General features: G+C 38.8%; 3 protein-coding genes and 1 long non-coding RNA gene across 4 annotated transcripts; all 4 read left to right on the forward strand.

Moving 5' to 3' along the window:
• Positions 1 to 5238: 5238 nt before the first annotated feature.
• Positions 5239 to 65369, forward strand: LOC128806834 (uncharacterized). The gene is made up of 22 exons (XM_053976666.1): positions 5239 to 5283; positions 5851 to 6147; positions 7432 to 7993; positions 8192 to 8292; positions 8632 to 8701; positions 9745 to 9875; positions 11530 to 11618; positions 12763 to 12862; positions 14202 to 14245; positions 15403 to 15480; positions 24068 to 24264; positions 26518 to 26582; positions 26858 to 26964; positions 30060 to 30171; positions 33483 to 33582; positions 44216 to 44255; positions 45273 to 45324; positions 51495 to 51606; positions 55882 to 55965; positions 57502 to 57625; positions 62499 to 62589; positions 63527 to 65369. Exons 1-22 carry the CDS (start codon positions 5239 to 5241, stop codon positions 63599 to 63601), a joined length of 2676 nt encoding a protein of 891 aa, XP_053832641.1. The 3' UTR covers positions 63602 to 65369.
• A 4069-nt stretch (positions 65370 to 69438) lies between these two features.
• Positions 69439 to 71894, forward strand: LRAT (lecithin retinol acyltransferase). The gene is made up of 2 exons (XM_053975807.1): positions 69439 to 70027; positions 70485 to 71894. The coding sequence occupies exons 1-2, from the start codon at positions 69485 to 69487 to the stop codon at positions 70635 to 70637; spliced, it is 696 nt and encodes a 231-aa protein (XP_053831782.1). The 5' UTR covers positions 69439 to 69484; the 3' UTR covers positions 70638 to 71894.
• Positions 71895 to 85165: 13271 nt separating this feature from the next.
• Positions 85166 to 100657, forward strand: RBM46 (RNA binding motif protein 46). The gene is made up of 6 exons (XM_053976741.1): positions 85166 to 85313; positions 87579 to 87740; positions 91205 to 91672; positions 92834 to 93616; positions 97687 to 97746; positions 99104 to 100657. The coding sequence occupies exons 1-6, from the start codon at positions 85283 to 85285 to the stop codon at positions 99127 to 99129; spliced, it is 1530 nt and encodes a 509-aa protein (XP_053832716.1). The 5' UTR covers positions 85166 to 85282; the 3' UTR covers positions 99130 to 100657.
• A 5662-nt stretch (positions 100658 to 106319) lies between these two features.
• LOC128806811 (uncharacterized) lies at positions 106320 to 112321 on the forward strand. Its single transcript, XR_008436951.1, has 3 exons — positions 106320 to 106518; positions 110403 to 110513; positions 111876 to 112321. It is a non-coding gene; the product is annotated as an uncharacterized LOC128806811 (long non-coding RNA).
• The last annotated feature ends 31858 nt before the right edge of the window (positions 112322 to 144179 follow it).

Below are 144179 nucleotides of genomic sequence, written 5' to 3' on the forward strand. Positions count from 1 at the left end.
ATTCCGCAGATGACGAAACTGAGGCAGAGAAAGGTGTGAAGTCATTGGGTAGTGGCATATCTGGAAAAAAAGTCTGAGGTATTTGTCACAGGCAATGAAAGTATGAATGTTCCCTATCCTTCAACACAGTGAGTCCATTCCAATGACTTTGGTCAATGCTTCCTTGCTGGGGAGCTAATGTTGGTATCTGCCTTATTCAATACTGCTACAAGACTGCTGACAAGCCCTGTCTTCTGCCATGAGCTTTGTTCCAGCAAATTACTGTTGTATGTCCTTTTGCATGCTTTCTGTATTGGGAACATTAACACCTTTCCATTCATGACCTAGACCTGGTGCCTGAACGGTGGCTTCTGCAGAGAAAGCTTGATTTCGTGCCTGTACAGCATGATGAGTGATAAGGCAGTGTTGAATGAGGCTTTTGACTCTGTTACATGTTTGACCAAATGAAGAGAACAACGGTGAGAATGGGGCTCACGGACAGATCTGTTGTTACTGGGGTCAGCTTTGTGATTTGTGAATTCATCTCTGTACAGCAGGATCAGTGTTTCAACTTGGCTTAATAGATATTTTAAAAATGGAAAAAAAAGCATTTTATAGGAACCAGATTATTAGAAAATTAGATATAATTATGCCCTGAAACATGGAGAGTTCCTGACCTGTATATCCTCTTTTAATCTGGTCAAATTGGATCAAGCAGAAGGTTCTGATCATGTTCAGAGATCCACCCACATATTGCCAAAAGGAAATGTGAGCGTTTAAGGTGCGAAAAATCAATCTGATATGACACTTACATGAGGGTGAAGCACTGTGCCTGGGAGAGTCAGCTTTCCAGTAACTGTACTGGTGACCAGTGAGTTAGTTGCCAGGCTGCCAAAAGTCTTTTCCAAAGAATGACTGATGCTAAAGGTTTGTCTTTCCAAATCTGGTATTAATTACCTTCAAGAGCCATGTGCAGCATGTGCTCTCGTTGACCTTACTGATAAAAATAGGACATGGTTCCATCTTTTACAGAGTTACTTCTGTTTCCTAAAGTATGACAATAAAGTAACTAGGAATGGGTAGAAGTCTATCTGCTGTTGTTTTTTTTACTGTTGCTTCATTGGTGCTTTAACATGGACTGAGGAAACCACCGCTGAACCTCCTTGTCACTGCTGCTCATACACTGAGCTTGCTTTGCTTCATCTTTGCAGGTCATGGCACAAGGGTCCACAGGGTCCTAGAGATACCATTCCAGAGGCTGTGCCCCAGTAGGATTCCCTTAGATATGACAAGATAGCATGAGTAGGTTGTGGGTATGATCTTTGTTAAGTAACAGCTTTAACACAGATGTACACTGCAGAGTACAGATGGGCACGTACTGTTCGTGATGCAATAGGTGAACCATGTAGCACAATTCAGGTATCCCTTATCCTCTGACAGAATAAAGAACACATCTTTCCCTTTTGTTACTAGAAGTAGTACATGTAGGCTTGAAACTCTGTCAGAAGACTATTTGGTAGCAGAAAACAAAACAAAACAAAACAAAGTGTTCTTGTCCTAGGCAAGAATTTCACGCGTCAGAGATGACAACAGTGAACGGTGGCAGTAAAAGCCCAGTTAATCTTGCATTAAAAACCCCAAGATTTTATAATGAAAGCGTGAGAATGACTATAATGACACAATAACAGTATATAAATAGAGTTTCAGTGTTCAAGGTAAATGTCTAATTGGTGGGAGAAACAAAAGGATCATTATTGCTAGAAATGGGTTAGGAATAGGAAACCTGTATATATTTACATTGATGAAGGAGTAAATTTTCAACATTGCTTCAATGATTACCAAATATTTGCACATTGCAATTATAAGTGTTGCTTAGCTGTATTTGTGGTTACAACTGTGGTACTTCTCAGCAGAAGATGTAAATATTTAAACCTCAGGAAATTTTTGTTTGCTTTACTGATTACATGGTCATGAACAATTAATCATTTCATACATTTGCTTCTTTTTTCTTTTCTTCCTTTATTCCATCTTTCATTACTTAGAAAGATCTTAGTCCTACTTTTAATTAAGTTGAAAGCAATACATATTCCTAGTGGAATGACTACGTGGTATTTTTCGTCTCTTATATACCATTTTGTCTTGGTGGGTCCTGGTTGCAAAACAGCTGACCCACTTACCAAACCAGTGTGCTAGAGACCTAATTGTATCCTCAGATGTGTCCACCCTAATTTAGCTGTATTGATTTTCTGGTCAGTGTTTTCTTTCCAGTAAGTCTGTTTGCTGGTTTGGTAACAGATGAGGAACAATTTGTGGTAGCACAGGTGGAAGGAAGAGTTCTCAAACTCAGTGTACTCTTTTCCTGCAATTTATTTTTGAGGAGAGAGTAAAGGTGAATGATTATTTGTTTGAAAGAGCTTTCTTCAATTCAATATTGATTACTATTTTTTGTCAGCCACTGGGACACTAGCCAACACCTGCCCATCATTCATAGAAAATCTTTTCTCAGAAAAACAAACCAGAAGAAACATGTTTGTGTCTGTAAATTAGTTCCTGAATATCAGAATATCCTTATGGCTGCCTTGGAAATACATCTGTTTTTTAAGCTTATATTTACTTGCCTTAAGAATCTAACCTGAAAAATCAGTCTACATTTTAGAAATGTTAAGTGATGAGTTTTAAGATTTTTTAATGGGCTTTTATTACTATTTAACTGAAAGTGCTCAGTGGACTTGACATGAACTTGCATTTTTTCAGGTGCTCCAGCAGATAATTTTCCTATTTAAAAATAAATAAATATGGAAAATACCAAATGTTAAATTATGAAAAAAAATCCCTACAATGCTTTGCTATCCATCACCAATATGTATCATCCTGCTTGCATTACTAAACAGATTAGTGGGCAAAATCCCCTTTGCTAGTTCAATCAATAAGTGTGATAATTATATTGAGAAATAGAGACAACTAAAAAGCTGTCTAGTAGTGAAGCCATGCTGATGGTGGGTAAGAAAGCCAAGTGCACTGAAGTGAAAATGAAAAAAAAAGTTTTGTAACTTGTCTTTCTCTTTCAATTTTCAAAATGTGGGAGAAAGGTAAATAGCAACATTTTTTTTCCCAATTGCATAGTCCACTCTGTGCAGCACATTTCTTCCTCACCCTTCCTGAAGTGCAATGAGTCAACAAAAATCAGTTGCTGTGCAAGGGAGAGCCTTTAATTTCTTTACACTTGTGACACCAATACAGGTACTTGCTGTGCTTCAGCTCAAATACTGGCTGGAAATAGTTGTTTCCTTGAAAATTAAGTGAAGAACAGTAAAAACTGTAGGTACTTCATATCAGCCAGAACCTTTCATTTTGAAAAGAAATTATGGGATATTTTGCTGCCTCCACACTGGGAATACACGCTATAGAGTGTATTCTTTAATACTTACAGGCTAATGTATTTTCTTAAATCAAAACATGGAAGTTACATTGATTCATGATGGTTCATGAATAATCATTAATAACGTAAAAGATTCTTTGTTTTTTGCAAAGAATAAGCAAGGGTTATTGCTTTAATACACAGTTCTTATTTTGACTTAAACTATCACTACAAACAAATTTAAATAAATTTGTTAAAATTAAAGGGCCAAAAATCAAGACACTTAATCATCAAGACACCTCATATCCATAAGCCAGATATTTGATGGTTTGAATGAGCTATTATCTTATTTTTGAAAAATCCTATAGTGTTTCTGATTATTTAGTTCTGCTTGATGCATTAAAGATTTTATTTAAACTTCTTTCAAATCTTAAGGTATTAAGAGTGATCTTATATCTGAAAAAAGGAATATGATGTAAAGGAATGAAGTCAAGATGATTCAGAAGATAACTCATTCTGTTGTTTTGTCATAGCTGAGGTTTTTCTGAGTCCTGTAGTACAGGACGTTATACTTTGAAATTCTAAAAATCTACTACAAAGCCCTAAACCATGTTCAGTGAAACATCATTATTGACCTTTGAGTTGTTTGTGCCTTATTTAGGGGTATTTGATGCAACATAGTAAATTCTCTGTCTTTACTGATGTACAGAAACCATTTTCAACTGTTGATTCACTTAGAAAAGGTTGGTATTCAGACTGTCTGCAGAAGAGAGATTGCAGTGTATACTTTACCTTGAGGGCAAGAACAGTGAACTTATTTGTTAAACAAAGAGATGCACTAATTTGTGGGAATGAGATAAGTAGTAAATTCAAATATTTGCTGAGTATTTTGTAATTAGTTGAGAGGACAGAGCCTCAATAAACTAAACAGAGCCTACTTCAATAATCAAACATATAGGCTGATATTATTGGTTTGAACAGGAATTTATTGACAATAACATTAAAGGAAATACAGCAAAAATGTGATGTATTTCACAAGAAACCTCTGGCCTGTGAAATACTTTGCCTGTACTTTTTTAAGCAATCAGAGGAAGCCTGACAGTCAGAAAAATCCTGGAAATATAATGGAAAGTGTATTTGTTTTGGAAAAATGTATTCTGTGTTGTCCTCCCTGACTTCCAGGATAAGGCTTGAATGCCATTAATTCAGGATGATGGAAGTAGAAGAATGAATTCCACAGTTCTTTTACACATTGTCTGTGCTCCATGCTGGTGCATGAATCTTTTTACAGGAAGAGAAGCACAGACTTAGCTGATTAAATGTAAATATAAGTATTTAGGATCACTGAAGGAAAGAGAAGCTCAGATTTATCTACATGTAAACCATGAGCAGAAAAAAAAAAATCTTATTTCCTCTTCTTTTTTTAATCTGTCGTCTTTTTCTTTCTCTGGCATAAAAAATAAAGCCAGAAGATTTTTCTTTCCCCTGATTTCTTCTCACAAATTTTGAGAGGAATTCTGGCTTATTCTTAAAAATTTTACATTAAGCAATGGGTTCCTATCACGTGAGTGAGTTGTGACAGCTTTTACTGTTGACCCATATCCTCTACACAGGTCACAAATGCAGTCAAATCTTTACTAGCACCTCCTGTCTTTGAATTCCACACAGGCTTGTTCCTCATAGTGGTTTCTTTTGGACTTCACTGACAACCACACAGTGCCATCTGCCGTCCTCAAAGAGCAATAAACGGTTCCTAAAATCTCTTGAATCATCTCAAAAAACTCTCAAAATTAAGACTTGACCATTGCAGAGCATTGCTTCCCAAGCCTACCTGGAAAAGAACCACTATATAATTTGCCTGTGTTTTCATTAAAAACAATGCTAACCTCATGTATGAAATAATGGGCTCTGAGCTAATCACTACTGCTCAGGATGGAATGATGATGGTAATGAAAATTCAGTATATTTTAATAAAATAATTCGTGAAATTGAGAGGATAGAGGTAGTGAATAAATTAACTCTCAGAAAAATTGATGACTTTGCTGGAATCTCAATAAGCTTATTAAATAGTCTACTTATTTACGGACAAGTATAAATTGAGTAAGAAACACATTAGCTGTGGGAACCAACAGAATACAGGCTTTGATCCCTTTATCACTTCACTACACCATTGCAAATAATGGAAACTATTCTAAATCCTTTCTGTGTGTTTTTGGGAGATCAACTAATGGGTGTGTCTTAATATTAAATACATGTTGGATATTAATTGTCTCACACAGCCATCAACATCCATATACAAATTTGCTACAATTGTGTTTAAGGTTCCATAAGGACCTTGAAATGGTTTCTGACAAAACAAGATCCAGTCCTTCCCCTGAACCATGAGCAGTGGCTGTCAAAATCCATGCTATGAAAATACCTGAGAGAAGTTAAAAGAATAAAGCATCTTCTAGATTTCAAGATGGTTTCACCAACGTACACGTGTACATGTGAATATTTATTTCTTAATGTAGATAAAATGCCCGGTTCATCTGGAGAGACAGAAACGCACAGAGGATGCTGGTGAGAGCAGGCGGCTGGTTTTGGGGCCAGGGATTGTTTTGCAGGCGGGGAGGGTGCGGACAGTGGTGAAACACAGCCACCTACCGGTCCCTTGGCCTCAGCAGCCAGCTCTTCTCACGCCCAGGAGTTCAGTTTTGCAGCATGAAAACCTGGCCCAACATCCATGGGTTATCAATGATTCTGTTTATCAGTCAGTGGCATTTATTCTGGATGGGTTCAAGCACAGAAGAGAGGACCGCAGCACTTTGGTAATAGTGTCCCAGCCAAGGTGAACCACACTTGAATTTCACCCCGGATTTGAGAGGGTTGCATGACTTGCAGAGGATTAGCCATGTTTCCTGCCACGCTGCAATAAGTTGGCATGCAACTGCAATGCATTCTATATCAAAACACACGTGGAAGACACTTTAAAGTTTATTTACAGAAAGCATCTGTCTTTATGTCTATACAGATAGCCATGTATTTTGTACCTGACAGTGCTCTTTCTGATTCTTGTTTCAAAGCTGACTTTAAGGAGCTATACAATAAATATATATTTAGGACAAAGCTCTCTGGAGTCCTGGTGGTTGTTCTCCCCTACTGTGATTATTTGCATGTTTACTGGTTTATAGGGACTCAAAATCTGCAAATTTTAAACATAATAATGAAATACTTTCATAGTATAATAATAAAAATATGTATAGGGAACCAAATTTTCTTCCTTTATGACCTCCTTGGTTCTGCCTCTTTAATAGATTAGGACAGTAATTGTTCATCACTCAGGCACTGAGAACATAAAATGGTGATTTATAGCTCTTCTTTGCCATAGGAAAACATTGTGTCTTTCTAAATAAGAAACCAAATTCTGAGATCACAGCATGATTATTTCCTATCTTCTCTCAACTGCATTATTTCTAATCACAATTTGAAAATAGTCTAACTGGAAATCTTATCAACAATTTCCAGAAGTACTTATTTATTTTCAACATGGCTACTTTTTACATCAGTAAAACCCCGTCTCATCATCACCACGTACTCAGCATTGTCAGTGTTGCACCAAACGTTTTATTTTTCATCACTCTTGCAAAGACTTCCAATTTTATTATGCATCATTTGCAAGATATAATTCAAACCCACTTGGAATAGAAGTGTACTTGTTAAGGAAGGCCAAGCTGTTGTCTGGTTCAGGCACAGCCCCCGTTGATGTCAGACACGGAGGATTCGCTCTGGAGCACCTGTACACGATCAGCCTGTGTGTGATTATCTCTGCGGAGATATCCAGAGACAGCTCTCCAGCTCAGACACCAGGACTAGGAAATCGTTCCTCCTTATATACGAGGGAATTTCCTGGCTTGGTGACACTTTCCTCTCGTCCACGGACTAGAAATTCAGTCCAGGACCTGAGAAACGCTTTCTCTCAGAACAGAGACGTGCACTCCCACACGGAAAGTCTTATTCTTTAATAAACACATTTTGTATTTAGGCGAGGAGGAAAAGGCTTCATAAGAATTCCATAACGGGACTATCTGACACGCTTCTGACGTTATCCCGAGCCTCATGACGGGGTTTTGCCCCGACACACCGCCGCACGCTTCGGGGTGACACGGCTGCGCTCGCCAAGCCCGCAGCTCCTCGGGGATGCGACAGCCCCGCCACCGACCCGTGTCCAGCACGGGGCCGGGCACAGCCCGAGCCAGAGAGGTCCCTTTTCGGACACGCCTCAGGCTGGACCCATCACTGCCCTACAGCTTCCAGGCGCTATACACGTACCCACTACACCGCGCTGCACCCGCGCTGCTCCCAGTGCTCTCCCCGCGCACCCGGGCTTTATAAACTTTCTCCCGCCCCTTTTCCCAATCGCCTCCGCAGGCCCCAGCTCCTCCCCAGCCCTGTGTTGGGAGGCCGCAGCCGGGGCGGTGCCCGCTCCCGCCGCCGCCACCACCACCACCATGAGCTGCGCCGCGCTGCTGGCGCTGCGGGGCCCGCGGCTCCTGGGGGCGGCCGCCCGCCCGCCCCGCTGGAGCCGCCGGCGCAGCGCGGGCTGCGAGCCCCCGGCGGGCGCCGCGGTGCGCATCGGCTGCGCCTCGGGCTTCTGGGGGGACACGGCGGCCGCAGGTGGGCGGTGCGGCGGCAGCGGCTGCTCGGGGGGCGGCGGGGAGACCCGGGCGGGCGGCGGGGACCCGGCGCTATAGACAGCCCCGGTGCGCAAGCGGCCGGGCCGGGGCCGCCACCCGCCCGGGCGGGGCCGGCAGCGGGGGTAGGGGCGGGCGGGGGTGCCCCGTGCTGATGGTGCCGCCTTGCCTGCCCCGCCAGTGCCGCAGCTGCTGTACGGAGGGAAGCTGGATTTCCTGGTTTTCGATTACCTCTCCGAGATCACCATGTCGCTGCTGACGGCCGCCAAGGCCCGGTCTCCCGTAAGTAGAGCCGGTGTCCGGCCCCAGCGTGCTGGGCTTGGCCGGGGCGGGTGCGCTCCGGTACTTTCCCACCTCCCGAGCTCTCCTTCAGCCCAAGCCTCTATAAGACTTACCTGGTTACGGGGATACGGTTTCTTAAGTATACTTTTTATTCGCATGCATTTATTTGCATCTATTCAGTTTCATCTAGTGAAAGTGCTTATGTCGTTTCCCATCGTGCTACCCAAACGATGGTATTATTTGAGAGGTGGCTGCTCTTCTCTGTTTCCTGTGTTAACCAAGGAGAGGGGTTGGGTTAACCTACCTATAAGAAATGGTTACAGCTCTTAATTATTTCAGGTTTTAGGTTACACTCCGGATTTTGTCTCCACTGCCATGGCTCCCTATATAAAAGATATTCACAGGAAAGGTATGCTACTCCTTGCATGAGTTTGTATGTTAGTTCAGTACACCTGCTTATGAAAGTAGGCTGACAGAGTTGGGGCTGTTCAGTCTGGAGAAGAGAAGGCTCTGGGAAGATCTTACAGCACCTTGCAGTACCTAAAGGGGGCTTGCAAGAGAGTTGGACTTTTTACAAGGATCTGTAGTGATAGAAGAAGGTGGAATGGCCATAAGCTGGGGTAGATTTAGATTGCATGCTAGGAAGAAGTTCTTTACTTTGAGGATGGTGAGGCACTGGAGCAGGTTGTCTGGAGAAGTTTTGGGTGCCCCATCCCTGGAAGTGTTCAAGGCCAGGATGGATGGAGCCCTGAATAACCTTGCCCATAGCAGGGGACTTGGAACTAGGTGATCTCTAAGGTCCTTTTAATCCAAACTCTTCTAGAATTCTATGAAAAATCCCATTGTAATTGATGTGGGGTACAGGTCTGATGGTGAAATTGGGTTGATTTAAGGGTATTTATTACAATTGTAAATACGTACGTATATTTCCATGTATTTCTTAATGTAGCTTCAATTTGTGAATGGCAGATTGCTTTACAGATTTTCTTAAAATGTGAGATCTAGAGGTTTTCAAGGTAATCTAAGTTTTTCAAAATTCTCCCATAGTTCTACAATGTGTTTTTCCACTCTTTTTTTTTTTTTTTTTTTTTTTGTTTACATTAGTAAAGCTTCACAGTGTCTATTACTGTTCCTGTCGGAGGTGTTTGATGCTGTCTGCCTCATTATGTGTGTCTTCCTGGTTGCTTTCTCCTTCCATTCATAAAGGATAGATGAGAAGTATCTATAGCAGTTATTTTTCTCTAAAGAATTTTGTACTGGCTTATTCTGATCCTTTCATAGGTTAAATGTGGTTCTTATTTTAATGTGGTCTTTGTGTTTTGCTTGATTGAATGTCTGCTACCTTGCAAAGGTGATACCTTGCTTGTGTTTCAGCACACTTTTTAAAGTACAGGTGATTGATTATTGTTGCTACTGAACTTTATTTGCCCTTTTTTTTTTTTTTACTATTAGGTGTTCGTGTCATCAGTAATGCTGGTGGAATTAATCCACTTGCTTGTGCAGCTGCCCTTCAGGAGGTGGCAAAGAAAGCAGATGTTGATTTGAAAATAGCTGTTGTTGCTGGAGATGATCTGATGAGTGAGGTATTTCACTTTGTTTTAAGCCATAGTAGCACAAGTCTGTATAGCATGAAGGTGGCATTTACAGTCCCACAGGAACCTTGTGTGTCTTTATGCAGTAGTCTTCTACTATCAGAAGCATTGTTCTTCATTATCTTTTAGGTTTTTTTAATGCATAAACATAATTTGTGGCACATCTGCTGCTTCATATAGAGTGGGGGTGAATTTTATAAGCTTGAGGATCTTCTGTTTAGCTTTTTGAAGCAAAATGCGTATCTGCTGTAAGGTCTGCCTGCTCTTCAGGAGAAGCTATTACATGCTGTTACTGCTTGTCTAAACTAGATAATCATGCCTGTTAATTCTTCTGAATATGGTGTAGCTACCACACGTTCAAATGCTTATCCCTTCTAGCTTTTTTAGTGGTTTACAGGCATTTCCTGATGTTACTTTGTTTATAGATAGCTGGTTTTTTTGGTTTTAAGTAATGCGTTTACAGCTGGTAAGGTAAGGTTAAGTGAGAGGATTGAAGTTTAAATATTAAAAAAAAAATTAAAAATTGAAAGATTAAATACCTGGGATTTTTTACTTAAAGAATTACACCGTATCTTTGAAATCTGCAAAAGATGTTGGCCATACCTGAAAAGCTACTGGGAAAAGAGTTTATACATAATAGTAGTTAACAGAGGAGAGGTTTGCACTGTGGTTAAATCTCTGCCTGTAACTTGGAAAATTATTTATCTGCATAGGATCTGTTACCCCTTGCATGCTCTTGAATGTGGAAGATCGTCAAGTAAGATTCTTTATTTGCAAGTTGTGTGGTGCTTGGATGTCCTTTTAAGAAGCTTCTGCTGTACTGAAATTACGGTCTGTGGGCCAGAATTTCATTAGTGGTACAACAGTGGTGGTTATTTGAGCTTGTTATGGACATGTCTGATCTGAAGTGCATTGTCTTCTATGCTGTTGCCAGTACATAACCTGCAGGAGCAAAAAGACACAACTTTTATGGTCTACAGACAGCTTCAACTGTTGATACATGAAACATGGTAAATGTTATTTGTGGTTTGGAGGATTTAATTCATTGACATAGAATACCAAATTAGTTCAGAGTGGAAGTTTGTTTTTTTTTCCTCACACTACAGATCCCACCTGTAAATTAGTATTTACAGTTTACATTGTGTCTATGCAGTCACTGTCCCCTCAGTCCACTGGATTGCCAAGCTAATGCCTAATTCATGGTCGAAAACACACCCTCCCCCCACCTACTTTTCTGGAAACACAATTTATTCTAAGTACTGTATAAAGCTCCAGGATTAACCTTGTTCTCTGGCCATGACACCATTGCAGATGTGGCAGGTACATTTCTGTTTACAGGGTTTGATTTATTTAGTCCTGTAGCAATTAAAGACCATTTAAAGCCTAGGAAGTACACCAGTTCATTGTTGTTAGTCATACACATTCTTTAAAGACTACCTTAATTTTCAGCATGCTGAAAAAGTTGTGGTTAAAAGTGTATCTAAGGCTTTTAGCCATTCAACTGATTGGTATTATTAATACTTTCAATAATTATACTTGGCTTAGAGTTGCTATGAAGTGGATCTATTGTTTGATACTAATAAGAGGCTTACAGTAGAAACTTCAAAATACTCATTGCTTGTGTGTTCTGCTTCTTTTCTAACAGAAAGAGAACTTAAAAGGAGCTGGTATCACTGATTTAGAGAGTGGCAAACAATTTCCAGAGAATATTCACAGCATGAATGTGTATCTTGGGTGAGTTATTTTAGCATGATATATTTTATTAAGAGCAACTAAATTTAATGTATTGAATACACAAATTTGTTTTACTTTGCAGTTAAAACCACTTAGTATATGAGGTTCATCTTTAAATTATTCAGGCAACCAGAAAAAAAAATTGTTTGTAACTTGTAGATAAGTTCCAGTTATAACCTTGTAAGTTATGACTCCTTAGCAGTGCACCATCTGTGAATCATCAGGTTTTAGTTCAAGCCAAAACAGCTTTAGTTCACTCACAACAACTGCAAAAATGCTTTTTCATATGCTGAGTATTCTGTTGCAGAATGGAGTAGTTTACTACGTTGTCACTAGAGAAGTGCAAACAAGGAATTCAAGTACTGGGATGTAGTCAGTGCTGTAGGAGGTTCCCTTGCTCTGAACTCTGTGTCAGGCTTTGTACTCTTGAAATTTTGGAAACCAGTTTTTCAGGATGGTCACTTGTTTTGAAAGATCTCCATTCCCTCCTTTATCATACTTAGGGTTTCTGTAAGTCTGTGAATGCAGGTGTTCTAGCTACCTCTTTGTGAAGTTGAGTTTTCATTGTCACCATCCACTTGAGATGTTAATCAGGTCTAGTAATGGGGAAGGAGTGAGTAATGAGGCAGTGGTCACATACTCTCTTCCAGTTGATGATCCTGGTGATCCCGTTCTTGCCCAGCTCTTGAAGTTGCACAATACTGCGAGTTCTTGAATCACTTAGGTGATTGACCTGAAAGGTTTAAAATTGGAGGGCTAAGTCACCAGGCTTTATCCCTAAAGAATGTTCATCTTTATACACTCATCTAAAAATTAAATAGTTAATGAATCTCTGAAAAGCACTCTTTTCTGTAATGGGTGATAGAAATGTCCCTCTCTGCGCTTTGTTCAAAGAAGTTTCTATGGGCGTTACGAGAAGTGTTTCAGTTAGGTTATTTAGGTGCCTGAATTTGATAGTGCCCTGATGACTTCTGTTTAAAATACACTTGATGTACATACCTAATGACAAATTAGTTGTTAAAGTAGATTTTACTGATTTCCTAGGCAATTTAAGCGTTTTTTAGCCTGTGTGTGTTGGGGAGCTGTTTTTTAAATGATACTTTGAAACACAAAAGTACTTGCTGCTCTGTTTTGTCATTTTTAGTGCAAGACCAATAAGCAGAGCTCTAGACCTTGGAGCTGATATTGTTGTAACGGGCAGATGTGTTGACAGCGGGATTGTATTAGGACCACTCATTCATTCTGTAAGTACAAGTTAATTTCTGAATGCTAAGGAATATATGTGAGTGAATATTCAGCAGTTGTTGTCAGACAATTCTTGTTCCTTATGAAAATGTAGATACTAAATTAAAAATAATTAGCATCTTCTTTTTTTTTTCTTACGTGCATGAAAAGTTATCAGCTTCCGCTTCTCCTAAATTGATAGCAGGCATATTTGCTAACTTGTATACCATTAAGCTGGAAAGCATGGGTGAAATTTAGGAAGTCTTAGCCTCTTTCAGGAGTATTTTACTCTTACCACTTGTTTTGGGTTTTTTTACCTTGCCTTTCTGCAAATTTTGGTGTGCAAGTATATTTTTCTTTACCACAAAGGGTTGATAGTAGAGCTCACTCTGGTTGGGGGGTAGCGTTTGAGGTGGTTTAAAACACTGGGGTTTTTTATTCAGTGAGTGAGCAGTTTTGTTTAAAGTAAAGTTTCAATACAGCATTTCTGAAATTCCTTGAAATTCAAATAATTATACAAGCATGGTGTGTAGTTTTCTGGAGTGTTTTTAATAGGTTTTCGTGAATTTTTGTGAGGGATCACACATGGTGAAATATAGAAGCTTTCTTCTGGTGCATATTTAAAAATAGGAAGGAATGTGTATAGTTAAAAACATACTTTCTGAGACATCATACTCTTTTGATTTCATGCATGTCAAATATTGCCTAATTAATTTTCCATTTATAAATTCCATTATGACTTCTTATATTGTTCCTAGTTGTTTACATTCTCAAAATATCAGTCAGTGTGTATTGCTTACTCCAGAGAGACCTTATCTAATTTATTTAGGAAAGGTTTTAGGAAAATTTCTGCAAAGTGCTAAATAAGAGACAATTACTGTATTGCTTGCAGGTTGGACTCAGGGAAAAGATTCTAGCTAAAATTTCCAGTTAAACAGAAAATACTTCCAGTTTTTTTGGGTGACTGGTAGTACTCCAGGAACTGATAATTTTCAAAAGCTGAAGACAGATAGTGGTTTGTCCAGGTGACACAAGATAGGTACTATACTTCTAAACCTGTAGGTTGTGCAGTTTTAAGTAATATGGGTGTTGCACTTCCAGGTGTTTTGAAGAGGGTATGACTTTCAGAGTTTAAATTTGTTGGGGTGTATCAATAGTAACAAAACTGAAATGTGTCAGAGTATTTTTTGCTAATTTGCTGTATAGGAACTCAAATCCATGTACAGTGCCTGCCAATTATTGTTATTTAGATTAAAAAGTATATCCAATGCGTTATTCAAAGCAATGAACATACTGTATGCAGTTTTTTGTACTGTATGAAACTTCCATGTATTTAAAATATTTGTGTTTTTCTTCTAGTTTGGCTGGAATAGGGATGACTATGACTTGCTAGCTGCAGGAAGGTAAATGATATAAGAAGAAATGGGGTAAATCTATATTTCATATCATAACGTCAAGATACCAACTTTTTCAGCACATGCTAATTTTTCATATTATCACTGCATTAATTTATTTGCATGTTTTTGTTAGGGTTTGAGTTCTTTTTCAAGGCTCACTTACTACTCTCTCTTGGAATTGAAATTATAGAAACTTCATTCTGGAACCAGCTTAAAATAAGAAAAGGAAGAAAAGGTTGAAAGATTTTATTTAACAGCTTAACTTTCTCTTGCTGTTCATTTTGTGTCAAGAGATGAAATCTCATAGTACAGGCCACTGATTCCCAGGTTTTTCTGTTTGGCTGCCACTGTTGATAGCTGGGGTGGTTGGAGGGCTTACTCTGAAAGATGCACAAAAGCAGGTTTGGTCAGAAGGCGGCATCCTGGTATGGTTTTGTTGAAGCTCAGTGTCAGTGCTCCCACTTACAAATCCTTGTTGTAGTCCTAAGGTTAGGAATCTGATTCAAAAAGGGGTAGAATTATGCCACCTAATTTAACATTGTGCATCATGTATCTGAATTGAAATCCTTGTAAAAGAGTGATTACTTAGATAGCCTGAGCACACCCTAGTGTTAGTGTTCTTGAACCTCTGCTTGAGAAAAAGTGTGCAGAGGAATTCATTCAGGCTCCACTGACTTGGGGTTGATAGAGATGAAGATTTTCCCCATAATTCTGTTGAATATTTATCGACTATTGCAATCAAAATTTGAAAATAGTAATACATAATCATAATACATTGTGGTGAATACATAATACGTGGAGGTGAGATTTTTTGTCTTTTCATTTAAAAATGGTCTTTGTCTATTTAGTTACACATAGCGCAGACTACGAAGATCCTGAATTTAGATCAAGATTTGAAATTACTAAGAAAACCTTGGTTTTAGGTGTGAGGTAATCTTCTAGGTATTCATTTTTTATAGGAAAATTCTTGTAAAAGTTTGTCCTTTAAACACGTCTTTCAGGATCCCTTGTTATGCTTAGCATATAATTCATAATTCTATTAGATAGTTGTGGAGGAAAATAGCATGTTTTGTTATTTAGCTCTATTTCTATTGTATTTTAAAGCTGGATTTGTAAAAACTGATTTTACATTATACTTAGTTGCTTTAATGCCATTTTCCCAGTCTTGCAGGTCATCTCATTGAATGTGGTGCTCAGTGTACAGGTGGAATATTTACTGATTGGCACACAGTACCAGACTGGTAGGTAAACTTGATACCAGCATGCATGTCTGTAGTAGACCAAAGATGAGGCTTTCTGCTTGTATCTGTGTTGTGAAAACTGCTTCTACCCTTCACTTTTTGGGGACACAATACAAGCCTCTTGATATTTTGCCCCCTCAACATTACTTTTCTACAAGTTCTGTTTTCCCTTCTGAAGTTTTCCTTTTTGGTCAGACAGGGTCTTTTGTTAACTTCTGTAGATTTTGAAAAATAAATTAGCCCTTTGATTGTTTTTTCCCCCTGTAAAACTATTTTTTCCTGTTTCCTTCAGTATCCTCTGCTTTTTGAAAAGATTTATTATTGACTTTCTTGTATAATTGTATTGGAAAAGACAATATTGATATTTTGGATGCAGTTAAAATCGTCTTCACTTAAATCAGAGATGCTTGCTGGTCAAAAATTTCACATAATTTACTTTGGTAGGTATGAATATATGCCATAGTTCTGTCCTGCTGAATAACCTGATGAGCACAAATGTGTTGGATGGTCAGTCCTTTCAAAAAGCTCTCTGTGTGTCTTGTGTTCAGAACTCTTGAATTAGAGTTACACGTAGGTGTGTTGTTCTGCCTGCTGAGGGGCTGGCTCTTTACCAATCTGTTTTTAACAGTAGGTTAAAAGTACTTGGGGAACACGTTTTCTGCATAGTTCCGGCTGTAGTTACTTCTGTATTTATTGGGATGAGAGGGAGGGATCTTGTCCTGTGCTGTATCATGAGAAAGGCAGCTCTTCTATGTGATGGAGGAAAGGGCTGAAGAGCAGCAGGGAGGTGCAGGAGAGAAGAGTGCTTTAACACAGTGTGTTCCTGCTGCCAGGCTGACTCTGGTCTGGGTGGGTGACCCAGCAGGACTGTGCCCTGCTGTTTGAAGAGCCATAGGGCTGCCTGGATTTTTTCTTCTTGTAGTGCCTGCTTCTTACTCAGAGTGTGATCCTAAAAGATGTGTGCTGCTTTTCTGTGTTCCTGAGCACTGCTGATTAAAGGTGAATGCAGGTATGGCATTGAAACAAACAGGATTGAACATTTCTCCTCACCTACAGGAAGGCTACTGAGCAAACTGCACTCACTCTTCACTGTTGTATTCTATGGGAAATCAAAGGGAGAGAGTTTATAGTAACAAGTTTGGTTTGGAAATTTGTAATTCCTATTCTGATGTCTCTCCCATTAATTTAATTATGCTGCATCATGGAACTTATTAAAATCTTCCGTAACTGTGACTCCAGAAGACCTTGCTTTGTAAAAGAATTAAAGTGAAAAAACAGAATACTAATTTTCATATTAAAATGTTTGATAGGTCTTTAAGGATTTTGCTGTGAGGAGTGTCAATCTGGCTTTAAAAAAGAAAATAAGCTTGAATATATGAAGCTATTGTGAGCTATTGGAGTGGGAATAGCTCATTTTACAGATGAGTTTACGTACACAAATCTGCATAGCTAATAGTTTTGTATCTGTAAAATCACAGGACTTTGTCTAAAATCATAGTAGACTTGTGGCTTAGCACTGACTGGTGCTGAATTGAATCTCTGTTAAAGAACATAGAAGTTTAACAGCTGATACTGGTCTGTTACCTTGTCCCCAGCAATATTCGTACATACCCTGAAACCATACGTGACTGTATTTGTGCTAATATAACAGTTATTTGTTTACCTTCAGTTTAAATCTGCTCAAGAATTGATCATGGTGCCTTAAAACTAATCAGTTTGTTTGCAATTTTTGAGTCTTAGATGTGTAATTGATGAAATTCTTGAAATAAAATAACGTGACACATCAGCCTGCATGATAAGCTGCTAAAACCAGTCAAAACCAGAATAATGTGTGAGCTCTGATTTTAAGTTTTGAGATGTAGATTGGAGATCCACTTCACTAACTGAAGTGGAATTGTGATCCAGTACATCCACTTAGAATATGGGGAGAAGGAAGGAAGGGAGAAGATTATTGGGATAAATTTTGGTTTCCTCATAAATAGTAGTTTGCTATGTTTAGACCCAAAAGCATGGAGGGCAGATATTATGAAAACTCTTGGGATGCAGAAAAATGTTTCCCATTTAATAGTTTAGTAAATTTGCTGGCTTGGGGTTTTCATTGTTTAGACAGTCTGAATCTGTTTTCAGTGCATGCAGATAATGCATTCATAATAATGTACAATAGTAACATGGTGTCTCAGCAGTGACCAAAACAAATAGGTCAACAGAGCTCTGACAGAGTTTGCAGAAGTTACTTGACTGTGTCTATTAATGATTTCTCCCTCCTTTAGAAAAAATGACATTTTTAGCAGCCTCCTGAAAATAAGTGAAAATAATTTAGATCTCAACAAATCATTGTGTCTGTGGTACCTAATGTTAAATCCAAACCAGCTCAATTAAACCAGTAAATAGGAGGGGGAAGAAGCCAAGTTAAATCTGTGTTTATCATTAATGTGCCTTTCACATATGAGTTTCCCACTCCATTACAGCATTTGTGCAGCCTAAGAGATGCATCCCTTGCAATTACTGGTGTGTGGTAACTGAACACTGGAGGGCAGCCTCTCTCCTCCTCACTCCTTACTGTAGAGGATGAGCTTCATTAACCTCCAACTGGGGTCATTTTTTTTGACTGTCTTTGGGGGATTTTTTTCTCTCCAAGAACAGTAATCCACGTGGCTCTTCGGTCTAAGAAGGACTGATGGGTGTGATTTTTTTTTTTTCTAACTTGTAAACAAAACCCAAAGAATTTGCTGCATTTCAGGTTTATAAATCTTAGCTGTTTATTGTTTATGCATAAGCAAAAATAATTAACTCTGTAAACAAGAGTATTTTAGTTGATCTAAATTAAGCCAGGCAAGTTAGAGCTTACATTCTATGCATATACTATCATGTCTCAGTGAGTACTGAGGCACTGGATTGAATCCACTTTGTTCATTCAACATAGTTCAGTTGGTGGTTTTTTGATGTTCTGGGGGTGGGGGGTGTTGTTTGTTTTTAATTTTCTTGAAATGTTTGATGCAGATACTTCTCGGAACTCAATTCCACTGCAAAAGGGTCCTTTAAATCTCAGAAATATTTGTGTGGGTATATTGTGGCCTTTTAATGGTTAATTATTAAAACCTAAGCTATTATTTCATTTCCTTTGCTGTCTCCTTAAAGTAAGTTTTCAATGTAAAACAAGTGAAGTGCATGTTCCAACTTGTGACTCCCCAAGTTACCTTAGTTGATGGAAGCCAAACTTACTTGCTTTGTGTTCACCTAAGGCACTGGGATTTGTGCTGTGTGTCTCTCCTTAGTGCATTTGACTTACAGGTGGCAGTCTTGAAGCTGTAAGGTTTTGTCCAGACAGACAGGTAGAAGGGATAGGTGCTGTTTATTTTTCCAGTGTGAAGGTGGGTGCTTGACTCTTCTCTTTTGTGGATTCTCTGGTGTTTAGCAGAGAAAGTGCAAGAAACCATTAGTTCATAGTCTATAGAAAGAGTAATGTGCATTCTTTAATGCTGATTTTAAGTTAGTGTTATCAAAAAATGCACTTCTTTTCTGTTCCTTGTACAGTAATGCACATCAGCAGAGAGTCAGCAGAAGAGATAATACATCACTGCTCCCTATTTTATGTCTATTAGCAGACGTTACATTGCATTGTCTACAGCTTCCAATGGGGAAATGAACTGTACTGACAGAACTACATTGATAATTCACAGCTCTCTATTTAATTTCATTTTTCCCCAGACACTGTTGTCTCTTGCTATTATTTAGTGCCAGTGGGTGATTAGTACATTGTTTTGTTTTGTTTTGAAATGCAGGAGAGAATAAACTAAGTCTGATCAGTAGAGTTATCATTTTGAGGAGATGATAAACACTGACATTTTGCCCTAAGCCAGGAGTGTACAATGGTTGAGACTGCATAATCCTCTGACCTGGGATGACCAAAAGGGTAAGTCAATAGCTGTAGTCTCTTAAGGGCTGGATCCAGATTTCTTAATTTGGGACTAGAACAAAATCCAGCATGCAAGTCCCATTCAGCAGCGTGGAATGTTTTTTTCTCTGTAGCGCCATCTGTTCCAGGCAGCTGAGAACACCAGGCAGCTGGTCAGTTTAGCCTGAAATTGTCTGGCCATTAGAAGTTGAGGTACAAGACATAGTCTGAAATGCCCTAGTCAGAGGGGAGAAGTGATGCAATCAGTAAGTCTTGCCTAGATCAGAATTGCGTATTAGGAAACACTTTGGTACCTACGTGTAGAGAGATGCTTATACCTTTACTTTATAAGTTTGCGCTGATCTTGCCTGATGTACTATCAATTTTGAACCTGTTGTCAAAACACCCCTAGAAGTGGTAGGAGCTTCTGCTTTTTGCCTAGTAGCATTCTGGTTAAAATATATAACTAAGGAGTTGAGAAGCTTGGCTCAGAGCTCTCCTTGGTGTGACATTCACTGAGTCACGTCTCAGGCAACTGCATTAGCTGTAAAGCTAAAAGTTCATACCACAGCTTACTTGGATCTTGGTTCACTTCCACTGTGCATTACTCTGGGGTTTTGTTTTCATTCTCGCAGCAACTTCCCCTGCAAGTAAATGTACTGCACTCCCTGTCCCATCTTCTGCTGCCAGTAGTCTTCATTGACCAGTAATGGCTAGAATGAGGTACTTGAGGGATTTGACACTTTTGAGGGGAGAAATACGTGTCCTGTCTCAGGTAATGTCTCTCTCCCTGAGCCAAAGTACTGGTCATCATGGATTTTACTTTCCTTGTAATGCAAATGGTGTAAGAAGTATGGCAAAACAAGGAGGAAGTTTGTCTTGATGGCTCCTCAGAGGCTTCTGAATAGTGTCCCAGAGTAGACAGGGAGGAGATCCTTGCCTAGACAGCTTAATTTATCACCTGTGACATGCCCATAAACTGTAACATCTCTGAAAGCCAAAGCTGAAGAAAAAACATTTTACATGGAAAAAATTAATCCAAGAGTAAGTTGTTGGCAGGCAGAGAGGTTGACAGAAAACTCAGATTTTTGATTGCTATAAGAGAAGGTTGATGAGATGGAGGCTTCAACAGCAAAACCAGTTTTGTAACTTGGTTATTCCTGTGCTGTAGGTCTTCACTAAGACCTGCTTTAACTGTTAACTCCTATTTAGGCCCAGTTTGGAAGGGTTTTCTGAGGTGTAATCTTAGCTTGGTCTCATTCAGTGCTCTGCTTTTATTAGTGTCTATATTATATATACATTCATGTAGAATATAATATATTTACTTGCTAAGTAGCAAATGTGCAACCTGAAATTGGCCTTTTGGATTAAAGAATGGTAGTTGTCATCTCCTCTCACAAATTGTTGTGTATTATTTCTTTATATTGACCCTGTGCTAAAAGAATTGCTTAAATAATTTTAAAATAGTACTTGATATTTATCTCTAGTGCTGTATTTTATTAATTAATATAAATTAATTAGAATTAATTGTATTGGTTCCCTTTTGGAATTGTTACCATTGCTTGCTACTGCCTCATCCTACATAGGGATTTTGTCACTAAGCTGATGCAATTCTTTTATTGTTGAAGGATGCCACTTTGCCAAGGTACCTTTGGATGCCATGACTGTAGTTGCTGCTAAAATTCATAGTTCTGTGGTTGCTCCCCTGCTACACTGTACAAAAGTACATCTTGGCTATGGGTTATGGACAGCCTGAGGTTGGCATGTTCCCCACAGAGCAGATGTCATATGGTGTGTAGTCATTCAGCAAAACCTACACGTTAATCAGGTGAAGACTCAATATTTTAAAAGTGGAGGTGCTGGTCAGTATGATGGTGTGACTATACTGCCTGTGGTATACCTGAGCCAGGCAGCTGCTGCTGCTAAGGAGCTTTTTATGCCAGGTTTAAGTAGCTGTCATTTGACTGTATCACAGGAGTGACAGACCAGTTTATTTCCAAGGTGAAAATTAATTTTAAGTAATGTCTTTTAGCAATTTACAAAATAGGTTTTTGTCTTAAGTGTGTGTATATTAATGCATGTTATTACTGCCATCTGCTATAAGATAAGACTGGGTATTTTATTTTCCCAGTCATCCAGTTACAAGACAGGTAACTTCTTACCCAGATCATTGCATTCCTGTGTTGTGAATTGTTAAAAAGGTGAGGGAAGCTTTAAGGGCTAGCATAACCTCGGGAGGACACATCTTCTTCAACAAACTGGCCATACAGAAAAGTTCATTGGGTGGTAGTGTACCCTGAGGGGGGAACAAATATCCTGCCGTATTTTGACCATATTAGGGGGTGAAATTTCTCACTCTGTCTCACTATTGTATTTGGGTTTTGTTTTTCAATGGTTTAGGGGTTTTGAGGGTGCAAGTTAGGCAAAATGAAGAATGTTAGTAGACTCAGTGGTTCAGAGTAGGAAGTTGAGTGTCTACAGTTTACTTCTTCCTTCAAAACAAAGATTACTGGGGGTACTGTAAGAGTTGTGTGTGCTGAGATCAAAGTGGGCTGCAGCAGGGACACTGGCTGTCAGTGCAGGGAGATGGACTGCTCTGGGTGATCTCTCTTCCTGGGAGTGGTGTGTCTTTTGGGTACATGATCTGAATAAGTTGCATTGAGCCTGTGAGCAGGGCACTTGCTACTGTTGCCTTAAGACAAGGACAGATAGGTGATAGGGTCAAGCACAGAAATATGGAACTGAGAGGGCAAAGTTTCTTAATTCTAGTCTTGTTCAGTCACTGATCCTGCTTTGTTACACTGGCCAAATGATGATGCTTCCTTTGTGTGTCTCCTTGCATCTAAAATGAGGATAATTACACATTAGTCTGTTACCATACGTTAATGTTCCAGACCAGGAATTAAGGGGTTTGTGGGGTGTTGTTTTTTTTCTGTGTCACACTTCAAAATTTTGAATATTACATAATTCTACTACCATCTTTTCTCTCTCCTCTTCCTCTCAAAGGACCCCCCCCCCCCCCCGCACTAGAATACCCTGTATATGAAATTGTTGATTCAATTCTTTGCATTCGCCAGGGTGGGCTTTTTTTTTTTCCTTTATTTTTTTAGTGGTGTAAATAGTTTCAAAGACCAGTCAAATGAAGTATTATCTTAACTGATTTTTTTATTATCTTAACTGATTGTGGGCTTTTCTAGGTGTTCACCAGCTACCATACTTCTCAAATTTGTCTAAGTGTTAAAAGTTGCTGATCTCTGGTAACAGATCTTTTGTCTTAATCCTTTTGTTTTAAATAATGGAGTTATGTTTGAATATTCTTGATGATAAGGAATCTGCTCCAACTCCCATGAACTTTTACAAATGTCCCTTAAGAATTCAGTGGTATTTTTGCTTACTTTCTTTCAGACTTTATGGATTTATGTTATACAAACTGTGTTCATGTAACCTTTGCTGATAACCAATTCAGTTGTATGTTCAGCACATTGTTACTGCTACCACCCAAAAATAATTAAATGGAGAGATTAACTGGTTTTAAGTTTGTCTGAAAGACCTGAAGGTCATTTGCTTTAATGAGCATGGTAAAGTTCACCACCTTTCATTATTAGGACCCTTTTAGAACAGTTTAGCTTTTGCAAGGGACTGTATCTCCTTAACTCCTCTTTTCGTATTCATTTTATGTTGTAAGGCACTTGTACAAATTTTGGGCATCCTGTGAGAGGGAAGAGAGCCAGGTAGACTTTTCAGAAGAATCTTTGCACTCTTAATATTAATTCTCAGGTACTTCTGAAAAGTTTGAAGTTCTTAATTTTGCTCAAATTCTCTGTAAATAAATGAAAGCCTTTTAGCTAGAAAAGCAGATGTCTGGATATTGTCCACATAATCCTGAAAACTCTGCCCTGCTACTGTAATGACCAGTATGTACCTCTTATTATGAGTTATTTGATCACTTTTTGTATATTTTGCTTGTGAGAATGTGAGGAGGAAGATGAATATTTTAATTTATGGACATGTCTGTAATTTCACTGCTTTTCTTTTTGTAATTTTCTGTTAGTTCTGTCTTCTTTGTACTGAAGATCTTTACTTTCATATGTCTTTCTGTTTTCAGTTTATTACTTTCCTGTGTATAATTAATTATTAACATGTGAAATTATCCTTTGTAGGTGTGATTATTTCTGTTTCCTACTTCCCTTTGTCTCTGAGATTCCCAGCACAATTTGTTCTTCCTGCTTTGACTGCCTTTTTACAAATCCAGAGTGCAAGATGTATTTAGATGTCTTCACTGTCATGCTCTGTGTGCTGCTATAGCCAAATGGTTTATTTTACTCTAAATTTCCATCTTTAATCATAGTCCTCTAATTCTTTCAGCTTCTTTTTACTTGAACTGTTTCTGTTGGTGTCCTTCTCTATTCCCTTCCCTACATCCATGTTTGCTAATGGTATCTCTTGTTATATCTGCATTTCTTTGCCAGATAATAGACTATGTTCTTGTACTATTTCAGTTGAGCAGTTTGTTCAGGGCTTCTGTTTTACTCTTATGTTTCAGTCAAAACAAGCAGATCAATCGTAACTCTTGACAGATTTTACTTAATTGGGTTAATTCATTACTATGAAATTCTGCTGTGTTGTTAATATTTCTTTTCACTTTCCCTTTGTATTTATAGGGTTTTTTCCTTAATGTTTTTCATATTCTAGGCACAACATAGGCTTTCCCATTGTAGAATGTTCCTCTGAAGGAGACTTTATTCTTTCCAAGCCACCAGACACAGGGGGACTAATCTCTTTTGGCACTGTAGCTGAGCAGTTGGTGTATGAATTGGGCAATCCTCAGCGCTATCTTTTACCAGATGTTACATGTGACTTTTCCCAGGTTTCCATCACAGAAATTCCAGGTTAGTCCTCTTTCATGTAAAGATATCTGTGTCAATGAAGTGTGTTATCAAACAGAAGCAGCTACTTTAATTTCCATGTAGTCTCTGCATATTTCTTACTAAATCAGTTCCTTAGAGTCATGCTGTATTAAATTGATACTTTCAAGGACTTCTGCTAGAAATTCCTTTAGAAGTTTTAAACATAATCTAATTTATCGTGCTGGTTGACTATTTTATATTTTCGATCATTGCTCCTTTTGCTTTACTTTTTAATGCATGTCTTGAACCTGTCAATTCCTTAAACTGTGTATTCAGTGTGAACAACATTGAGACAGCTTCACTATGATTTCAGTGTTTTTTTTAAACTGCAGCTAAATTTCTTTTCTCAGAAAAATACTTTGTACATGGTGTTACTTAGGGCATTTGAAGTGTTGGTAACAATGAAAGGCTGTGTCTTCCAAAGCACTACTTGGTAATGGCATTTTTCTTAGACATTTAGGTGGATCATGGTAGAAGAATGATTGATTAGGTACAAGATTTCCACCAGAGAATCTTTTTTTTTTAAAATCCATTTACAATCCTCAAAATACTTAACAGCCAGTAGACTAAAGATGGATATAATGTATGTTCAGAATTTACCTTCAAAAGGAAAACAAGAAAAAAAAAAAAAAAAAAAAGGCTTAACAGATTCAAAGAGCTGTTATTTGAGTAAGACAGCTTAAAAATAATTTTATCTACAGTCATCTAAAGTTTGCCTTTTACTGGATCTATAGTCTATTTTTTTCCTTCTAATGAAACTTATTGTGACAGAATGCCAAATGTCTTTCTAAAGCTTAGAACAATCGAAATCTCAAATTAATAAAAACTTACTGGGATAAAACTGAACGTGGTAACATAAAAAATATTTTGCTTGAGTGAAAAAGTACATAACATGGTACAGTGAATCTTCTGCTCATGCAACGTAACCAAATGGCAGTCTGATAAGGCCAGCTTGCTGCTCTTAGCCCCTAGTCTTTCTCTTTTTAAAAAAAGAAACTAACCTTCCTATGAACTTTTAGCTTGCAAATGACCTGATATGACATGTTTGAACTTAAAATGAACTTCCACATGAACTTTCAGTTAGTCCTCTTAGAAATATAACAGATGGAAAATGGTCAGATTGCTTAAATATTTTAGTTTGAAGTGCTTTGACACGTACACCAGTAAAAACAGGCAAGCTATCTAATTTTGCTGTTTATACTGCTAGTTTTATTGTCCTGCTGGATTACTTGCAGAGTTTGAGCTGAGAGGTGCTTGTTTTCTTTTTGTCAATGGATGCTATGCATTTGGTTTTGTGGTATTTGGTTTTTTTTTGTACTATGCTTTCACCTGGAATGTAAAACTCTCCCAGTTCTTCACCCTGAATGGAGGGATGTAGCTCTATATTGAGAGAGTTAAATTAACCTCATGTCAGTCTTGAGAGACAGTGATGATGTTATTTGGGTGGTGTGTAAAATTTGTACTAGTGACATTTACTTTTTTAGATACATTCTGATCTGATCTTTTCAGAGTGTTTGTATGAAGCTTTGAACTGCTTCTTAAATATTTGCAAACACAGGTTAGGCACAGGTGAACTACACTGTAATTCTGGCTCTAAAGCATGAGGTGCCAATCCTGCACTGCTGATTTTCAAGGAGTAGCACCTACTGATTTTCTCCAGCTCAAGCTTGAACCTGATGACATCCCAGCAATTTTCTGCCTTTTTTTTTTTTTTTTGCATTAATATTCCTAATACTGAACATGGTTTTTGCCCTGGAACATATATTCATACTGTTTCTGTTATTGATAAGAAAGCTACACTTACTAAGCTCTCAGCCAATAGCTCTTACTGGTTTCTCATCTTGCTTTGATTCTTTACCAAGTGAGGGACTGCAGTCCACTGCAGCCAGCTGCAGTAAATTATAAGCTCTGTGTGTGTGCAATAACTGGCTATTAAGAGGAAAATAACTATTGAGTCTGATGTCCTAAGGCTGCTTTCTTTGTTAAGTATTTTTTAAGTGCATGAATAAACATTTCGATCGCCCTTTTAAAAGGCAGACATAAATTCAGTCACCGGTTTGCTGCTGTTCTTTCTAAGGCAGGAAGGACTGTTTTCTGGAAGGTTCTCTCTTCTGCAGCTGTACAGCTATCAATGACTTGCTTTTTAATTAAGTGCATTTGATTAATATGTGTCCCAAAAGACTGGATTTGAAGTTATATTGAAGAAGCTGAAATACTGTTTTTTAACCACTATAGGTTTTGATGGTGGAGCAGTGAAAGTTTGTGGAGCAAAAGGATTGCCTCCTTCAACATTTTATAAGGTATTACTTCATTTTGTGGCATGGAAGTTATAGTTTGATTTTAAAAAATCTTAAATTTTGGAGACAATGCTAAAACTCAGCACTCTCCTTATCTTCTCTGCCCCAAAGGTAAAAGAAAGAGGTGGAAAATTTGAAAAGGCAAACCTTATTTTATACGGAAAAACCTGTTAGTTTGTTTACAGTGTGTATTTGTATAGATAATGATTGCCAGAGAGCATTTATAGCCTATCAGTACGGAATTCCATGTAACTTTGTGATCCTTTTGTGATCCTTAGGTAAATGCCACTTACCTTGATGGCTTCAGAGCTACTGCTGTCTGTCCAGTGGGAGGCCCAAAGGCAGTACAAAAAGCAAAGCGCACTGCAGAGGCTATTCTGCAAAGGTTGGTATTTGAGTCGTGGAAGGGGTTCTGGCTTGCTTCTTTTCCCCCCAGATGTGATGAAAATAGAACAGTGACACATGATGGCAACATTACTAACCTTTTAGGCATCTTAGAGTATTACAGTTTTTCTATTGGGATGATATTTCAAGACTTAAGTAGCCTTTTCAAGAAACCTGTTTTCAGTCTGTAACTGCACTTCAGTTAGGTTTGACAGAGTGAGAAAAGTGCCAAATAGTTTTGAAAATAGATGGATGGAGAGAAACAATTTAGTGAGGAACAAGCTGTGATGGAGATTAAATTTTATTAGATGCCAGAGATAAACCCATGTGAAACTAGTTTACAGCAACTTTAACAGAACTTTTTTATGATAAGTCTTACTGATATGAAATGTAGGAAGTTGACTGAATTTGTGTAAAACACACTTTATAAAATGTGACCCAGTGATTGTTTTTTGGTTTTTTCCTAGAACAGAGTTACAATTCCAAGACAGAGTGATAAACTTTCAGTTGTATCATCATGCCAGTATATTTGGGCAAGGCGGAATTCCTCTTAAATATAATTCCATATCAGGAGTCTCTCAGTGCTTATTCCAGTAGCTCCAGTCTTTCTAGTTAAGAGTTCTATTTCCTTGTGCCATGTTTTGTATTAAGCTTCCTCCCCATCCTGTTGTAGACCCATGGAAAAACTGCACTTGGAAAGTCAGAAATCCAGGGTTTACTTGGAGTGATTCTTCATGTGCCTGTGTGCAGCACTGTGGGGAAGGAGGAGTTGTCTGATTTCCCTCAAGAGATATGGCAGATAAGAGCAGGCTGCTGATAGGGACTGTGTAATTGCAAATGCTAAAAGCCCTTGTCCAAGAGCTATTGAGAAAATCAAGTTATGGAAGAGCTCTTCCAGAAGTGGTAAATGCAAAGACTTGGAGACTCAGAACCTCTAAAAAGCCATCTTTCTGGAAGCTAGCTGATTATTTTAGGAAAAAAATAGAATAGTGTGTTTCCATTTCATATTTGCTCTTGGATATTATTTCAGACTGGACTATGTGAATCTTTGTCTGATTGAAACAGACTAGTGCTGCTGCTGTCTCTGACATCTAGAAAGTTAATTCAGCCTGTATACTATGCTCTCTTGGGTAATCAGAGGAAAGCTGATGAGAGATAGTTGAAGGCTGATTAACTAGTATGAGAAGTGGCCTCTAGCCCATTAGGCATGCTTGTGGGCAAGTTCTCTGTTTTGAAAATTACAATATACAAAAACACATTCTGTATCTCAAATGTAGTCTTAAACAGCTTAATATGTGGAATTGTTTCTTTGACACATCAAAAAATTGGTGTTTGTGAGCCCAGAGAGAGAATAAGAATTAAGCTGTTCTCATCCCTCTCAAAGAATGCTCTGTCAGCAACTATAACTCTTTCAGAAATGTTGACATCAGTTTTTTTACCAGTTTCTGTTTATAAAATTGTAGAACTGTCAAGGGTGGATGAGACCTTTAAGATCAGCAAGTCCAACCATCAGCTCAGCTCCATTGCTATAATCCCTAAGTCACATCACCCAGCGCCAAATCCAGACATCTCTTAAACACCTCCAGGAATGGTTACTTCACCATCTCCTTGGGAAACCTACTCCAATGCCTGACAGCCTGAACAGTGGAGAGATATTTTTTTCTGATACCTTACCTGGATCTCCCTTGTCTCAGGTTAAGCCATTTCCTCTGTTCCTCTCACTGCAGGTGCAGTAGAAGGAAACCAGCCTTGTCCTCAGTACACCCTCCTTTCATGTGTAGCCTTTTTCCAGGCTAAACAACCCCAGGTCCCTCAGCCTTGCCTTGTAAAACATGTTTTCTAGACCTTTCACAAGCCTCATTGCCCTTCTATGGCCATGCTCCAGCACCTCAATGTTCTTTTTAAAGTGAGGAGCCTGAAACTGGACACAGGATTTGAGGTGTGTCCTCACCAGTGCCGAATATAGAGAGACAATCACTGCCCTGGTCCTGCTGACCTCACTAGTGCTGATCCAGGCCAGGATGCCACTGGCCTTCTTGGCTGCCTGGGCACACACTGGCTCGTGTTCATCTGGCTGTCATCCAGCACCCGAAAGTCTCTTTCTGCCAAACAGCTCTCGGGCCACTCTGACCCAGACTGTGGTGCTGCCTGCGGTTGCTGTGACCCAAGTGCAGGACCCAGCGCTTTGCCTAACATGAGTGAACTTCATGCAGTTGCCTTCGAGCCATTGATTGAGTCTGTCCAGGTCTCTCTGTTTCAAGAGAATATTCGAAGGATGTGATCTTTCAGTTACCCAGCTTCCAGTCTGTTCCAGGTTAAGTTCTGTTGAGTAGCTTAGTGGCAACAAATGCAGAAAAAGGTGCACAAATTTTATGCACTTCATTTATGCAGGTCATATTAGTTGTTAGCCTAAGACATTGAGCAACTTTGGCAGCTTGTAAGATGACTTCTTTTGCTTCTTTCTTGTGTACTTCTCCTTTACTTGTTTATTCATTAGTGCAAGCAGAAGCCATTTGGCAATATGTGGGTGAAGAAGTCTTTTGAAGTAGTCTCTGGTGTCCTTTTAATTTTCATGATTCTCTGTTGCATTGCTAACACATGAAAGGGCTAAAAATGGCCCGCAGAATGTGTTTTGAACTGTAGTATCTGCAACTGTAATGCTGATAGATAAATAATTTAAAATAACTTAGTACAGACACAGTTTGCAAATTTAGTGAACTTAAATGAGGTTCTTATTTTTTATCTCATCAGAAATAAACGTGGACTCATTTCTAATGTGTGAACACCTTTCCATCTCTTCACAGCAATTAAAAATTTTAATTTTGTATTAATGTCCTGTACATTGCTTTACTATTTCAGGTGCTGTGGTTATATTTATGACAACATTGAAATGTTACCAGTGTGTTCAAAATGTTCCACCAACGCAAAAAATGTTGCTTGTTCCACCAAGCAAAATATATATCCTAACAAAATTCCAATATTTCAACTGATAAAATCTTTTCCACTTGACAGAGTTAACATTTGTGGACCACACAGGGCTACTTCAGATAATCATTTTGAGACAGTTTACTAATTTTAAAAAATCATTTGTTGTAGGACTCGTCTTATTTTCAGTCAGCTTGGATATGAAGATTACAGTGCAGTTAACATACAGGTTTTGGGGTCTGAAGATACATATGGACCTCATGCTAGAAGGAGTATAGATGGTGTAAGTATGCAGTGGAGTGTTCTTAAACTTTTACTGACCTCTTTTAATCTTTCCATATTGTTATCTTTTCCACAACTTTAAAGGAAGTCATTATCATCCTGGGAATTTCACCCCTTCATGTTGCAAAGAACTCACTGTCACTACTTAATGTACAAAATTAACAGTGACAAGGTCTTTGCAGTATTGGGTCTTCCAGAAGCTGATACAAAATCTTAGGAAATCTTTGTAAGATTTGTTGTTGTGTTCTGTTTTGATGGTCTTCTAAAGAAATACTTTATTATAATAACTTCCATGGCGTAGACTTAAATTGCATTAGATGTAATGCAAAAAGACCACATTATAAATATTGCAATCAGGAAGTCTCAGCATTAGTGTTGCCTGCACAAGTTTAAATTTTCTGTGAGTACTGCTTCAGAAATAATCTTCAGCTATGTAATTCTGCACTGTGAGTGCATATGTAAGAATATGAATGATGGCCAAAGCCACTGCAGCTGTGATATCCATGGTCTGTTTTCCTAATCTAGAGAATGAAAGTCCTTTTTAAAGGAAGAAGACTGTAAATCATGTCCTCACTTAGATACAGTTTAAATATTTAGACAGTTTAGTTTGTTCCAAAACAGTAGCATTTAATTCTTCTTTGTCCGTGTCAGTCTTGCAAAACTCCTAATGTACACGTGGCAAAACTCATCTCTGAGTTTGTTCTTATGAGTGCCAACATTTTATCCAACGGTTTGTATCTAAAGGAAATGTGAATGTATGTAGAGAAGGACAGTGGACTTGCTACTAGTGAATTTGAGTGTTTTTAGAATTAGTCAAGTTATATCTGCAGGTATTCATTTCAGTGCTTGAGTTTCAATTTCCTTCATCAATGCAGCAAGAGTTGCTTCCTGAAGACTGAGCTTTGTAATGTGGTCTCTTTCATTTCAGGACCATAAAACCTGCAATTTTAAGTGTCTTAGTAAGAGTGCAGAATCGAAATTCTTAAACATAGGAACAGATGTTCCAGATGTTCAGCTTGCCTCTGTTCTGTTTGTACCAACTCCTTATCATTATGCATTGTAATATATTCTTCAATGAATTGTTGTATAGGAAGTTTTCTGTCTCATTGTACAAAGTGAATAATGAGTTGAAGTACAGCAGTTTCTCCCTCCTGATTTTTCAGTTTGCCTTGCTTATAGTACATTAAATAAAATTTTTAAATGAAAGTATTTGTAGTACTTTCTGTATTTCCAGCCTCAGTTCCCAGGTCTTATATTAAAAGTAAACAGAGTGTTATTGCCATTGTATGTGCTTCTCATCCATGCCTAAAACAGGATGTCAGAGCTAAGGCTGAAATACAGGAAATCGCTCTATTGCCCTTCATGCTCCTCTAGCATTTTAGAAGAAACTAGCCAGGGGTGCTTTCATCTGGAAAGCAGCCGTGGTAGTTTGAGAAGAAGGGTTAGAGAGTGGAGTTTGCTTTTCCATTTAAAATACAAAGTCATAGAATCCCAAGGAAAACATTTACTCATTGGACCTTCAGGTGGGGATAATGTAGTCACTTAAACACTCTTTCCTACCATGTCTTTCAGTGCAAAATTAGACCTGGTTATTTGGATTACAAATCATAGTACTCAAAACTGGAGCCATACTATGCTAGGCAGTATGTTAACACATAAGGAAAATAGTGCCTGCTTTGAAAGTTCTATCACCTAAATTTGAAACAAAGAAACAAATACATAAGTGAATACCAAGACAGGGTAAGCTGAATGATACTTGGAGCTCAGTGTCAATATATGGTGTGGCTAGACTACTTCCCATGCACATCTGTCAAACTGGTGCAATGGTTAGCCTTTGGAGCTGTGAAATCCCTGTGTCTCCCAGCCTTAGGTAAGGCTGTAGTCTGAACTGCTGTGTGTAGTATTGACTGTTCCTGACAACACAGAATATCTTGAGAAATAAGAAAGAGTGGCAAGCACTTCTTTTTCTCAGACTTCTCTGCCTGTTGACGTGGCTGCTGCCTGTCCCTCTTGATAGCTAGTGTGAGCTAGAAAGGGACCTGAATCAGCACTGAGTAATTTTAGTGGTGTTTGATTTTTAGTATCCTATGTTACGCTGGGGAGGAAGGAGTTATGACAGTGACACAGCATCAGTGAGTTTGTGGTTTGGAAATCCGGGATGTGTTTCACGTAAGCTATTTTTAATAGTACATCAGGCATTAGAGTTTGCTACATAGAAACTGTATGTGCTCTGTTAGTTTTCTGCTAACCCTTTGTTAATTGATTTCCAAGACATTGTTCAGACTTTGTTTTGCTTTTTTTTTTTTTTTTTTTTTGTTTTAATTCTGATACTGTAGGATTTATTGCTTCAGCCTGTATATATACACCCAGTTTTGATACTGGGATCATCCACTCAAAACAGGATTCAGCTTATTTTCATAGACCATTGTATCTTGCATTTGCAGGCAAGGAGGTAAATATGGAACTTTAAATGGAATGTTGATTATATGGTACAGTTTAGAACCAGAAAGCAGATGTGAATGCATGAATATGTTGGGGTTTTTTTTGGTTTTTTTTTTTTTTTTTTGCAAGAATATTTCTGTTTGATCATTATTTGTAGTAATTTAATGAATCTTGTGTTAGCTTTGGGAGCACTGAATGTTAAAATTGTGCATTTGTTGGGTTTGTTGTATGGCTGCATATTTTTCATATATTGATTCCAATAGTAGATCCATCAGTGGCTGAAAATGGAATTTTTGGAGAAGTAAAACTTGAGAGACTGCTTATCTGCAAGGACAGATGTTTTGACTAGAGTAGGGAGTGCTTTTGGTTTATCTTTAGAGGGAGCATTTGCTCTTCTCTCTGAAAAATGGTGATTTTTACAAGTTCTGTTCTCACATTTATCTCCCAAGGATTAGGTTTGAATTATTTTCTGTGGACAGATCTGCTTCCTTCTTGATGCTAAGAGAAGTGAACCTGGCTCTCTAACTTGGCCCCAAAGTACTCTCAGTGCACTTAGAATAAGAGCAAACTTTGTTTGCCAGTTCCACCGACAGCGAAGCCAAGTATTTGGTATTGTTAGTTACAGTACTTGATTCTTAGAGAATGATGGAAAAAAGGCACAGTGCCCTAGTGACTTAAAATACCCAATAGTTGATTCCATGGTATTTCAAAATAAAGATAATGATAAGTTAACAGCAAATTGTAGTGATGGTGGATAAAAAGTCACCAAATTATTTAACTCTAATACTGAGCTACAGTTATTTTTCAGTTTTGTAAATTTAACCAATGTTCTGCATCTAAGCTAATCTAATTTCAACCTTTTTGCGGCAGGGACCTCGGGAAGCTGTTATTTGGCTTGCTGTACACCATAAACAAAGAGAAGCTGTAGAAATCTTCTCCAAAGAGATTGCACCAGCTGGAACTGGCATGGGTAATTATTCATATAATCTAAGAATTTTAAAGTTACTTTTTATTCTCTGAACATGACTAGCACCCAAAAACTTAGTCATGTTAAGCTTCCTTATGTTGTTCATAGTGAAATTATTTTTAAAGGTATATAAGCTTGGTGTAGAAATGAGACAGACATCAGCAGAACAATAAAAGTCTTCAAAGTTCATCTTTGTATCCCTTTTAGATTCTTTATTCTTCCCTTGCTGCTACTGTTCCATCCTGGTTTTGTTCCTTTTCCTCCTCCGTTTGTTTTCCTGCATGCGACTGCACTGATGTGCAACAGTGATATACTTTTTTACCATGTTCCTAAAACTTAGTAATGCTATTAGACTTTGCTGGCAATAAACACCAAGTGTTACTCAACTGGCAAAAATATACCTCAGTGTCCAGTTATAACAGTGCAGTTTATGAAGAGATGTGCAGTTTGAGAGTTTTGAAGGTTCTCTTCATACTTCATTATCTGGTGTTACTATAAAGAATTTTTATTGATGCTACTGTACTTCTAACTGTTTCATGTATAGCTGCTTGTGTAAGTAATTACAGAGTATAGGTATAATTTAAAAAATTTAATACTGCAGTGATGGTGCTGACACTCTGCATCTTACTTAATTCACAGTGTGTATTAAGTACCCAACTTAAATTCTCATCCTGCAGTATTAAATCTAACCTCAAATTATTCTGTCCTCAGAATTTGATTTTGTGATGTATTGCAACTATTGGAAGATTTATTTTTTATTTGATGTGTGACGTAAAATCAAACCACTGGAATTTAATTAAATCCATCTTAGATTTGAGGGTATATTTTCAAGTATTTGCTTGAAAGTCATGTAATGTGAAATGGTCTGTGCTTCTATTGCTTGCCAAATGTTTATTAAAAAAAAAAAGCATATTTGTTTTTTTGTACATGTCATTGGTTTCTCTAAATTTTCTAGGGGGACCTACTGTGTGATTTTGAGCAATTTTTTTTCTCTTCTACTCCCAAGTCCCTAAGATGTCACCACTATAACTGTCTTGAGTTCTAAGCTCATCCCTGTGTTTTGTGCGTAAATCATGAATACTCATCCCACTTCTATTACCCATTCTAAATGAATTTAAATTTTGACAGCCTCATTTGGGGACTAGAGCTTAGATATTTTGCAGTGGCTTCTGCACACCTTAATGAAGGTATCTATGTAATCTGTATGCTTCTGCATACCTTAATGAAGATCTGTGTAATCTAGGATTTACATAGATCTTCAAAATTCAATTCCAGGGGCTTGACGTGAAACTCCGAAGTTCCATAGCAAATCTAAAATCCTGATTAATGGAGGAATAGTTAGGTGTTGCTTTGCAATTAAGGAGCTAATTTTTTTTCCAGTGAGTTAACAATTGTGTAGACACATTCATGCATTCTGTGTTATGTGTCTTTGCAGTATTTGCAGAGAAGAGTTTAATGCAGGTTGGGTTTTTTTTCTTTAAAGTTGTATTTATAAAGACGAGGTCAGTGCATGGTCATCCTTTTTTTTTTTTTTTTTTTTTTGTCTCTACAATATAGATATGATCATGTAGAACAAACTGTAAATATTCATTGAGATAGTATTCTAAAATGTTGCAGTTCTGAAGGCTCATCAGTAGGTCAGCATTTACCATAGATGTGAGTTGGTTCTATAGTCCTGGACTTTTCCAGGATAGTATTTTCTGCTGGACCAAGCTATCATTTTTGTAACTAGTTAGGGAATCATAACTGAAGTAGTTTCTCCTTTTCTATTCTTACTATTTATTCTGTGTATGCATAGACAATGCCCTAGAAAGCATCCTTTTGAATTAAAGAAAGCTGTGTGGATTTTAAAATCATTGCTTATTTGTAATGTCCAAAACTAATGGACTTGTACTTGTTCTTTATTCTTAATCTGTGCTTCTTTTATAAAGCAATTACTGTGTATTTAAACCACGTTTGAAGTCTGAAAGTGTTGGCTTTATTAAGGGTTCCATTTTTTCCTTTTACCACTGATCTTTGTAGAATGAAAAAGTGAAAAATCTGCTCTATGTGTGTTGGGTGAAGTATGTGTAGAATTGAAACTGAGTTACTGTAACATGTGAACAGCTGTGCCTTGAGGTGGCAAACTTTCAGTTCTTGTTATCAGGGCTTTCAGTGATGAAACAAATGCATTCCTATGTGGAATAGGGTTAGGCAGTCTGTGTGGATGATGGTTGGGGTGCTGAGTTTGTTTCCTAAAGGAACAGTTTAAGCTTTTTATAACATCCTGTAGAAGTTTTTCTCAGAAAAAAAAAAAATCTGTTTCGGTTCGTAGAGCTGTTGCTAATGAACAGCAATGGGAAAGAGACTTTTTCTGGAATCATCTGAGGCATCTGGTGATAAATAGCACTTTTCCTTGTAGGTACAGGACTGCAAAAAGGTTTTTGGCCTCTGTGACATAAATGACTACTGTCAAAGGCTATCAGGGCTGTTTACTGACATACTTCCAAGTACATAGTAATTCTTTTTTTTTTTTTTTTACTTTGTGGAAGATATATTGGGACTGGTTCGTACAGACACTTTTTTCAGTTGCTGTTGTGTGGTAAATTTCTGTATTACCTGTGCCCATAAACTCTTATGTAAGCAGAGAAAGTGTCAGATTTTAGATTCTGACAGTAGTGTGGAATTCCAGACCGTGCTGTGAAGAGCACAACAAGGAATTCTTGATGCTTAATTGTTTTAAAACGGGCAGCTCCACAGACAAGACTTTTAGAGATGGGTAAATGATCTTGGGAACAGAAGCCAGAACTAAGACTGTTGAGATTGTTGTCCTAGGTGAATTCTCTAGTAACAGCACCCAATGCCCTCCCCCTTTTCCCTGAGCTTTTTCCCTCCCCTCTATTTCACCAGGATATGTTTGCTGATAATTACAGTTCTCCGGAGTGTCACAGCTTCAGTGAGAGGCAGAGCACTCCCCATGCCAGTGTGGTCACCCTTGTGGGAGGGTCACACTGTCCGCAGGCAGAGAGCCCAGAACTTGAGCTTTGCGTGCCCTGTGTAGGTGCTCTGGGCAGTGAGCACCTGAGGTCCCATGCTGTACAGTGCTGCACCACTTTTTCTTGCTGGGCATTGAATAAAAATACCTGTGGCTGCTGTCTCTTATATAGATAGAGCATGCCTATCAAATGTGGCTTTGTGCTTTACACATGGATCTGTGCGATGTAACTACATGTGGCCTTGTTCTGCCAAAATGGTGGCAGTTGTGGGGATACACACCAAGTGAGATTTTCAGCATGAATGGCTTTTCCTGATGAAAATCCTTTAAACAATGAAGTCCTGTGTTTCAAAGATGGTCAGCTTGGTCACACCCCTCCCAACTCTCCTGTGTTAGTTCACTTCCAGGAGGTGAGATAGTGGCTATGAGAGTCATTGCAAGTAACCCTTCTTTTTCTGCATATCTTTTTAATGAAGAACAGAGGAAAAGCAGGAACAAATTACAAATCTTTCATAATGGACACCAAGGAGGAAAGAGAAGTTAATGACTTGCAGAGTGATGTCACCTGAACAGAAACACTTCATTCCATTATTTTGGACATTTAAGAGTGACCTTTAAAAAACAAAGTACACTTTTAGATCTGTACTGGAAAAAAAAGGAAAAAATGGGAAATACTTTCTCTTCTGCTTGGACTGTATCTAGTGGTTAACTATATTTTTTCCCATCAGTGGCAGTTTGGTGCTTGTTACTCTTAAGTGATGTGTAGGCATTTGTACAGATAATAATCTTCGAATATAGCACCTTTCATCCAAGAACCTTTAGCAAGCTGTGTAAAGATGATCAGCTAAGCTTTCTAACATCTAGTAGCATTGGAAAGTATTCTGTCTGCTTTACAGATGGTTTCCTGAGATAGTGAAAGAAAGCATAACTACAAAAGAATGTGAATCAAGAGTCCTTGGTTCTGGTTTCCCTGTAAGAAATGCTGAAAAGCAACTCCACCAATATTTAAGGGGACCAAACAGTTTAAAGTTTAAGAACAGAGGGAGTAGAGGAGAAGAGAGATTGAGAAAAGAGATTTGTGGTTCAGAATAAGGGTGGAGAGTCACAAGAGCTCCTGCTGCATCTTCTGTAGTGACATCCAGAAGCACTGTCACTTCTGGTGTTTCGTCAGGTGGTTTTAGCCTGCTAGTCACTGCTTGTGGAGCTGTCAGCTGGAGTTGGTTGGTAGTTTTATTTTGGCAATATCATAATATGAAAATTACAAATTATATGTAAAATAGATATTGATTTCTTTAATAATCAGTACTAAATGCCTACTTTAGGTGTTTGTACTTAGGCTGAATTTAAATCACTTGAGTCAAAATGTTTTACCTATTTGCCTGATAAACTTTAGAGGGAGTTTTGAGTTGCGGTTTTTCAGATTTTGCAGGGAACAGCAGTAAAATTAAAATAACTTCTTTTCCTTCCTGTAATTAAAAATCACATCATAATAATTTTGTTGAGGGGTGATCTTCATGATGCTTCACTTCAGAGACTTAAAACTGGATGTTAGGTCTTGAGTATCAGATGTGCTTTTTAGCAAATATAGAGTCTTAATGTCAGTATTTAATAATTTCTGACTTAGTTTGCAGCATATGATTTTTGGATATGATAAAATTTTTAGGAATTTGTATGTGTCAAGGATAATAAAACTCAGGCCTCATAAAAGGAGAGTATTGCACAGCTTCTGATCAATTTAAGAGTGCTTAAATTGTGATTCCTCCCTCCTCCCCTCCACACTAGTAGAGGGGCCATTGTGTGATCTGAAATTCCCAATTTCTTATGAAATAGCATCCTCTGCATAAAAAGGAATGCTGTCTATATGTTGAAATGGGCTGAAGCCTGTGTGTGTTTGTGCTCTGCAATATATGCAAGGAGTTAGACCTGCAAGAGAGAATTTTGAGATGTTGCATTTAAGAAGCTTCCATAGTCAACAATGAATGACTGAGATTTTCGTAGTTATTCCCTAACTTTTTTTCCTAATTCTTTTAAAATTCCCATTTTAAGGCTCAGCAGCGCACATTAGCATACTTCCACAGAAATTGTTTTTAAGTATTACTAAAACTGCAGATGAGATGCTTAAGCCCAGAGAAGAATTTGAAGTTACTGTATATAGATGTGAGATGTTGGAGAGTGATTTGTTTATTTTCTGTTTGGAATGGAAGACATTTTCTGTAAACTTCTGTTGAGTGTGGTATTTAGTTCACAAGTTCAAATGCTTAATCAGTTTTCATTTGGACTATGCTCTTCTGATGAAATTAAAGGGATACATACTATTTAAAAAAAGCCAAACACACCTTATCCCATCTTTTAATGGTTTTTTTTACAATTAATATTTGTGTTTAACCTTTTAACTGATAAAATTATTCTTTCTGTTTAGTCCTCAAAAGTCTGAAAGTTGATAATAGCCAGGATTTTTTTTTTTACCAGAAAGCAGCAAGTTTAGTTGGCTTTATGCATGTTGGTCTCCTGAAAAAAAATAACTTTCGATCTGTCTGTACAGTTCGGTCCTAATAGTGGGGTCTTCACAGGTGTTTTCCTGTTCTGTAAAGTGAGATTCCTGTGTTTGGAAGTGGAGAATCCTAGACACATAGACTTGGACTTCTAAATCTGTAGTAACCTATGGGAGTTCAGTGCAGTTCTACAACATTTCAGTCCATAGAAGTTCACCATCACTTCATGAAAGCTAGCAAACACAGACCTGGTTTGTATTACTCAGTGAAAATCTCTTCATTAGGTACAGTCCAGTCAGCCAAATGGCTAGAATTTAAATAATTTATCTTGATTTAATGTCTTTATGTTGTCTTCTTTAATTCAGATACTTTATTCTGAATGAAATGCCGTATAGAAGAGGCTCAAGAAGAGCCTTACTGTGGGAATCTGGTGTTTTTAGTTTAACAGGGGTTCAGTAGCTAAAAAATGTTTTACTAATAGCTGAAATCATGTGCTGACCCTTATTTCACATTAAAGTGACCGGAGTTTGACACTAAGATGACAGCTGGCTAATACAGTTTGAGATTTTAAAGTGCTTGAGTATATGTAAATATTTTGACTGATGTCCTAAGTGTGTTGGAAGATACTTTTAGATATGTCCTTGTTGTAGCAGTTTACTGCAGTCCCTGTTTTTTTGAGAATAATACTGCAGAAGATAAACTATCTGCTGTTTCCAGAGGACATAGATAGAATAATTAAGAAAATAAAATTGACCCCTGTAAAAAAAGATTGTATGCATTTTATACTGGTAATCAACCATATTCTAAGAACTGCTGAGTATAAAACCTGAGATTTCAGATTTCTCTATTTTGATCACTTAAAAAAATAATGCTTGACAAGTGGGCTACTTTGGTTTTATATATAAACACATATTTCATTCTTTAGAATATATGGTAAATATATTAATAGCCTATTGGCTAAGCTAATTCAGTCACTGGAAGTATAAGGGTCGAAAGCTGAAAGCTATTCAGCAAGAGACATCACTATCTTGAAATTCTGTGAAACTTCAAAAAAAAGCCCTTAAGTTTAAAGTTAAAGTTCTTAAAGCTTTTTAGATTTCAAGTAGTTGGAGCTGTTTTGCTCCAAAGCATTTTACAAAATGCTTCATGCAGTCTAGCATCTTTCATATATTGCATAATGGTTTTATTCTGTTGAAAAATATACAGAATTGTACAGAACGTTTTTGGACAGAAGTAGATTAAAGAATAAGAAGTAATAATCTGAAATTAGGTGTGACCATTCAAATAGGATTGGAATAGGATAGAGGGAATATTAAGGAGGCAAAACATCAGGCTTTTCCACTATCTGTAAATCCAGCTGGAAGGAATGAGGCTTGTTTTGCTGGAAATCTGCATCTCACAGGTTGATTTCAAGTTCTAGCCAGTCAGGGTTTTTTCTGCTGTGGGGCATTTTACAGGGTGTGGTATATATGACATAAATTATAATGTATTAGAAGATGGTGGTTCTACATACTGAAATAGGTGCTTATTTGGGCTGATTTTATACATCTTTTACCAAGGCTGGTTTTCAGTGGATCCATTCCCTGAATTGCCCCAGCTGAAAGCAACATTTTTTTTCCCAAGTACTCTTTAGTTTGCCTGCTCATGAAATTTATCAGAAACTTGCTGTCTTTTCCAGCACATCATATGTGATTTTTAGGAGAATTTGTTATTTGCAAGTCCATCCATGGGTTTTACAGGGTGAAAAAATAAAAAAGATCAAGAGGCAGCTGGAGAGATAAAACATACATGGGAAACCAGAAATAGTCAAGCAAGGAATGTATCCTGATTAGGCTTCACCTTGTATTATTTACATGGATATCTGTTCCTACATCTCTGCTCACAGGGGAGTGCCAGTCATGGTGTGTTAGTGTGCTTTGGTATTCTTGAGATTCCTCTCTGTCCTTCAGATTTGGATCAAATTTGCCATTTTGTCCCAAAATGTGAGAGTCTGCAGGTGTGCTGAAAGAATCATGTACACAAAGGAAGAAAACCTGACAAATAATTAATAGTACATACATGTATACACAGATGATGATGGTTTGTTTTTCGTTAAGATACTTGGGCTGAAAACGAGTAAGACATAAAGTAGGCTAGAGGAAGGAGTCATAAAATGAAAAGACAGGATAAGACTGTATGAGGAATTGTGCAGAATAATCAAAGTAGTTTCTAACTATTTATTTATTTATTTATTTAATAGATTCAGTGTAGATTTTAACTTACAGACACAGAATCCAAAGGAAGGGTCCCATACCAGAGCTTAGTCACCTAGAAAGGAGTAGACTTACCATTCTTACTGCCTGAAGTTTTTCCAGCCATGTAATATATTTGGGAGTTAATAAGAACAGTGGAATCCCAGTGGTGTAATCCCTAGTACTCACTGGTTTAAAATGCCCAGCCACCTGGAGAATTTTGTAGTTCTTAGGCTTGGTCCCCAGCCACTGTGAGAAAATGGAAGGCTTTTAGATCAAACGCTTGAATCAAAGTGTCATGATATTCAGTTTGACACCAAACAAATACTGTACCTACAGATGAACAGGATATATAGATGCATTGAAAGGAAGGTCTCCCATCTAAAGGTCATCACCCCATTTTGCAGTGCATCAGTTTTATGCCATTCTGAGACACAGAAGGTAGCAGAAAGTGGTGGTGAGTTCATTAGCTTGATGTGAAGCAACTTGTTTAAGAGGTTCAGTGGTAGCAGATGAGACAATACTTTTATCTTTCTTGAGACACTAAGGAATGGAGCTCTAATGACAAAAAATGGTCATGTGAAGTTTCTGGGAAAGTAGATCAAGAGCTTCAGTTTAGATGAGAATCTTAGCAATTTGAGACTGCAGCCTGATTGATATTCTGTATGAATACGACAAATTGTTTGTGTCATTGTAGATAAAGATAAGCCTTCCAGAAAGGAGGGAGGGCATCTGTACAGATACTTAAGCAAGCAATGCAGTGTAAGCATAAAGTACAGCACGAGGAGATACTTTTATAAGAAGTTTTCTTGGGACAGTGGTTGATCCAAGGAGATCATAATTTAATTAGCAGAAGGCTGGTCTGGCCACAGTGACAAATTCATTATTACTTGGTTGCACTACACCTTCCATTGCCTTCTTTTGGTTTACTGGAGAAATGTAATAGGAATCTGAGACCTTGGTTGAGGTGAGGTGTAGTGCTCTTGTGCTGTTTACAGAATTAACAAACTGGTTGTGGCTTACAATCAGTAATTTAAGATTTGCTTTGTCATCTCTGCTTGAAACTTAACTAGGAATTTCATATAGATAAAAATTAAATTGGACTTAAAATTGCCTCCATCATATTTATATTCACATAAACAATAATCATAGCATAGAACTTAATAGTGTTGCATCTGGGGTATTGGTGTAGCTTTGCTCTGCAGTTGCAGGGATAGCTGTAGTCCCTCCAAAGACAGATCTGCTGTTACAGTAGCTTGTGCTCGTGAACTTCTGAAAGACCAGCAGAAGAAAGTTAACCTAGCCTCGAGGTGTGAGCACTTGTTGCTCTTACTTGGACTGTGTTCTTGTCTATGTTGAGAACTACTTTGTTGTAGGAGTCAAGATCCCTTGTGTGAAAGCAAGCAAATGAAGAGCTGTCTTTAAAAGCTTTCAGGAAGTTGAAATTGATGTTGGAGCAAAGTCTGGTATCCTTAATGAGCAATTCACTTGCCTAGCAGGAAGTGACCTATATGACAATCCACAGATAATTTAACTAGCTTTATGGACCTGTATTTTCAACGTGACCTTACTGTATCCACCCTCCTTCCTCAGCAATAAACAAAACAAACTAGGCACATAATTCAATAAAATCTCTGCAGCTGGTTTTGTGGCTGAGTGGCAGTTCTGCTTGACTGAGTGTACAGGTAAGATGTATAGGGCTGAAACCTCACTGCTCACTGGATCATTTAAAATTGTGTAACACTTATGTAAGGGATTCTTTCATTTTCTATCCACTACCACATTTTTTTCAGCAGTACATAGTGATCAGGGAGGTGGTTGCTTGTGATGCTGTTTCTTCTGTGTACTATAAAACATAGACTTTTTTGGGGAAGTCACTTCTGGTGAGCATGAATATGGCAAGGCTGTGTAATCTCTGCTGCTACTGGTGTGTGTCCACATTGACAAGGCACTGAATCCAAGCTAGAGCAGCCTGCTGTGGAGTAGAGCTCATGACTGTTTGCTTTAGTATCACAACAGCACGGTTATCTGGCTTCTGGTTTGCTTGGAGCACTAACTGAGGGAATTCACACCTGCAGAAAGCATGAAGCCCTTTTTAGCCAGAATTAATTTGGCCAAATATACCATGTGGGCAGCTTTCCACAATACTTATTTTAAAAGGACTGCTTAACACAGATGTTAATTAATTCCTACGCTGATGTAATGTATACATTTTACTGTTTCTTTCCCCTGCAATACTATTTGGAGCTCTGACGCTTCATGTGTTCCTGCTGTCCATGCTAGACAGAAGGGTGAGAAGCTATGTTCACAATGAGGAGAGCAGAACTGTTTCTTTCAGAAATACTGATCTGGGCAGATGGGTTAATGATAGTAGAGCCTGGCAACCTGATAAGTGCTGGCTTACCACAGATCTGGGCTCATGCTAGTGCCTTAAACCCCTGAACTGCCTCTGTACCACAGAGAGAGAATGGGATCTGCAGTACCAAGCACCTTAAAAAAGCAAAGTTAGTTTAAAGGCTAGAGAGAGTGATTAAAATTAAACAGCTAATCTACACAAGCAAAGTCATATTAAACAAGTACTAAAAGAAACCAGGGTCCATCAGAATTGTTTCTTTGCTCTTTTGAAAGTAAATAAAAGAAGAATGAAAAAAACTAAAGCAAAGTTATTTTTCTATCAAATGTGTTACCTCACTGGCATTTGTATGCAAAGTATTTGGAAGAAAATTCTAAAGATTTAGTTCATGCTTTGCACATTTAAATTATTTTTGTTAAAATTCACAGTTATGTATTTTAACTTTTTAAAAGTGTTTGATTTTGTTAATTTATGACAATGTATGTAATTTTCTAGAGATTTCCCTGCATTTATTGGTAAGCTGCAAGCTCTGATGTTTTGAAGAGGGCTTTAACCATTCTTTTGTGAATTTAATTTCCTTTTCCAGCCCCTGGCCTGACTGGAATTGTTGGAGGGCGCCCCAGAGTGTAAGTTAACTCTTGATCGTTAACTTGTTGTAATGTGTGATGATAATGTTCTTACCAGTTACCATCACAAACTTCCCCAACTTGGGACAGCAACCACAGAAGCAGCTAAATCTTCCTGTGTCACTCTGTGCTTAGTAACTGATACAAGATAATAGTGAGTGCTGTATGATATGCATGCAAATAGTAAAATTCTTTATTTAATTAAATGTGAGTTATGTAGGTTTCTGATCAGCTCATAGCAGTGTCTTTGCTTAATGAGCTGTAGGGAAAGCTTGAAGTGTGACTTCATGGCAACTTCAGCTTGCCAGGAGCTTGACCACATTAATACATGCAAATTTCTGGACCAGTTTTCTCTTGTAGCTGTTAGTTTGGAATATGGGCCCACCAAATTTACATTTGTCTGAGTTCACTTCATCTAGAAATGTAAGGTCAAATGCCAGAACATCCCACAAAATTTTAGCATGAAACCATTTAATGACTGAGCTGAACATAGCAATATTGAGCATGTTTAGAAAAAAACTTGGCTTGATTCACTTTCTTTCTAGATACGGCTAAAATCTTGCGGTGATTTATATTCTCACCTTTTCATGCTTATTCATCTAGAACTTTTCTGCCATTTAGCAAATACTGCACATGAAGGTGGGAGAAGAACCTGTGGCTGTATTTCCAGTAGCCCTGTGTAGCTGGCCTAGGTATCAATGCAGAGCTACTGACATCGTAGTAGACTTCAATGTCAAGAAGTACATCCTTTGTCAAGAAAATACTTTTGCTGTTTTGGCTACTTCCCCTCAGTAAATTTTATTCAGTTTTTTAAACAAAATCTTACATTCTCAATAATGGAATTTAAGTTTTTACACTTCCCAGGCTTCTAAAGTTGGTTGAAAAACCATTGCTAGTCATGGCTGAATGGATTTAATTTCCTATGTTTTTGGTGTATAAATAGTCCAAAAGTGTATGATTGCAAGTTTAATGAATTTCTAGGGAAATGCATTTATGCTTGTTGTTTTGTGTGTCTAGGTCTCCGGTTTTGAAGCCATTTTTCTTCTATTATCCCAAAAGCAATGTTCAGGTAAGACCTACTGCTTGAAGTCTGAGTTCTGTTTTTTGGTGACTTTCAGTAATAAAACTGCAAAGTAGTCTGGTGACTTTGATTAAAAAATATTTCCTGAGAGACTAATGTTACTCACACAGAATGTTTTGCAACAGTTGAACTTGCCAACCTTCCGTTTTAATTACTGCAAATTTTGAAGTATCTTACATCCAAACTGAGCTTCTCTTTTCAGGTTCCTGGAATTGTAGGTTTGCAAATGCAGTAAAAATAATTCAAAGAGTGCTTAAGAAAATTGTAGACTTCTTTGGAGGTTTATGCAGTCTGTTTAAAGAGTAGGGAGTTAGGTGTTGAGAGAGTGGAACATTATTCTTGTGAACTTGGATACATCTTCTGAGTTTTTGGGGAGTGGTGTGTTTTGTGTATACTACTGGAAGTAAATACTAAAATCATTGAATTTCTTCTGATTCAAAAGGTTTTGCCTTAACAGAGAGTTGGGCCTTTTTTCTTCCATATACCCTGTCTATAAAAATAGAAGTAGTCATTTCTGTTCTTGCCAATATTACAAAAATGTCAAATTATGAAAGCCTGTGCTACTATTGTGCTATCATGGAGGAACCTGTGACTCTGTGGCCCTGTTCAGTTCATAGCAATAGTTTCTTTCAGTCCAAGAATTTACAGTTCAGATGTCTAGGCAGCCCTAGGTGAGACATTACAGTGTAAGATGACATGTTCATCTAGAGCCTACTTATTTTCTGTGATGCAGGTACCCCTGTCTAGTCCAAAGTTTTCAAGATAAACTGGAAGAAACTGCTTTTGCTGAAACCATAAAATGCTTGGGTTTATAAACATTGTTCTTCTGAGTGTTGTCAGATACTGAATTTATCCTTTAGAAAATGCAGACAAAATTGAATATATGCCATTCTTTCTCAAGTAGCTTGTAACTATTGCATCCCTCTCATGCCAAGACATCCTAATACTCAGTAAGAGCCTTCTCACTCATCCACTGTCAAGAAAGTGGCCAAAGGCTGGGATGTTGATCTGTGTTAGGCCACAGGCTTCTGCTTAGGGTAGCTTTGGGAGCACAGGCAGCAAGTGAAAAAGTGGACAAGCGGCAACAAACAAAATAACTTGATCAGAAAGGGACTGTTTTGTTTTCATTCTTTAACATTCATACGGTGCTTAGCACAACCAAGCCCTATTCTTTAAGTAGTATTCTTCATTAAAGGAAAATATTTTCATTTCACAACTTTACACAGAAGATGCCATTTAGTTATTAAATCTAAGTTAATTACAAACTCTTCACAGTGGAAAAACATCAAAGAAACTCCCATCTTTCTTGTTGTCTAAAGTTGAATTACTTACTTTTATCATCACTTACATTTTGCCTTATGCGAATGGCTTGTCTTTGCCAAGTTTAGTGTGAAATTATTATTATTATTATTATGGAAGTTTAGCCAACCAATGTGTTGTTCAAAGTCAGTATTAACTTACTTAATTAGCACTGTATTCCAGGCTCAGTAAAATGCTATTGAGATTAAGCAGTAAACTAATTTAAGAAGGAAAGAAAGCAGTGTTGCATATACTCTTTTCAATACAGAAAATCAAAGTCCTTGCTCTGTGTAACTAATCTATAGGGGCACTGATAGGCTGTCAGCAAAATGCAGTGTGTCCTATCACTGTTGTCCTGCAGTAATACTGAGGGTAAAAATATGGTGTGATTCAAGTCCTTGATTCAAAATTCTAGCCATGTTTTAAAAACTATTGTCCAGTAAGAGATTACAGAGTGAGTATGGTATGAATTAACTGATTTTCTAAACTAGAAGTCCAGTTACAAAGAGTCTAGTTACTCTAGGTCAGCATTTGACCCAAAACTAAAAAAAATTCCATAAGCAGATTACAAGTTATGTTGACATTGCCACAGTAGGTTCTTTTCTTTTGTGTTAGGTAACACCTTTCTGGGTGTCAGTTTGGATTCAATGTCTTGTTTGTTATTTTCACTGCTTTTATACAATTGTACTGATTTTATCGTAGATCACCAGTGATTTTACAATTCAAATAGTAGCTGTTTTCCATGTGTGCTTTGAAGGTGGCCTGAAACTTTTACATAGGGAGAAATTGCAGCAAGCCTACTGAAGGCAAGTCACTATTAGTTATTCTTTAAGGACAATCTTAAGAAAGAGTGCTGAGTAGAGTTATTTTGCATTTGCTGACAACTGAGCACTGATAACTGCTGTAGCTAAGTTTGTTTATATTGCTTTGTCCTGGAAGTTTAACCTGATTGTGTCTGAATCTTTCATAATGGGAGTCCTCCAATACAGATGAAATGAATGCCATTCACTTCCACCCCACTTCTTCATGTCCTGTCAGTAGTCCCAGAGGTAAAACTGAAGTGTGTGTACTTTCTACATCCTTCCTCTTAATCCAAAGTTACTGTTAAAAGCTGAGATACTGGTCCATATATATATATCGGGGAGCAAGACTGGTTTTTTTTATCCCATGTTGTTGGAGGTGTTGAGCCACTTGATCCACGGCAGGTGCCTCTTTGTCTCTCCAGGTCATTGCTGCCAATCACTTGGGATATAGTGATGATGTACCGCACACAAATTGTTGTCCTGTGGATCACAGGAATTGGGCTTCATCTGGATCTGACCTGACTAATCTGCACATTAGTCAGGTCACAATAAATCATTTCTAGCATGGCTAATTCTTTCAAGAACTGGATTGAGGTGCTCCCTGCATTGTGGTGCTCTTATCTGGGTGACATACAGCATTTTCCTTGAAGGGATACCTTTCCTTCAGACTTAACAGGAGTCTTCCTCAGAGGCTGAGGACCTAGGCCCCTTTTTCAAATCCAGTTGTCAATACCGCCTTCCCTCGAAAGTGATCATAGCTACTTGGCTTCCCCACCTTCTAATTACAGGCTACTAGCTCCATTATTACAGCAGCCAGATGTGCTGACCTGGAAGACAGGTGAAATATTTTTGCATATCCCATATCTGATTTAAAGATAGGTATCTTGTTCTGCCTTTCTCCTGTTTTTGTGATGAGCCTGCTTCATCCTCCTTTACAGGCTGAGTTTTGTGTCCATTTTTTGTGTGTCAGAGTGATTGATAATTAGGAGGGGTTAGTGCTGTCATTCCTCTGCAGTGCCTGTAACGGGAGTTGGAGTAGCTGCAGGGTTTTTGTTTTGTCATCAGATCCAGAGACATTGTTTTCCCCTTAAGAAGAATAGTGTCAAACGGAGCTTGGTAGGCCTGAGCCAGCACATTGCAGTGATCTGTGTCTTTCTGGAATTGCCAAGGTGACAGCATACTTTTTCCAAATATTTTACTAGTTTTTCTGGATTCTGTACTTGTTCAAGGGTGAAGTTCCAAAATGCAAGGTGTTCACAATCCTATGCATTTGCACTTATCACCCCATACCCCTTGCTACTCTTAACAATCCAGCCTCAGGGCAGATCAGACAATCAAAATGTTAAGGGGTTAGAATAGACCTTAAAGATCACCTAGTCCTAACTTTCACTGCCATGGGTTGTTCAAGGCTTTAACCAGCCTGGCTTTCAACACCTCTGGGGATGGGGCATCCCTAACTTCCCTGGGCAGCTTGTTCCAGTGTCTCACCACTCTTCGCAGTGAAAAATTTCCTCCTAATATCCTAAATTTCCCCTTTTTCGATTTGTACCCATTACCCTTGTCCTGTCACCACAGTTCTTGACAAAGAGCTGCTCTCCAGCTTCCATATAGGCCCCTTCTGATATTGGTAGGTTGCTATGAGGTCTCCATACAACCTTCTCTTCTCTGGGTGGAAAAGCCCCAACTCCCTCAGTCTGTCTTTGTAGGGAAGGTGCTTCAGTCCTTTTATGAACTTCATGGTCTCCTCTGGACTTGCTTCAGCAGGTCCATGTCCTTCATATTTTGGGGACACCAGCACTGTACACAGTGCTTCAGGTGGGGTGTCACAAGAGCAGAGTAGAGGGGGAGAATCACCTCCTGCAACTGACTGGCCACACTCCTTTTGATGCAGCTCAGTATTTGGTTGATTTTCTGGGCTGTAAACGTACACTAATGGGTTGAGTTTTCCATCAGCCATCACCCCCAAGTCTTTCTCTGCAGGGCTGATCTCTGAGAAAGAGTCTTAAATAGCTATTTAAACTTTAAACAAGACCTGGAGCACATTCACAAGGCATGAGCCAACAGTGTGCCCAGGTGGCCAGGAAGGCCAATGGCATCCTGGCCTGTATCAGCAATCGTGTAGCCTGCAGGACCAGGGCACTGGTCATCTCCCTGTATTCAGCACTGTTGAGGCCACATCTTGAGTCATGTGTCCAGTTCTGGGCCCCTCAATTTAGGACGGACTTTTGAGGTGCTGGAGCACATCCAGAGAAGCTGGCAAAGCTAGTGAAGGATCTGGAGCACAAGTCTCACAAGGAGCAGCTGAGGGAGCTGTGGTTGTTTAGCCTGGGGAAAAGGAGGTTCAGGGGAGACCTTATCACACACTACAAATACCTGAGAGGAAGTGGAATCGCAGTACCTGGAGGTGTTTAAGGAAAGTCTTGATGTGGCACTTAAGTCTGGTTGACATTGTGGTGTTGGATCATAGGTTGGGCTTGATGACCTTAGAGGTCTTTCCCAATCTAATTGATTCTGTGAAGACATAATGATAGGAACATGCTAGTTTGAGCATCCCAGGATATTCAGAATTCTCAAGATCTATTGTAATTAGCCTGGAGGATAAGGGGAAGAGGAAGGGAAGTGTGTCCCCTTCCCGGTCTGAGTTTCCAAAGAGAAAAGGTAAAAGGTATAATTATCAATAGCTTCTGGTAGATGACTCCCAAGTACAGGGATGACAGCAGTGCTGAGTGCAAGTATCAGATTGGTTTCACAACCAGCAATTATATCATGTCATTAGCCAGTGTTACAAAGTACAGCTTGATGACCTCAGCCCACTTTCCATGGGTGATAAACATCGTAACAGAGAACACACACTTGGAAGTAAGGCGGTACATAATTGAAGAACAAACACATCAACTTTGAGATCAAATAAGTCATTGTTGCCACTGGCTATTACACTAATACACTGAATGCTTGTAAGAAATTTGTTCTAACATATTCTAGTGAGATCTGTTGTTATCTCAACCTATTAAGCCCCACCTTGGGCATGAAAAAGGCTTATCAGGGTTTATTCCCAGCTGGCAACTAAGTGCTACTCAGCCACTCTCTCACCTCCCCCCCCCCCCCCCCCCCCCCCCCCACCAGTGTAATAAGGAGAAGAATTGGAAAAATGGTAAAAAATTAACCACACAAGTTGAGATAAGAACAATTTTTATAATTAAAACAAAGTAGTAGTTGTTGGTATTATTAAAAGGGACGTGACAAAAAAGTAAGAGGGGACTAAAACGCAAGAAAGACAAGTGATGCACTGTAGAGTGTCCCTCCACCCACTGACCAATGCCCAGCTTGTCCCCCACCAGTGATCAGCAGCTCCCAGCCAACTCCCCACTCTCCCCATTTATGTACTGGGCATGATGCTCTTTGGTGTGGATATCCCTCTGGCCAGTTCAGGTCAGCTGTCCTGGCCATAGTCCCTCCCAGCTCCCTGTGCATCTGCTTGCTGGCAGAGCATGGGAAACTGAAAAGTCCTTGACTTAGAGTGTACTCTTAAGTGTTGCTACTGAGCAGCAACCAAGCCCAAAATTCCTGTATTGCTGTATTTTTTTTATCAGCTTTCAGAAAATGTATTTGAAGATGAACACAGAATGCAGAAAGAAATTTGTCTATAATACAGACAGCAACATTAAGAAGTAAAGGGGGTTGCATCTTGGAAAAGATTGAAATGTTCAAGTTTTGGGATTCAACCATCAAGAGTTGTGACACAAAATTCCATGCAGTGGTGCAGTATATAGAGTGAGATGGAAAGAGATTTTTTCTTCCTTTAAAAAATACCAAACTGGACGGAACATTCCTTTGGGGTTATTTTATACCATTTTTTTCCCAAAACAAAGATTTCTTTTAGGTTTATAATGAGTTGTTACTGTATTGTGACCTTTTAACAGGGAACAACAGAGCCTTATCCATAAAGCTATTACTGGAAGTCTACTAGATCAGTACTTAATTAGGAATATGCTTTATTTATTCACATTGCAACGGATTTCTGATTTGACTGTTTGAAAATCTGTGTTCTTTGTACAGATCAACCTATTTTTAAATGGGCAGCATGTGGAGATACTTGAAGAGGATCTCACATTTACATCAGATGAGGTGGTTTCATTTGATCTACCCAAGATTAGCAGTGAATTGAAAGGTATGTTCATCTTTGTACTTGTGAATTTATCATTTTGCTATCTTTGTCCTGGCAAATTGTGTTAGATTTGTCTGTGAAATACACTTTACCTCCTTATGTGATACATTTTTATGGGTGTTGCAAAACATAAACTGTTTTCTTGGAAGGTGGTTAGTGTCATACAGTATAACATGTAGTTGAGACTATAACAAGTATGGAAGTAAATTTTTATTAAAAACTTCTGATCCTTAAACACAACTGAAGATCATGTAATACTGGTTTGAAATTGAAATCTGGTTTCAAAGTATACTGTAATCTTAGTTTTTGTGAATCCTGGGAATAGTTGGGTTTATCTTACATCAAAATAGCGTTCAGAATAGAGGACAGACGAACAGAATGACTTACGGACTCACAGCACTTAGATAATTAAAATTCGCTTCTGTTCTATATGGCAGCCTTCACAAAATTAATAAAAACGGGATCAACCTGGAACTTGTGACTTTAAAAACAACCATTCTGGGGTAATAATCCAGCATGATACTTGCTGTGTTGCTGCTAGACATGTCTAACCAAATTGTCTGAGAAAGAAAAGAACCTTAAGAAGGGCTAACTGGTGAGCTGAATGGAGCAGGTCAAGATGTCTGCAATGAAAAGGAAGTGTTAAATCAGAGTTGCTCATACAAGCAATTATTAAAAGTGCTGGACACCTGAAAATTTTTATTATTTGTAATGGTTGAACTATATACAGTATTTCTTAAAGTATAGCAAGCTCCATCATTCCCTTTTGGTCCAAACAGTCTTCATTATCTTATTTCTGCTTACCAGAGAACTGAGAGAATTAATTTAAAGCTGTGGCTAGGTATTTGAAAATCTGAATCAGATGACTCTACCTAAAAACAACAAGTTAGAAAAATTTCTGAAAATAATGCTGATGGTGAAAGAGTAATTCAGGTATTAAGGTCTGTGTATACTTAAAAAATTAATGCTATTAAAGCATTTACATGTTAAGGTTTACTCTGGATTCCAGATAAAGGTGAGTAGTGTTTTCTCAAAACTAGCAATAGAATATTGTAACAACTAGTATGAGTTAGTAGGGAATGTTTGTATCACATAGAGAAATTTTGAAATACATACATGACTTTGTGTTTATTGCCATATGAAAGCCACTGATAGTGGATTGCCATGCATGTGTTCATTTTCCCCATCTATTCAAACATCTCTTCAATAGAATGATTTGTGCCATGTGGAAACAATTTAAACTCCTAAGCAGGTTTCAGTTCTTACGTCTGTTGGAAGTCTGCTGTCTCACCAGCATCTCTCAGCTCCCTGGGAGTTCCCAGGAGGGCAGCACGGTATTTGCACCATCAGACTGGGCAAGTTAAGGAATAGGAAGCCACTGTTTTGCTTAATGAAAGGGTTAGCAAAGGTCCTGGGTTTGGGGTTTTTTTCAAGGTGACTACAATGCTAAATATTGGAGATGCAAAAAGCTATTGGACTCCCTGCTGCCTTTTTATAACTTGCAAAAACTGTCTGAGGTGCCTGTCACCAGCAGTTAACTACTGAATTCTTCAGGCAAAACCCCACTTTTGAGAGAGAGCAGAACTTCTCCGGTTGTTTCCCCTGAGAAGCATCTCTAAACTTTTGCCCTTGGCTGTAAATACAAATGTTTTCTGCATGTGATTAAATACTTACCTACTTCTGTGTCTTAATGTAGGGCAGCATGGATGAGAAAGACAAATGGGTTAGACTGTAAAAGGAATAGCTTCTGTTAAAGCATTTTCTGTAAGCATTTAGAAAGGAGGAAAGTATTTTTCTTAGTTTCATGATTATCTCAAGGGTGAGGGACTGTTAGTTGTTGTTGAATAGATAAGAGAAATATGTGAAAATGGATTTAAAATATGTGCTAGATGTGCTTCTGGGATGGTGGAATTTGTATTTACCATTTTCCCTAGCTTTGAAGGGAATTCTTTCATAGATTTGTTTAAGATGTTTATTAAATGAAAACAATTTCCTGATAAACAGATCATGAAAGATAAATCAGTTAGGGTAGTAATAAATGAGAACACCAGAAACACTGACTTGAACTGGTTTTGTTTAAAGGCAGATTGTCAGAGACTGACTGTGTAAAATGTTGGATGGAGAAAAGATTTCTGTAGCTTATGCGATTTAGATATTGTCAAATTTCAGCCTTTGAAAAAGCACTACATTTTGGCTTGAACTGTATATGCATGCATTGTATATTGTATGCAGGTGTGCCAGTAGAAGAGGTAGCTGTGGTGAGCCCCTAGTTTTTCATTATTCTTTTCCTTCTTAATGCCACTCAAATGTGTCAGCAGAGCTCCTCTTGTGAGTGCTGACTGATCGGCTTTAACCAAACACAGATAGACTGTACAAATTACCTGTGAAGTCATACTAAGGCACTTTTTAATCCAATATATCTCCCACCCTGTATCCAAATAGACTTGGGGGATCTGTCCAGCTGCCACTGCCACAGACAGGGTCAGTGACAACTGCAGCCAGTAGGATTTGGACTAAATATCTCTCTTACCCAGGTCAGCGTGGCTCATGTCTGTCTCAGCAATTTTCTGTGGGCAGGAAGGATGATTAGGCTAGGGCTGGGTTTACCTAATCACCTGATGAAGTTCACAGACTACATATCATGCCTGCATAGTAGGTGCACTGTGCTCTAAGTGATGCCCCAGGCCAGCATTTGGAGCACAAGATCTTTAATACTGGGTCTCCTACTCTTTAAAGTTAAAACAAAATTTAAAATGGAAGCAAAAAACCCCAACCCAAATAGTTTGGTATTCTCAGCAGAAGCAATAATAGTACAAAAAGGACAGACTGATGTATTTTCAAATTGCATTGTGCCTTGCAACATGAAGTTAGTCCAGCATAACTGATTTACAAGACCTTGTATATTCAATTCCTTTAAATTCAGGATGTTTGTAACTTGCTTCTTCTGGCTGCCATTAGAAGCAGTTGCACCAGAAGTTGCCACAAAGCAGAAAGGCTGTCACTTGCCTGCCCTGCATATTCCTCCTACTGGTGTCCAAGGAGCAGAGAGAGGGGGAGAACCACCACTTGAGTCCAGAAGGATGAAACAAAAGACAGGAAGGGGACAGAGGAGAGAAGGACTGAGGGGTGAGAAATTTATGGTGAGTCAGGAGTGGAGGTCTGTTATTGATGGTGAGACTGAAAAGCCAAGGAGTCCAGGAGAGTTCATGTGGCCATAGGAAAGTTGGATCAGAAGCAAAACTGACTGAACATTACTTGATTCTTGCTGCCTAAAAGCTTGGATATAGCCCATGCTTCAAGTTTGTCTTATGCTGTGATCAGTGAATAACTCAAACTCATTAGCAGAGTGGGTGCTTCATCTCTGACTTTAGAGAAGAGGAGCTAGATGGTGACAGCCTGCTACTCTCAGAATCAACAATTGCAAGAGGTCTGTGCTGTGTAATTTAACTTTCAAACCTCAGGTATATACTGTGTGAATTCCACAATATTAAATTTCTGGATTTGGATGGGAGAGGGTTTGCTTTTTGATACATTGATGGAAAAAATATTTAATGTCAACTTCGTTCAGTGAACTGCAACAACCTCAGTGTTCCTTGAACATCCAATACTGAGACATCGGCAAGTTAGAAAATAAAGTCTGGCTTCTTTGAAAGTATACATTTTCTTATATAATACTAAGATATTTACAAAACCAGTAACTTGAAAAAGAAATCTTTGGTTTCTTCTATACCACTGGATAAGAAGCTGTATAGTGCAAATGCAAGTGAGAGATGCATTGTCTTGAAAAGGAATTGAAGTTGTTACTGTTTTTCTACAGGCATTAGCAGATAAAACAGACATTATAGAATTATCAGGACAGGAGCAACTGCAGTATTTTCCACCTGCACTGGAAGCAGAGATCTGTGTGTTAAGGGGACAAAAGTTACGGGCTAGTCAAGAAAAGACAAGCAGCTGCTATGCCTCCTTTGGAGGTACTGCATTGCTGAGGCCAAGGTGGAAGTCATATTGAAGGGTCACGGAAGAGGGGATGCCTGGTATAGCATTTGGCTGTAAAAAAGTAAAAGGGATTTAGGAGATGGAGCAGGAGGGATCAACTTTCTAATGTTCCCCAGTCTCACCTCTTTTTCTCTAGGTGCTCCTGTGAGAAGAAGGATTAGAAATGTTTTCAGAGTACTGCAAACAATGCAAAAAGCATGCACTTAAACTGACAGTTACTCCTTCAAAATAATGCAATTATTTGTAGCACCATTAAAATGAATTCATTTTTATGTTGTACAGATCTGCCAAGTGGTCCACATACTTACCGCTTAGAAGAGCTTGCCTATACTAGAAGTGGAGACAAAGGCAATTCTGCAAACATAGGTATTTTTCTTTCTTTTGCTTTCTGAAGTGATGTAACATTTTCACATAAGAGTTACGTATCAAGTGCTAGTTTTAATTTGTTTAAACATCACTTGACCTTTTTTTATAATTGTGCTGAAACAAAAGAGAATATGTATTGAGTATGGGTTTTACTAATGAAATATCTGTGGTCTTCTGGTTAGCAGCTGTTGTAATCTGAGGTACTAAGAAAAAATACTAGCATGTCATACTAAAAAGAAAGGTTTTTGTTTAGGGTTGGAAAGTTGAACTCCCAGAAGTTAAGAAATGCCTTTTTAAGGTTTCTTTTACACATCAGTTGCTACTCCTTCATGTATTTATGTTACATAATAATTTCTTGGTTGTCTGATCATGTATAATATTTTCATACATTAATTTTGTAACATGTCTATGGCTAAAACATTGACAGTATTAGGAAATACTAAAGTTGTTCTCATATATACAAGAATGTTTTTATTATATTGCTAATGCAAATGGTATATTTCAGTGTGCAGTCTCTTTGCATTGATTGTGCTGCTTCTTGCATTGTTTAATAATTCCTTCTATTCCTTACTTCTGCATGCAACAATTGGCTCTCTTACTTGTTGGAAGATGAGAGCGTGTGGTGTTCAAAGCTCAGTATGAATTAAAGGTGCGTTTGGGATTTGATTTGCTATTAGCTGTCATGCTAAAACTGATGAATTTTGTTCATTTGTATTCAGGAATATAGTTTTCTTGTCCTTGTTTGTGAAACTAGTTTTTTTTTGGGGTTGAAGAACGAAGCAATGTTGATTTTTTTCCTTTTTCCTTTTTTTTTCTTTTTCTTTCTCCATGATTGACCACTGTTGCAATGTAGCATTGCCAAGTCGTGAATGATGTATAGGTAATAGACTGCTTCAGATACAAAGACACTGCTGCTTTTCTAAGGAACAACACTAACAACAACAAACTTAACCTCTAATTTAAGTCCAGATAGAAAGGTCCCAGTGATACAAAGCTGTTTTCCTGATCCTGCTCTGGTACCTCAGCTTCAGCATAAAATTAGCTGAAGCTTATAAAGCATATTTACAACAATAAAAATGTAATTGCGATTTGTCATACTTACGTCAGAATCCCATGCAAGAGGTGGAGCAAGGACCAAACCTTTGGTCACTGATCATTACTTGTTGTGGTTAATTGTGATTACTTAAATATCTAAGTCTTGCAAACCATTTAAGGGAAGTGAATTGCCTGTGGGTTGTTTGTTGTGATGATGTTGTTCTTTAGGTGTCTTTCAGTGGCAGGGACTGTTTGCAGCAGAAAAAATCCAGTGATCACTTAGTGGTAACTTAGCATTCTTTGGTGTCATGCTCCACCCTACCTCTCTACTGACAGAGGGAGAGCTGTCATACTGTTGTGTTTTTTATTCAGAAGCTCATTAAAGGGGATCCATATGTACAGTTTCAGTTAAGCAGAGGACCTCAAATTGGTTTTGAAAGGATAAATACAAATTGGTTTTAACAGTTCCTATTTCAGCTAATGCCAGTTAATGCCTAACAGGTGTGATAGCACGGCATCCCCTCTACTATCCATACCTAAAGAAAACTTTAACTGCTCAAGCCCTGGAGAATTACTTTCAACACCTTTTAGAGCATGAGAAACCAGAAGAAGAGCTAGTAACAAGGTAAGTAGCTTGCTGCACAGCCCATAGTTGTATGTTAGATACATGATGCTATCAGAAGTTACCTTAAAATATACTAACATAAATATTATAAATTTACATTAAAAAACCCAATGAAAATACATATATCTTCCTTTGCCTTTTTTAAATAACAACTTGAGCATACTCACTGAGAAAGAACATGAACTTGGGCCTCTCTCGAAGCTGAACAAAGGCCGTGAATCCGTTTAGTGAAGGCATTTAAATTCTCAGAATTAGCATAGTGGTGTTGGGGCTGTTCCTTTGTTTTGTTCCAGTACAGAATGTCTTTACCGACTAGAAATAGCTAACAGTGCCCTTTGAGAAATTTATCTTTACACTGGTTTTGCACCATTTGGGAACTGCAGGAGCCTTGGTAACTGAAGCTTCCCAAGCCTCTGAGACACTGCTGAACTGAGAGCTAGAAATCTGTAAAACACTACCTGAAAGACATTCACACAGCCACTGTAGTCTGGAGCCCGAACTTACCTGCTGATCCATCAGAAATGTGCCTCATTTCTGCAAAGCATTTTAATATTTATGTAGAGTTTACTCACTTTAGATAAAGTATTCCTTCTAGTACTTCTCTCCCACCCACTTTTGTGCCATGTATACCAAGCCAGAATTTAAAGAAAAAGTATAGCTAATTTTTCTTAAAATCTGAAAGAGAATACATCCTGAACAGGACACTTCTGTGATACTCATCTACTAAAGAATATCATCTGCCAGCAGACAACATCTGTAACATTCTTATTTTTGTGGTATGACTGATGCTCAGGGCCCTTTCTAGGGACTGAATGAAACATACACTGCTCTTGTTGTAGTATGAGGTAATGAAGCTCGCTCTCCTAAGGATGGCCATTAAAACAGTCAACAGATCTTGAAACTTTTTATCTCTTTGTAAACAAGTAAAAGCTGAATACTGCCACAAACCTTCTTCTAAAGCCTTCTAAAACATGTTTTGATACAAAGTCAGTTATGCTGCACATAAGGAGATTTTGACAAAACTTTTATGTATTTCCATGTTGACTATCTTTTTGTTTGTTCAAAAAGCTTGAGTCAGAAAGGTACTGCTCAAAGCTCAGAGAGAGCTTGGAGTTATTTTAACCCCTGATCTTTGAATTGTAAGTGCTGGTTTTGTCTTCATAAGCAGCTCAGTGCAGATCTCACCCACTGTTTCATAAGTACTAACAAATCTATGTGTCTAATAAAATGTGATACTAAGAATTGTAATGGAATTTCCTTGGAAACAGAGCAGCGATGAGAAGAAATAAACAATGTCATGCCTCCTAATGATCCTTCTAAAAATTGATTCATTGTCATTCCTTAATGCTGTTTATGTTCATAAATTAAAGTAGAGATTTGCTCAGTCTGGATGAAGCCAAATTACTTTGATTAATTAGACTATCTGTTTGTGGTTTTGGCTTCCTTTAATGGTGTAATAATGGAGCTCTGTGAGTGAATTGGAAAGCTACTGGGGAAAAAGAATAAAACCTTCTGTGGAAATATTTAGGATTATAGGGATTATGCTCATGTGCTTCAGATTATGTAGTTTCTTTTTAAATTACTTGTTTATTTTTTAGTTTTAACTGTCATTAAAAAAGAGTTGTCTTACTGTCTGATTTTCCTTCATTTCCTTTATTTAAATGGTGAGTAGTTAAAAACAATGTATTAGTTTTGCTACTATAAACATACCAACCGTGGCTCTGCTTACTGCAGAACAGAGTCTGTTAACCAGCTGCCTTTCATGCTTTTTCATGAGAGGCATTAAATTGGTGTACTAAACAGAGAAAAGGTGGGATTATTTTGGTAGAGATCACAAAAAACTCAAATTTCCAGATCTGCAGGTATAATAGCAAAAGATGAACTTTCAATCCTTAGGTGATTGCTTCTCACAGTAGAGTGCTGGAATACATTCTTAACAGATCCGAGTACCTTAAGATACAGAACAAGAAACTTTTTATGCAGTGGTACTAGGTCAGTCATTTAAGAAGGACAGTAAAACTGTCCTATAAGATTTTGTTATTTGCATCTTCTGAAATGTGGTATATGTAATGTTTTGAGAACATTTCAATGCTCAGAAGTATTAAAAACTGACAACTGATTTCTTCCTATGCAATGTTTTCACCAAGAGCTGAAGAACAAGGAATGTGGATGCAGATCTTTCCAGATGGCTTTTTTTTACATACATTTGTTAGGAAAAATAAGTATTTATCTACAGCATATCTCATATGCAAACACTTCTTTAAGCCTATGGACTTGGCTCCTGCTTTCATGTGCTGAAAAAAATCATGTCTTTTCCTTGATTTAAATGCTTTAAATAATTTTGTATCATTATTATTTCCATGCTTTTTAATGGGAAATTCACTGGAAGACCTGACTTTTCTGAATGTTACAGACAGCACTTTAAAGGAAGTAGTTAACCAGGCACTTCATTGTGCATAAGCATAGGAATTCAGCTAGAAGACTGAATATTCCTTGTCTTACTGGTTTCTGTCACAGATAGAGTATTCTTTGAAAGGTTTATTTGTTTTCTGTGTTTTTTAAAAGCAGCTCTTAAAACATTTAATTAAGTTGTACAATTAGATAATTTTTTTCCTTTAGATCTCAGTTAATTAAGCTTAAACTGTTCAAGTATGCTGAGTAAATGCCTGCCAGCATTTTGGTCAGTATATTGTTGCTGCTTAAGATTATTATAATGGTTATAGTGATTTTTCTTCCTTTTATTGTGCAAGTTTATTTTCTGTGTGGAAATATTTTGGAGGCTCAGATGCTTCAGACAAGCCTTAAAAGAGTGAAGATGCTGGCCTTCATATATTATTTTGTAATTCTCATTTTAGCCACATTACCCCACTGTAAATATTTTCTTAAAGTAAATAAAATGAATGTGCCATGTTACAGTGTTCCAAATTAAGACCTGTTGCTCGTATTACATATTTCCTCTGCCAAAATTACTGCAGAAAGTGAAATGAAATTCTTCCACTCACTTGTATATGTTCTTCAGTTTCTCTCCTGATTTGTTTTTCCTGATTTGTTTTTCCTGATTGATTTTTCATGACACTTTTTTTGACAGATGAGATATTAGGAATTGAAATTCCATCAGTTTAGTTCTTGAGGAGACATCCTCCAGTTGTGAAATTCTTTGCTGCCTGGAAATCTTTGCCAGCTTTTCAGAGTAAAATTTATAGTGTAGTGCTTTGCTTTGGTAGATCTCTGGCTTTCATGGTACGTGGCGATAGGAAATTTTTATTTAGCTTTTTAGAAAATTTTGTGGAGTTGTGCTATATAGTTGATTATGGTATTAAATTCAGTAAATTAGATAGGTAACTTGTTGTAGAATTGCTTTATTCTTCATATTTGTGTTGTCTAATAGAGCACTGGTGGATTAATCTACTTTCCTGCCTTCCCAGTGGATTTGTCTTTAAGCATGATAATGGTGCCTGTCAACTAGTTTTTGAGAAAGGGCAACAGAACACAGATGCCAATTTTTTTTCTTAATAAGAACTAATAATTCTAATACTAAAATAGAGTGTAGAAATGAAAAAATAGAAGGAACTTAAATTTTTTTGCCTGGGAGACAGACACGGACACTACAATGACTACTGGCTTTGTAGAACAAGAACTGAAGCGATTGCCAGACTGCTCAGCAGAATCATCTATTTCCACAAGAGGTGGAAAGGTCATATGCCCAAGATAAAAGGGCAGACAGGGCTGTGAGCACCAGTAACAGCCATGGTTTTTACAGTGCTCAAAAGGAACTAAAAGAGATAAATCTCAAAGTGACAAAATCAGCAGTATAAGAACACTGCAAGAAATTCCACCTGTATTAGGGGAAAGATTTAAAGAATCTGTCCCAAACAGATGAAGATCGGGTAGGTGACTAAAAAATAAGTGATGTTGGAGGAATCAGGATTTAAATTGGATATCATCTTTCGCTTTTAATTCCTCATGGCTTGATGATGTTTTGATTTAAATCCTTTCTGTGGAATTAAAACAAAGCTATCAGGTACTTAGATGAAGAAAATATTGGAGGAAAGCAAAACCAAAGAAAACCAACAATAGAAGGAAGATGACAAAACAGTGCAAGGAGAGGCAAATGGAAATATACTGTAGACCTATTTATGGAATTTGAAACAATAGGAAACCACAGAGCCATTTGCCAAACTGCTACAGAAGTTTTCAAATTGGAACTGCACCAGTCAAAAGCAAGGATGGAAAAATGCTTACAGTGGCGATGGAACAGAAACATAGGTCTGTCACACTAAAATAAAATTTTATCTGAACAATGTACATGGCTCCAGGAAAGCTCTGATTTGAATTTGCCATAAAGTTATCTGTTCGTTGTAAGACTTGATGTAGTGACTCATAGATGTTTCTCAGTAATGAAGAAAGTGTCTCTCCAATTAGCTGGCAGCATTTGGTAGCAAAAGTGAGTTCCAGGAATTAAGTGATTGTACTTTTCAGTATCAGAACTAGGAGCTAATAAAAATACTTCTTTTGTCCATCGTGTTGTCCAAGTTCATATTGGATCTTGAACCTCTGGCTTGCAGATATGGACTTTAACTCACAGAAAGAACGAACTCTAGAAACAGCCCTATTAGAAATTGGTGAGTTTTGAATAGAGGAGAATGATTACCTTATGGTCCAGCTTTAAAACTGTTAAGGGCTGGTAATTTGGAGTAAGAGGAAGCAACAAGAAGGTAGGTAAGGCCTTGTGTTAATCTTGTTATCTTTTGGACTTGACTCAGCAGTGGGATCAGAAGCATGAGAATTTTGCATGCCGGTTTTTGTTTGATGTTCTCTACATGTGTTTCTTCCAAAATCTGCTGAGAAATAATGTGCAGTTTTTATTTTATAGATATGAGTTACCAGGAATCCATGGACTAAATTTTGTTCTGAAGAATTCCCTTGGTGGTGGTGGTATAGCATCCTTAAGAAGTGACCCACAGGTATGTATCAAAGCAACAATTCTAATGTAGTCATCTTTTATGGGTCTCTTTATAGCCAGCTTTTGGGCTGGAACTGTGAGGTTTGGGGTTTGACTCCACTTCCTTTTAATTTCCTGTTAATAGATAATGTCTGTTTAATTTTGTAAGGTTTGAAAACAACATAGGAAAGTAGAAAGTGGACTTGGAACATTTGGTGAAAAAGATGTGTACTAATAAGATAGCACATCATAAAGAATATTACTGATTTGAAGACTACCAGTGCTTTGATGCACCAACAAAATTAGTTTATCAGAAACTAATTTCAGAATTTAATATCAGAAACTTTTTTCTTATTTTGAAAAATGCAGATTTACTAGACAGTTCTGATTGTTTCCAAGTATATACAGGAACCATGCTGTAGGACAACTCCTCATTTAGCCTAAGCCTTCTATAGTTAAAATACTGATAAATAATGTATATAAACATGAAAAGCAGATGGATGGTCTTTTGTGTTGATGATTTTATGTGAATCTGAAAGTAAGAATTTTTTTTTAAAATGTACAATCTGCATATTAAATATTTACAACATTTAAACCTGAAGATGAGATCCTGAGCAATGCTATAGCTTACACAGCTGTGCTCATAGGCTCAGAAATGCTCATGTGCATGTAATTTCAGCACAGTCAAGACGATTGCTCACAAAGTAAGGTGATGCTATGTATGAATAGATAGAATTGAACCCCAAATTAATTGATTTTAGCACTAGGTACCAAATAAATAGAAGACACTGTTCAGTCTATTCAGATTTGTATGCTTGAAAAGTCAAGAAACTTAGAATGAATTCTCACTGTGATTATAGGAAAAACACATATATGAAACCATTTTAAAAAACTTACTTTAAAAAGATGGCATATTTAGATAGTAAAATAAAATGTTGGTTTGGTTTTTTTTCTTACAGGGTAAAGCACTTGGACAGATGCTGTTGGATTTCCAGATTAAAAATGTTCCTGATTTAAAATCACTGATAGAATAACAGGTGTTTAATATATATGCTTTTAAAACTAAGTGGTATAAAAACATGTTATAAACAAGAACTGGCTTCTTGAATGAGATTTTTTTTTTAAGGTTAAAGAGTAGAAATTTGACAGTTATTTCTCACAGGTTTAGCTATATGGCGTAGATTAGGAAATGTTTTCAGTAATACCAGGCTAATAGCTTTGTCTGTGCCTGATAACATTTCCTGTCTAGATAATACAGTGGATGAAGAATCAGTTAATTTCCTGAAAAATAGAATTATTTAAATTGCAACATAACATTTAATTATGTGACAAGATAATCTTTATTTCAAGATGGAAATTACCTCCTGTTCCGTCCATCTCTCTTTTCCTTCTCTCATCCTTTATTTGAAAATCGCTTGGACTGCTGTCCTGTCAGCTCTGTCTGTCCTGTGCAGTGAGTGAGGCTGGGTAACCTGCTCTGCACTACTGGGAAGGCAGCACTGTCTGGTACTAGGGAACAGTTTTCCCTGCTGGGCAATAAAGAAAAGTAATAATTGGTACTGTTATACAGTGACTGGTCATAAATGCTGACCTTTGGTGGTGATCCACCGAACTGCCAGCACTTTGTCTGGTTAATGACAGACTTTTTTATTACATTTTCCAATATCTTTTACTAGTTAATCCTTCAGTTGAAAGCACTGTGTAGTAGTAAGTTGCAGATCTTAGTGTGGTAATAAATTTGAAGATGGGGAAAGGGGAGTCTGCCTGTCCATTCCTTCTTGTGGTGGTGCAATCCTGGCAGAGGTGAAGCAGGGCTGGGTGGTTTTGTTCCAGACCTGTTAAATCCTCGATTTGTGCAGCAGAGTCATGCCTGGATTAAGTTTATTTGACTGTCATTTGCATTGCCCTTCCCACAAAAAGGTGTCTTCTGCTGTGAAGGAAAACCATGTTGAATGCAGTGTACTCTTTCTTCTGACTCCCAGTTACACCTCTCCATCTCCCTTCCTGCACAATATGATTAGCATGTTCAAATTGGGATACTTCTGAACTTCATCTCATTAAGAAGAGACTTAAAAATCTGTATCATGCTTCCTCAGACAATAGCAAGGTGGAAATTCTGATAACTGTATTTTCTCTGCAGAAGCCATAAAAATATTACTCCACATATTCAGGCATTTTATATTCAGAAATTAATCTTTTTGTTTGTTTTAGTGAGATTGTTTTAATTGTTCAGTGCTGACAAAACTAATAGCAGACAAAATTATGGAAACAAGTACTTTAATTGTCACCAAACCTGTTAGTTCCTAAATTTCCAGTGCTGTCTATGGCTGTTATTAATTTCCTAGCCTCTTGCTTGCTAATGAGGACTACGCAGTGAATTGTTCCCACCTTTTCTGTGGTTTTGTTCATTTGAATTGAACATATCATAAACCAATGCTTTATCCATCTAAACAATTATTGCCTGAGCAAGTCATAGGTACTGTCCATGTGTATAACATGATTGTCAGGTTGTAAAAAATAAGTCATTACTTCATTGCAGAAAAATAGCCAAGTTAATAACTTCAAAGGGAAAATGGCATGCAGGTTTTATTATGTTTACAGTCATTGTTTGTTAGAAAATTCTCCTTAATAATTTGGAAGCCTATTGAGAGAAGTAGAAAAAGTGATAGACTTCAGTAGCAAACCTACAAGGATAAAAAAGCTACAGTAAATTTTTGCAGTTCACTCAATATGCTGCTTAAGTGACTCTGGAAATGTGTATGCAATAAGTTTCTGAATAAAAGTGAACATTTATAAAGTATAAATTTGTTTTTGTTGTTTATGTGGTTTCTTATACTGGAAGAAATTGATACTTAGTTCAGAGGTTCTTTGTTTGGCGTTGTTTCACTTGCCTGCAATTTCATGCATTGTCTTGCTGGTTCCCTTCGTTGTTCAGATTTTTTCTGTTCTGTCCCTAGTCTTTGTTAAATACAAAAACCAAAAAAGTAAATTATACTAATTGCTGGTGAGCTGGTCACTTACAGCTCTGTAATGGAAGCTGTAGTTTGCTGAAAGGAATGGTACAGTGTTCAAATGGATTGGACATGGGAATACAAAGGTGTTATTTTTTATCTCTGGAGTAGCCCATTTGGATGCTATTAAACCATCCTTCAGAGATGTGTTCTGTCCATTATTTCTTTCAGCAGATCAGCTTAAACCAAATGGCTTTGCTTTTCAGATACTCTTCTTGCAAATTATACCCTTCAAAAATCCCTATCCAAAGATGTTATTCTCCTTGAATGCCTTAACATGTTTTGAATTCATAAAACTATGCTTATTTCAGTAGTCCCAGATGATCTGAAAGTAAAACTTGACTAATTGAGAGAGGTTTGGTAAAATATACACAAAGGTGAGCATGTGTGCAGTCAGCATTGATTTAACTTCAGTCAGTTAAAAAATTCATTTTGCCTGCTTGTTAAACCAGGTCTGTTCCTCATATAGGCAAGAACATACCCTTCCAACTCCCTGCCTTTCCTGCCTTTTCCCTACTGTGTTAGCTGTGAGAGCAGGATGGAAATAGTAATGTCTAGTGCATAAAATAACGTTCCTTCTAATACAGGAGTTTCAGTGTAATGGAAACTGGCTTACACCTCTTACTTAAGTTTTTGTACTTTGGCTCATCTGCACTACTAAACAAAGGCTGCATTCTTACCTCTCACAGCTTTCTTACTGCATCTCAGCCTAATTCTCAAAAATCAAGCATAGGCTTTATAATTAAATTATTCCACAACAATTAACAGTCCAAATACTTCCTCAATTATTTCGTGTTTATATTTAATATTCCAGAGTGATTTTCCCACTTAAATTTGTGTACTAAAGGTACAAAAGCTAATACACAGTCACCCAGGAGATGTGCCAGTGTTTGATGCACAATGTATATTTTTAGTTTCGCCATCTCCAGTAGAGATGTTTTTTCCACTAAAGTACATGTTTTCTTCCCTCTTTCAGATACTAAATTATGGTAAGTATACCTTACATTGCACTGTGGAAGTTTGACAGTAATATTGTGCAGCCCCTTGGGTTTGAAAGCAGAAAATGTTGGGTTGCAGGTTGCTTTTCAAGAACCTGAATTGTTTCATTCAGGAATTACTTTGATGTGTTGTATTAAGTGCTTTGCACACAGTAATGCTCACAACAGTTGCAAGGTAGTGGCGAAGCATTCATTACCTGCGTGGATTCCACAGACCCGTTGGTTCTGTAATGCCTTTTGGGCTTGCTCACTGGGGTTTCTGGGCATGAGAGTGAGTGGCTGGGGGGAGGGAGAGAGTAGGCTTTTCAGTCCCTGAGGCATGAGGAAATTACACTGCAGAAATGTCACACCTTTCACCTTACTGCTTTGAAACCCTCCCATGCAGTAAGACTTTGAGTCTCCTTCCTATGCAGTTCTTCTTCTTCAGTTTCATCCTGGTTTCCTTTCTGGATTTACTTGAAATGGACCCTGGTGATTTTAGGATTAAAGCTAACTGACATGAAGAAAGCAAACAAAGGTTGCTTCCCTGTGAAAGATCCCATTGGGAAGTGTCTGTATCTGCCAGGGAGTTCATTGAATTCCTCTACCTACCTTTGGACAGGGAAGAGAAACCTGAACTGTAGGACCTGCCTATTTCTACCACCTATTTCAGCAAAGACCATTCAGACACTCCCTAGACAGCTTTAGGGAACAGGAGAAGGGGAGGCTTGAGGTGACAGTGCAGGGCAGGAATGGTGCTTATCCACACAGGAGGGAGACAGGAACATTTCTGTGCCATGACTTTTTGTGGAGTCTGACAACCTTCTCTGCCTCCAGCTCTGGACCACCTGCTGTGACCATCACCAAATGGGTGAGACCCTTTATGAGGAAGAGGTGTTTAAATTTCTTTTTCTTCCATCCATTAAATGCAGTAGTTAAAAAAGAGAAGTTCTTCCTTTTCCTCCCCTCATTTTTATTTACTAGTAGCAAAAGCCTCAAACCTTCCAAATATGTTAACATCTGGATTTGAAAATACAGTGGTTTAATTATATAATCATGTGTGAATGGTGGCTAATCCACACAGTTCCTGTACAAGCATCATAAGCTACATCTAAAAGGTATTTTCTCTTTTGTAAGTGATGTGAAGTAGGGGTCTTGAGAGGGGTAAGCCTCTGTTGCATAAAAATTTGGCTGAGACTCCAGAGAAAATCCCAAAGGCCTGATCCCTCTGTTAGTAGTGCTGGGGCTCTGGCCTGTAATCAGCAAGTGAACAAGAGCTTATGGGGGGTCTCTTTCTTTGCAGATGAAGCGAGGTGAGGATAGTCTTAGCCTCCCAGGAAGCTCCTCTCTGCTCCAGGCAGGAAAATGGAAGGGTACCAGCCATTGTTTGTTGTTGACAAATAGTGAGGTAGCCCCCTCCCCTGAAATATTTTCTTTACTGAGGAAGTGAGGAAACTTGCTTTTGGTTCATCAATAAGCTTTCATGTTTACAAGATCCTGAACCTGGGTTCAGAATCTGTGAGGGTAGAAGGCTCTCACCTGCTAGGTCCTTTGCATCCCCTTTGCCTTCCGAATCATACCACAGTTGTTTGTAATGGAAAGAAAAGGGATAGTAAACTTTTTCTCTTTTTTTGCTGGTGTGACCAAAGGGATTCTACAGCTCTGGGGTGGTCTAGAGATCTTATTCGTGTTCCATAGAGTTTAAAGTGACTGAGGAGAGAAAAATAACCTGCTGTTTCAACGCGGTTTGCCTGTGGAGAGCTGCTAAACTGTTAAACACCACACCTCCTCTTCCCGCTTCCCCGTTTCGTAGCTGGAATCCTGAGGTTGCAGTGTTTGCCCGAGTTTAAAGGAAGATGCTCCACCAAACTTCTCCAGCATTCTTACACGCATATCCCTTCCTCTTTCCCCCTCCCTCGGCCCGTTCCGCGTCTCAGAGGCGAAAGCTCCCCCTGTGCAGCCGGAGGGACAGCTCCGGCCGGAGCGGCTGCGGCACGAACAAAGATCCATGGCAGCGGGCCAGGGCGCGGCGGCGGGGACTCGGTGAAAGGCTGCAGCCACGGCCACCTCCCCTGCCACTCTCCGAGCCCTGTCATCTTTCAGGTAAAATTAATGTTTGTCCCACCCATCATCCCGCCAGCCCCGAGGGGCGGGAATCTGCTTGGTTACTGAAACTTCCGAGCCCCGATCGGAGCGGCATTGTTGACCTGAGAGGGTTGCTCTTTTGTGGGCTCCGTTGCCAGGACTTAGCCTTTTGCATAATGGATTAGCATGAAACTGAACGCACGGAACTGAATGCCGCTCCGCCGTTTCCCACTCTTAGCTGGCGGACCTTTGGGGCGAATTAATTTATAAATGTGACTTGCCGCTGTTCCTCGGAGACCTGTTGCCTTTCAGGGAAGACAGACTCTCCCTCCCCGATCCGCCGCCGTGCGAGCACCGTGGCAGCCCGCCCGGCCCCCCGATCCGATCCGGTCGCCGCTTGCCGCCCGCGACAGCCGGGGCGGGCACCCGGAGCCCCTCAGGTCCCGCCGGCAGGGGAAGGTGCACGAAGCGGCTGTGGCCCCGGGAGCCCCTCGCTCCCGGGGGAGGGTGAAGGGCTTTACCCGCACTTTTCCGTGCACTTCTACCTGGGCAGCGCAGGCGGTAGACGGGGCGGAGCTGCGGGTAGCTCCCGGCTGCGGGCACCGCGCCATCCCCAGGGCTGAGCCGCCGCCGCGGCCGGGCCGAGGGATGCCGGGCCGGCTGAGGGTGCCCGCCGCGGCCCCCAGTAAAGCCCGGCCGGTCCTCGGGGCGGGCGCTCTCCGCACGCCCCTCACCCGGTGGGCCGGCCCGGGTGCCCGCCCCGCCCCGCCCCGCCGGTAGCCTAGAAAAGCGGTGCCGGGGGCCAGGAGCTGCTCGAAGGCACCGAGGGTTTCCCCCGTCGACCATGAAGAACCCGGTGCCACAGGCGGCCTCGCTGCTGCTGGAGAAGCTGATGCTCCTCGTCCACATCCGGCCACTGCCCGCGGGCTCCGGCGGGGAAACGCCACCGCCTGCACCCGGCTACTACGACACCAGCTGCTTCAAGCGAGGTGACCTGCTGGAGGTGCCCCGCACCCTCTTCATCCACTTCGGCATATACCTGGGCGAGAACCGCGTCGCCCACTTGATGCCCGACATCCTGCCCTCCATCACCAGCGACCGTCGGCAGATCCAGCAGGTGGTGACCAACAAGCGGCTTATCCTGGGCGTCATCGCCAGGACGGCCAGCGTCCGGGTGGACACGGTGGAGGACTTCGCCTACGGCGGCAGCATCCTGGTCAACCACATGGACCGGCTCTTCGAGGACCAGGTGCTGAGCAGTGAGGAGGCGGCCCGCCGGGCAGAGAAGCTGGTGGGCGCCACGGCCTACAGCCTGCTCTGGAACAACTGCGAGCACTTCGTCACCTACTGCCGATACGGAGCCCCCGTCAGCTTCCAGACCGACAAGGTACGGCCCAGCCAGCAGCGGCGCTGCCCTTCCCCCACCGCTCCCGGGAGCTGGGCCGGCCGCCGCCGCCGGCCCCGGGCGGGGGTGCCGGTATCGCCCGCCGGCCCGGCCGCGGCTGACGCCGCTCTTCCCGCAGCGGGCAGTGCCGCCTGCGCGGGGCTGCTCGGGACGGGGGCTTCAAGCGGCGAGGAAAGCGAAGCTGAATTAGTAGAACAATTAATACGCTTCTAAAATGCTCTGAAGCTACAGGTTCTAGCCGGAGCCACAGGCAGTACTGGGGGTGATGCTGGGGGTGATGCGGTGCCAGTCCAGCTTTTCCCTCTTCCCCTCCTCCGGGGAGCCTGTGTGAGAGCTGAGGCAGCAACCGCTGCTCTGTCCCGAGAGAGTGGGCATCGCCAGCTCTACAGCTAAAGCTTTCCTCTTTAAATCTCATCTTTTGCACTTTTTTTTTTTCCAGTTCTGTGAGACTGTGAAGATGATTATTCGGGACCAGAGGAGCGTCCTCGCATCGGTGCTTGTGGGACTAGCGTCAATAGTCTGCCTAGGTGTGGCACCCGCCACCACGCTCCCCACTATCTTCATTCCCTTCTTTCTGTGGATGGCTGGCTAACAGCCTTCCTGGAGTCTTCCATCCAGCGTCTGTATATAGGATGTATACTACTGTATTTATGAAAGCACACATTACTCACTGGCATCATGTAAAGTTTCTTAACTTTGTGCACCATTTTAAAATACAACTTTGTCTAGAACACAGTGCACAAGGCATAGCTTACTGTGTAAGCCAAATAACAGATTTCCTGAAAATCTTGGTATATTTTAACACGCCTTTAAATCATGGAAAAAGTAGGGTTGCGATGCAGTTCTGCTCCTTGTCTTTAGCCAAAAATGATTCTTATAACATCCTTCACGTTCTTCAGTTTTTTAGCTGCATACCTGGGTGCCATAACTATTAATAAAAATGGATGATGGAGTTCCACATAGCGATGGAAATGGAGAACAAACTGCTTACCTCTTCCTTTATAGATATAGTGTATATTCAGAAATTACTGTCTCCATTCCTAAAATACTCCTTGGTGGAAATGCAAGTAAATTGACTCTTTTTGATTGCAAAGAAGAAAAGCCAACCCTGAGCTGGGTGCTGCAGGAGCACATTTGGCCTGACCAGTTAAAGTCATTTCCCTTTTGGGAAATGTTCAGAAATCTGTCATTTGCATTAACTGTGTAAACACTTGCTACCTTATTGAACAACTTTTAAATTCGGTTAGCGATAAGGAAAGGTGGCAATTCCTCACCAATTTCTTTGCCAATGATAGTGGCTAATATGGCTAATATAAATGGCTACAGAGGGATTTAGGAGCCATAGGAAGAAATTTGCTTGCTTTATGTCAACTAGTGATGTAAAGATGTTTGGACATTTCCATCATTCCAGGGCACATGGCAGGGAGGAGGAGGACAGACACCAATTTAGTTCCTACCAGTCCTCAGCAGTGGAACCTGTGTAGGTGCTGTAAGGTATCAGGGATCATTGGAGCAGTTTCTGTGGTGGCTATATTATGATTTTGGATATTGCCTTAAAACACTTTCTCAGTGAAAGACAACATGTCTTCCTATACTCATCTAAGTATTCAGTTTCAAGCCAGTAGCTGGTGCTAGAAACGTTTTATCTTCAATGCTGAGGCCTTTCAGTTTATCAAGAATGTATAAAGTCGGGTTTGAAATCAAGTTCCTGTAGGCAATTATTTAAATGTTAAAAACCTTTGCTATTGTTTTTATTAGCAAGGTCTTTTATGTATGCAGAGAAATTGTTCAGCTTCTGGAATGCCTTGTGTGCATACATGTGCTTACTTGTTCACATGCTGTGCTTGCCTTCCTTTCTAGTTAAAGGCCAATATGATGGTGTCTTCACCAAGGACTCAACCTCAGATTTACTTCTATTAATGATGTGCAGTGTCCTGCCATCAGCTCTGTTGCTGAAACGGCCACTTGCCCATTTTTAGAGAGACTCCTTTTAACTGTGCTATAAACCCCCTCCTCCTTCCTCTAGACCTTACAAATGCTTGAAGGTTGGATTTTTAGAACGGAGAGTCTACTTGGCTACTCTCTAATTGTCATCTTCTGGCTGCTCCACCATAAACGACAAAGAATGTAAAGACTGGGGTGAAATTCCAGCTTATAGGAAAGAGCAGCATGACTCCTGCTGCCATCAAATAGGGGATTTCAGCCCAGCTTTCACATGTTCAGTCAGCAGCTCAGCTCCAAGCAGCTGGATATCAATTACTGCTGGATTCTTGTAAACAACTTCTATTCTGCTTTGAAAGACTGCAATGCTCAGTGTAACTGTTTCTGGTAAACTTTTGAAATTAAGGTGTTTTTTAATTAATATAAGTTACTTTTTCATAGAGTATGCATTAGTAATATGTGCATAAACTCCAATGTGGTTTTTTTACTTGCTGTGAATAAGGCATGAGCTGTAGTCATAACTGTAATTATATACATTTTATTCATTTAAAAATGTCTGTTGACCTCTTGAAATTGAGTATAATGCTGTAGCATTACTCTAAGATGTCCCAGTAGGGTACTGAACAGGCCATTAACATGCAGTTACATGGTGTCTGATTACAGGTGGGCTTTCCTTTTACCTTTTATTTAATTGGGATTTATAAGAATTCCAGTAATTCTTACGATCCACATATACGATAAACAACAGGGTCATGACCAGTAACCAAATCACATGTGGGACTCTTGGAAGGCAGAGAAATGTTCCTGCTCTAGCTTCAGTATCAAAGGACCTGTGCTCCTGCACTGCTAACACTGTTGAGTAAAAAGCATCCAGACTGACTACATTGGGATTTTCATAGGTATCTATGAAAGAAATGAAAGCAGTTCCTTGCAGGCTTTCAGATGTATTAGTAGAGAATTTTCCTTCTATATATAAAGTTTTAAACTTGTGAAATGGTCTACAATGTCTTGCTGTATCCTTTCATCAAAGACAAGTAGTAATGGCATAGGAGCAGAAATTCAGCTGCATGTTTAGGCATTTTTCCTACCAACTGTAGTTCTAGCAAAGATCTGGAAATTTTGTTAAAGTCAGGCATGAGTCAATTCAGGTATACTCTGGGAAGAAAAACAAGAATAGCAGGCATGAATTTTTGTGTTCAGCTCAGCGGGTGGTGTTTGTGCTCTGAAATATTTTGGTAAACGTAAGTGTCAACTTTTTTTAAATATTTCAGAGCACAAACACCACCCGCTGAGCTGAACACAAAAATTCATGCCTGCTATTCTTGTTTTATAAGTTATAATAAGAAAAACACAGAAAACTGTGGAGCAGTTCAGCTTCTGGGGAAATGTGTGTGCTTAGAAGTGAAATTGTTCATCGGTAACTGTAAGTGATGGTGATGGGGAGTGTAAATCCAGAGCCACAGCTGTGGGGGCTGTTTTGAAAAGCTGTGTGGTTAAACAAGAATACGTAATGAAGGAGTATAACCATCACCCCGTGCCACTGGAAAAGGCAAGTAGTGAAGACATCAGGTTTAAAGGATAGATGTTTCACTTCAGGCTTTCCAAGGAAAACAAAAATAAAATGAGTAAGGTTCAAAATGTTTTTAGAAAACCCTAGTTTAAAAGAAATGAATGAAAAAGGTAAGTTACTGAACGAAGACATTAGAACAGTGTGCTTTCTGGTTTTCTGTTTCCATTTATTTTAGCTTGGAACATAAATGATTACTCATTCTGTGGTGAAGAGTCATCTGCTGCTTGATTTCACTCTGTGTTCTCCTGTGCTGAAGGAGAATGCTACACATAAATACTGTTGAGGCTTTTAATGAAAACAAAATCATAGTAATACTTGTTAAAGGCTGAGGGGGTAGGGAAGAGGGAATTAAACTTGTGTGTGACTTGACATCATCCAGACAGGTTTTAGAATGCAAACTGCAGCAACAAGAAACATTAGAACTGTGATCTCTAGAAATTATATGGTGCTGTATTGTTTGTTGCATGTTCTCACATTAAATAAAGCATCACACACCGGTGGATGATACAGAACTGTGCTAGACAGTCATTAGTTAGCATCTCCTTTATCCACTGAAATGAAAGTTCTCGGGTGACTTGGAGCATTTCCTTATTAAACTTTGTAATAGCTTTGGTCTTTATTCATCTGAGTACTTAACTGTCATGAATGAGCTTTCCAATGAGAAGTGAAGATAGAAAAGCTTAGAAGTTTTGAAGCTCTTTGCTGTAGTGCATTCCAGTTTCTTGTCAGCTTTACAAAAATCTTTTAGAGCATTGTGCTGGTAGAATAAACAATCTCCTCTCCTGCAGGAATGGAACACTAGAAGTATTTGAAGGCTTTTTTAGGCATAATTTATTTTAAAAAATATTCTGGTGTGTTCTGTGATGTAGTTTCAGTTCTAAACTCAAGAGAACATTTAGGATATGGTCCTGAGTACTCAGAGACTGTGGGAGAAGGGGGGCAGGTGGGGAGACCTTTAGGAGGCTTAAGTCAGAATTAAATTGATTCCAGTACCACAGTTCTGTCTGTCACAAAACTGGGGATTTGGAGTTACTGTTTTGTGTCTCACAGGGTAGAAAACTTTCTGTAAGACTTTCTGTAGCTTTTTATGTTTTCCCTGTTTATATGAGGACTTTGTTTAGCTGTGTGGCTTTGTTTCAGAAGTTGCCTCTTCTGTATTGTGTCTGTAAACTGCAAATCCGTTAGTGGCTGCTCTGTGTTAGTGTGTTTCAGAGCAAATCAGCTGCACAGTTCCCTACAACTATATCACAACACCTACAACTTGGTGCTTGGTCTGAACAAAGAAGTGGGAATGTGATAGGCAGATAATACAGGTTTATTTTACTTGCAAGGGCAGGGCATATTAAGTGTGGTGTGAAGGATCAGTTGGTGAATGCAGAAGTGTGTGCCTGAAGACTCAAATGCAGGCCACAGTGTTGTGTCTGCCTTCCTGTGCCCAGCTGGAGTTTAGGAGGCTTGCAGTGGGGTTGCATGTTAGTACAGAGATTAAAAGGATTAACTTGCCTTCCCTTAAATTGAAGTATACCATCAATGCCACAGGCTGTAATCTAACCTAGTAAATAAAATAGGCAGTGGTCCATTTTCTGACTGTGTGGTGGTACACTGTGACTCGTGTATGTAGCTGAACTACTCCACTGTTTCACCTCTGCTGGCTATGAGTAGGCCTCCCTGGCCTGCCTTGACCTAAGGCATGCTCCAAGGGAGCACCCGCTGCCAGGTGCTGCAGCTGGAATCATGCAAACAAAGATGACCATGTACAAACGTGCAAACCTATTTTGCGACCTTGTTTAGTTGATAATCCTGGCCAGAATTTTAAGGTAGGCATCCCCATTTGTTACCCAAAACCTTGAGCCCCTTCCTGGCTGAGCAGCACTTTGAATGGAAACAGCAATAATAATTTACAAAGAGTGGAAAAAAATGTGATAGTTACAGCATTTCTGGGGATTTGGGAGACTTGTTCCTAGGACCTTCTCAGTCCATCCTGCAGGAGTTCACAAGACTTTGGATAAGGCTATGGGGTGGCTACCCTTCACCTTTTTTATTTTTAGTCTCATGGTCAGAACAGTGATTATTGATTTTTTTTTTTAATCAAGTCAGGCAACACCTGTGACTGAGTTAGAAGTGCAAAATGGCTCTCTGTCCACTCTGTGTTGGAACAGGCTCTGTTTGGAATCTCCAAAGGAGAGTGTCACTTCTCATGGTCTATTGGCCCCCGTGATGTGGGAACAGGGAAACAGATCTCTAGATGCAGTCAGAAACAGTCTCCTTTTTAACCCTTTCCCATTTCTATAACCACAACAACAATCATCTCTCTGATTTCTGGCTACTTCCAGGACTTAGTTTATTTGCATAAGGTTGTAGGGTTTTTTGCATTAGACATACCCAATAAATAAAATGCATGGTTTCTCCCCAGAAGGCATTTTCTCTGCTTGTGAAACCGGAGTACTATGAGGCTAAGAAGGCATAATATAGTATGTAATTATGAATACATTCAAATGAAAGGTAATGCTCTGCTTAACTTGCCAAGCCACCTTATGTTCTGTTTGTGTATAGGCTGAGACCTAAATCAGATTTGCACCCATGTTCCTTGCAGTTTTGCAGAAAGTATCTGCATGTTGCCATTTAGTACTGCACATAAACAGAGGGAGACATGGGTCTGCTACTCCTACACAGTAGGAAAAAATTAGTAATTAGTTCTAATCAAAAGTGAAGAAATGTGGATGTGAAGATAATGAGAAGTTTCCCACACTCCTGCTGGAAATATTAGATATTAAACAGAGTAAATTTTGCCATTTATATTTGTAGAGTGGATTGTAGGTAGCTCCAAGTGACTATTAGGAGAAGGGAGGCACCTGGTTTCAACTGCTTCATTTAGTGTCTAAATGACATGATAATGCACTATGTAAGTAGCCTGGAGCCAAGGATGACAAAAGAAGCAGTGCATTTAGCCCTAGGTGGCTGCTCAGTACAGCACCATCTAGCCCAGCTCTGTCTCTTTTGGAGCCTGAAAGGATAACGTTTCATGACCCTGTCCTGTATTGCAGTCATACCTGCTCACCTCAAGCAAGAGATCTGAATCATGCAGATACACTTCTGACTGTTTCAATTCCATCCCAAGCCTCATTTTATCCCTGGGTGAATTACACAGGTTGCAGCTCTGACGGTATCTCAGGAGTTCCTTTCAAAGTATTTCAAATTTTGGAAGAGAAGCCGAATGTCTCATTTAGGGCTGTAAATCTTCTCAGACTGTCAAGTGTGTAAGGTTGCAATGGCCTGAAGTATACATGAAGATGTAGCCTGTGATATCCACAGTCATGTTACTACATCCCATTACTCATCTTTTCATCAACCTTGGGATGTAGACAAACCTCAGCTCCTCTGGAAATCCAAATGTGTAATAAACTAGACATAGCCTTGACAAATAGGTAAAAATAACATTTCTTCATCCAGGACATCAGCTATTTATCAAGGATGATTGCATGGTAAAGACAGCTGTTTGTATTCTTTTAGTTACTACTCCCAGTTTCTGGCAGCAAGTAAGTTTGGTCACACTGTATGCAAGAAAGAACCACTCCAGTGTACAAGTAACTATTTTAGAATGACAATTCATCATGTATTGACAGACAGGGTATAGACTGGGTATAATGTCTTTTCAAAAACTTGCCTGGAGAAAGCAGTAATTCTGCTTGGCTGATAAATTGAAATTCCAGCAAGGAACAGAGCGTTTCTATTTCTGATGTCTTTGACCAATTCCAGTAACTAATACTGTTAAAGCATTGAGAACTGCACAGGCAGTACAGCTGATGCATAGTCATGAATTTGTTTCAAAATTTTAATGAGGCTTTTATGACTTGCAAAGAGATTTTTACTAGCAAGCTGAAAATATCCACCCAAACCAGTTATAGAAGTTAGTTTCCCTTAGTAATTTTCTAGTTTGCATTTTTTATTTTGTGGAATGTTTGCATTGAAAGCGCTCTAACAGACTACTTAATGCTGCAATTAAATACAAATCTGTACTTGCAACAACAGTCTGTCCTTATGGGAAAGACAGTGGATTTGTGACATTAATTGTGAAGGGAAGGGAACATGCCGTGTGAGCAAGATATCTATTTATACAAAAAACATTTGACCCTAATTAATAAAAATCATAAGAGAAATGCCTTAAAAAAGTTGCATAATTAGGACTGCACAGTTAAAAATTTATAGCATTACGTTTATAATTAAGTAGTACTCCAGGCTTCTTTATTACAACAGCATCACTGGGTTATATTTCTTCCAGCTAAAACCAATAGGATCTTTGTTACTGTCTTCTTAGAGAGCAAAATTAAATATGAAATATTGCCACCAATTCCCTGACTTCTGCAAAATCTTGTACCTGCGAAAATTTAATAATGATTTTCAGAAATGAACCCGCAGTAATAATGAACTTTACATAGAAAGAAGAATCCTACACATTAACAATTCTGCAGCTTTGTTTTTTTTTCTTTGTAGTTTTTCAAATCTTTTCAGGCAGCTGTCTACAGATGGTTTTGCACTGCCACCATTGTTTCTACCAAATTTTCTGTTAGTCTAGGCAATGCACCTTTTATGTAGCTTCTGAGATTTTTTTCTGTGAACAAATCTACTCCCATTATTATTTAGGAAAATTGGACTTTCAATCCAGAGCTGCAGCAAGACAACCAGACACTGTTAACAACTTTACTACCTTTGAGCACCTTGAGCATATAGATGAGGGTCAGATTTTTACCATCAGAGGAGAATGGGAATGACCTTGACAACATCTGAAAGTCAGTTTAGCAAAGTATCATTCTCTACTGATGAGCAACATTGAACACTTGAGGACAGGGTACAGGTACAGATGGATTCTTGATATGTTCTCAGAAGTTTACAATTTGCAAACTTCCAGCTTTAGAGCTTGCATTCATTTAATCACGTTTAATACTCTTACTCTGTGTGAACTTATCTTACTTCATTTTTAGTTTATCAGCCTGACCTTTGAAAGACTCTATGGCAAGACAAATTATGATATATGAAAAAGCACTTTTTAAAAATCTGTTGTCCCTCCCCTTCTTGTACTACAGGGAACAGTGAATAATCATTTGCAGTACTTTTTTTCCACTTACAGTCTTACAGCTCACATATTCCTGATGTAAAAATCAGAGTTTTTGCTGTTTCCACAGAGTTGTACTTTGGGAAACAGCTCATTTGGCACCATCTTTCTACTACCATGGCTCCCCTCCAAAATGTACTACACGTTACACTTCTTAGTTCAACAGTCTCATCCTGGATCTTTAGAGTTGAACACACACATCCTTCAGTTGTTACTTGGAATTTACTTATCTGTGCTAAAATGCCTTTTATTGTATTCTCAGTTTAGAACTAATGCAAGGCTCTGTTCCTTTAGAAAAAGAACTAGCTTACTTTGAAAACTGCTCTATCATTTTTGTGTTGAATATTGCTACAATTTTTTTTTTTTTCTTTATAGCCTAATTCCTCAAAAGACCCTTTCTTTATCACCTTCCAGTTCTCTCTCTGGCAAACGCGTGGCTCTTATAATATTTTAACAAGGCTTTAAAAAAACTTGTTATTTTTAGCTTTTATGTTAGCAAGGTGATCCTCTGAATCTATTTTCACCTGGGTCCTCAGGGCTTTCTATGTAATTAGCTTGTGTTCCTTGTCTGGATATAAGATGGACTTTTTGAAGGGTGGCACTTGTAGTATTATTAGAGAATGTCGAAAGAAGGGCCAGGAGGATGGTGAAGGGTCTGGAGGGGAAGTCATATGAGGAGCGGCTGAAGTCACTTAGGCTGGCCTAGAGAAGAGACTGAGGGGAGACCTCATTGTGATCTACACTCACTCATTGTGAGTGGTCAAGGTGGGGCAGACACTGATCTTTCCTCTCTGGTGACCAGTGACAGGACCTGAGGGAATGGCCTGAAGCTGCATCAGGGGAGGTTTAGGTTGGATATCAGGAAAAGGTTCTTCACCCAGAGGGTGGTTGGGCACTGGAACAGCTCCCCAGAGAAGTGCCAAGCCTGACAGAGTTCAGGAAGCGTTTGGACAACACTATCAGGCATAGGATGTGACTCTTGGGGTGGTCTGTGCAGGGCCAGAGTTGGAATCAATGATCCTTGTGGGTCCCTTCCATCCCAGGATACTCTATGATTCTATGAAGTCTTTGCCTTTGCTCACATCCTCCTGGGCCATTGATACAGCGAGGCAAGTAGCATCTCCCCAGCATCCAGTGTGGAGACGAGTGTCGAAAAATGCCAAACTGATCACCACCACCTCGACATGGTGTGAAGAAAGTTGCAGCATCTCCCGGTTACTAAGAAAAGAGAGAGGTGGAGCTCCTCCAAAATGACAACTGTCGTGGCTGACCAAGCGCCTTCTAAGGTAACATACTCCCACCTAGTGGCTCTCGTACAGTCAGGAAAATGCACCGTCTCCAGCAAATTAAGAAGTTAACTGTGGAACTTGCATTTATAGAACGAGTAAGTCAGATATTTACTAAATTGATATAACTTCTCAGTAGGTTTAGAAACCTTTTGAATTCCTATTTCACTGGTGTACCATCTAACCAGAAATCTGGAAGGAACAGTTAAGCTGCATAACACTGATTTTACAGTTAGTACTGTAGTTATTACTACAGTATATAGTTGCTCACGATGTATTTAGTGATTCTCAGTTTAGTTTTTCACCACAGTTTTAGTTGTGTCACTAGGCTTTGTAGGACAGACAATAGCTAGATACAGAAAAGCATTTAAAAACCATTCTGTTAGCTGTACTTAATACCATAAGAAACCTTAAAGAGAAATTGTGGTATTCTGTGTGTGTATAAGAGACAAATATATAAAAATGTGTGTATATCTATAAATGAAAAAAACCACCCAAAATTACAGGTAATATTGCTTCAGGCTTTCTTAATTGTGTCTCCAAGCAGAGCACTATATCCCTAATAAAGAAAATTACACAGAAGCACTGTAAGTTGTTCAACTACAATTGGTATTGACAGTCCAGAGTTTCCTGACTCAAAAGCCAGCTAGCAGCTCACAGCAGCTGGACTGCAAATTTAGAGGATGTGGACTGGATACATCAATGCCTTTTAGGCTCCTCTGTATAAGCAGGAATTCAAAGCCAAGTATGAGCAACCTAAAGAAACACTGAACTCTTTCTACTTTTCCAATTACTCAAGAGGTATTTTAAATATTTAAATTTAGGAAAAGTAGAATGAAATCTTGTTGTCCAGTGTTGCACTCAATGTAATTTATTTCCATAATTATTTAACATTCAAAAGCTAATGGGATATAAAAGTCTTCAGACTCCCTGATAAACTTCCACTTAATGTCTATGTCAGATCCAGTATGACCAAAGACTTTACAGTTTAACACCTATTTAGTTTCAGTGCTGACATATGCTTTAAGATTTTCACAGAAAATGCCATAAATTCAAGTAATTTTTGGCAATATTTGCAGAGAAATAAAAAACTGAGCAGGCACTGTGCTTTTGAAGCCCTTTGGTGAGGATTGAGACACCAGTGGTGTGAGGAAGGAAGCCTGCTTTGTAGTTCTTTGTGCTTCACATCTTTCTGTGAGGAAAATTCTGGTTTCAAGTTTGTTGAGGCAGTAGCCATTTTCTTGCCAATCCTCTTCAATTCCTCCTCTACAGAAGTGAAGAGGATATATCTCTGTTTCAGAATGCTTTTGAACATCTGCTTAAAAAGCAGACTGGAAAGCATTCTGTGATGGTGGAACATCAAAAGACCACAGTGCTGTGGTCAGGTCAGGACAGGATTTTCTGTGTCTCCCTTGGCCCTTCCCTCCTTCCTGTCCTTTCCTCACTTCACTTTCCTGACATTCACCACTTTTTCTGCCAACCCTTTGCGGTGTCACTTTTTCAGCAGTTCCCTTCCGCTCCTTCCCTCTTGGGCTTAGCTGTATTGGCAGAAAACTGACATTTTGCTCAGTGATAAAAGGCATGGCTTTTATCGTGAAGGGCACAGTTTTTTAGAGAGAACAGAAAGCAATACTTCTGGACCTGATGAGGGGAAAAAAAAGAAAAGAGATTTTATACACTTTATTAATGCACATTTTACATCACTCCACACTCAGCAATATTGGCTTAAAGTTGATTTAATTCAATTTACATCAGTGCAATTGTTGACATTTGTACTTATCAAAGTGAAGACAGAACTTGCTCCAGGATCCATTTTTTCATCTTCATTGTGTATCTTTTAACATTGCATGTTAAAATCATGTGGCATGTGTCTCAAAGTGGTTTACCAAAAAAGGAACTCTGTATTATATTTTTTCCTACAATTGATATTCTGTTCCCCCCAAATGCTCATTTCACCAATATTAGACTTTGTCTTGTAATTTTATAATTAAAAAAGATTCCAATTTTTTTAAGGCAGAAAGCTGAATGAGAACAAATCATGCTTTTCAAGAAAAAAGACCCTTTAGGCACTAGGATGCCTTGTTAGGAGAATCCTACTAAACAAGCATTGCAGTGCTTGATAAAGTGAAATCCAAAATAAAATGGACTGATTGAGTGAAATGAAGTCTTTCCAGACCGTTTACTATAATTAGATTTACAATCATATTATGTCTAGGTTTTCTACAGAGACCTTTGTCTAAACTTCAAAGGATGTCTGGTTCCTTTTTAAGTATTTCTACTACCTACATATCAAACCTGTAGAGAAATACTGCATACCCTCTTTTTCTGCTCCAGGCCATAATAAAATTTACACTGACAAAAAAAGTCTAATGCTTTTATTAAAGTATATTACAACTGCAATAATAGCTCACTCCAGGAATATATATGGTAGGACTTGCTAGCACTCCAATAAAACAGAAGTTAAATATCAAGGACTTCTGGGTTACAGCTACCTAAAATAACTTAGAAGGAAAAGCACTGTCTGGTGCAAGGCTATAAAATAAAATGTGTAAGAAAAAGACCTCTTTCACATTTTCAAATCTAGCCAAAGGAATCTGTGTCATAGTCTTGGCAAGACTCTGCCCTCATTCCTCATCAATCAGATTCGTGAGAGTTTCAACTAGACATTAGTAAGGAAACTACCTCAGTGTTAAAAGGAACTGTATAAAGCTTTGAGGCAAACAGTATATTATTTGCAATTTAAGGTAATTTTCTAACCCGAATTGGTGCCAAATGCTTTTTGGTAAATTATGCTGTAATTCTTGTACAATAATCCTACAATAAGTTTCTGTGTATCAGGTTTGAAAGTTAAACAGCTATGTCCTGATTCAATAGAGCAATACAAAAATAAAAGCTGTGATAAATACCAAAAACATGTTTTGGGCCTGGTTCTTTTTGCCCATTCTTTCAAAAAGTTCATGAAAAACAAGTGAATAAAACTTTCAGGTGTGTAAAATCTCTTCTGAAGATCTGAAGTTATCTGATATAATTCTTAATAAAAATATTACATTCCCCTGTAAATTATGTCTTACTAGGAAAAAGAGTTCAAATATTTAGCTCAGATTTTATTATGAGTCACAGCAAAATCCAAGAAAAATACAGGTTATAAACAGTTGTTCTTAGAAAAGCCTAATTATAGTGAACAGTCAGATCGTCAAAGAAAAACAGCTCACACCTGTGGGCAAGGGTGCGCTGAGAACCCTGATACCCAACCTGCACATGGGGGGGAAAAGGATCATTAATTTATTTCAGAAAGGCAGGGATCTTTGTCCACCTTTGATGTTTAATAAGAGATTATAAACATGGAATACTTTTTGGTGATTTTAACATTCTCTTTTATTCATGCCATAAAGTGAAAAACTTGATTGCAAATTTTTATGTTTTCCTGGAGACCTTCTGCTGTACTCCAGAAATGGCCGTACATGGCAACCTATCCAGTAAGGTGTCACTTACATGAAATACAAAAAAAAATGCTGAGGAATTGTGGGTTTGGGTGATTTTTTGTTTTTTTTTTTCATCTAAAAGAGACTGCCTGCATTCCTTCAGTATTTCTCACCACCAATAACAACTGAGACACATGGAGTTTTCAGCCAGGGAGTGAGCAGTCTCTAAGGTAACAGGGACACACAGCTGCAGTCAAGATGTCACAAACTTTATTTGACTTAATAAACCCCAAAGTGATTCCTATAAGAGGTTTCGTGGCTGATTTAGATGCGGGGGGGTGGGGGTGGCAGGAAAGGAAATAACCAAACAAAAACCAAACAGGCACCTGAAATGAAAAGGTGGTGAAATTTAATCTTGAAGGCAATAGCTTTGGTATGTTGGCCACTCAGAACTTTTAAATGGAGAAATATCACCTGTAAATTACACGATGATTGTAACATGCCATTATTAATAAAAGCACAACATGCATTCTCTTCAAAAAATAAGCAAACTCAAATGACTAAATGTCAAATATGACAATGTGGCAATTCTATGGCAGTACAGATTTAAAGTGAGATTGCTAAAAGCTCTGGAACATACTCATAATAAAGATGAATTTGCATGTCCCGAAGGTAAAATTTCAGGCATTCTCTGCCTTATTACTAAGTGCAGTTGAGCACGTTAACCTTAGAAAAAGGGAGGGGGAGAAGTTTTTGGTGAAAGCATATTGGTTTTGAAAGACTTTAATTTGCTAGATGGGGGAAACGGGCCACAACATTATGATAACAACTTGAAGAACTTGCAAGCTAATCCCACACTCCGTATTAACCCTGGTACATTTTTTGTGTGCTTTGCTATGTGAGCCCTAAGGAGCTGTGATGGGAGTTCAAGAGCAGTGCCAGAACTGCAGGGCCTCCAATCCAACGGGCTTGGCAAGTGGCTGCAGTTGTGAAGCTCATGGGGTTAATTTCTGAGAGACTGGAATATTAACTGAGCCAACAGGGATTGAAACCAGACATGTCTTCTGCCAGGCAGCCAGAGACAGGAGGAGAGAACGTAGCCTTGAGCTGCACCCAGGCGGGGTTTAGGTTGGACTTTAGGACAGATTTCTTCACAAAAGGGGTGATCAAATATTGGAATGGAATAGAATGTCCAGGGAGGTGATCAAGTCACCATCCCTGTGTAAGACAGGAGGCAGCATTTAGTGCCACGGTCTAGTGGACACGATGGTCTTGGGTCTCAGGCTAGATTTGCCTTTTTCAGAGGTCTTTTCCAACCTCACTGAATCAGTGATAGTTCACTTTAGTATTACTGGTCAACACGGACCTGAAGAAGACTAAACACTCCCTAAGGCACAAGTGCATGCCAGAGCACATCTTAAAGGCCCAAATATGCCACTTCGGAGCATATAAAAGCCTAAGAACAAAAAAAAAAATACACCAGCCAGGTTCTGAAAACGGTAAGGGCGCGCTCACAGCCTGGCACCCCCTTCCCACGGAGCGGGACTGGAACGCCGGGGCGCTGAGGCGGCGCCGCGCGCCCGCCCTGAAGGCGGGAACAGCACGCGCCGTCCCAACGGCTCCAGCGGCGGCTGCGGCGCGCGCGCGCCAGACACGTCCCCCCTTGCCCAACCGTCGCCCGCTTTAAAGAGCTCTCGCGCGCCGGGCACGTTTGCCCCGCTGCTATTGGCCAGCGCGGCCTGTCAATTGTGTCCGTGCCCGCCCTCCGCGCCCGCTGATTGGCCGGGCGGGTTAAGAGCGAGGGAAACCCCCTGCGTGCCCGCGGGGCCGGGCGCATGAGGCGCTGACAGCGCCGGCAGCTTCGCAGCGCTCTGAGGTGTTCGGCTCCCGACGGGACAGCGGGGAGTCATGCCCTGGCCTCGTCTGCCTGGGGACAGTGGTGGGTTCGGGTCCTTGCCGTGCCCTGGGGAAAGGCGGAGGCAGCGCGATGAGGGATGAAGCAGTGTGGAGAAAGTGCGAGTCGGCGGGAGTAGCGCAGGGAGATTCCGGGGGGGCGGGGGGGTGTTGAGTTTATTCTCTTCCCTTACTGTCCCACATGCCGTTGTGTTTCCTCGCGTCCGTCGCGTTTGTGCCCGGGGCATGCCCGAGGTTGCCTCGCTTCTGCTTGGGCCTCTTGCAGCTCCTCAGGGCCGCTTCGCCCCTTTGAGCTCCTGCGGTGCCGGTCTGGTGCCCGCTTGCTGCCCTTACGGATAACGTAAGGACGTTCTGGCCCGGGTGTTTGAACTCGCCGAGACAAAGGGCAAATCAGTTTGCCTCTCCCTCGCTCCAGTTTCATTGTAATCTCCATACCTTGTTAGGCCTGAAGCTTCCAAAAGATTTCCAAATTATATAATCACTGTGCAGCTTGTAGGCTATGAAACGAAGTAAGTGTAATTCACTTGCTGGAAGGAGATGGGACACCATTTCTAGCAGGTGGGAGCCATGGAGCCATGCTGTTTCTGCTCGTACCTGTCGGGGATATTTTTTTTTTGTGTGTGTGTGTGGTGCTCTGCCCTGCTGCTTTCTGGAACTGGAATCTCCTTTTGATGAAGCTAGGAGTTTGGTTAAAAATTTGGCTTTTTTAGTGCCTTGTGACAGATACAATTTAAACTTGAGAGTAGTTGCTTGCGTGGACTCCTGCCCCAAAGTGAATACTGGCTTGATGAAAAGACAAAAAAATATATCCCCAGCAAAAGTCTTTTTTTCCTAGGGTGGGAAAAATAACTGTTAACATTATTCTACTTGAAAGATTTGTGGGGTCTGTCATGTGAAGGCTGTTGTGAAAGAAACACACTTAGAAATAGTAATGATATTCATTCAAAGCACATTTGAAATGATAAAGCTGGGGCAGGAGTGGAGGAATAAGTTGCAGCCTCACCTCTGGATAGTAATATCATTGCATAATATCCATAAATCTAGCAGGGGACCAGGCACTTCATCATTCCATGAATTTGGTCTATAATATGTTTAAAAACTTCAGCAAATAATAGTGAGTTGTCAGGAAATGTTTGTGTGAACTTTAAGCTGTTTTTAAATGTTTTTCTTATAAAAAGTAAACTGCTGATGTCTCAGAACATTGTCTTTTGGAGCCTGAGCCTGAAGACAAAGAAAGCTGAAAATGTAAGGGGCACTGAAGAGCAGTGGTACCTTTACTTTTCTGGTGATGATTTTTTGGGCAGCATTTCTCAAGAAGTGGCATAGCACTTGGAAATGTCATTTGGACAAAGGATTGAAAAAGATTGCTTGCCTAAGCAGACCTTAGGGCAGATAAGTTTGGGAAAAGAATAAAAATTGCAGAAGGAAAAAGAGGCAATGAAAGAAACATCCGACCTGAGATTTTTTTATTGGCTTGACTAGTAAAATTGGTAATTGCCAAGTGTTATGATTGTTTTTCATCATCTGGGTGACAGAAACCTAAAGCTGTTGGGTGAGATCTTGGCATGCCAGAGAAATAGGAGATAGGGCAGCAGCAACCATATTGATAAGGTTTAGTTTTTGAAATTATGAAAATGGATAAAGCCATGAAAATAGGGATTCCAGGGGTGGGATTATTTCAAACCTTGACTTTTGCCAGACTGTTCTGCCTAATTTTATTTTATATTGGTATTAACAAAATTATTTATTTTCATGAATTCTTTGACTTCTTTATAGTAACTGGGTATGGACTTAAGTTGTTCCTCCAGTGTTTTAATACTAAAATACAATTTTGAAATAGTTGGCATTTTTATAAAATGTAGTAATAAGAAAATGGAACTTGTCACCTGGAGTAGCTTATTGGTCCCTTACACAACTGTGATGATACGGTTTGTGAAAGAATTCATTCTTTTACTTGAAGGGCAGCGTTCTTAAAAATAGTTGTGCTACTTAAGTTGTGCTAGCTGTGAATAGCACTTAGGAGAGTTTGAATATAGATTATGTAAAAATCTATTACATTACATATTTCTGTAGTGGGTAAAGTTCCAGATTATCCCAGCTACAGAACAATGGTCTGAAAGCAAGTACACAGGTGATAGTGGCTGGATATAGGACTGAAGCTTCATGCTAAACAAAGTTGCAGTAAATAGGCAAGTATACCTCAGTGGTTTTTTTATATTTTGGTAGCTTCTGTACGCACATAACAACTTAGAATTTGCTAAATTAGAATATTTGTGATATTCTGTTGAAGCTGTTGCAGATATGCATGAGGAGAATAAAGCTGCAGCAAATGGATGTGGCAAAATCCGAAGTGGCACTCAAAATGGGGCAGCTTTACTTGCCCTAATGGAGAAGACTGGATACAGCATTGTTCAGCAAAATGGGCAAAGAAAACTTGGTGGTCCTCCACCAGGTAAGCATTTCTTTTGACATTGAAAATTGGTGTAGCCTCATGTGTATCTTGACAGTGACCAGTAGCAGAAGCATAAGGAAACAGTCTGAGAAGCACAACACATATGGGCAGGGGTCCTGATGTGTTTTACAGTTTCCAGCAATTTAAGATCTCTTGAGCTAGACTGTGTGGAACATTTGCTTTTGGTGCACTTAAAAAGTCACAGCTTTAAAGCTAGCTAAAATTGACAGGTAGCAGAACAAATGTGGGGTTCCCAAAGCCAAGTGTGTTCCATTTCACTGAGAACCTGCTTCAAAACATTTAGGAACACGGAAGGGAAAAACAAGTTGGTGACAGAGGCATAACCTACTTAGTTTCTTCTCTTATACCTTACCACTTGCACTGGCCAAAGCATTTTTTTTTTGCTTTTGTTCTCTGAGAGAGCACCAGCAAAGATTAACTCATTTTGTGTCAGAGTTGACGATAAAATATTTCTTTTATTCTGAATAATTTTTCCAGTGTTGTTGATATCAGCAGTGTACAAGAATTTTGCTACTAAGCCTGGTTGTATGACATGGAATACAGTAACTCTTCTTTCTGAATCAGATTATGCACTAAGACAAGCAGAAAGAAGGAAAATTTGTTCTGCTGCTCTTTCAGTTCATTTTCACTTGTGGCCTGTGATCCCATGTCTTTATAAGTTATGCTTATAAGCATGAACTTTATTTACTCATTGCTGTATGGAATTTAAGTTAGTGCTGCATCAAAATTTATTTCTCTGGAAGTTTTTCTGTCTTATATTTTGTCTGTACTTTTACTAAGCCTATATAAAATAGCAAAAGGAAGCCCTGTGAAACTCTTTTGAAAATGGCACTGGAAAAAGAACTGCAGCCTGTTCTTAAATTATTATACACCTTTTACTTAATAATGTCTTTTAATTAGAGCATTAGATGGTGTTGAGTGTGTTTGTTTAGCAAAGCTAATTTTATTAATATTTTTTGAAACTAGGTGGGTTTGACAAGGTATCTCTTCCATCAGTCTCTTCATTGATGTTAGGTATATATGTTTTCTTCAAATCTTCTTTATTTTCACAGGACATTGAAAATGCTTTTTGGTTTAGGTTGGAAGTTACTCTGAGTTACTATAAATGGCTGTAGGCCAGGTAATACTTAAATATTTGAGATGGTTTGTAGGAAATTACAGTATCTTATAAATGAAGGGTTTCACTCTGAATTTTCCTTGTTTAAGATGTGATTTCTGTAAGCTTGTGTTGCTGTCAGAGGATAATCTCACTGTCAGCTCTGTTCTCAGCAGATGTGGCTGAAAATTGCCCTAAAAAAGGTTTTTACTGGCACAGTTCTTGTTTAGTGTATGCTACTTGTGAAAAATGTATCTGTACAGTGTTTTAAAAAAAAAGATGAAAGTGAATTTTCATAGTTTTATGTCTGCTGCCATCTAAGCAGTGGACCCAGTGATGTCACTAGGCATGTGAGTCTTTAGAACTATATAGAAGTTTAAGATGACATGGACACTAACAGTGGGGGGAATATGACTAATGTTGATTGAACTGCTGCAAAAATAGGAGGCCCATTTTCTGTTGTCCAGCAATGAATCAAGTACCCAGTCAAGGAAACTCTGTCAGCTACTTGTGGAATGCTGTTGACTAACTTTCCATGTTCGCTGTGCTAAGTACATGTCCTTCATTGGCAAATGTGGCACAGACCAGTTTTCTTTAAGTCAGGAGTCAGAGGCTAATTTCAGTTGGCAGTAATGTGCTGTACTGCTGGGTTAGTATGCAGCTTTAAATTTTTGTGTGATAAGTGGCTTTTGCTTATTGAGAATCACTGTTCATTTACTGGACTGAGAAAGATGGTAAAAGTTTATCTAGTTAAATAAATAAATAAATAAAGATTGTTATTTCATTTCATTACTCCTGCACATTTTTTTATCTCCTGAGGTGTGCAGTTGCCTTTGTCTTTGGAGCTCCTAAATGGTGTACAGTTGGTTTTTTGTTTTTATGTGGAAAGGGATTGGCATGATGTGAGTGATGACAGTACTAGCTTGCAAATGGTGTTAGCTGCCATGTCCAGTCAGACCTCAGCTGAAGTGGTCAGAGATATTTATAAAGGTGAAAATGATAAAAATGTGGAATGATGTGTGGAACAGAGCCAAGCTTTTTCCTAGATAAGTCATGGCAGTGTGACTCCAAAATGCATGTCAGTTCTGATGCCTTGGTAGCTTGCCTGTGTGCCATGTAATTCTTTCTGTACAGTTTATAGATGAAAAATTATTTCATGAGAAGGCAAAAATCTCTCAATTCTGTTAATGTTTTTCAACAGTAAATTACGGGCTCTCTGACAATACATTAAGGAAAAAGTGTTAATTACAAAATCATCTAAATCTAATTTATTCTGAACTACAAACCAAAGTACATTATTTAATTATCTTCTTGTCTTAACTTGTCAAGAGTAATTATTTTTTCACCTTGCCTTGTTATGCTTTGTCATTTCATACTAGTATTCACTAAGTTTTGTGTTAGTTTTTTCTACCATCTTTGTACTCCTTGCTTTTTCTCCTGTAGAAAACCTTCCTCATCAAAACCTTTAGAAAAAGCTTTTAGTCATGATTTGAGTGTCTGTCTTTGAACCTTCTACCTGATTTGTTTGTCTAATTAAAAAAAAGAAACAAAGCCAAACAAACTTTCTTTAAATTATTTTTTTATTATTTTGAGAAAATGGAGTGCTGTATTTGAAGACTAAAACTCCATAATATTCAATGCATAAATACACCTTTACATTATCTGTTGAACATATCTTTCAGTATATATGGCAGCGATATAAAAGAATGTTTAAATGTCCTTGGCTTAAGGAGAGAAGTATAGATATTCTGCAGCTTTCAGATGTTAACCAAAGACTGATTTGTTGTGTGGATTTTTTTTTGCTGTGAAAACTGTGGTCTGTTTTTAGAGTAAAAGTGTTCCGTCTTTTAGGTTGTTGCAGAAAGTTTGGCTCTGTATCCTACTTTTCTTAGGGAGTCCTATTTTATTGGATGAATGAAGGTGGAAGCAAAATGTTTGCAGTTTTTGAATGATGTCAAGGAAGAAAAAAAGGTGCTGCACTGGGGACCTTAGCAAAATTTATAAAAATACGGGGGCAAGAAGCGCAGAGAAACATTTTGTAACTTTAAAGCATTGTAGTAGAAAATAAAACTGAAGTTCTTACCTAGGTGTCTTAGGTATATCAGTTTTATTAATAACTGAAATAAAATTGTGAGTGGCATAAAATGATTGAAATAGAGACTCTAGAAATACAAACTGTGGGTTTCTGGCATTTTAAAAAAATTTAAACATAAAAGAAATAAGATGTAATAGAAGAGAATGTGCTAGTTTTCAGCTGAGACCAAAAATAAATAACTCCCACATTCGAACTGGATGTGGGGGACATGTGCATTTGTACTAAGATTGCTGTTGGACAATTTATTTTAAGGTTGGGAAGGTCCTCCACCACCTCGTGGATGTGAAGTTTTTGTGGGTAAGATTCCTCGTGATATGTATGAAGATGAGCTAGTTCCTGTTTTTGAGAAAGCTGGGAAGATCTATGAGCTCAGACTGATGATGGAATTCAGTGGTGAGAACCGAGGCTATGCTTTTGTGATGTACACCACTAAAGAGGAAGCCCAGCTGGCCATCAAGATTCTTAATAATTATGAAATACGTCCAGGGAAGTTTATTGGTGTCTGCGTAAGCTTGGATAACTGCAGACTGTTTATTGGAGCAATTCCTAAGGATAAGAAGAAAGAAGAAATACTGAATGAAATGAAAAAAGTTACAGAAGGAGTGGTGGATGTCATTGTTTATCCAAATGCCACTGACAAAACTAAAAATCGTGGCTTTGCCTTTGTAGAATATGAATCTCACAGAGCAGCTGCAATGGCTAGAAGGCGGCTAATCCCAGGTAAAACTGTTTGTAATTAAACTCAGTTTTTATGGAGAGTATCTATTTCCATATTGTGGGGGGATGAGATAGTGGATCATTTCTGTTTTCCATTCTTTAAGGTGTTTTGAGAGTTACAAAACTGCAGTATTGCCTTTTGGCTAAGGATGATTTTATTTTTTACATTTTGTAGTTGTGGTTTGGGGTTTTTTTTAACTTATTGTTTTAAGAAGCTGTAATTTAGGTAGTTCTGACAATTAAAAAATAGACATCAGTTTTATGTAATTTAGGTATTTATGCCAATATGTATCTGCATGGGCACACATTCAGTTTTTATTTACATGGCTCTGCACTCAAATTCTCTTAAACGTGAGCTTAGAAAGGAATGTGCCTTGAATGTGCCCCATATTTTCTGTGGGTTGTCATGAGTAATGTTTTTTTCATCACTATGAAATACATGAATGTTTCATATTTCAAAAAAAGGTAGGTCTTTAGTATTTTACTAGAAAATAATTTTGAAAGAAAAAGAAAATAAATATGCAAAAGTATATACAGTATACAAAATATCAAATCTATAATGAATATCAATATAATACTTGTAATATGTAATCTATTTAACATGTAATTGGTATATTTTATATATATATCTGCAAAGTGGTGGATGAAATACCTCCAGATCACTGAATGGAAAATAAACCAGTATGATATGCAAAATAGTGGGTTGACATGAGTAACAAAGCAGGTTTGGTTTTGTTTTTTTTTTTTTTCCTTTTAGTTCTGGCATCTGCTGCAACATAGAGTAAGGGTTGTTCTGAATCTGTACATTTAGATTATTATTTCCAGGTGTTGCCCATGCTTTTTAAAGGGGTAGTATTATTGAAGAAGCTGTGTTTAGTAGCTAGGTAAATACAGTACTTTTGGTCTCCTTTTGTGTATGTGCATGTCACAAAGTCTTTCTTTTGACAGTTTATGGTGCTTAATGAACCCCAAGGTAACAGAATACTTGTCATTTTTGCAGAGTCTCATTTACTTTAACAATTTCAGGTCAATTTAGTACATGTAGGCAACAAAACCCAGTTTCTTGTGGTATGAATCATGTTTGCTTTTTGTAGAGGTAGGTGATAAGAATGATTCTGCTTTCCTTTGCATGTTTCTTATTTATGTAATGCTTCTTTGCTATAGGAACGTTCCAGCCCTGGGGTCATACTATACAAGTAGACTGGGCAGATCCTGAGAAAGTAGTTGATGAAGAAACTATGCAAAGAGTCAAAGTATTGTATGTGAGAAATTTAATGATATCTACTACAGAGGACAAAATTAAAGCTGAATTCAACAAATTCAAGCCAGGAGTTGTTGAACGTGTGAAGAAGTTGAGGGACTATGCTTTTGTTCATTTTTTCCACCGTGAAGATGCAGTTGCTGCTATGTCTGTAATGAATGGAAAGTGCATTGACGGAGCCAGTATTGAGGTAACACTGGCAAAGCCAGTTAACAAAGAAAGTTCTTGGAAGCAACATTTTAATGGACAGATAAGTCCCAGTTCTGAAAACCTCTTAGGGTTTCCTAACAAAGAAGATGGTACTCAAAAATCCTTGGGGAAACCAGCAAGTCTTTCAGTTCGTCTGAATGGTCAGAACAGTCCAAGCCCCCCTGAAGCTGAAAGAAGTACATACCACATTTTTCCAGGAATAAAGCTTACTCCAATTAGTATGTATTCTTTAAAGCTGAATCACTTCAGTTCTGCAGTAATGCATCTGGATTATTTTTGCCATAAAAATAGCTGGGCACCACCAGAATACTGCTTGTATTCAACCACAAGTCAGGATGGGAAAATACTCTTGGTGTACAAGGTGCTTATTTCTAGTATTGCAGATGATTCCCAGAGTTATTTCATGCCAGAAAAACTCTGTACAACAGTAGAAGATGCAAAGGAATTGGCAGCACAGTTCACACTTTTACATCTAGGTAAGCATAAACATTTTTGATTATATATGAAGAACTGAAGCTATAAAAGTTACTTTTAAATTGTTCTTGGTATACGTATCTTGGTGCACATGGGTGTTTTGTATAAGTAGTCTACAGAAGACTTGGTTCTTGTGTCGGTTGAGTCTGGACAATTAGATGAGAGCACTGAGAAAACACTGTAAGTATCTAAACAGTCCAATGCCAGGGTAATTTTTGCTTACATTTATCTCCTGGAATGATGTATAAGGAAGAATTAGATTACATGTAAGTAACTTAGGTTTAAGGTCATCTGTGAGAAGATTATGGTGCTGAAAATTTATTTGAAAGTCTGTGTTCTAGCATCTTTATTTATATATGTTTCATTCTCTAAAAATCAGAATGCAGTTACTAGAAGGGGAGAGTTTTTATATTATAAAATTGGTGGGAAGGGGGGTGGGATTTTTTTTCTTTGGTTGGGTTTTTTCCCTCACCTGTTCTAATTTTGGTGAATTGGAAAAGTGATTGCAGTACACTGTTAAAATAGTGTTACCATTCTTCTCTTCCTAATACTGCTACTTAGCTCTTGTTCTGCAAGTCTCTTGAGATGTATGTCAGCTGTGGTGAGGTTTCTCCTTTGGATAAGTTCATAGCAGACTTATTTCAGGCTTGACTTTTTTTTTGCAATGCATGATTAAAATGTAAACAAGCTTTTTCTTCTTGCTTACTTTCTCCTTGGGTTTGGATATGGCATGGCCAAAAGGTCTTAGAGGAAGGGAGAACCTCTGAAGCACAAAGCCTTATACATTGTGTCCACTTCAGCAGTGGTGTGCTTGGTATACATTAGTGGGACACCTCTAGAAGGTGATGCTTTCAGATGGCCAAAGTGATTTTGAATAATAAATGGCTAAGTATCTGTGTCTGGTTTTGTACACATGGCATTTGACTAGTTGAGTGTCTGTTTCCATATTTAGCTAGGAAAATTAGGGCCATGCTTTTATAAGCCATGTAATCTTAAACACAAAGATAAAAGGGGTACTAAACTCAAAATAGTGGTGTGAGGCTCTCCTTAAGAAGAAAGACACTTGCAGGTTTTGTGCTGACCACATGTACCTGCCCAGTTTGCTCCTTTTGTTACTTAAAGTTATTTTCTCTCCTGTACTTCTCTGGGAAAGAATCAAGGGAATGATTAAAGTTAGGTTAAGAGTGATTATTCACAGCTGTGGGCAAATCCTGAATGCAGACAATTAAAAAAAAAATGAAGAAAGTACGTGTTGAGATTTTTATCTCCTCAGTTATAATTACAAATGCTGTAGGGAAAACTTTTTAAAGTGGATTTAAATTAATAGTATTCTAAAGCTTCTTAGCACTTGATTGTGCTATACAATCACATTTAATGTGAATTGGTATTTAGCAGAATTCCCAAATACCAGGTTTGCTTTTTGCAGCTGTTTACCTAATGGCCTAATGCTACTAATGCTGTCTTGTTATCTTTGAATAACACTTCTTTTTTTTTTTTTTTTTTTTTTTTCCTTTCTCTTGATGGCCTCTGTGCATTCTGGTTTGTGAGGATTTGGGCCTGAAAAGAGCATACAGAGCTCTGATTTAAAGCAAACGTACAAGGCTGACTTTTGAAAGATACATATCTTTCACATTGATTAAAAACCCCCTTTTTGATGTTGGCATTGTTGTGATGCTGCAACATAGCCTTAAGGAGTCTAAAAGTACAATTTCTTTTCCCTATCTAATCTAAAGAAGTTGTTTCTGTTCCAGTTTAATATATATTCTATGTTGAAAGAAATACCTACAGATAAAGACAATTTGCTAGATGTGACAGAGTCCTTCCTTCTCGTGGAAGTGTTGAATGATGCTGATGATGGATGTATGGGTTATGGTTCTTCTTTGGGGTTTGGGGTTTTGTCTGGGGTTTTTTTGATAACTAGCAGTGATTTGAGAAAAGTCTGAGTGTGTTTCTTGGAAGCAACTTACTATACACATGAGTGTACAAAGATGACATAGGGACTAATTCTTTCTGGTAAGTAACTTCTCTTACAGGAACATAATTTTTTGGCCACTGAATTTTTGATGATGTATACAGGTTGGATTGTGCTGTTATTTTTTTTTTAAACATACAACTGTTCTAAGGTAAGTAAATGAGAAAGGGCTGCTTTGATTAATAATCTCAAGGCATCTCGAGGCATTCCGGCCTTTTTTTTTTCTATTTTTTTTTTTTCTGTTGTATGTATTTCTGTACTTCCTTTCGCACATTACAGAATACTTGGTTTTTAACAAGTTCATACAGTACTGGTACACAGCAGTCCTGAGCAGATAGCAGTATAACAACTAACCACTTGGTGTCGCCTGAATATTTTGAAAATTACGGTTTTTAGAAAACACAGAAAACTGCTGTCAGGGAAAGATTAATAAGCTGTATTTTAATGTTACTAGATAAATCACCAACAGATCAAGGGAGTGAAAACACTCAGGCTTGGCTAAATGTGTGAAATGTCTGGGTGTCCATTTATGAGAAAGGGAACAGACATACACTTTGAAATTTCAGAAGGTGAATATTGTCAGGAGGAGGAGTGGGGAGATAGGGAACACAATAAGGAAACACCTGAATGTCCTGTAGAAGAATTAATACCTCTACTATTAATTTGAATCGCATTTCTGCACAAGTAAGTCTGTGCCTTCAGAAGTTAAACAACGCTTTAATGTCAATTGCAAAATGGTGCTTGGCTGTTAAATGTGGCATCCAGTTAGAAAAACATGTAAGGCTTCCTGCTTTTGCCTGTAGGAGGCGGGCTAAATGTGAGGCAGCTCCAGTTCAGAGACTGTATAGTTGTGTAATTAGCACACACTCGATATTCCACCTGTGGTCCAGAAGCAGTCTTAGCACAGTCAATCCCAGAATAGGAGGTGTTGTTATCATTCAGGTCCTTTGCATCAGTAACGTAGGTTTGTAGCTTATAGAATCAAACTGGCTCATCCATGCCTTCAAAGTACAGGCAGAGGAAAATGTGAAATTGCATAGATACGCTCTGAATTGTTGGAGAACTCCCACCTCCCTTTTTTAGTAACAGTAAATATCTGAAGGCTGGAAAGTAGAGCCTTCTTTCGAAAATGGTTGGTTGGTTGGTTTTCACTTGCTGTTAGTGGAATTCCACTGGTTTAAGGAAATACCAGAACATGTCAGAACCTATTTCTAGTCCTTAAGATAATACTCTCTATAGCAAAGGCTGAATCTTGAGAAATTCTCTCTGTACTGAGTTTGACTTAAGGGTGATGGGGAAAAATAGGAGAAGTTTCAGTAAAGTTTCTTATTTCAGGGATCTGCCAGGTTTTAAATGGGTGTTCCACTATAGGGTGTTCTTTGCACTTTCAGATATGCTATTTCATGTTACATCTCCCTGAGACATAATTTATGAAATTATTTTTCTAGGTAGAAGAGAATATTTTAAAGTATTTATAAGAAAAATATATGGATAAATCTTCAAGGAAAAGCCTTTTAATAACTAACTATAGTACATAAATAATAGTTTCCTTCCAGTTCCCCTCATATAAGTTTTATAGTAAATGGTACTTAAATAAGTGGAGCAGGCATTGTATCTTACTACTATGAATTCACTTGTTTAAACATATTAAATACTGCATGCAGTAGCAATTTACAAGTCATGGATATAACTTCTATAAGCTGCTTCAAGAGTCTGTACTTGGCATCCATGTCTCAGAACAAATGTATCTGTAGATTGCTCTTCTAGATTTTGGACATCAAACTTAAAGGTCGAGTGAGATGGTTTTCATATTTTGTTCTAGGAATTTTCTTTACTTAAACATTGTCTTAGTTTGCTTTATCAAAGTTAATTATGTTGCTCTTGGAACAATCAACAGCCACAAATTGTAGGATATTTGAAAAAAATACAGAAGTTGCTGGCTTTGTTTAGCAAATACAGATAAGTGGTAATTCATGGTTTTGAGGTTTTTAGTGATCTTTAGAAAGGCTCGGAATGTAGTAAAAGAAGTTTTTTAACAGTATGAATTTAGAAGTCTGAAATATTTATCAGATCACTTACACATAATGGTTTTTCTTACAGCCCCTGAACAAGCATACATAACTTTGCTGTCCCTGAATGCAGCATGGTGGGATAGTAAAGGTGAGTAAGCCTCTCAAGATTGTTCATTGTGGCTTTTTACCCTCTCAATGACATTGTTTTAGCTGCACTGTTTGTTGGAGAAGTTGTACTTCCCTCACAGACACAGCTGTAAGAAGGCTTGTAGAGATCCAAAGGAGACTATATCTCTACTGCCCTATACCTGCTGATGGATCACACAGTCTTGATGTTCTTGTTGGTTGTGCAGCACAAAGGAAGGTTATGGTTTTTATTCCTAAAATGACTCTGAGTCATTTTTCAGTCATTTCTTAATTATTTGCCTTTCAGCTTGGGTTTAAATTTATGTACAAAAGTGGTAACTCTTACTACTCTAGATGCTTGGAGGACTATTTTTTGGCTAGTCAGTTTCATGTAAAAGAGACTGTTGTCTCCTTTGACTTTTTTTTTTTAATATGCTATTGTGGATGAATTTAAGTGTGTACATCTGTCACTTCTGAGTCCTCTTTTTTTTTTTTTGGAGTGGTGTGAGAATGGTTTTTGAAAGCTTACAAGGCAGTTTGAAAATGGCATTAAATCCATGCTGTGTGTTAACTTTACTGCTGGAAGCTTCTAATCCCAGGCACCCAGAACATTTCCCAGAGGTTCAGTTATTTTTCAGCTGCTGCTAATGGACAGGGAACACAGATTTTGTAAATCTTGGTCTATGTAAGAGAGCTTGGAAAAGAGTAAGTTAGACAGATACAACAGCATTGGACTTTATTTATCTGTGAAATAACTTGTCTGCCTTCTGTAGAGTAAGTCACTTCAAAACAGGACATAATTAACATGTTTTCTTCTACCCCACTGATGATCACAGTGAAGTTGAGTTTTGTCTCTGCAGTGTACATCAGGCAGAACTTGGTGCTTAGTTGAGTGTAGATTCTGATCTAAAGTGGTAAATATGCGGTATGAAAGACTGCTGCTATGATATGTATAATGTATGTAGCTAATATAGCTTGTAACAATGACCTAATATTCTAATATGCACTTGAGGGTTGTCTGCATTAATAGTTTGCATTCAGTGAAGGTGAAACAAAGGGTTATTATTTTGAAGTTCAGTTAAAAGTGTGTGTGTGTATATATATATATGATGAGAAAATGCATTCAGTACCGAAGAATGGGGTGTCTCGAAACTATAAGGCTCTCAGGGAAAAAAACCCTTTGAGCATTTGACCAGTTTCTTAATTATTTTGAGTTAGTGTTAGTGCTGCAGAGGAAAGGGAAGAGCACAGCATTGGTATAAGACTGAATGCTTGTGTTACAGCATTATCTTAACTATTAAGTCCATCTTGAAATTCATATTGCAATATGTTTGCTGAAATCCAAGTCTCTTTCCTCCCCTCCCCCTCTCTTTCCACAGCCAACTGTACACCCTACTTGGTTTGAATATCCCTGAAGAAGAGGAGTCTGGAATTTATTGCTTTGGATCTTGTAATGAAAAGAAAAAGAACAACCCACTGATACATAATTACTGGAAATTCACATTCCATTTTTATTGATGAATAATTCTTCAAAGTGTGTGTATTAAGCATTTCAATTTAAAGATTAGTGAAATTGAATGTTAAATTGTTTTGGTTAGTTTGATTAAATTTGGGTTTTAAAATATAATTTGTTTAAAAGTTTTTATTACCTGTAATAGTCTATACACCAGTAATTTATATTTAGTGTTGAAACAATTTGCCACAATTCCTATTCTTGTATTTTCACACAGAATTTTTTCAGCTTCTATTGCATGTAACAAATCTTAAACAAATGTTAAAAAACCTCACCAACAAAACAATGAACACCATTCTAGCAATCATAAACATGCATAATATGAGACTTAAATACCATCCACAAGTTTGCTTCCTTTAATTTGATGCAAAATTTTGTAGGAAGAACATGTCCAATAAAATCTTTACTTCTGATATAGCAGTACATCAATGGAAAATTGGTATTTTGAAAGACTTTACATGAATGTACCATCAGGCTACATTGCTGTACTCATAACACTGAGGTTCAATACCTTAGTTAATTCTTGGAGACAAAAACAGGCAAAAGTAATCTTGACAGATACAGATAACATGTGCTTTTATGTACAGCTCACTGAGTTGTGTTTCCTTTTGTTAGCACCTCCCTGTTGGGACAAACATGTGCTTTCAAATTCATAAAGGCCTTACTTTTATCCAGGTTGTCCCTTGAAACCAGCACCTGTGGTAGCCATGTGGAACAGCAGCTTGCTCACTTTCTAATCAGGCCGTGTTCTTCTTAAATAAACACTGTTTAGCATTAAACTGAAAGTAGTTTTTGATTTTTAAAATCAGATATATGTAATTCATTTTGAGGGAGCCATCATTATTTTTATTGTGACTATTTGGCATTTCTCAGTCAAGTGCTTTATTTATTGAATGACAAAACAACCTTTTTTTACCTTCTTAACAATCTGAAACTAATACTGTAGACCATTCTTATTTTTGGAATTTTATACATAGTTTTAGTTCATTGACAAGGAATGGACCAGGTGGTTAAAATGTCTAAGGGCCTCATCTATGCAGGTGTTGTTTGTAAGCTGTTGGATCTGAAAATTGTTTGTCAGAAAGGAATATTATGTAGACCGAAAACAATGCAATGGAAAGATTTCAAGTTGAATAATTTTTCTTAAAAGCAATCAGCTGTTGTGGTCCACTCTGTATTTTGGTTCAGTGTATTTCATCACCATATTAAATTGTCCTTTTTGTTGTTAATTTAGATGCAGTTATAGCAGTTTCATTTTATTTGCATTTGATATTAGCTCCATAATAATTCTTTTACATGTTGCAATTTCTAATGTTGAAATAATGTGTTTGACTTCTGTACACAAATTAACATTTATATTAAATTTATGCTGTTCATATTTAGTGTGCGTAAAAGAAAAATAAATTATTATTTTAGACATGGTACTTCCACAAACCTACTTTGCAGGATTCACTTTGCTTTGTGTAATAACAAGCTTTGGCCAGAGCTCCAGTGCTTTGTTGAACAAAAGGAAGGGTGATTAAGTGGCTGAGTGAAGACTTGAAAAAAGAAAAGTAATTCTTGAAAAGCAAGTTAGTTGATTAGCTTTTATCGCATATGAAAGTTGTTAAAAGGTTAGGATTTCCTAAAAAACACGAGAGGGAACAGGGAACTTGTTTAATCCGTATTTAAACCAAGTGGTTCCTAAGGCAAATCAGTTTGAGATAGAATGACACAGTATAAGGCTGATAAGACACGTGGTTGGTAATTTAAAAGTATTTTCCTGGCAGCCTAAGAATTCTAGTCTACAGACCGCTGAAATAAGCTTCATTTTATTTTTCAAGTATCTTGATGGAGACATAGGTTTTTGCATTTCTGATGGAAATCTGGACCCAGCAAACCAAGGTAAAATTGGTATTGTTAGCTAATTAAGGGAGCTGTGGGCCAAGGTGCACAAAGATTGCATAATATTAGAGTGAATACCAGAAGAACTGCAAACAAAAGTATCTCCTCAGTGAACAAAAGGAGGTACTGCCTAGTACTGTGGAAAGCCAGGGGATTGCATTTTTCAGGTGTGTAACATCCTTCTTGATCAGATTTCCAACTGAGGCAAAAAAAAAACCACCCCAGTTTTGCTACAAACTAGCAAATCCCATTAATATTAACATGAGCATTTATCTTGGCAACTATTTTCAGTATTTTCAACATGTGTGACAGCACTAAACCATTATCAAGCATTTGAGTGTAATGAGTACTAGGTTGATGCCAGCCAAATACAACCCTGAGGCAGAATTTGTCTTTGTTCTACAGCTAAGAACAGTGGTGTAAGGAATAAGCAGCTGAAGCAGCAGTAGCACACAGTTGCTGTAATTCAGGCTTTTTGAAGTTTAGAATACATCTTTAGAAATCTCTAATCAATGTGCAATTGCAAACATATTTTTCATGCTTATAAAAATCTCACTGGAGCTTATTAACCTTTGGAAAATAAAACCACCATGTATTTCTTCTGAAAAGGTTGTGACAGAATACGGTGTTGCCTTTTTTTTTGCATACTTTTGTATAATGTAAAAAGTAAATTGGTGTATGACCCTGTTCTGTAACTGGTGTAGAAACTAAAAGGCCCTCTGAAAGTAGAGGTCACTGACTTCGGAGAAGCAAAGTTCTGTTACTTTGAGCTACACCCACTGCATCAAAAACTTGCCCTAAATAAGAAAAGGAGGTCATTATTCTTACTGTTACCATTTTCATCTATTTGCCTTTTTTTTTTTTTTTTCCCTCCTCTCTGTAATATTATTACTACCTTGTTTGGGATGGGGGAACCAAATTTACACTCTTAAGGTAAATGCAATCCTCAAGAAGTCAGTTATTCTAAGTCCTCTCTTTCAAGAAATTTCTTGACAGCAGTTGCCATGTATAACAAAGAATGATCAGTTTATAATCTCTTCACTCTGTTTAGTGTCCAACTTAGACCAGAGGAAAGAAAACAAGTTATGATCTGGCAGTCTTAAAAATACAGCTTTCCTGCATTTAGAGCCTGGACAGACCCCAAACAGCCAGGTAAAGGGAAGGCTTAAAGCAGTCATTGAGAGCTCCTTTCTCTACCACCCAGTTCTTCACCATACTAACAAGGAGCCCCCATGGCTAGAAATCGTTCCAAGCTGTCTGTGGCTAAACTTTAAGAGACAGAAAGAATAAAATGGCTTAATCAAAGGCTGCATCGGTAACCCTTCACCTCCTCAGGAGCCAGGCCTATGCTGCCGTGAAAGCAGTGCTCAAGCCACCAGGATGGCACCTGCTATCAGGAATGGCAGCGGGCATATGGGACCCAGATGGCACAGGCCTTTTCCAAAAATAAGTGGCTATCATAACACTGAGGCTCAATACAGTGCAGATGCTGCACAACTACCATGGAGAAGCATTTAACAATGCAACCACTGTCAAGTAAGGTCAAATTTTTAGAATTCTAGAATACAAATAGCTGCTCATGGGAATGGAAAGAAAATCTTATGTACTACTTGAAGGTGGGTGAAATTCCAAGAATTATAAGAACACAAATATCTTCTATAAGATTCCGCTTCAGGCTTTGAGCATTTTTTTCTACACTGCCAGAGGCTGTGGCTGCTATCAGCTTAAAGCTTCCTGCAGAGGGAAGTATTCACTAGTATATAAAAACAAAATTCATGCAAATACTGGTCCCTGCAGCGGCCAGGCGTTTCTATCTCTGCTCTACAGATTTGACAGCAAGGGAGGAGAAGAACAATTATTCCTATTTCTCAATACCTTTTCACAGGCAGAATTTAGTATTTGCAGCACATTCCTAGGGAAGACAAGAGTAGGAGGGTGGATTCAGACACTCTTGTTTGTAGGTACCTAATTTAACATTGGCAACTTCAGCATAATTAAGGAAGAATAGCTTCTCTTGGGAAAGGGCAGGAAGCTATCACAATCAGTCTTCCAGGAATTAAGTAATTCTGACTGAGGAGGAGATGCTTCAGAAACTTCAAGAGTGAAGAAGAGCTTGGATGCAAGCAAAAACCAGCAAACCATTTTAGGATCTCTACAGGATGACAACAGATTTGGAGGACCATAGAAAAAGGTCTAAGTGCCAAATTCCAGTTATCTCTTGAAGAAAATGGAAGGCCATATTGTTCATGGAATCCAAAATGTTTGGGTTTTAATGTGCTGTTTTTTATGCCAGAGATGGTGGTAGGTCAGAAAATGTTTAACAGCTGGTTTGTAGTGCTAGCTTTGTAAGGAGGGTGGGTGAGCAGCTTTCAAAGTCTTAGGGTGAAAACAGTGATCATAGGAACACTGATGAAGGTTTTTTTTTTTTTTTTTTCTTGAAACTAGACAAGAATGTAAAAAAGACAACCCCCCCATCCTGCAAAAGCTCACCTCTACTATCTAAAACAACATTCATGAGAGAAAACTACCTGAACATTCTTTTAAGGCATTCACTACATATTTTTCCTTAAAAAAAACTTTTCAATTACCATGAAATCATATTTATTTTAACCATTCATCCTAGTCAAGAATTTAAGCTATGGAGGCAGTAGATAAGGGCCAGAGGAAACAGTCACATCACCCAGTTTGTCCAGCACTCCAAATATGTCATCCCATTTCACGTACAGCCCGGGAGCAAGCTGAGTAACAGCTTGATGATGAAAGAACAGCTTCCAGAAAGGCATCAAAGTCCACAAGAGGTTGAATCTTGCAATATTAATTGGATCAGGGTATCCTAACTTTAAACAGGCTGTATTGCAAAAATACCTGATTTCTCCAGCATGCAGAGGGTATTTCCAATGCTCTTGATACCCACTCTGGCTTTGAGCTTAAGAAATTTTCTAAACCACCTCTTAGTACTAGTAGCTTTACATATTGGAAATAGCTATCAGCTGTATTTTCCTGCTTGTCTTTTTACCACCACATGGGGCACTTAAATATTAGATAAGTAACTAGGAAATTAATGGTGAATAACACTATAGCAAGCCATGGAGCAGATGGAGTTCAACTCTATTTAGCTCTGGTGAACCTGTGCAGCAGAGTTTACAAGTTAGTCCTGGTGAGAGCTGGGGTTAGCAGAGCTTGCTCCCCTGATTTTGATTTCTCTCCTCTGAAGGAGGGATGTGGCCTCCAATTTACAGGACCTCAGGGGCTAAGCTGCTGGTGGAAACACTGGTCTCAGTTTTCTGAGAGGAATGAAGCCAGGTGCTCTCACTGGAGAGTTCAGGATAAATGTGGATACAGGCATTCACAGGACAATATGTCTGGCTGCCTGAGAAATTCATCTGGACAAATACATCTATTTAAAAAAAATCTAAGCATATTAAATATTTTAATTTGAATGCAGAGGAGGAATTCTTTAAGGGCTCAGATATTTTCATTTGTATAAACAATTCTTATTTAGGCTCTTCCAATGCTAGGGGGTGAGGGAGGTGTAGTGCATGCTGTACCAGTTAGGGCAGGCATTTAGTGAACCCTCAAATGCCTTTGTACACAGCTGGCCAAGACTGTAGTGCTACAGTCTTCGGGATCTCAGCTTCCAGTTTTCTTCACCCATAGTATGAACCCTGATAAAATCAAGCAGGCATGGCTGCTTTTAGGGCTGGTATAAGGCTAGCAGAAGATTTCTGCTGCAGTAGAGAGTCTGCTGAATTTTGCTGTCCTACCCTAGAATTCTTTGCCAGAAAAGTATGTTGTTCCATTTCATGCTGAATTTGAGCTTGTTAAATCCATTTCAACTGCTTGATATACCACCATTTTGTAATGAAAAGAAGTCACTCTCCTGTATGAGATATGATTTCATTTTTTCTATGCTATTCTTTTAAGTTTTCAGGAACCCACTGGGATAAGGAGATATCAGACAATTCTGGATAGTGAAAGCCTTCACTACAGTGGACAACCTAATCAGACACCCCACAAGGTTTTAACAGCCTCGTTATTTCATTATTACAAGCTAACCATCAGTAATTTAAAACTTTTTTTTTTTTTTTTTTGCCAGACAGAGTGAAAAGATTTCTTTTTTATATGTTCACATCCTAGTCTATGGTTTGTCAAACAGAAATCAGGAGAGACAGGGGAGGCATCTAATAAAGGAAAAATATATGTACTAGCAGCATGAGGAGGACAACCAATGTAACTCAAGGAAACTTCATGTCAGTATGATGTTAGAAACGTTATGAATGATTTTTGGGAAACATTTTTAAAATTCAACTTTAATTAAAGTTTGCTCATATTTGTAGTAGTTTAACAGTTAATTAAAAAAAAATAAAAAAGCAGTTTAATTCCTGTTGCATGGGAGAGGATTGCAGAGAATATGAGAAGAGTAGGGATAAAAATCTAGACTACCAGTAGGCATTTTTAATTGCATTACACAGATAACTAGTTCATAACATTTGAAAACCTGTTGGATTATTAGGATTCATAATGCTAGGAAAAAGCAGATGTTTGACTATAAATGAGAATATCCTACCCAAACAATCTAAATCAGTTTAGATAAGACTTGGATCTATTACAGCTTCTGAAATTGAACTATGGTCAGCATTTTCACTATATTGCACGTTTTCTCTTTTTGGCCTAATTACCAAGACAGTTCACCAGGCTGAATCTCAAACTGCCTTTCTCATCAGCTGTCTCTAAATTCTCCTCTCCTCATAGCTATCCATAATTCTGTGGGCCTTTCTTGGCATTTCTTCCCCCCTCAGATATTCTTCTGTGTCATAGATTCATTGAATGCTTTGGGTCAGAAGGGACCTTTCAAAGGTCATCTAGTCCACTCTGCCCTGCAATGAGCAGGAACGTCTTCAATTGGATCGGGTTGCTCAGCACCTCATCCAGCCTGACCTTGATCCTTAATTACTCTTTCACAAAAGGCTTCAGTCTACTTCTGTATTTAAGTGAAAACTATTTGATAGTTTTCCCTTGTCAACTGACATTGTTTTTTTCATTAAAAAGAAAAGCAAACCCCAGGAGAGTCCTCAAGCATATTTATTCTGATTCTTTTACTTAAATCAGTGCCAATGTCTCTTAGTTACACTGTTTCATATCAAAATATTCTCTCATGTGTTTCCAGACTAATTCAAACAGACTATGTCCATCTTTAAGAGTGCTTTTGAGATAAGGTACCAGAATATCACTTGGAATATAAATTCTGCATCACTAGCACATGGGCTCCTGCCAGTTCTGCTGAGCCTGTCACTTGTTATGTTTTCTCATATCCTTGAGAGCCTGCAACAGAGTGCTGTTGGAAGCTTACATTACAAATTTCTGCAGAATATCAGATGTATTCTAGTTCTTCTCATGGTGAGTAATTTTTTACAGATGTTGTTTTACAAATGGAGAGCTTAATGCATCTACCATTTCTCTAAATCTTTGACAAGTGGAAAAATGGTCCCATGTGATCTTTGCATATATTTTGTATTAGTGTATGTTATAAACAGGTACTGTGGTAGTACAGTGTCTGTAGAATTATTTTAAGTGTGCAAATACAATTGATTAAGCACCTGATGAATAAACACTTTCAGTGTTCATTATTTGGCTAGTTCTGGAAGATACAAGGAGTGGATGGAGTAATGCATAAAACAAACTCAGGTCAAAGGCAGCCAAAGTCTCTACTGAAAATGAAGTGAAGGATTGCAAGAAGTTAGAATCAAAGTATAGAGGAAGTATATGAAAGTCCATCATTAAACTGGTCTCCAAGTGGCAGAGGTATATTGGGTAAAAATCCCCAAAGTGAAGAACAGCTTTCTGAAATGAGATTTCAAACAGAAAGACACAGACCATGCAAGTCCAGTTCACTGCTAACAGTCCCAGGCTGCATTCCCTAACCCAGGACACAAACAGTTTTCCACAATATTCAGGTTAGCTACTCTCACTAAAAAGCTCATGCTGCACAACAGAAATCCCTTCTCCAGAGAACCAACTTGATGAAGGACTGTCAGACTTTAAAGACTTTGTAACAGAAAGAAATTGCCATTTAGTTTTATATTCTGAACTTTGCTCCTGTAAAATCAGCCTCTAAGTGGTAGTCAATTGAAGTTTTTCAAAAGCAGATGCAGAGCTAGAACAGTAGGGCAAGATCTTTCCTGGTTATGGAAGAGGGGAAGCTTAGTGGTGATTTCCTTTCCTTCTTTGCAGACTTCCCTTCCATCCTGGCCCCAGCACAGTGTAAATGCCTCTGCCAGTCTCTTGCTTAGCCTGGGCAAGAGCAGCAATGCTCTCTATCTCTGTGCTATTTCACATACATTCCTGCATTATGTCCAGTTAGTCACAGTTGGATTTTATTTCTAATGTACAAATTGAGAATTCAATACACATTAAAACATGCTTGGTTTTGCCTCTGCATTTTCATTCTCTTTTTGCTTCGTCTTCTTGGGCATGCCTGATGCTTCCTGATGCCCAGAGGTATTGGACTACCCAGATCTGGTTAAGCACAGTCCGTGATGCACCATGGAGTTCAGAGGGAGGGAGAGAGAGGTTTCATGTATTTGACTGCAAGAAAGACAGGGTGTCAAGGAGTTGGGATAATTCCAGATCCCCTGCTGAAAGAGATAACAGAGGGCCAGCAAAGCCCTTGCCAGCCCTCAAGGTAGATTAGCTCCTCTAATTGTTCTGCTAGGCAGTGGAGAACCAAAAGGGTTGCAAACAAGCAAGATTTAAAGCAAGCACCAATCCAAACCAGAAATAAATATTTGGTACATTTATTTGTAACACACATCTAAAATCCTGACTTAAATGAGAAAATAAACACATTATAAGGGCTACAAAGTGTCCTCAACCTAGAAATGTTCCAGTCATTAATGAGAAAAAATTAAGATTGCAGGACAGACAGTAACATGGTGCCTTGGCCTGAAAATATGAAAATGTTACCCCTGAGGAAAAATAAACCAAAACAAGGACATTCTTATTTATATAGCTTGGAGAAAAGTCAAAGGGGTGGTAATTCCAGAGGGACTAGAGAAAAGATTATGAAAGTTATGCATGAATATTTACCTAAGCACTCTAGTAAGAGAAAAAGAGATAATTCTACAACTACTTTTTCCAGAAGATACACATCAGAATTTTGGAGAGCAAAATAAAGACACTGATTTCTTAGATATCATATCAAAACATGAAAGACAATTCTTAAGTCCTATCTGAATCAGATCCTAAAGTCTTGAGCAATTATCCTATAATATGGAAAAAAAAACATCAAGAAAACAGGCTTGCTTGTGACTTCTGTGCTAGGTTCTTCCAGGGTTGTTTTTTTTTTTTGAACTAGAGGTTTCACACCACATGCTGACTTGTGCTGAAAAAGCACCCTTAGACCTCATCTGGGAAGAATGTGAGTGTATGCCTGACAGGGGAAAAGCCCATCTTCTAGATTTTTCAATCAGCATAGCTTTCAAAACCTTGTTACTATTAAACTGAACTTCTGATATGACCACACTATTCCTATTTTAAAAAATCCTGATGGAAATCATGGGAAAAAGTTAAGGTAGGCTTTGAAGGTAGCTGAGCTCAGTGGCAGGACTAAAACTAGTGGTTATGTGAGGTGAAACGTGGTACCATAATGAATCCTTGTACATGCAAGGTACCAGACAGAGCAATATGTAACAGTCATTACTCATATCAGCCAATGATGACAGGATGACAAAGGGTGATTTAAATTAGGGAGATGATGAAAGCTCTGATTATTCAATTAACATACAGCTTTATGAAATAAAAGATGTCTAATTTTTTTTAAAATGTTGGCCACTTTTGTCTCCAACTTCACAATACCTGATACTAAGTGAAGAATTTTTGAGGCTTTCAGGAAACAGACTGTCTTATGAATATGAGCTAATACTTTTTTTTCACAAAGTACTTATATTATCATAAACAAAGACACTTACTGCAATAACATTTCAGAATAGGTTTCCACTGGACAAAGCCTCTCTTCTACAATTAATTCATCAGTTTTAGCAAGTGAATGCCTATCATTCACTAACCCTAAAGGATGACAAAATCAGTCTCAAGTCTGCCACGGCTTTGTTCATCTGTGACGAACCAGAGCCTGCATACAGTAGAACACCTCCAGAGCCAAAACTCAATGTCAAATGTTTAAAATAACATCTGGTTTTGAAAAATGTGCACTAATGTGTAATAATGTAAATGTGTAATAAACCTCAGATGTATGCTTACATTTCCATACCCTGAAATATCCAGGCAAAAGGCAAAGAAGCAAGGCTTGGCTTGAAGATTTTTTTATGTTTTTTTTTTTTTTTTCTATTGAGGACAGGTTTACTAGAGAAAGCTAAGGGACAGAACAGCGCCAGCAATATCCTTACACAGGTGAAACCCAGGACACAGAGAAGGGTGCTGCCCTCCTGAGCTGGGTCTGAGGATGCTGCTCTTGCCAGGTCTCCAAGGCAGCCAAAGACAGTTCCATGGAAATACCTGCCTTAGTGGGAACCCCAGGGACAGTAAATATGCAAAACCCCACAACTGCAAAATTAATGCTCAAAAGGTAGGGATTTGGTTAACTTCCAATTTTAAAAGAAATTAAGACTGCCTTTTCAAGGCACTAAGGCAGCCAGATTCTATCAGTTCTCACTGCATTTTGAATAACTCCCCTGGCTTCTCCCCGGCAGGAACAACTTATTACACTGCTGTTGCTTTGAACTGAGGGCTCAACACAAAGGCACAGAAAATGAACTTTTAAAAGATTAATGTGAAGAGTAGTAATTCTAACTCTTTGGCTAAGGGATTCATCTGACAAGAAAACAAAAACCCCAGCCTTTTAAATATCAGACTTAATTGGCCCAGACAGATGAACTACAATTTTGCAGTAGCCTGGGATATGAAAAATGAGGCACACCCTGGGTGCTGGGCAGGACACCGTTGTGCTCAAAGTGCCAGCTTATTCTAGTCAGGGGCAGGAAGCAACTTCCAAGGGATAGCCCTACAGCATCAGCACCATCTTGCCCCTCAGATTTCATCAGGAATATTAACTGAAGCCAAAAAGGTTTGATTGAAAAGTTTTAGCACAGATGCTGCAAATTCAGCCTTTAGATGTAAGTAATCTTGGTGAGCCGTAGCTCTGTGCCCTTAATAATTTACCTCCCCTTCTACACATATAGTCTGCTGTAAATAGGTTACCAAAGACTTATCCAAGCTATTATACTCTGAGGGACAAAGCCTAACCCTGCCTCTTTTCCTTTCCCCAGTTCTCAGTCTGCTCTCCTCAGGCTTGAAATCCATCCAGTTGTGGAAGAAGACAGCCACTGCTACAACATGGGGGAGTTTACTCATGGGATGCAAGCAGCAAGGAAAGAGGAGTAAGATTGCTTCCTGTGGCAGGATCCATCCTGCACTATTTACCTACCTCCAGACAATCCCCTCTAACTCGTTAAAGGAATGGAAAAGATCCTTCCAGCCTGATGGAACCACTCCAGTGGTGACAGCCAAGTTTATTAATGGAAGTACCCTATAGTCTAAGTAGTATTGCCACTGTGGAGATGTTTCTCTGATACCATACTTGCATAATCTCAGATCATATATGCAATTGAAATAGGCTAAAAAATGGGTTCAAAAGAGGAGTGAAGACATTATTCTGTCACAGGGAAGGATTTCACTGAATTAAACTAAATTCCCACAGGCAACATACTCACATTTCTGACTTATTAAGCCCCTTTCCTTTAGTGGAAAAGGAGTGTAAAAAAGTTCAGCAATAATATTGCTGCCATTGACTCCAGTGAGCTGATATTTCAATGTTAAAATTTTATTATTAATATCTTTTGAAGAGGTATTGGGTTAGAAATATGCTCTTTGGTGGTGGTTTTTTTTTTTGTTTTTTTTTTTTTTTTTTTTTTTTTTTTGCCCCCAACTGAAAAGGAAACAAGCAACTGTTTTAAACTTCCCATGAAAAAAAAAAAAAAAAATTAGGAGAGGCCTACTGGAGAGTGTTTAAAAGTAGTGCTATTTTTGTCAGTAGTCACCCAGAGTTCAGAACAAAATAGTAAAACACAAGTAAAACTATAAATAGTATGCATTTCAGCAATAACATGTCTAATGTTGGCTACATTAGGAAAGACATTAAGTCACAGCCTTTTGATCTACTGAGGGAACATCATCAAGCCAGTGTTTACAAGAATAGTAGGTCAAAGGCATATTATTGACACATAGAATACCAACAAGAAGATGAAGGAGGTCACTCATCCCAAATTACCCCAGTATCACTCTGAAGTACTTCTTTTCTGTCAAGTGTCATCCTCAGCAAGATGTTGGCACTGATCTTGCTTACATAGTAGTGCAGGTTGTGACTGAGGGAAATGTGGGTCATGCAAAAAGGGATTCAGCACGTGGGGCAAAGGATTCCACCTAAACCAGGGGACCAGCTGCCCTGCTGGGTAGCTGCAGCACACTGTCTGTGTGTGCAGAGGAGAGAGGGAGCTCTGTGGGGAGCTCCTGAGATGGTCAAGTGCTGGAGCACTCCAGGCACAAGGAGCCACAGAGAGAGCTGGGCATGCTCAGCCTGAGGCAGGACCTGAGGGATGGCTGCCACCAGCACTAGGATGGGGAGGCATGGACAGAAGACAGGCAGGTCCTTCTCAGAGGTACACAGTGAAAACACAAGAAGCAATAGTCATGAGTAGGAGCAAGGGAAATTCCAACTAACCTTTCTTTCCCCTCCCCTCCAGAGAAGCCAGTTAAGGATACAAAAGGATGCCTGGGGAGCATGCCAAATATATCCTTGCAGGTACCCAGAGCTCCCCTGGACAAGATCCTGAGTGCCTGTTTGATTTAAATGTTGGTCGTGTTGGAGCAAGGGTTGAATTACTGATCTTCAGATGTCCCATCTAACATGAATGAGGACACACAGAAGAAAAACCAAACAAAATCCATTGGTTATCCAGATGGAAAACAGCAATGGCTGGCCATGACCAGCATCACCAGCATTTCCAGAAGGTAACAAAGTTTGGAAATAAAACATTTGTGAAAGGTGTGAGATTGAAGGATATCCTTGAATCCTGCCTTTCAGTTCAAGCCACAAATTACAGGAAGGGAAACTATCTGGCACCCCTTTGCCCCCCATTTGAGATACCTCCCAAGGTTGCTTTTCAAGGACAAAGGATATTCAGTACAGCAGGAGTGCTGGCAATGCATGTGGAGTAAGTCTGCTTGGCTGTGACAAGAGAAACCTTTAAAGTTTTTCTCATGTGACATGTTGACTGCATGTAGTTTCTTTTCTGTCCTGCATCTTCAAAAAAAAAAACCTCTGTAAACTGTATGAGTTTCATAAGTAAAATATTTGTTTGCTTTAACCTTAATCTGGCTTGAATTACAATGAGTCTCACGATGTTTAAAACCAAGACACGCCATAAAATTGCATTTGTGTACTCCTCCTAATATATCCAAAAAGGTATAAATTGCATTCCTGACTAAGTGCTTTGGGGTTGCAGAGTTGGCAACACGGAAGTGCTGCCGTTTGTATGGAATTTTCTGGTGGAGAACATAATCTAAAGAGTTGCAAGAGTGTTCCGGCAGTAGGCTGGCATGCCAGCAAGCAGCACACCTCAACCCTGAAGGCTCAAAGACCTGCACCATTTTTTTGTAATAATTTGTTATAGCTTGGTGACAGCTTGGGGTGAGGAGAAATCAGCTTCTATTTTTTATTTTAGTGTGTCCAGCACACACATTACTTTTCAGAGCAGTACATTTGTGAGAGCAAGCCTGTGTGCTGGAGACTGGGAAAGATCACTTCTGAGTCACATCACAATATTAATTGCATTTACTACACTATAACTTGTAGCAACTGATTGTACAAGTCTTCATTTAGAGAGCATAGCTGAAGTCCACTTTCTTCTTTCACAGGCTATACCAAAGAATATTTGTTTTATATGACCAGAAAAAAAGAAATCTGCGAAGTATTTAATGCTTTAAATACAGAACAACAGCAGGGCTACAAGCTAGAATTAAACCAGTTAAAAATATTTTTCTTCTGTCTTTTTCACATCTCCTGATACCATGACTGATATCTAACAAACATAATTATGTCTTTTATTAGATACCTAGTTCTATACCTACTGTATAAATCATTATTGGTTTGTATCTCAAAGAAACTTTCAGTCTTTTACTATGGAGATAAAATGAGACAGTTGAAATATTTTTTACTTGATTTAGCAGCTCTTTGCTCTTTTCAAACAAGCACCACCAGGGAGCTGCCACAGTAGAGGTTTCTCTTTTTAGGAAGACCATGATACTTCTAAGGATGCTAGTGAAGGGAGTGGAGCACCCAAACCTGTTCCCTCCATGGGCCAAGTCCCCTTCCTCTTGCTGACCACCACTGCTCAGTTCCTATGACAAGGATTTGTCTCAGAGCCTAGCACTTTTGAGTTAAGACTTTCTCACATTTTCCAACCAAAGTTTAATTATGGCCAGTTTTACTCCTCTGTGCTCTTCCTGAGACAGTTTGCATAGCTGTCTATTCACTGATGTTCACAGGCAGTAATGAACTCCATCCCCCTTTACTAAAAGGAAGGGCTAACCTTTTTTTTTTTTCCCAGCACATACATAATTGATTCAAACCCCAACACCACTAGCTTTTATCAATATGTTGAAACTTTTTGTCATGGGGTTTGCTTTGAGCTTTGGCTGCTAGAGCTAAAAAACCCCCCTCTCTAAAACCAATTAAGGAATGTTTTCCTACTGAACTAGTTACAAAGGAAACTTGTAAATATGCCTCAGGGGAACTCTGGCATCTCAAAAACCAGCAGAGAAATAAAATTTTATCAAGCACGCTGTATATTATTTTAATGCAATTTGACGTGTCTCAGAAGTTTGTAATATTGCAATAAGTTCATGGTTGGATGAACACAGGACTCTCTGGGTATTTTTCATCCATTTAGTTTTCCTCCCACTTTTTCAAGACTGTTTCTATTTGTCTTTACAAGGAAAATCTCCAGGGGAGACTGGTGGTAATGGTATATCAGGTGAGCTCTTCTTCAGTGCAAACAACTTCCAGCTGTTTTCTTCCTTCATGACTTCCTCAGTTTCCCCACTTCACGACTGGATGCGTCTCTGTGTTTGTACAGTCAGAAGCCTCCAAGGTGTCCTGCTGCTCCAAAGGCGCCACATGTGGCTCAGAGCCTATTTCTGGCAAGCCCAGGAAAACTGGCCAGCTATCCTGGATAATTGCTGAGACACTTTGTTCCAGGAGACCGGCTATCAATCTCATTTATTGGCACAGTGCTGCACTGTAGTGATGTAAAAACCACTAAAAGGAAAACTGCTTGGATGGAGTTACCTGAAATATGCTTTTCAGCTTGTTTCAGTGCTCCTGTTCCCTGTATGAAAGTGCAGCTCACTGAATTCACTGCAGAGGCAGCAGTAGCAATTTCATGCCATCACTGTCCCATTTGCACTGGGTGCCCCAACACATCGTCCTCTTCCTCTGTTTCCCCACCCACACCCATTTCAGGTGTCACCTCATAGCAGCATTTTTAGTAATAATTTGCAAACCCCTGACTATGACACATGCCAAAGCAGAGTTCTCACCATTTCCACTAACATTCTATATTATCAAATGATGGGGGCTGGTGACACCTCGAGTGGACAAATTTTTGCTGTTGTTACATTGCATGACTCAGTACTGGTATTGAAATCTCAGATTTTTCTGTGCATGTGCTTGTTCTCTCCTCCCCACCCAAGACCACCAGCAGGACACAAACACCGGCAATTTTTATCTCACTTCATGTTATACAATGCATCCTGCAACAGAGAATTAGTGGCACACATGTAAGGCCCAAGTGACTACACAAAGTAGAAACCTAAGTACAGACATGCCCCCACAGGCTTGATGCCCTGTGAAATCTGCTGCAGCTACGGCATCCTTTTCCAGCATGAACATCAAAAGAACTGCAGCGTGCTGGAGGCCAGCTTGGAACACTGACTGCATATAACCAAAGCCAGGACAAGAGAGAGCAGAAGAGCTAAAGCAGGCAGCTCAGAAAGCAGCAGTGATGCTGGAGCTGGACATCAGTGGTGGTCCACGTGGGCCCAGACACTCAGCATCTCTTGGGATCACGTGCACGGTGAGCCTGACATAACTCAAAAGATTATTTATACTTTATTAGTAAAGCAGATGAAATGGAATGATCATTAGAAGATCCTATCTAATCCTCTTTGCATATGAGATTGTATACGATTTCTAACATTCAGAATTAAAGACAGTTATTTCTGATTAAGTTTTATTACCACATTCAAAACGAAATTACTCATGATGATTTTTTCGGTACCTAAAAAGGCATAAAAATGCAAATCCAGGGATCTTCTTCAGCTGCTTAGTATTAATGTCCAACTATTAATTGAACTGAGCTAAAATTGAGTTAAGGGTCACCCTTTTAGGAAAAAGGCATCCACAGTTTTGGGAAGATGTGTCTATTTTTCTGTAGCACAAAACCTGTTATAAGTCTCTTGGCTAGTGCAGCTGTTATTTCAGATGCAAAAATTATTATCTCAACAATCGTCTTCAAAGAAAGAAAGGTTTCACATAAAAACAACTAAAAGAAGGACCTTAACTTTTAAAATATATATTTATTGAAGTTTATTTTGGTTAAACTAATAATGACTATGTCTGTCACTAAGAGTTTAAATGGCAAGGTTAATGTTAACTTTTACATTTTTGTGCTGGCCACCATCTGCTATAGAACAAAAGTACTGTCTACAGGGATTCAAACCTACAGCAAAAAATTCCTGTTTAGGGTTTATATCTTCTCACACATCACCCAGCAACACTGAGTCTGAGGTGACACCAGGGAGGGAGACAAAATAATGCAGCTTGCTCATCCACAGTCCATTTTGTGATATTATCAGAGACACCAGTAAATGACATTAATTTTCAAGTTTGCTTTAAAAAAAAAAAAAAATCGTCACCTTCCCTTGGTGTTGATTGGTCTTCTAGGATTTTTTAACTGTGTTTACAATAAGAAGTTACAAATGAAAATTAGCTAATTTTAGCAGAGGTGAGTCATAGAGATCTGCAGGAGCCAGCCAAATTCAGCTTTTGACTGTATTCTTTGCTTATTGCAGGCTCTAGAGAAAAGTGATTGCCATTCACATGGCTATCAAAAAAAAAAAAAGTTTCTGTTTCTGTTGTGGGACTGAGCTGAGGACCTGCATTTGCTCCTGTTGCCTGCCCATTCCATGCCATCAGTTTGAACAGCTGCATAAATAAATGCTTCACACACACATTCACACAAACTCTTTTATTGCAGAAAAGCCTTAAATGAAAACCTAAGCTCTTAGATTCAAGGGAGGGGGTGTGATGCTGCTTAAAACTTCCACCATCAGGCTAGTTTTGTGTCATAGCCATCAAAGGTCTTAGGTATTAAAAGTTTTGTACAAAACCTGAAGGCAAACTATTCACCATCACCTCTTTATTAAGAGTTTCACAAAACTGTTCAAAACCATTGACTTCCTTGCTTGGGAAGAAACTTCACATTCACCAATAAATTAATTATCTGGCTATGACTAAACACAAGTCTTTCCATTTTGGAAGACTTGTGTTTAGTAATAGCCAGATAAATTTTCACTTATAAAACAAATACCCAAACAGTGCCACTTTTAATCGTGAAAACTGCCATGCAGCAACTAATGAAGAAAGCCAGACACCGGCCTACCACAAATGAGTCCCCTGGCCCAAAACACAATTCCAAACATTACAAAATTCAGTCTCATTTTTGACAGACCATTTCCAAATAAAGCAGAAGAGACATGCAAACATATCTTGCTATAAATCTTCCTCTCTCCAGCAGTTTCCAGATACTGTAATTCAAACAGGGACCAGATCTAGCAGACCAGATTGAGGAAAAATACAATTTTCATTTAAATCAGCAAGAGCTACTGGTGACTAGCATGCAGCATTGAACCACGTGTACTTATTAGCGTCCTAAGAGAAACATGAATTTTAAAACAGATGGTAGAATTTGAAAGAAATTGAATCACAAAATAAGATCATTAACATAAATGCTTCCTCTTCTAATCAGCTACCACTGTGGTACTATCAACTGGAGTGTTGGGGAATATCATTCATTTCCTCATCCCAGAATGTAAATATATGAATTGTTTCACTTCCCACTTTTCCCCACCCCCCCACACCCCCCCTCCACTCTTTGAACAGGCACTTTTTTTTCCCCTCAGTGTTTCCCTCAGATAGAAAAAACATTAGGGTGGACCATTTTCTCTCCTTCCCAGCAGTGAAGTTTTCTGGACCTACTGAAAAAAACCCTAAATGTTGACAGAGAGGGATATTCTGGGGCAACATTTCCGACTTATTCCTCCCACACTAGAGAGCAACCTGTCAGGTGCAAGCATCATAGCTTGGCAAAACATCTAAAAAAGTACAACCAAGGAAGAAAAAAACCCCAGAGTTTGGGTATTCATATTTCTCAGTTTACATAGCAAATAAACAACCAGTACTTTGTGCTCAAACCATTCAGCTACAAATAAGCTGTTTTTCCACCTGCTCCAACAGGATTTCTGCAGCCAGAATTTAACCCCCAGTTTAACCACATCATGGACCAGAGCATTGGTTAAAATGCTCTTCACTGGCAATGGCTTTGAGAACTGACTTGCTGGGACACAACATAGGTAGGAACTAGAGCACCAGTAAAACCCAGTCATCACAAGAACCAAGGATGCTTAAAGTATACTAGCATTCTACAAGGAATGACAAAGCTACCTCAGGAAAAAAATTCACGTAAAAATGATATTCCTTTACCTGATAGAGCTTTCAAAAGTGCACATCCATCATAACTCCCCAAGTGCAATAAGAAAATGTGCTTCTGTGGCTTCTTTTCCTTGAGGAACAGCACAGCTCAGTGCAGGGTCCTGCCTACCCCCTCGCTCAGCTGTAAACTGTTAGTCCTGTCAGATCCCTCTCGGGGTCCTGACCTACCCAAGCCCCAGCTGGCAGCAATAGGTAGCTTGTCCTGTAAGACCCTCAGGGAATTTAATTTTTTTTTTCTTTTTTTTTTTTTTTTGGTGCTGAGGACCTGGCACAGTGCTCTTTTTCTCTGGAAAAAGAAGCAGCACGCTCCTGAGATTTTCACAAAGTTCCGATAAGGGCTCTGGGCAAGGGGGCTGCTGGGCCTGAGCTGTAGGAACACCAGGTACATAATTTTGCTTTAAGCAAGTTTAGCCTGAGCCAAAACTCTGTGAAACTATTACAGGCATCACCTTAAATTTTTGGGCAAGGCAATCACAGGTTTTTCCTCATTTCCAGTGTAATTGACAGTGCCTACATAGGGTTTTGATCTGCAGTAATTTAAACAGATTGTAACAGGCCATGGAATTTAAATCCCAAGCTTTTGTTTCTCTTTCTATCTAACTTTAGGTGCTGCAAATGCTGCAACAACCTAGAAATAAATTTTCAGATTAAAAATGCTCACTGTAGTAATTTCTTTGCTCTTCTGGGTTGAAGGAGTAAGGCTAAATATAGGTATGAGGCCAAAAGATTTAAGCATACTATGTTGCAGGTACAGGGCTGAATTTCAAAATCATTACCACCTTCCCCCCCATCAACTTATCATCAATTATTTATACACAGAAAAGAAATCATGTAGAGATATCCATGTATTTGTTCTCCCATGAATAAAGGCACAAAACTTCTACCTATTATTTTCCCAGCTGGAAGCTAATCCATGCTAAATTTTGCTGCAGTGCTGAAGATTTCTGAAAAGCTTCACAGATGATTGAGTTGAAGCTTCAATACACAGGATCTCTCAGTAGGCAAAAGAGTATCATCCTCTGTTTGTCATCAGCCTTTTTAAAGCAGGAAGAAGATGAAGAAAAGAACAGATGAACCTGTTGAGAGGTTCTTACAGCATTACTTTCCCCAGCAGTGTTAATAACTACCCTACAGTTTTGCACAGTTATTTCAAGGCCTTAAGAATTGGGGACTGACTTAAATTCAGCGGTGCTGTGCTGCAAATGCAAGTGAAGTCGAGTATTTCCATTCACCCTGCAAGTCTGTGTGGAGCTGCTGGCCCCTCCAAGCAGCTATTTCTGCTGACACTGATGTTCAAGTGGGCTAACAGGCTTTCACAGTTACAGGACCTACAAGGCAGCTGCCTGCTTAGTAAGGACCTGCACTAATTGATCATGCAAGCTCTTGTCAGGCTTAGTATGGGTATAAACTGAACCTGGAATGGATTTGGGTTTTCTTCTGGGGCTTTCTAGCACAGTTTTGAGCCATTTGTCCCACTGGAGTACTGATTCAACAGAACAGAATGAGATGTTTGATCTCATGATGTATGATCTTCTTTTCTCTTTTGTTTTCAAGTTCACCTGAACTTCTGAACTGGTATCTTTTTTCTCCAGTTAGCTTAAGTGACTGTTTCATGGCACAGTGATTTGGAAAATGCTCATTTTATGAAAGCTTATATTTCAGTCATCTTTCAGCTCCCAGAGACAATTATAGCACTGAATGTTATAAAGCTAAGGCTGCTAACATACAGATGGCAAAAACTGTTGGTGCAGCAGAAAAGGAATGGTAAGTGTTTAATCCTACCAGCTGCTCTGAATCCTGTGCAGGGGCAAGAAAGCACACTGAAACCTCCTTGCACAAGACTAGCTGTGAGCTCCTGACTGTAGGAAGTTCATCGAATGTCCTTCAAGCTGCTTTGCTGAGAGTCCAGTCTCTCCTGTAATCTCTCTCAATGCCTTCTGGCAAGGGATGCCCTGTTTTAGGACAGCAGTTTGAAGCTTTCTCTGAGACTGTAAAGCTGAAGGAAACAATGGTAAGATGATCTTGTGCTCCATGAGGAGAGCTGCCATCTCCCCAGGGCGGATGCTGCAGTTCACTGCCTGGGAGTTTTGCTGTGCTCGCCTTTGTCAGCACAGGTTGACCTCTTAAACAGCTGTTTCTGGAAGGCAATAGCTCTCGAAACCAAACATCCAACCAAAAAATCTTAAAAATCTGACTCCTGCTTTCAATAAAGTTATACAAAGAATGAAATGAAACATTTGTTTACTGATCAAAACTGATTGGAGCCATGATTAATTGATTTTAAAATCCAAAACGGCAGGTTCATTCCTGGCTAAGCAGAAAAAGTATGGCAGTTGTCTCTCTCGTCCCAAACAATTATGACGGTAAGTTGGACAGGATATCCCATTTCTAAATGCTTTGCTTTCCCAGTGTCCTGAGCTGACACAATAAGAATAATTTACACTGCAGAGGAAATATTGCTGGACACAGCCTGAATCCTGGGTAGCTCAGGTCAGAAGTCTTCACTTTCCCTGAGTGCCTTGCTCCAACTGGGATTACCTGAAGTACCACTGCAGTTCAGACCTTGGGGGAAGGCACTATGGAGCAATGAAGCATCTAAAATTGGCAGAACAGATTTGTTGCATTGTGCATTTTCCTAGTGAATTGCTTTATATTGCTACATTACTTAATACTCTCCATTTTCTGAACTTATGAAGTGTGACTGCCATTTAGCAGCATATTGTTGTCCAGAGAGACATGCTGATAGAGGGACTTATTGCAGTAAGATGGTAGCCTTTGTGAGAAAAAATATGGGTCCTTATTCATCTACACAGGACATTTCAGACAGGGACCATTCAGGGGGATTTTCTGTCACACAGGGATGCTAGGAGTCAAGGCTGGTCTGAAAATCTTTCTGTGCTGTAAAATGTCACTGCACACATCATTGCCATTATTATAATCGCTGCAGTTATTAGATTTATTCTTCCCATGAAATACAGAGCTGTGAAATAGATATGTTTTCACAGTGCAGCCACAGCTACTGCTCTTCTCTTTTCTGCTGCAAAGCAAGCTGTGTGTACCAAAGGCTGCCACCTCCTTCATGGTGAAAAAGTTATCAAGACAAAACAAATGAAATAAAACCCCTTTCTTCTGGTAAGGCAGAGCCAAGAAGGCTGTCAAGACCATTGTGGAAAAATATAGTAATAGGATAATGGAAAAATTACAATTTGTGGAGAATTAAGTGTATTCCTTCTACATTTAAGAGTCCTGTGGAGAATAGAAACAGGTTTTCTGCAGAAGGATTTGATGTAGTGCCAACAATTTGAATTGACACCTTAAAATAACCTGCCAAAGGAAGGGAAAAAAATAACCATTCTTGAAATCCTGTAGCAGAGTTAGCTCAGATTAGTACATTTTAGTACTGCTACCCTGAGTTATGGGTTGTGGAAAAAGTGACTATTAACTATGGATTTTGGTCCAAGTTCATAGAAAAACTAGAGAGTTATTTAGTAAGGACAGCTGTTCTTGGTAGTTTGTCTGGAAATTCTGTTATTCTGACTAAAAATCCTCCTAAGCTTCTGCTCACATGGGGGGATTTTACTTTCTTCAAAGAGATAAATTCAATCTGATTATTCTGGACAAGAACTTTTCAAGAAATTCTGGAGGGGCACTCATTATTTTGCATTTATTAAGGCTGGGTTTTAAGTGTTGTTTCTGAAAAATAACGATGAAGCTGTGCATCAGTTTCTGAATACCTGAATTAGGCTTACACATTTTGATGGTTAGCCCTGAAGTACACCATCAGTATATTCATATTTGATTTTTTCCAAAAGAAATTAATATATATGTTTTCAATATTGATGACAACAGTGCAAGTGTATATTTCTTCATAGTACAACTAAAAATAGTATTTACAATTACACAGGTTGCCTTTGCATTCAGTGCTACTGCTTCAGTTTGAAAAAAGTGCAGAAGAAGTATAGGAAGAAAAATGAAGCTGGTAAGATGTATCAACATTTTTTCTTAAAAAAAAAGAAGTCTGTAAATTGGTACCATCCAGGTCTGATGAAGACTCAGCAGGTAAGTGGACCTGTAGTCTTTGAATAAGGAAAAACTAAAGATCCTTTGCTGTGCAGATGATGCCTACCAGTGTTGATGCAGGGAGTTTATCTTCACAGCATTTGTTACAGAGGAAAACAATTGCTTAAGACTATGTCTAAATCTACATGTAAATACATGAAAATTGAGAAATGTGCCAAATTCAGAAAGAAATTAACTCTGAAATTGTTCTGTTAGTCTAAGCTGTTTGCCAGCTCTGCCACAAACACTCCCAGCTCTTCCCCCAGACTGAGAAACAGCTCCAAGATGTGTCCAGGGCTGTCACACCTCTGCTGGTGGCTGCAGAGGTTTCGGTAGCCCTACACTGTGTCTGAAAGATCTTCCAGCATGAGAAGAAAGTCCCAGGTGCCCCATGCAGCCAGACCATGGGTTGTTGGTTGGTTTCTGCATGTGTTAGCTGCTGCAGTCTGCAGAGGTGCCAAACAGTGTGCAGGAGGTGTGAAACCTCTGCTTCAGCAGATCAGCTCTGAGGCAGAGCCAAGCTGCACTTTGGTACCATCACTAGCAGGAGATATCTGAAACTATCTGTGAGTGGCCAGCAGGGTTTACTTCTGCAGTGGTTTCTTATATTCAGATGAAATCAAATTTTTGGAGAAGCCATGAGTGATACTGAGTATAAACAGAAGTCAGTCGTAGAGTGCTGTGAATCTTCACTGAGAAAAGCCAGTTTTGGGCAATATTACCTTTTTCTTTTTATATGACAGAGCTTCTGTTCCCTTGCTGTGAATTGATCACGCATTCACATCAGATATCAGAAGTCAGTCAGACTAATGCTGGGGAACAGCATTAGAGTGGTTCAAGAATGGATCCTGGATTTTCAAAAGATGCTTTGTCTCCTGAGACTTGACTTGAGACCCATCATAAAGTCTCCTCAGCACTTCAGAAAATGCACTGCCTGACATAAGATGTGCAACAGCCAAGCATCGTTATTGCTGTCTCTTGGTTACAATTAGAAAGTCTTTGCCAGTTGTTGTCACTTAGCAAAACTTTTAATAAGTGTGTAGATACAAAATCTATTATTTTGGCCAGACATTAATATGACTAATTACATTTTGCTATTTGCATTTCCCCTAAGGTATCAGTATTTCCTGCTTCTTCCCAAACTGTAACATAAAACTGCTTCTACTAGTTATGTAATTTGTTATTAATTTAAATAATATACAAACTATATTTTGGGTTCTCTGGGGGAGAAAGCATCACCATCTTCTCTGACAGAGTGGAAAAACCCTAAACTTCAAAAATTTAAATTTTAAATGTGTTTATAGAAAATCAGCATTAATGTACAAGTTAGACTAGTTTTTAAAGTTTGGTAAAAAGAGTTCAGATGTAAAGTTTCTTTGTCTGTGTTGTGTTTGTGAGACAAGGCTTTGGTAGCTGGAGAGGATGAGGCTAAAGAGGTGACTTCTGTGAGGAGGTGCAAGAAACTACACCTATGTCAAGTGGAGCAGCCAACTCCAAAACAGACCCACTGTTGGCCAAGACCAAGCTCATCAGTGGTGGTGTTTAAGAAATATCAAAATATTGATGAGGGAAACATTGGGATTGACCCCAAATGCATTTTTGTCTGCTTTCAGTTTGCTCTGGAGCCCAGAATCAACCCCCCAAGCCAGGGCATTGTCGAGGCATTGCAGCGTTGTGCATCACACTGCGGTGCTCACCACCCCCCCTCCTCTGGGCTGCGCTCTTGTGCACACAGGTAAAATTACGCAGGAGGGTTTTATGGTCTGGCGTCTCCTCTGAAAAACCTGCTGATGGGTTTAAGATTACAAAAAGCTTTGGCAGCTCAGTTGTTATTAAGTAGAAGAGACTTGCTGGTCTGCAAGGAGACAATTCCTCCCTTGAATGGCTCAGCTGAGGCAAATTCATCTCAACAACAGAGCTGACCCCAAAATTTCAATGATCAGAGAAATTGCTTGTAGGTTTTGGCTTTTTATTGCTAGAACTGCTTAGGTGAGCTAAAAAGCAAGGTCCTAAAGTCAGATGAGATGACGCCTTCAACAGAGGTTGCATTTGGTGACCATCTTCAGCCACAACTTAGAAAATCTGAAAGACTGGTGTAACATATAGTTTTGTCTGTTGTTTGTCTGCTTAAGGTGTGATGTCTGTTTGTTAAAGTCCATTGCTGGGGAAGACCTAAGGACCATCTAAGGCTGAGCTCCTCTCTGTAACGAAAAGTTTGATTTCTTTCAAAGTCCTGTGCTTTTGGAATGAGCTACTGATAAATGTGGGAGATCATAAAGCCTTGTAACACCACAAATATTTATATTCAAATATCTGGAAGTGACTTATTTGGAGTATATATTATATAAGGAATGATTAATTTTCAAGGATGTGCTGCTGTGGCCATGTGTAGAGTTGTGTCTGTGCTCACAGTGTTTATATCACTTGATCACATGCTGTGCTCTTTGCCATACTACACCATGCACTCACCGTATCATTAGCATGGGAAGGGCAGTGAACTCTTGTGTTTGTAGCATTTGGAAGATTAGTCCCAATTTATTCATTCAAGAACTGGGAGGAGGAAATACAGAGAAAGCACACATCTATTTCCTGTAGTCTCCCAGATTTTCATATAATTAAAAGCCAAGAGTATCTTGCAGCCTGTGGGAAGGTTGACTCCTTTCAGGTCTAAGTCCCTGTTGACCATTTTGGCATTGCACAAGATTGCCTTTCCAGGGGTACTGTAAGTTCTTTGGGTTCTGTTACAGAAAATCTAAAAGTGCTACTATTTTTAAAAGGTACTATACAAATAATATTAATACTATATAAATATGAAAATGTAGTGCTATCATTCATCACTCTGCAATCATTTAGTTTGGACTGCCAAGTCAAATTACTTTTGTGTGTGTTACCTTCCTACTAAGCTCCATCAGAGGTCCTATGAAAATGCATTTCACTCTGACAAACCAAACAATCTGTTGCCAAGAAACACAGAGAGCTCTTTTAATAAGTCTTTTTCTATCTTTATGCAGTTTGGACAAGAATGGCTTAAATATTTGATCAAAACAGGCCATTAATCAACAGTTGCATTGAAAAGTGGTCTCCATCTTTGGTAAAAGGATTTTATTTTTAGCATTTTTTAATTCCACAGAAGTTAACTCTTACAAATTTCTTGTCTTGTCAGCTCTTTTGATATGATATTCTGTAAGTAAGCAAAGGGCTTTAGCATCTTAGTCCACGGTATAGGCAGAGCCCAAGTCCCTTTGTTTGCCTCCCACAACTGCAAATAATTTTCTTTGTATTAGCAACAGGTCTTATGTGAGCGCTAATAATAATTCAAGCTAAAACATGGATCTACAGTGCTGTAATGGTTCCCTGGTAACTGCTGGAGTATGCTCTTGACCCAGTGGTGTGTGCAAGGCATGCAGCCTGCTTCTCACTCTCTTTTCCTCTCCCTCTTCTGAATTTCAAACTTCCGTAGGGTAAGAATGGGTGAATTCCTACAGTCACTGTTGCTAGTCAGAAACAGTTGTGTGGGGAGTTCATGTTCTTTGCCCTCCAGGTTATATCACTCCCTGTAACTTAGTTTATCTGAGCCCTTCCCATCAGTGGATTTGTGACATGAGATCAGTAAAAAGGCTCACTCACTCTTGCAGGGATCTGTGGATGGATGGATGGACAGACTCTGGCACTGGATTGCAGGGAGGGACTGCATGGTAACTCATGTTTTACTTTAGTTGCAATAGGAAATATGCAACAAAGGGGCATAGTTTTCATTGCAGAAATACTAAGGTTTTGTGTCTTAGACTAAATAATGATTAAATAAAGATATGGTTTAAAATCACTAATGTTTAAGTAAACATAACTATAACTATAACTATAATTAACTATAACTATAACTATATAACTATAACTATATAACTATAACTATAACTAACTATAACTATGCTCTAAGTAAAAATACAACTGTATTAAATATACTAAATACTAAGGTTTTGTGCCTATCACAGATGGCTGTATCTGGGGACAGCTTGTCTTCTGCTTTCATGTTCTTTCTGCTGGAATTCCTTTCTCCTCTAATGTGCATCTGCTTTGGTGTTTAATCAGAAGAAGAGGTGGTAGGAGCTATAATAAGTCTGAGTAGCTGACTTAATATATCTTACTTTGAAAGTTAAGACAAATCGGTCACACAAAAAGCTGTCAAAAACTTGGAGTGCTGCTGAAGAAAACTCAGATTCAGATGCCAGTCCCAGGAAATACCAGTATGTAGCATACTATAAAGGACAGCTGAAACAGTATTTATAATGACAGTATCTGCAAAGGAGCTTCTTCAAACAGTTTCTTCCACGACTCTTCCAACATTTCTGTGAAAAAGAATTCTCAGCACAAAAATAATCATGTTTTTGGTACCTGTAGTGCAAAGAAAGCCATTATCATGGAATCATAGAATGGTTTGGGTCAGAACAGACCTCAAAGATCCTCTAGTTCCAACCCCCTGGCTGTAGGCAAGGACTCCTTTCACTAGGCCAGGTTGCTCAGAGCCCAATCCAGCCTGGCCTTGAACACTGCCAGGAATGAGGCATCCACAGCTTCTCTCTCTGGTCAACCTGTTCCAATGTCTTAACACCATCACAGTCAAGAATTTCTTCCCAATAGCTAATCTAAACCTACCTTGTTTCAGTTTAAAGCCATTCTCCCTTGTCCTGTCCCTACAGGCTCTTGTAAATAGTCTCCCTTAATCTTTCTTCTAGGCTTCCTTCAGGTGCTGGAAAGCTGCAATTAGATCACCCCAAACTTCCTCTTTTTCAGGCTGAACAGTCCTAATTCTCTCAGCCTTTCCTGGTAGGAGAGGTGCTCCATACCTGTAATCAGCTTGGTGGCCTCCTGTGGGCTTGCTCCAACAGGTCCCTGTCCTTCCTGCGCTGGACACCCTTAGAGCTGGATGCAGCACTGCAAGTGGGATCCCACCGGGGTGGAGTTGTGTAAGAACACAGTCATTTCTTGAAAAGTGACATTCCCTTAAAACGTTTAGAACTCCCATACAAAGTTTGAAACTTTCTTTCCACTAGACATCTTTTAATTAAACGAAGTTGATACTGCTTCTAGAAAGCCAGTGGTGTAACTGTTAAGTAACTCCGGAACAAACTTACCATAGGGTAACACAGATTTGATGTGCAAGATTGTTGTGCAAGACAGCACAGATTTGATGTAATATTCTCTTTGTCAAGTGTCTTAGTCTCTAGGGCTGCCTTAGGCTTTTGTTGCTGCTAATAAGTGATGTGGACTTAGGCACTCTGTGTCAGAGTTAGATAAACTAAAAAGTACTCATACTGCTAGTTCAAAATAAAAGATTTTAAAATAATCTGCAATTTGGTTCAGGAAAAAAACAAAAAGGAGAAAAAAAAACAATGGAAAATGTCCTCCATATCCCTGGGATGCAGAAAAGTGCTTGCATATCCAACAACCTAGTGGCAGCCCTTCTTTCTCCACAGCTTGTCTGAAAGGTTTAGTGTGTGGTAGTGGTGCACATGCTTTACTCAAAGACACAGGACTCCAGCAGAGCTTCTGTGCAAAAAAACAGCCATCAAGTAACTCTTAGTGGTGTTTTTCAGCCTGTGCCCTGTGGAGTTTACAGACCTTTTTAGCAGCAGTCAGGGAAGGCACTATTGTGATGGAGCAAAAGAAATCATTGAGTGAAATAATCTTAATGCACTAATTGTATTTCCCTTGCAAATTACTGCTGGATTGAATTTTTCCTGCTGCCTCAGATGTTTTGAAGCTGCGTCTGGAGCCAGAAAGGAAAGGTGGGAGCTAAGACATTTCATTGCATCAGTCCTGGTTGCAGCATTGCCTACCCCTGCCTTTCCTCTCCTCTTGCTGTTATCCCACTGCCTCCAGAACTGTCCTTTACTGAATAAGAGGACAGAGTTTCAGTGTGGACTTAAGGGATGTAGAAAACTTGGAGTAAAATTGCACTTTGGTCAGTAACTCTTCCTTGTCCTGCTGCTTCTGGACTGAATCCAGCCTTCACATCAGGAGATTTTGAAGGAAGGGAAGTCCAGGAGCTTGTGTGAATTGAACATCTGGAAAGGAAGAAGAAAACATAATTCTGCTAAACTGTGTTTTTGGAGGGGATAGGAGCTGCTAGATTTTTTTCGGTTGTTTGAGAATCGTAGTGCTGTCCATGGCTGGTCCCATGGATTAGGGACATGGGTGCAGGTATGAGGTGAAATGTTGAGTATCAAGTTACTCTTATCTAATGCTATCACAGGGTGTTGCAATCTATACAAAGATAAAAGCACTGGAAATTTGGATGATGTATCTGTATTTGTTCATGTATCTATATATACATGAAAAACCTCTCAATATCTCTAATCATTATTGAGAGAAGTGCTGAGATATTTTGACAGAGGCTTTGAGCAAATCCTACTGGAAACATCCTAAATAAGAGTTGGCCTGTTCCCATGATAAGAAGCCTTCAGAAAAGTGCATCACATGTTGCTCTGAGCCTTGCTCTTTGTCCAGGACATAGAAAGTGCATCAATATTGAGCCCAAGGCTAGGACCTCCAGAAATCATTTTGTAAATCACACAGTCCTTGTATTCTGGCAGCTGCAGTTCTATTTCATCTGGATGTGGCTAGCTGCTGTCAGAAGCCTAGCACATCTTGAGCATTTAATGAATTTCTTGGAAATATCTTTAGGACATTTTTACCATTTTAGCACCATGTGTTTTTTCCTCTTATGTTTAGACCTCCTTGAGATAAAACCTTGGGGAGTGGCCAGGCCTGGTATCATGTTTCCACTGGAGATACTGGGACAGGTGATATTCTTGAGGGTCAGGTGTTTGATGAATGTTGTTGTATCCTCCCAGCTGCCACATCTGGAGTTCAGTGTAGTAGTGCTTTTCACAGAGGGTCAGTTATCTGCATTGACGGTGCGCTAAACAGAGATCAACCCTCTAGCAAAATACTCTAGAGGCAATTTTTTCCTCAAAATTTCTCCTGTGGGAGTTTCCACAGCTGGAAAGCCTTTTTTTTTTTTTTTTTTTGTGTATGATCGTAATTGCTCTGCTTACAGAACAAAACAGAATGGAAAAAGGACAGGAAGAAAAATTTCACTCCTTCTCCCACACTTAGCATAAAATGTACTGTCTAGCCTTGAACCAAGGGCCAAGAAATAACCCATTACCATGTAGCATCATCAGCTGGGGAAAGTGGTTTGACATTTAAAAGTGATGTTCTAAAATCATCTCGTACACAACTCTGTAGGGATGCAGAAAAATCTGGGCTCCTCCCCAGGGAAGGCAAGCTGGGAGGTGAGGACAGCAATAAGGTCAAGCCAGGGCAGGCAGGGCCAGGCATCGCCACCATGGCAGGACTTGGTCCCACAGCACCAGAGCCCTGACAAATCCTTTCCAAATGCCTGTACTAGATTTTTAAGCATCCAGATAGATCCCCAGGCTATGTGTTGAGTAGTCTGTTATTAGATCTTTTGTTGAGCTTCATGTGGTGGTAATCAATAAATGCACTGGCTGTCAGCAAAAATCCTCAGGCAGAAATTGCCTGCCACTGGGGTCTGTAATGTGTTTCTCCACCAGGAGAAACACAAGGGTGTTGTGAGCATTTTATTTTCCTCTTCTCACACCTGACATATTTTTTAACTGGGAAGATAGATTTCAGCAGCAAGGTCTCACTGAGGTTAATGTTAGAAATTCTTGATGTAAAATCCACAAAAGAAGCTCCAGCAATGATTGATACTGTCAGTGTTGTTTTTCCTGACATTAATCCAAAGTTGATATAATTAAGCTGCCTCTACAAAGCACAGTGTTCAGCCAGTTGTTGCTGTCTTCTTGTTTGTTTCTTTTTCTTAGGGGAGTGTTGATATTTCTGAAATGTTTCAAAGGAGTGGGTTTTGTTCTGGCTTGTCTGACTTCTTCCAAGACTGCATTAGGGATAGCTTATGCCACTGATTTGTCTGCATTGATCATTCTCAGGTGCTTAATTTGGTCAACAGTTGGCCTGTCCTTTGTTTACTGTGTTATTTTAAGTGACTACTTTTATGATGTGGAAGTGATGTTTATCTCCTTTGTGTGGGCCATCACTGTAGGCTGTTAATTGCAGCAATTCTAATCAATTAATTGTTACATGTAAAAATACATATGTACATATACACATATGTGGTTTAGTAACTGTTTAAAAATGTAACAAAGATGGCTGAGATCCTAGATAAAAACACTGAGAAAAAAAATCAATGAGTTAATTTAATCAATGCAGTATTGTAATTAAAAGTTGAGTAGTATTAGTGTTTACTAATACATGGTGTTGATTCTTACTTAGACAAACACTTTTTCAATAAAAAGATCATTATGTAAGAATTAGTAGCATTAAGATAAATATCTTCAAAGCAATAAAAAAGGTGCTGTGATTACTGTGTAATTCTGAAGGAAATTAGCAGTACCTGTGAAGTATTTCTGGCTTCTAAAGGCTCTCTTTTTTTTTTTTTTTTCTCTTGATAACCATACACACATGTTCAGATATTATTAGCAATGCTACCATGTCAGCATAAGTCATTTTACTGCTCTTGCTGCATTCCACTCCCATGTTAGATCAAGGAGCTGAGCCCATAAGGAGAAATCAGAGTCTGGACAGCCTCTTGTGCCAGCCTTGTGAGCAGCCTTTGAGGTGAGGTACAGGGATGGCTACAAGATTTTCAGAGTGGAGTGGTATTGGCTCAGAACAAGACCATTTCTGCTTAGGTTTTGCCCTAATTCCTGCCCACATTTTCTGAAGGGGCAGCCTGACACTTCACAGGAGGAGGAAGCAGGCAAAATTCTTCAGTCTAAAGGTGGCTGGTATGTCAGAAGACACTTTTGCTGTAGAGGCAATTTGCTTCCACTTTGCTAGAGTCTGGGAAAGTGCTTATTCAACCAGTCAAGGCTGGCTTCCCTCAGGAGATGCTGCCGCTCCAACACTCTAACAGGTAGGCAGTAATTAATCATGTGAAAGCAAGATAAAACAACAGGAAAAGTTTTGACCCTTTCATAGCCTTCAAAACATTTAATGAATATCACTGCATGAACCACATAAACAGCATTCATGGAAAGACAAGTCCCTGTAGGTGCTTTGCACGACAGTCCCTAACTTATTTTATATCTTCTGTGCCTATACATATCTCCAGCTGCATCCAGGATTTCTCTGTGCTCAAGTCACTGCTGTGATACTCTGATGCTGATCTCTTGTATTTAGGCTTTTGTTGGAGGCGCAAGAATGGAAGGAGGATCTGCTTCCATGGACAGGGCTTGGTACCAGTGAAGTTAAGGAAAGACTGAATTAAACCTCTAGGATTCCTCTTTTGTCCAGGATTATTTTTCAAATGAGCCTGACTCTCTGACCCCTCCACGAAAATGAAAGAGTAGAAAAGCGTTTCAGGTTCATCTTTAAAGTAAGATCATTCTTCTCACAGATAAAATGTCATGTTTTATTTAAATACCCTGAATTCTCACTTATAAAGCTAACAATCCAATAAAACCAACAGAATCCACTGATCATATAGAGAATAATAAACTTCTGAACATGGAAATTCAGCTATTAGCTTTGAAAAGGTATTCTAGGGTGAATGGATTAACTCCAAATGATATGGCCTTATTTAATCATGGAAGCATCATACCACACTTTTTGCTTCAATTACACTGCTTCTTTATTCCAATTATTTTACATGTTGTTACAAAAAGAAATTGTTAACAAGGCCATTCTCCTGAATGAGCAGTGATTGAACTGAGGATGTTACTGCTGTTCATTCTTTCCGTAAGGTGTGGATCATAACAAGACAGGAGAGGATTTGAAGCAGCAGATCCTTTGGAACATCCTGGTACCTCCACTGCCTGTCTTGAGTTTGCAGTGTCTGAGCTTCAGCCTTCCTTTATTTCCTTGTGCAAGTCAGAGATGCTAATCCACAGGTCTGAAAACAGAGCATGGTTCTTGGAGAGTGTAAGTGAAGGTCCTGAGCTTGGGGGGTGTGTGTCAGTCCTCTTGGGGGTCCAAGCTGACACAGCAGCTAGGTGTCCCAATGTTGATGTGTGTGAGGTGGCAAGACAACAGCGTGGGGAAGGATACAGACAAGATGTTCCAGCACATTTCAAACTGGTGGTGGAGCTGGCAGATATTTGTCATCTTTTGCCAGGAACTGTCAGAGCCAGAACCCCTCTCCTCAGCTCTTGGCATCTACAGAGGTGCAACAATGCCCAGGCTCTTTCTAGAGCACTCCAACCAGTTATGAATAATTAATATCAGATCTGGAGGGGACCTGAATTTTGCTCTCAAACACCAAAGTTTCAGAAAATTGGAGCGGAAAAAAAATTGAGTATAAATCTCAAACATGGACCAAGCTCTTCATAAAGCATGTTTCAGTCCTAAGTCACAAATTTGAAGAATTTATTATTCTGCCCAAAACACCATTTTATGCTGACATTAAAAAAATATGGCTTCTACAACAGAGTCTGTGGAAGCTGGTGGACATAGTTCATTGCTTCCTTCATGTGTACTGCTAATATATGTAAGCACTCAGCCAGGGCTGTGCATGCTCTCCACATCGACACAGATCCCACGAAGCACAGAAGGATTGAGAGCAAAGAGTTCACAGAAGGGAAAAAAAGCCAGTGAATTCATTATAGCTAAGAGTACAGTGAAAATAAATTAGCAGAAGTGGTTCCTTTGTATACCCTCAGAATAATGATGACTTCCACATTTTTGAGAGTTTTATTGCTAAACTTTTCATTTGTAAGTGTACTTACTGGTTAAAAGAACTACTCTTCAGTTAATTTTTAGTTGGCTGAAAAGAAATGGTAATATTTGACAGTAAATAACAAGATATTCGAAGTAACAGATAAGGGAGACAATGAACTGATCCAAGGAGGCACTGCTCCTGTTGAGGCATTGTTACCGTCTTTAGAGCAGCACCACTCAGCCATGAATGCTCTTAGAATTAGTTGTTCTTTTTCTGATAAAGCTGTGCTTACTGAAATTTTTCATTTTTTCACTGTAAGCGGGTTCTGTGATAATAAGGATGGCAGTTTCATGCTGCACTAGCATACACAGCTTTGCCTGGTGAGGATTTGACCTTAAATCCTTTCACACTCAGTGCAGCTGGAGAAGCAGGAGAAGGAAATGTCTATAAATGCGATTCTGACTTTTACATCTCTCTTTTTAGAGTTATCTCTTCAGAAGCTAAGTATTATGATTCACTATGTCAGACTGGGTTTGTTGCTTTATAGCTGTAAGACTGGGAGGGGAGTTTCACCCTATGGTTCATTAACAGAAGTGATTTAAGGCTGAGATTTGTAGGAAATCTGTTTGGACCAAATAGGAAAATATGTGCACACACAGAAACAACAATCTTAAACATTGTCTGCCTCCTTGATCTTTATGAAAATTGCCAATCTGGGTACTTGACAAAAATGGGAAGTACATGTCACTGGCATTAGTTATTTTCACAGTTTGTAGTGAATATATGTTTGCAAGGTACTTGCCAATGGAGATAACTGCTTATCTCTGACAGTTCTGAAGAATTCCTAAAAGGCACTCTGAGTAGCAAATAAAAACTATTTATTAGAAAAAGTTGGTGGTATTTTGGGTTTTAATATTTCCTGTGCTAGAAATTCAGTTCAAATATCTGTGCTATATTTTATTTTAAACTGACAATTTACATTCATAAATTCTTATGCATTACATTTCTCCTTCTGTCTCGAAGCCTTTTTATGCTGCTACATCTTTTTCTCATTTAGAAGTGTGATATTTTAAAAATCTCATTTTAGAAGGTCAATGTGGGAACCAGAATAGCACAGACAAATGCATTTTTCTCATATTTTACTGGACACAGAAATACTTTCAAGGAGAGACCTTGTTCAGCTGCAAGGACTTTCATTCAATAAATGAAAATGGAGTCCCTCATCCAAGCCATCTACCACTTTTCCTTCTCCCACCATCTTCACCTGCCACCCACCCCTGGCATAAATGGACTATGTACCTCCACATCTTCTTACGTGTTTGTTGTTTGTTGTTGTTTTTTGGTCTTGGTTATTTGAGGTTTTTGGTTCATGGGGGGGAGGGGGTGTGAAGTAATGAAGTGGAATGAGTTTGAGTTGCTTGAGGTTTTTTCCCCCTCCTTTAAATGCTGACTATATTCCAATTTGGTTGTTACAAAAATTTGTTTTAAACTGACCCACATTCAATGTCATGGATAGTGCAATGAAGACCTTTTAGAAATCACACCATGAAATGAAGTGGACAGCAAGGACTCCTCCTAGGGAAAAGCTTCTGGGAGTCCCTGCAGCAGCTTCCCAAGGGATATTGGATATGAGATATAGTCTTGGAAGAAAACCTGCACACTCTTGAAAGAACGAAGGTTCTCTAGAAAGTTGAGCAGGTGCTACACACTGCATGCTGCTACACTGCCTACAGTGCTCTCACAAGGAAAGACAGCAGAATCTCAGCCACTGTGAGCAAGGGGTCTGTGGCTGTGGAAAATATTTATCAGTGAAAGGGTTACTAATGTGCACTGAATTCAAGAAGAACAAATATAACACATCACAGAGGATTGTGATGTTTTGACGTAGAATTTAACTATTGAATTAAAAAAAAGCTATACAATAAGAAATGCTTATATTATTTAGCAAAACTGTTCTTTGGTAATTGAACAGTGACTTGCCTCACAGCAAGAGGTTTCATTTGTGAAGCCTCACAAAGACCAACATAACAAAAGTTGCAATCAAGAAACACAATGCATTGTAAGCTGAAGCCTAAGTATGAAAAAGTGTTATTTCTTATTATATAGGAAATATATTCCCTATTAACAGCCTAAAACCTCTTTCAAATGAAGGATTAGGTTATTCAGTCACATGCAAGAATAAATCACCCGCCAGCACACATTTTCTGAGTTAACTGTGAAGCAGGCACAATAAAATTGCTTTGAACACTAAAATAGGCAAGAACACTATCAATCTGCTAAAATAAATAGATAATTGATATAGTCCTTTGCCTCCAGGAACCAGTATTGGCATCAGGCAAAACATGAGCACATTTGCCCTCATGCAACTGGCTGTACCTGGAATAGTGGTGGCAGACCCGAGGACAGAAATTGGTTCATTGCAATGGAATCCCTGCTCAGATTCCAATCTTTGGATCCAAGTCTGGAAAGAGCCTTATTAATGTTGTGATAAGTAGAAAGCAGCCAGTGTTCATGCACCTTGCATACCATATGAGTAAATCAGAGCGTAGTAGTAAAGAAAATTCATGTACATTGACAAAGTACCATGTGCCTGCCACTCTGAGTCTGAAGACTTCTACCAGATGTACCAATTTTTTGGAGTGTGGAAATGTATGAATGCATTGTTCCTAAATGCAATGACTGTTTTATGTGAGGTCCAGCATCTGTTTTCCATGTCAAAATGTTCATCAAATTTCTGCCATACAAAGTATAAAGCATTGATTTAGAGATGATCCTTTCATGTAAATCTGCTGTGCAAGGTCAAGAAGTTGTGACTGATACCAACAGGAATTGGGACCCTTGATGGATGACTGGATCAGCAGTACCCAAGGCTATTTCATAGCATGAGAAATGCAACCAATTGCTCCTGTCTGAGTTGTGGCTCTTAGGGGTTTTGTGGACTAAAGAGCTGTAAAGAGTAGGTGTAACCATATAAACAATAGTGGTTCTAATAAAAGTTATTATTATAGACCTTCATTGTTTTATTAGATTAGCATTTCTTTGGAGAGAAGTGAAGGAAAGCATTTTTTAGAGAAATAATAAACTGGAAAGAAAGGGATGAGTATGGTCAACACATGCAGGGTAAGAGAAGAACATAAGCAGGATTTGTATGTTGGTAGTAAATGTTCTGTGGAAAGGATTAAACCACCCAGACTGAGTTAGAGCTGGATTCTTGACACTGAAGAGAGCACTTGCATGTGTGTGTGTATGGAACAGGATTTCATCCACAGAGATAAAATCTAATGCAGTAGATGAAAGAAAGACAGTGAAAGGGTTTGAAGAGGGTCTTGAGATTTTTAAGACAGCTGAAAAGATATTTAATTTGGTTTTGGCAAATAGGTTTAAACAAGGACAATTTAAAATAAATCCTTCTTTGAAACAAAAAACCCAAAAAAAGTTCTTTTTTTCAGAATAGTCTCATTGTCCTTTGGTTGGAACAAAAAGCATTGAATGACCTTTGGTGATGAGAAACTCTCCTGGTACTTTTCCTGATATATTCCAGACTAAGGAAAGCCTTTGAAAGTTTATCATCTCAGTTGTGTTATATATTTTAATTTTGATATGTTCAAAGAAATTCCAATAAGATAGGAAGGTGACTGGTGGTAGCTAACTACATAACAAATTTATTTGACAATATTAATTAGCAACAATGTTAATACCATAATTCTTTTTTTTTAAAATTATTTTGTATAACAAAATTTCAATGTAAATTGCCTTATTTGCCCTACTAAATTATACATTAAAGTTGAATGTTAAAAACTTTAAAGATATTTTTGCATTTATTTTCCTGTCTATTAAAGGATAGGCTTAAGAATATTTTTCAATTTATTTTCCTGCGGACAAGAGTCCTAATTAAATGCTAGAACTGCAGACAATTCCATGCATACCTGTGATAAATTAGGTTCACTCTGAATCACTAGTTTTCCTTTTAATTCCTCCATGCAGCTTTTCCAATTAATGTTCCCCTATTTAGCCAGTTGTAGCCAAGATTATAATTTATGTTTTGCACTTTATTTTTATTTTTAATTTATGATGTCATAATCAATTAGTATAAGTCAAAATGTCCATCTGATAAATATCAAAATAAGGACAGAAAAGTGTAAAGCATACAGAAATGACACAGAACTGATGGTTTTTTTGTGAGTCCTCTTTAATACTGCTACACTTTCCTAAACTTGATTCTTGCAGTGAAGGAGGCTCTGCTCTGCCCTGGGGGAGAGAACAGTGCTTAGAGTTACCAGCTGTGCTGGGTGTTTGTTTCTGCTGTTTGCTAGGACAGACCACTGGAACAGATCACTGAGCTAAAGCCTTCTGTCCCCTTTCCCAGGGTAGGTGGGATGGTGCACACCATGCAGCAGGGAGTTTCTCTCTCCAGGAAGACCTGTTTTAGTCCTGAGTGATGACAGCTCAGACATTCACTTAAAAAACCCCAAAATAAACCATAACAAAAAAAGTACCTAAATAAGGTATCTTCTTCCCACCTCTGTCTTTGACTTTGTTGCAAGACTAAAAGTTTGACCTTAATTTGACACTAAACCTCCTATATGAAAACATGGCCACAGAGAGAAGTTGGATGAAAAGCAACAGCCCAAAAATTCATTAACAACTAAACTCAAGTATGTGAAAATTCTGCAAGATTTCAAACTGCACAAAACCTTTGGAGTGGATACCACACCTGCAGAGCTGCTTCTGTATTGATTAGAGAGATGTCCTTATACATAAATATCACTAGACCTGGGTGTTTGTAATAATTATAGTAAAGCAGATGTTTTATTTTTTAATGTTGTACTGAAGGATTTATGAGTTTCTTGCCATTCAGTTGCTGGACTTTATCCTTTGAATAAATTGCTTTTTGTTCTTTCTGGTGGTGCTTGATTTCCAGCAGTGGCATTTAGCTTTGTGTTTAAACCTCTTTTTTTCCCATCTCTTACTTTCTATAATGTTAGTTTGATTTTCAATTTGGCATTTTAGTCTAGGCTAAGGCTGCTCTGAATTTCAAATGAATTACTAAAAGCCAACACAAAACAGTTCTTCAGAACCTGAGTTAAATATCTGGATAAACGTTTATATCTTTGATTAAATGTTGCTTCTGCAATATATAATTTGTTTCTGCTTAGTTATTACTCAGAAAAGTTGTTTTATACTGACCTTGCACCCTATGAATGGAATGAATTTTTTTGAACAGAAAACACTCAAAATGTATCCAACTTGAAGGAGATACCGTGTTGACCCTTAATTCTGCTCATAGCACTGACTTGATTGGATTCCAACTTAGTATAATTTCATGCTGATGAATTAAAAAAAAATTTCCTGCTGATTCATTTCTTTTTATATAACATTTTCCATTTCACTGTTTACATACTTCTCCATGGAAGGTGAAGAAATTTATTTGGCAGCATTATAACTCTTGCTTCTCTGAAAAGAAAGTGCAGTCTTGAGGAATGTAACAGTACAGTTATCTTGAAATACAGTGGAATCTGTGACTTAGCTTTAATTAACAGTAGCAATTCAGTTTTAATTTTAATTATTAGCAGACAAGTGAAAGCCTTGGCTTTTCAGCAAACCAATTATTTATTTATTTATTATATACACTTTCAGCAAAACAAATTATTTACTTTTGGCAAAACCAATGATTAAAGCATCCCTTCAGCATCTGCTTTTGAGCTGTTTTACTGGACGTGGGAAGAACTTAACATTTGCATGGCTTTTGTGTGGCTAACCCAGTATAAAAATAATAAGGTACAAAATAATGAAATTCTGCTGCATGCAAAAGCAATGCAGTGTCTTCTGAGGTAGAAAATAAAGTGTACTTCTGTGATTGTTGAAGAACTCTGGGCAGTTACTTTTCTTTCCCGATGTTTTAGGTTCCTTAGGCAAGACACTGGGACAAGGATACATAAGAACTCACCAAATGTGGTGTCAAAGTGGTAAAACACTAAAATGGAGGATTCTTTAAGAGAGGGTTAATTTTTGCGAGTAGGTATCAGCACAGGAATTGATTTCTAGCCTACATGACAACTTTGCACTCTCACAGGCAAGCACAATTTCTGCCTTGCAACCAGAAACACTGTGTCTTTCCAGGCTGGGTGGCATGGGGTAACCACCCCTAAGAAATTTCAGCTTTCATTCACCACTCTCGCCCAAGTGTAAGCTTGGCAGTCTTAAGACCCATCATTTGAAAAAAAAAAAAAGCAAAAATGTGGAGAAAGATGACAAGTGACTATGTAAAGTTTCATTCTAAAGCTAAACAGGGCATACGACCTTTGCAAATAAAAAGCAATAAAGGCCAAAAATAAAAAGTTATTAATAGCATTATTTTGGGCTTCATCAGACAAGAAAAAAAAAACTGCAGGTGGGTTATAGTGGATACTAACTATTTGAATACCTTGTATTTTGAAAGTTCAAGTAGTAATCCTAATTAAGTATACATTTTCTCACCTAAATGCCTAATAGTTTTAATGTCTCAGTGACTAGAGTACTATTGCTTTCTCTTCGTAATAAAACTTTATGCATCATTTATGGAAGAAAAGAAAATAATTAATTGCAGGATTATATGGCTTTTATCACTACATAACTTGTATCAGATATACTGAAAACTCATTAACAGAGTGGAACAAAGTTTTTCTTTGAATTTTTTTTAGTCAGCCTGATAAGTGTATAATTGCTGGGGATCAACAAAAATGTTGCAGATGAAATCTGAAGCACCTTGAAATGAGTGGGCCCTCAAGACACTTTTGCAACCGTCAGACACAGCGAAGGTGAAGACAACAAAAATAATTTTTCTCTTCTGATTCCTTACAAGCCCAGTGTTGAGTGCAGCTCAGCTGAATTTAGGAATTCGATACAGGAAGTGTGTTAAATTTTAAAATAATTTCATTATCCTTTAAGAATAAAGTGGGTTTTATTTGTACAGCGGTACACAGAAATCCACAAGCCTTTAGAAATAAAAATAAGATCATGTCAGACTGAAGTTCCTTTGTGATAGTATCAAAACTTCGAGCAAAGCAGCTCAGATTTTCTGCACTAGTTTGTGTCTCTGTGGTATAGTCCCTTTTTCCTGTGGTGCTGTAATTCTGCATAAAAAACTATTGATAAAAACAGTTTCAAATCTAGGTGGCTTTTTTACCATTTTGCTTGTGAAGTTGTAAATACTCAAGATAAATATGTGGCCCAAGTGCTAATCTACAGCATCTGTGGTGGGAAACTATCTTGGTTATGTTTGATTTGACAATTTAGTAGCACCTTTGATTTTTTCACATTGTGTATTTTCCTTTGCTGAGTCACAGTGAGCTAAATTCATTATTCATTTATCAATCAGAGAGGCTTGAAGATACTTTCCTTGCAAGCATGATAAAAAAAAAGGAAGGTATACGTTTACAATTAGAGTTACCAGTTGTATTTGCTCATGAAAATTGGAGTTTAATGTTCATCAGAAGATCTCGAGTGGTTGGAAACAAAGTGTGAAGCAGTCACATTTAATCTTTATAAAGTGGACATATTCCCATTAAATCAGTCTGAATCTCTTCTTTTTCCTGTACACAAATAAAATAACTGAAGAAAACTGTTTATCATTTGTTCCCAACCTGTAGCAATTCCTTTAAGCCTGGAGCACTTTTTCACTTAGTCCAACTTTATGGAAAAATAACATTTATAATTAATGGTTGCTATCGGGTGAAACATACAGGGTTTGGGTTGATGTTATAAGAAGAAAGGGAAGTTTCATTCTATTTTCTGGAAGGCTAAAAACCCCAGACCCTATCTCAGACTTTGCTGTTACAGTTCAGAGAACTCTGCTGAGCCAAAATCCGTGGCTGTAATTTAGTTTCAAGCTTATGATCTATAAAAATGAATTCAAATAATTTCCTCTGAAATACAAATGTTCAGAACATGCCAAATATTGAGTTGTGTTTATCAGTTGTGCTCTGTATCTAGGTTACTGTTCCCATGAAGCAGGCAAGGCATAATTAAATTCCCACAGCACAGAAATATTTGGTACTCTGACAAGTCTCCCTTACAGTGTTGTTGTGTGGGTTAAGTATTGATGGGTTTACCTTCTTTTGTACCTCATCATCTCTTATCAGGCTCCTGAGAAATAATATAACTAATCTGAAAGGAGAAGGAGATCTGCTAATTACATTGCTAGTGTATTATTGAATTATTTCAATATTAGGTGTATTTTTAACATTTCTCCAAATAGAATCATTTGTATTTTAGTAGTAAAGGAGAGCGGGCTACCACTAGAGGCCTGACTGTGCTAGGCACAGAACAAAACCTAAAGAAAAGAGGACTTTAAAAAGTGACTTATGCTTGAAATCTACAACAGCTGACAATGCATGATGTGCTTGGGCGAGACAGAGGATGGAAAAAGAACGAAATTATATAAGTAAAAATGTTATCAGATCAGCCATCCTGACAGCCAACAGCATCCTTCTAGCATAACTGTGGCTAATTGCTCTGTTAGCTTCTGGACAAAGAAAGATTTTAAATAGGGACTTAAAGGGGAAGAGCAGCATAGCTGTGTCTGTGGCCTCCCTAAAGTGAGAAGCAGTATGGGGAAAGGCATGACAATGCTTTTGTAGAAGTGTAACAGGAGATGTTGGAGATGAGATTGTGCCAGGGGCTGCTCAGAGGTAGCAACCAGCAGCCCAGCACCAATGAGGAGTGTGAGGTTGGATGGGAACAAGGTGGGAATGGTTTAGTGAGGGTAAAAGAGATTATATTTGAAGTAATACAGGGAGATACTTGGACACAGGGTTAAAGGACTGGAACGAGACCCCACGAAACTGCACAGAAGGTCTTGTCCTTTCCTCTCCTGGTGAGCTGCGCTGCATTGGACTGAAAGGGTGACAGTGACAAGACTCTTGGAAGCCAGGAAAAGCAGTGTGCTTAGCAGTTCCCTTCTGCTGGCTGCACCTCACGTGGCAGGTATGCCACGTCTGGAGAATCCATTTTAGAAGACCTCTGAGCAGACCGATGAGGCGAGACATCTCACGCCTCAGGTGCAAGGAGCCACACATGAGCTTCACTAGAGACAGAGCTCTCCTTCAGGAGCTGCTTTGGCTCCATAACAGGGGCCTGTGCTTCCTGCTGGAAGATGCCCTGACTGTGTGCAGCTCTACACCCGGACAGACAAATGGCTGCGTGCCAGGAGCGCTGCTCTCGGAAGGATGGCGCGTTTGTATGCCTGGAAAGGCTGACAGAAACCAGCTGAGGTCTGTGCTCTGGGAGGAGGCCTGAGTGCTGGACTGAGGGCTGAGACACAGCTTACCCTCGCTGGGACTTACAGGGCAGGCACGATGCCGGGGTCCCCGCAGACACAGCTCCATCTTAAGCCCATGAAATTGGTGGGTTTTAGCTGCACAGTCATGTCGTGCTGTGAGCAAGACGGTGGCTGTCCTATTAACTCCTGCTAGGCCTAGCACCAGGTGCTGTCCATGCCCTTAGCTGCATGGCAGCACTTTACAAAACTCCTCTTCTCCCAAAAGCACATGCTTTCTGCCCATTTCCAGCTCTGTACTTTGTAAATGGTTGCTGGCAGGAAACGCTTTCCAGTATTGCACAAATGGCTGCATGTAAGTCATTTATCCTCATTTTACACTGCCACTCTCCCTAGCAGCTCTGCCTGCTGTGTGCGGTCACAGGGTTACAGCAGGGATGGCGAGCATGGCAAAGCTGGAAATGAGCTTTGGAAGAACAGACACTTGCTAATTTTTTCTTCCTTTTCGTTAAAATACTAGGCTTTCTTTTCAAGGTGCACACTACAGGTTGTCTTTTCTTTTTTTCTTACTGTGTTTTTAGGCTATGGGATGAATTTCCTGACCTACTAAGTTGTTTGTTGGTTTTTTTTTTTTTTTTTTTTTTTTTTTCAAAAAACCAGTTTTTCTTCCTTTCAGCAAGGCAATAGATGACAAGTGGAAGATAACTGAACTTCCTTGATGAAGACACAACTCAGATTTTAAAACAAATTATTTAAGATTATTACTAATAAATAAAAGTATTGTATAAATATGAAAGATCCAATAAAATATGCTTAAACAATTATACAAATATGCATTCTAATTTCTTCAATTACAGAAATCTGGAAATCTTAAAAATGAAATCTTACAAATGAACACAGCATGTTTACATGACTTTCTCACAATACCAATTCATATATGGCTTATTACACTACAAATCCTTATGTGTGCTTAGTCTCCCTATTTAATAAATATAGCATTAGCTGTTCTTCTTCAGAAGCAGCTATCTTTCATAAGCAGGTCAATTATCTTTGCTATTATTAATTTTATTGGAAAGACAAAGTTTACATCCTAATATAATTCTTTTGATCTTCAATTATTTGTAATTTTGTACTTAAAAAATTTAAATGGCAATGTCCTCAAGCAATTGTTAAGTGTTCAGTACAAAATATTGGAGATAATTTTCCTTGGAGCTTGAGTGGGTGCAATAACACCAGGATATATTTTATAAACTCTCCCATCACTATTCATGTCTTGATCCCAAATGGATAGGCTGCTCATCCTCTTTCTAATAATGATGTAAGAATCATTTTTACTATTATTATTACCATTGCTACTACTATTATTATGGATCTAGAAGAAGAATCAGATGGATACAAGAAAGAAAATGTATATTTAAATGCCAATACTGTCCACGATATGGTCTCATATGCCCCGAGCTGCTACAACATAATGATATGTAGAACCTTGTAACACAGACCTTTAATAATTTAACATTTCTTCCTTGTCTAGAAAGTACTTAGGAGTTTTTCTTCTTTCTTTAGTGGCTTAAAAAGACACCTTAAAGCTTTAGCATCTGTCCTCAATTTTCAGAGCAGTGCTAGATTGAAATAATTCTTCAAATGCACCCTCCGTGATTTCCTAGAGCAGAAACCTTGGTTATTAAAGAGCATTAAAGACACTTACTGATGTAACTGGGAAGAAGGCAAACCCATTAATTTGCTAAGTTATCTTCTCCTTACCATCAAGTCTCAGCAATTGTGACCTTACAGCTTCACCCTGTGGCCTTTTGCACTGAATTTGGTGAGACCCACGGAAATTCATTTATCCTTGGTGGTCTGGCCATTGCCTTTATTGTAACTACAGGCAGATTTAATCACAAGCTATGTGTTTTTGCACACATGGCCATGTGCCTTTGGGTGTCTGGGCCTGTCTCTGGGCTGTAGTTTGCAACATCCACCCACTGGCACAGGCAGACGTAGGGAGTGGAGCTGGCACAGAGCAGAGCTGGGGCAGATGGATGCCTGGCAGCCAAGGCTTACAGAGGAGAGACCGCCAGCTTGCTCCTGCAATCTGACTGCCCCAATGAGTCCAGAAAGACTGTCCTGAGCTGGATCTCTTCTGGAAATTCAAATTCTATTCTCCTGTATTTCCTAAAGCTATCAGGGATTTCACTGTC

This window comes from Vidua macroura, chromosome 4 (genome assembly GCF_024509145.1).
Source record: "Vidua macroura isolate BioBank_ID:100142 chromosome 4, ASM2450914v1, whole genome shotgun sequence".
In the NCBI taxonomy this organism is placed as follows: domain Eukaryota; kingdom Metazoa; phylum Chordata; class Aves; order Passeriformes; family Viduidae; genus Vidua; species Vidua macroura.

What these genes read in the sequence shown, in the direction of transcription:
- LOC128806834 (XM_053976666.1), top strand. Translation starts at nt 5,239, where the DNA reads ATGGGCTCTGAGCTAATCACTACTGCTCAGGATGGAATGATGATG. An exon ending in AAAAGATATTCACAGGAAAG is followed by an intron (nt 8,702 to 9,744) that starts GTATGCTACTCC and finishes TTTTACTATTAG; the next exon opens with GTGTTCGTGTCATCAGTAAT. An exon ending in TAGGACCACTCATTCATTCT is followed by an intron (nt 12,863 to 14,201) that starts GTAAGTACAAGT and finishes TTTTTCTTCTAG; the next exon opens with TTTGGCTGGAATAGGGATGA.
- RBM46 (XM_053976741.1), top strand. Translation starts at nt 85,283, where the DNA reads ATGCCCTGGCCTCGTCTGCCTGGGGACAGTG. An exon ending in TCGTCTGCCTGGGGACAGTG is followed by an intron (nt 85,314 to 87,578) that starts GTGGGTTCGGGT and finishes ATTCTGTTGAAG; the next exon opens with CTGTTGCAGATATGCATGAG. An exon ending in AGCATGGTGGGATAGTAAAG is followed by an intron (nt 97,747 to 99,103) that starts GTGAGTAAGCCT and finishes CTCTTTCCACAG; the next exon opens with CCAACTGTACACCCTACTTG.
- LRAT (XM_053975807.1), top strand. Translation starts at nt 69,485, where the DNA reads ATGAAGAACCCGGTGCCACAGGCGGCCTCGCTGCTGCTGGAGAAGCTG. An exon ending in TCAGCTTCCAGACCGACAAG is followed by an intron (nt 70,028 to 70,484) that starts GTACGGCCCAGC and finishes TTTTTTTTCCAG; the next exon opens with TTCTGTGAGACTGTGAAGAT.